The 144,179-nt window shown below is 42.3% G+C and overlaps 1 pseudogene; it reads left to right on the top strand.

The window, feature by feature from the left end:
* Positions 1 to 32,585: 32,585 nt before the first annotated feature.
* On the top strand, positions 32,586 to 132,434 carry LOC123619190 (nuclear pore complex protein Nup85 pseudogene; annotated as a pseudogene).
* Positions 132,435 to 144,179: the final 11,745 nt, after the last annotated feature.

The raw sequence follows: 144,179 nt of genomic DNA, 5'->3' as shown, positions 1-144,179 counted from the left end.
GTGCCAGTTAGCATGCTATTGTATTTCAGGGAGCGTATATTGAAGCTCAAGGTCTGCTGGGAGTTGAATCTTCTGCTATCTTGGGGCTAACTGCTATCCTTCTTTTCATGGTTGTGCCCTGTCCCCTTCCCTCCTGTCTCGTGCCCATTCTACTACAGAGGAACTGAGGCTCAGGAAGGAACTTTCCAAAGGCCACACAGAAAGTAAGATTGGCCTGTTTGCAAAGTGGTCAAGGGTGAAATTAATTGTGTCTTAGATTTAAAAAAAATAAACAAAACAAAACTTTCCCTAAAGAGTATCAAGGGCTATCCAGAAATCTTTATCCTGAATTTATGGAAACAAAACACCTTTCTGGGGTGTGATTTTACCTGTCCCTTCAATTTTACCACAACTGTTAGTGAGTAACACTGGTTAGGGGCACCTACCAAATGCCGAGCAGAAGGCGAGGTTACTTACATCTGTTATCCCTCATTCTCACAGTAATTTTATTATGTAGGTAATCTTGCATTTTCCAAAGGAGGAAACTGAAATTCATAAAGGATAAAGGATGTTCCCAAAGTCAACAAACTAATAAACAGCAAAGCCCGAGTTTTGATCCTTGTCAGGCTGATCCAAGCACACGTTAATTCCAGGATTCCACGAAGTCAGGCCCCTGTGAATCCGGCTTGTATGAACTTCCTTCTCTGAGCCTCTCAACTCTGGAAGAGCTGATGGATTCAACAGCTTTTGCCTGCATCTGCCCTGAGGACCCTACCAAAGTTCAACCATCCTGTGACGTCTCATTTGAAATTATCGGGCAATCAAGATTACTTATCATCTTTCTCTTCCACAGGATGGAAAAAAAAAACATTGCATCCTTGAAATGTCTACAGAGAACTGTGGAGAGAAAAACCGAATGGGCCAACCCATTAGGTGATTATAGCAGTAATTGTGTTGACCCAGCTTAATTGATTGAAGCTTCAAACGGACTTGATGCAAACTGTAATGCCCGGATCTGAGCTTTCCCAATACATACTGCAGGTGTCTGCCTTCTCTGAATACAAGGGAAATATTTATTATATGACTGCATAAAACATGTAGCATTCTGTTTCCAGAACCAAGAGTTCTCACTGCCAAATACTAAGATCCCGCTAATTGATACACTGTGGTATTTGGCCAGACAGTCTTATTTCCATAATGTCGGTTGGTGGTTTAGCACATTTTTTTTTTTTAATGGTTTGCTTGCACTGTTCACTCTGGGTGTAGAGCCAATTCATCCAACAGAGCATTCAGCAGGAATTGTTGGCCACTGAGTTGAGGCACTGCAGCTTCTGTGTAGATTCCAGAGAAAGAGAGGCCAATTATTTTGTGGTATTAATTTGCATTATATTTGCCTGTCACTGCTTTTTAGAAAGAGAGAAAAGAAATGTGTAAGAATACAGATGGATCCAACTTATGAGCAAATTCTTATGCAACAACCCTTTAGCAGAGGAAAAGGGGAGGAAGCTGAAATATGAGTAAGAATGGAGCCCTTTCTAAAGTCATGTGGCTCAGATGTTATTTACTAGCAAGGGTGATAGGTTGTGGTGGATTTTAGAAAATTGGAAATTCTTTGTGGCAGATCTGTTCGTTCATCTCAGTGTGATATTGCTAGGTAATATTTCTATTCTGGAAAGTTCATTGCTTATGGGCAGGTATAAACTGGACCTAAGCTTTGTCAGTGTTCATTGATGATCCGTAGCTATGCACATTTTTCTTCAAGTTGCCCAGGTGAGGGACCCACATCATCTACCTCAAGGACACAGAATAATCAAACGACTAGAACCATTATCCATGCTGAGTTAACATTTTTTAAATGTTATCCTGAATGTGGTAAGATTTATGGAATTCAGGAAAGTTCTGGTCGTCTCAAAAATTAGTGCTTATCAGCAAGGTAATCAACATGATGATATAAGCTCTGAATGTGTAATTGTATTATCAATGTGATTCAGAGGGAAAAGTCATATCCGATGGAATTGACATTTTTGGTTGAATTGAGTGCAATTTGCAGTGTGTTAGTTTTTTTCATATGATAACCTTGGCTTGTCCTGACAGTTTAGAAAATAAATCTTCATTATATCTCCTGAAGATCAGACACCCATCTGTCAGTTCATTACAGTGGTTGTAGAGAAAACATTTGGAAAGGATGATTTAACAAAAAGTAATTCTTGGCTGGAGGGAACTCCCCAACTGCAGACAAACAGAATGGATTGCACCTTGGAAAACACAGAATTTGGAAGGAATTCAGAACCCTGCTAGAAAGGAAACCAACCTGGGAAATTCTCCTTACAGTCAGAATAGCATCTCTAAGACAGTACTCTGCAGAAGAGTGGACAGCCACCAAGTCTGGAGGAATAATAGCCAGAGATGTAGTCATGCCAGTCAGAGGTGTGTTGCCAAGGACCCTCAGTAAGTATCTGTAAAGGATGGACAATGCTGGGTTTTGGGAAACAAAAGCCAGAGTTGGAGAGAGTATTGGGGGCTTGTTCTTTTCTAAAACCCCAGCTGTTGAAGGCAGGCAGGGACTTATGTTCAGGACCTCCCGTACCCAGAATAAGAGGAAACCATTCTAATAGGCATAGTTTGTTTTTTGCTTCCCTCACACCCAGTTTCTCTTCTTCCGAAAAGAGTGCCCAATATCTTTTGGGAAATCGTCCTTCCCCTTGCCTTTGAATATAGATTGGGTTAAGGCTCACCTCACTCCAGGTCCAAGGATGGGCACGTGAACCTAATCCATACAATGAGGATATCAAAGTCAGAGGCAGAGGTAGTACGATAAACAAGGGTCAGGCATGGCCATGGAAAGATCCTGAGTAGATAAAAACAGAAACTCCCTAGGCTCTGCCATTTACTGCAGGAAGGAGGAGACTACTAAAGTGCTAGTCTAGCAAGAATTTAAAAGTCCGGATATTATGCTTGGATCATTGCTTGCTGAGTAATGTAATTATTGCCTTGGATCATAGTAGAAGTCTGGGTGTTGAAGTGGCTGGGTGAGTAAAAGGTATGTGGTCCTCTGACCCCAGGAGCATCTCTTCCGCAGGGGTTGTTAAGACTTTAAGCTTGCCTGTGAGCAAAACGAGGTCACCAGGGAGCCTCATCCACACACTTGCATCCTCATCTTACCTATACTATGATTTCTGCTCTGCTTACATGATGCTTTGGAGGTAAAGTAAAGCACATGTGAACTGAGTCCAGGCTGACTTTATTGTCATTCCTTGAACCCCAGCTAGATTTTGTGCTTGAATCTAGCAGAATCTGTCTACGACATACTAGAACCAATCAGTGCTGACCCAGGGATGTTGAGTGATGTAGCTGAAAGGAAGGGGAAGAATCCTCATTTCTGCTATTTTTATTTAAGTTACTATACTAGGAGAAAGGGAGTGAGGGAGGGATAAATTAGGAGTATGGGATTAGTGATACAGACTGCTATACATAAAAGAAATAAGGAGCAAGGATTTACTGTAGAGCACAGGGAACTATATTCAATATCTTGTAATAACCTATAATGGAAAATAATCTGAAAAATTTTACACATATATAACTGAATCACTTTGCCGTACACCTGAAACTAACACAATATTGTATATCCATATGGAATTTTAAAAGGTTAATATACTAAAACTGTTGGGAGAAATCTTGCTACCATACCAGGAGATCCTACCTAAGAAGGGCAAAGCAGAGTGAGAGACATTTATCCCTATATCTGAACCTAGCTATTTTTTGATTCTTCACTTACAGGAGCCAAAATTCTCCTTTTTTTGCTTGTTAGTTGAGTTCAGATTCTTTCCATTGTCAACCAAAAAAGGAGTCTTAATTTATCGTGGACAATATTTTGGAGGGTTTTCTTGACGATTCCAGGGATTAAGATTTCCAACTGTGTCAGTTCAGTACCTACTGTTTCTCAGCTCTAATACCACCCTTCATTTGTTCTGTGAGTCTAGAGCTGGGAGGCTGCAAACTACATTTCCCAAAATCCTTTGCAAACTGTCTTCCTCTTAGCTTTGGCCAATGGGAGGTAGTGAGAGGAGACTGGAAACGGGATGGAGGGAAGAAAGGACTCCTTGCTCCAGCTTCCATTTCTGACAACAGGAACAGACAGCTATGGCTCCAACCTCCAGCCATCTGTTTACACTCCTGGCTCCAGCCACTGTCAGCGGTGCCATCAGAGCTACACTGCTCTGTCTTAGTGGCTGGAGCACGGACACAGGGTGCCCCACCATAAATCTGAACATCTCCTCCACAGCTTTAATACCAGCCCTGCTGGGGCTCCTTTCCAGGTACAGCTCTGAGACCTCACTACTTCTCCTTCGTGTACCTAGGCCTAGACTTGTGAGATAAATGTATGCATTTGTATTAAGTCACCAAATCACAGTTAGGAAGCTTGTTATCCAGCCCTACAGTGGTCACAGATAATTGTTACAACTTACATAACCAACTTAAAGCTCCTTTATAAAATGTGGTTTTCTGTTTTCGCCTAGGGGACACTGACTAATACACCAACTATCCTTGCCAAAGTGAGGGGCACAGTGGGACCTGGATAGCTTGATGATCTCTAGGGAGGCCATAAATGTTAGCGGGCACACAGTTCTCCTAGGGTCAGGCCAGTTGGCCAGTTACTATCCTGTTGACTAGTCCCCTCTACATGGTAATTCCCTGTGGATATGGGGACGCATGGTTGCTGCTCGGTGAAGGCATGGTTACCCACGATTAAAGCTTGTATTTATTCCATCTCCACTCCAAGGAACTGAAAATATCTCACTTCGCTTTATTCTACCAAATGTAGAACAAGAATTGTACAGTGTGTTGTTATTAACACTGTACAACTATTCATGCACAAATTCCAGCTTAACCTACTGTTCTGATTATCTACCACTGCACAAAGGCCTTCCCTAAAATTGACTGGCATAAGACTGCCATGATTTTATTATGTTCTCAGCTTCTGTAGGTCAGATATTTGGATCAGGCAGAGCAGGGACGGCTTGCTTGTCTCTGCTCCACAATGTCTGGGGCCCCAGCTGGGAGACTTGACTGGCTGAGGCTGATTCCAGTGGCTGGGCTGGCATCATCTGGGGGCTCTTCACTCACAGGTCTGGAAAGTTGGTTCAGACGGAGCACCTACCTGTAACCTCCCCATCATAGCCGCCTAAGGGTAGTTGGAATTATTACATGGTAGCTCAGGGTCCCAAGAGTGAATGTTCCTGAAAATGAGGCAGAAGCTTCATGACCTTCACTAGCCTCAGAAGTCACACAGAATGCCTTCTGCTACACCCTCTGGGATGACGCAGTCACAAGCCCATCCAGATTTAGGGGCATGGGACATACACTCACTTCTATGATGACACAGTCAAAGGACAAATAGCCCTATATTAAAACCACCAAGTTCACCATTCTCTTGGAAAATGGGATGCAAATAAAATTAGCCTTTCTCCCTCCCTTCCTTCTTCCCTTCCTCCCTTCCTCCCTTCCTTCCTTTCTTTCTTTCTAACAGAGGTACCAGGGACTGACCCCAGGACGTGGTGCATGCTAAGCACACACTCTACCACTGAGCTATGCCCACCTCCCTTCTTTCTTAAATGCCATCTTTCCATTACATCATCAATAATGTGCAGCCTCTGAATTAGCTGTGGGTCCAGGGGTCACTAGGACAATGTAAGGAGGACAAAGAACTGTTTGGTTCCCATATTTGTGGATAATTTAATTGACCCCTTGGTACCCTCTGAAGACACAGCTGGAGGCAATGAGGCAATGGGACATTTTAAGCCTAGAGGGAAAACAGCACTTTCACGAATTATAATAGTTAAGCTGCATCTCCACATTGTATCATCTTTTAAAATCTCATCATAGCTTACTACCTCACATCCCCAAAATGAAACACATGCTACAAAATGCAGCAAGGTCATCATCAAATGAGATGGATGAGTAAGCCCCCTCCCCCAGCCAAAAAAAGGGCAACCCTCATCTCTGATTGTGAAACACTGGTCCTAGGGAGACCCTCTGAAATAATAATAACTGATAACCTTCTGGTGGTCCCTGGTAACTTACGGAAGCCACCCACCAGTTCTAGAAAAAAATCCACGGATGGAATCACATGCATCTGGGGGGTCCTGCCAAGGGTAGTACTCAGATCCACATATGTCCTTCACAACATCCAGCAGCCACATGTTAGAGATTTAAATAACAGTAAACTTGCACAAATCCTGCACATTAAATAAAGGGATGGAAAAGAACCTCAGCACTAACTAGATCTGCTTGTATCACAGATGGAAACTATAAACGTATCTGAAATGAAAGAGGCTATGCATTAGCACCACATGGCACCATCCGTAGACAACAAAATGTGGGCTGTTCAGGATCTGTCCACAGGGACGAAGGGTTGCGAATAAAGGCCAAAGCAGTTTAGAATATCTGCTGACTTCAGACCCGTTCCTGCTAACTTCTGCTCATAATGTTATCATGGATCCCAATTCTAATTTTGTAAACCCTCCTTATGTCCTTCTGATGTGGTTATCAAGGAATTTTGATCGATTACCTTTTGATCTTCCCTTTGCTTCTAAAATTCAATTATGTTCAGATCACAATCATGACCGCTGCTTAGAAATTTTGATCAAAATTCAAACTTCCCCAAGGTTTTTGTAGCACACATAGCTTTACAACTTTGATCCCAAACTACCAACATTTTCGAGAGCACAATCCACAGCCTTATTTGATCCACTGTCTTCTGCTCTCTGACTTTGTTGCCACCAATGCCCTCAGTGATACTCTTTTCATCCCACCTCCCCTTACTCTCCCTTCTTACACACCCTCTGGACTGTGTCCGGAGGCTAGACAGCACCAGAATTGGATGGAGAACAGCTGGAGTCCAACAGATCTCAGCTGGAGTTGCTCAGGAAGCACTGGGGGGCGAACTGGCAGAGCAAGACATGGTGGAGAAGGGGAAAAAAAAACCACACAGAAAAATAAAATGGAACAGCTCTGTTCTGGGATAATGTTTTGTTTATTATGTTTTTCCTTCCAAAGAGTGCAAATACCTTGCCCAAAAGAACATACTGCGGTTCCTGATAAATTGCCAGAAATACTCTGCACAAGACTCAGAAAGCGAGGTCTCTATTTGTTTCTAGGGAAACCTTAGCTTGACATGAGGTACCTCATACTCCAGCAATCCACAGATGCTAACAAGACCTGACTCATGACTTAAGAGAGAGTGGGAAAAAGAGAAAGGCATGTTAGAATGACAAAGAGAAATTCGAAATACAACTAACTCCTCATTCCCTGGAGAGGCATGTTGCCTGGGAAATGGTGAGAATGGAGCGCGTGCCTAGGGAATGAATAATTTCTCTTCCTCTCCACAGTACTAGCACATCCAGTGTGTCTGCTGAAGCACTCACCCTTCTCTGCTAGAATCCTGGTACCTCCCTCCTTTCCTCCATGGAGAAACATCCCAACCCCTGACTCTACCCACGCCGCTCCCACCCCCAGCAGAACACTTAACAAGAAAGCAAAAGGCTTGCTGAATGCTCTTTGATACAGCCTTCAGCTGTCAGCTAGAACAAACTTTGTCCTACCTGCTCATAGGTGCTTCTGGGCTCTGCCCTCCCCATCACTTTTACCTCTGCAACCACTGCCTCCAACTTCCCATGACAGCCACCTCTGCTCAAGCTCCTTGTTGCCCTCCCCGAGGTTCCACTGTTAGGAATGGTTCTCACCATGGCCCTTTGTCTTGGATCTCTCTGCTCCAGGAGCTCAGGCACCCCTGGCACTGACAACACTATTCCCATCCTGGATGGGAGAAAACTGCTTCAGAACCAGCCTCACACTGACCCTAAATGTGCATTCACCCTCTGTCTCCCAGCAAGGAAATTTGTTCCAACCCAAGCTGGACCACTTTTCCCTCCTGATCTCTCTGTGGTTATTTTAACTCCAGCCCCACTGTCCAGACTAACTTCCCACATCCTGCATCAAAGACTAGTTCCTTATCTTTACACTCTATCAAGGACTTGTCAATACAGTGAAGAAGCATCAGAGTTCACCTACAGTGATAAGAATACATTTCTCAAAGAAACACAAAAGTGATGGAGCATCAAGGGCAAAGGCTTAGCTTGCAGACTCTGGAGAGCTGAAGAAAGTCTGAACACTGGATTTGATCAAACTGGGCGGCGAAGACTGGTAAAAAGCCATCTGATGCAAAAATCAAATGCCAGCCTCCCCCTTTATTGTCAAGCCCTCTAGACATCAAAATGAGCTTCTTTCAGAGCTTAAAATAGTGGTTCTCAAATTTTCATGTGCATTAGAATTACCTGGAGCACTTGTTAAAACACAGATTGTTGGGCCCTCCCACGCCAGCATTTCAGATCCGATAGATCTAGGAGGGGGGCTGAAAATTTGCATGTCTAATAAATTTACACAAGCTATTTATTGGTGCTGTTGGTCCAGGGAACACACTTCGAGAACTACAAGTATAGAGGCTTGGCTTTTGGGGAAAGAGGACTTATTTGTTGGGTAAAGGAGAGTCTGTAAGTTAAGAAGAGAAAACAGTGTAGAGACTTCCAGGGAAGAAACCAAATTACCCCCAAACTCTTCTGCATAAGAAAAAGATATCTGTCTTCCACATCCCCTACCGTGGGTGGATATGAATGGGGTGGGAGAGTTGGCATGAAGGCCTTCCTCACTCTCGCCATTCCAGAGAGCATCCTAGAGGCCCCGGGAACCCAGGCATTGGTGCAAAGTCCTTGGATAGCTTCAGAGCCCAAAGCAGAAATCATAGTTCAACAGCTTCTCACAGATGGCAAAGCATACAGGTCTTCACCCCCAACAAACCCAAGGAACTACATCGTTACGCTGTTTCCATTCACCCTTGAGTTGAGGCTCAAACAGTACATTTTGTGTGGATGACTTGTGTGCTTTTATACAACGTGAAGCATCCTCTTTAATGCTGGGATTCCATTAGGCTGCTCTTTTTCCTCTAAGATACAGGAAGAATGCTTTGTGGATGATTTTAAACATCAAAATACAGGTGTAGGCTGTCACCAGTGAATTCTGGCTCACGTAACAAAGATGGAGCTTTCCCACAACCAACCATGGCCTGTCTTCAAGTCCTCCTGTGCCTTTAAGGACACAGAGCCCAGGAGCAGGGGGACATGTGTCTGTGGTGCAGTCACCATGACAATGGACTTCGATGCTCAGGGAAAAACAGTGAAAACAAGGCTGGTGATGTTTTAAGAACAGGAAGTAAGCCTGTCTGTCTACTTGAGTTGCATTGCTAAGGGGCTAATGATTTGAGATGTATGAAGCATAAGATGCAGGGTAATAATGGAAGTCCAGGTTCAATGAAATAAAAATGCACTGATAAAAATGGATGCACCAACCTCGATGACCCATTCTCAAATTAGTAGAAGCTCAGAATTACTCTCGTGTATGTGTCTTTAATTATTTGAAAGACAACATGAGATTAGTCCAATTTGGTTTGGTGCGTTTGCACTGAGCACCTGCAAGGTGCTGTGCCAGATGCTAACGACACACAGAGGAAAGCAGCTGGTCCCTGCCCTCAAGCTGCTCACTGTCTGATTACTCAGATACGGATTGCTCCTCCAGCCTCGGGACTGGCGGTTGAGAATGCAGTGCTATCATTACGAGCATGGGCTGTGGAATCAGAAATCTGAGGTGTAAACCCTGAGTCGACAGCTCACTGGCTACGCGGCTTTAAATGATTTGATTGATGTCACTGAATCTCAATTTCTCTACCTTTAAAATAGGGATAATAATTCCTCCCTAACAGGCTGTTAAAGAATCGATGAGAAAATGCTTGTTCAGCACCGAACATCACACCTGACACAAAGCAAGAGAATAAGAGGCATTTTCTTTCTTGGCTCCTGTCCTCCAGGCTGCCTGCCTAAGACTAGCGTCTGAAACAGGGAAGCCGGCAGCTGCCAGCCCTAGGCCCCACCTGCCTATACCTTGAAATCATAATGGGGTAGAATATTAAAGCGTTTATGGGTTCACATTCAAGCCACTCTGAATATGCTTTGAGACTCAGGCCTTCTTTTCCTTCTTGTTCAGCTGGGTCCCTTTCTCACCCGACTCTTCTCCCTACATCTGAGGTCCCATCTCAGTTTTCTACTTGGTCACCTGGGTCTTACGGTGGAGTTACTGCCATGCCTTGCTCCTTTTCTTTTCCCTTATTTTCAGATGAGTCTTGTTTCTGTGGCCCCAGTAATGAGGTCTGATTCACTGACTCATCTGCCTCTTGATCTAATTGGACATCTCCCCAGAGATAGGGAAGCACTCATTCTCTCTCAGCCTCAGAGTAAAATAAGACCGGAGAATGTTCTTGGTTCTAGACCGGATGAAGACGTTCAAGTGATGAAGCATATGAATGAGCTCTAGGTAGACCAAAGACCCCTGTACTAGAATTATGTGACTTCCTTTGAGTCTTGGCCTCAACCCCCACCTCAGAGACCCTAACACCTTCACAATGAAGCTGCCTTACTGGGCAAGACTGGTTGACCTTGCCACAGCTATTCTGAAGTTAAAAATAGGGACTATCTTATATATGTATATACAGATACACGTACATATATGTATATTTTAAGTTTTGATGAGAGGTTTTGGCAGCACCAAGTGTCCCAACTCCTCCAAGATATGTATCATCTGTAGACTGTGGCCTTAATAATAAGAAATATTTGGTCAGGTTGAGATTGGCTGCTTGACAAAGTAACGGGAACCAGCCTATCTGGGCATGAGTGCTTAGTGTAAATCTCTGCTAAACACGGTCTGGAGGTCCAGGGTCCTCAAAGGAAAGTGGAGGTGGCCCTGCAGAAGTCTTTTCAGAACCACAGATCACTGAAAATGGGATTTCTTTTCTCAGAAAAGTCTATAGAGACACCTACCAGCTGCATGGAGATCAAATGTCAAAGAGGAAAGGTAAAAGCCAGGAAATCCATCGGCAAACCATTTAAAAAGCCCAGACAAAAGAAGATGGTGGCTAAGTGAAAGGTGGCACTAGTGGAGGTAAGGAAAATCTATGGGAAATGTGGCTGCATTGATGACATAGCCTACAGAATTTGGTGATGAACTGGATATATTTCCAAGGAAATGAGTCAATGAGGAAGTCAAGGATTTTTGGCCTGAGGACCTTGAAGAATGCAATTGTGTTTCACTGAGATGGGGAAGTCTGAGGGAAAAGAAGCTATGGAAGAGATTAGGAGACAAGTTTTGGAAATATCCATTTTGACTTATGTGTTAAATATCTAAAGAGAAATGAAAAACAAGCAGCTGGATACAACATTCAAATCTGGAGTTCAGAAGAGGGGTCAGAATTGCAGACTAAAATGTATGGGTTATCAGACTGTAAACAGTGTTTAAAGCCAGAGGATGAGATGAGATGACTGGAGCATGAGTACAGAGAGATTAGCAAAGGTGTCTAAAATGAAACCATCCTCTGCTCACACTTCTGACACCAAATGTGTGGGTTTTCCGCACCAAGCAATTCTCCAATTCTCTGCAGACATCAACTGGGTATCCTACAATTTAATTCACTTCTGGGACCGACTACCCAGGGTCAGTGCAGATCCCATTGTTACAGGCTCAGTCCCACCAGACAGCCCCCAACACAGATGCCAGTTACAAGTACTACATGCCGACAGTATCCACACTTATGTCTGCTATAGATCGACAGTTCCCACCACCCTCTCCTCAGATTTGGTAATTTGCTGTAATGGCTCACAGAACTCAGGGAAACACTTCACTTACATTTACTTGTTTAGTACATGGGATATTAAAATAGATACAAATGAACAGCCAGGTGAAGAGATTTGGAAGGGTCCTGAGTACAGGAGCTTCTCTGTCCCCATAGAGTTGGGATGTGCTGCCCTCCTGACACATGGATACATTCACTAATCCAGAAGCCCTCCAAACTCCAGAGTTTAGAAATTTTTATGGAGTCTTCATCACTAGGCATGACCAATCATTAACTCAATCTCCAGGCCCTCTCCTTTCCTAGAGTATGGAGTTGGGGCTGAAAGTTCTAAGTTTCTAATCATAGTTTGGTATTTCTAGCATCCCATCCCCACCCTGAAGCTATCCAGGAGCCCACCGAGGGTCCGCATTAGAACAAAAGATTATCCTATCACCCAGGAAATTCCAAAATATTTAGAATCTCTGTGTAAGATGCTCTTATTATCCCCATTACTCAGGAAATTACAAGTTTTAGAAGCTCCATATTCCCTCAAAAGAGACCAAATATATATTTTTCCATTACATCACAGCATCCAAGAACTGAGCAGTAGGGCACTCCAACATTTCAAAGCCTAAAAGATGGAGCCCTGATGTTCCAAAGTTGGTACAAGAGGCTGAGGATCCAGGACAGAGTTGGCGCTGGAGCTCTAGGATTCACAGTGCAGACACTGCTCTGGATAATCAAAAAGGGAAATTCTACTAATGAGGTAGGAGACCACATAATCTAGTAAGAGTATTTGTTTAGAGACGCCCTAGGCCACAAATCATGTTATTAATAATGGGAATGGGAATACAGAATTATAGATCTCAACCAAGGATTCTTAAGCTCCTTGGTCTCAAGACCCCACTGCAATCTTCAAACTTATTGAGGTTTTCATTAGGAAGGTCACATCTATTAATGTTTAACATAGTGAAAATTAAAACTGAAAAGATTAAGCATTAGAACAATCGATGTCATCATGTATTAGGTAACCTCAGGAAAACTTCGCTGTACACCTATTAAGGGATAAAAGTGAGAAAGGAAAATAACACTGGAGTGTTGTTACAAAAATACAAAAATGTTTTTGACCCTGTGGACCCCATAAAGGGGTCTTGGAGAGCCTCAGAGATCCCTCAGCCCCAAACTGCAAACTACTCAACTAAACAATGGTAACACTCGAAATTGGGTGATAGGTATCGAAGAAATAGACCAGGAACAATGTGACTGATGGACTGTGGAGGGCGGTGTGGGTGAGTGAAGTGTCTCCCATGACACCCAGATTTGGGCCTGGAGACTGTAAAGCGGTGGCTTTCAGTGAGGCAGAGCAGTGGTTTTCAAATGAAGGCTGTAATCCATCCGGGGGCAGATAATTCAGTTCAGTGGGTGGCAACCACTACTTGTTGAAATGACATTGACAAGCATATAAAATATCACGACCTTCTTTTATCTATGTGTGTACATAAGTAGAAGAATTATGAGTCAAGATTGAAAATCTCTGAGATAGGGAACAATACTAGAAAAAAAAAAAAAAAAAGCTTCCTGACTAGTGTCCTTGTCTCTAGGTTTGCCCTTCATTCCAGAAAGGATTTCCAAAATATCACTCTAAATGTGACAACCCTTTATTTAAAGCCTTTTAATGGTCTCCCCGCTTTTACTGTAGGATAAACTCCAAACACCCTAGCGTGGAACAGAAGGCCCCACGTGGTGTGACCCCTGCCACCTTCTCAAGTGTTAATTTTCTACATTCTCCCACAAATGCTCTGTTCTCAAGTCAACAAGAGCACCTTTCAAATCCCCCAGCATGCCTTCATTTCTCTGGTGCCTGTACGAACCATGCCCTGTTATGTCATTTCCTCTGCCTCGAATCCTCAGCATTTAGACTCATGTCTCAATACCCAGCTGTCCCAGGTGTGGCAGAACATGAGCAGATCCTCACAAAAACTTCTTCTTCCTAGGAACACTGGCAAACAACATTTCTATACCCTTTGGTATCTAGGCAGAGCATGTGACCAGCTCTGGCCAGCAGAATGTAGGTAAAGCAGTGATGTATGTACCTTTTAGGTCGAGTTCCCAAAATGTTCTGTGCCATCCTCTATGTTTTCTCTCTTTCTTCATTAGGCCACAGATGGAGAGAATCTCTGGGCTCTAGCAGAAGTCAGAACAAGAATACAGTTGGCCCTCTGTATCCATGGGATCTGCATCCACAGATGCAACAAACTACGGATAGAAAACATCAGAAGGCAAAAAATCCCAGAGAGTGCCCAAAAGCAAAATTTGAATTTGCCGCACACCAGCAACTATTTACAGAGCATTTACATCACAGGAGGTATTATAAGCAATCTAGAGATGATTATGGTATCCACAGGGAGTCCTGGGGTCAATTCTTCATGGATACTGAGGGAGGACTATGAGGAATATCATCATCTGTCTCCGGATTTTTCATAAGCCCCAAATAAACTTTCACTGTTTTAAAAATACTAATATTGGGGGCTGTGTGTTTTGGCTACCCTGACTAATATACCAGTTTTGGGGGGGTTGGTTTTTTTAAGGTTTTTTTTCCAGTTATGTTGAGAAATAATTAATATACATCACTGTATAAATTTAAGGTGTATAGCAAGATGGTTTGATTTACAGATATTGTGAAAATATCACTGCTATAGGTTTAGTTAACATTCATCATCTCATTTAGATACAATTTTTTTAAAAAAGAAAAAATTTCTCCTTGTGATGAGAATTCTTAAGATTGACTCTCCTAACGACTTCCCTGTATATCGAAGAGCAGTGTCAACTATAGTCACCATATTGTACATTACATCCCTAGGACTTATGTATCTTATAACTGGAAGCTTGTACCTTTTGGCCAGTTTCTTTCTCCGATTCGCACTCCTCCCACGCCCCACCTCTGGTAAGCACAAATCTAATCTCTTTCTCTCTGAGTTTGGTGGGACTTTGTTTGCTTGTTTGTTGCAGGTTCCACAAAAGAAGAGATTATACAGTACCTGTCTTTCTCTGTCTGACTTGTTTTACTTAGCATAATGCCATCAAGGTCCATTCATATTGTCACAAATGGCAACATTTCCTCATTTTTTATGGCTGAGAAATATTATTTGTATATATGTATATATACATATATGTATATACTATGTATATATGCAGATAAATATATATCTCCACAACTTCATTATCCATTCATCTGGTGATGCACACTGAGGTTATTTCTGTGTCTTGGCTGCTATTAATAATGTTGCTATGAACATGGGGGTGTAGATATCTTTTTGAGTTCGTGTTTTTGTTTCCTTTAGATAAATACCAAGAAGTAGAATTGTGGAATTACATGGTATTTCTGACTTTAATAATACATTAGGTTTGATCCTTTGACATTTACCAAATTCTCTCATCATTTTCCAGTAAGGAGATTGAGAGATAAGTATTCCTCTTAGTCCTAAGCTCTTGTTACAGCCCCCACTGTTTCCTGCCTCCTCAGATCCGTCCAGCATCAACAACAGACCCAGATAATTAGAAATGGAGCAGCAGAAGCCTCTGTTTCTCCAGGGTTTGGAATGACGGTGGAGGGAAGTGCTCATTTCTGTATCATGCAGGGCAGTCATCTCTGTTCACAGATCCACAGGAAACAAACATAGATCATGTCAGGCCTTGGGGCCATGGTAAGAACTTGGAATTTGACATTGAATGAAATGGAGAGCCATTCAGGATTTTCAGCATCAAAACGGCATTATATGATTTAGAGTTTTAAAGGTGTACCCAGGCTGCTGTGTTAAGAATAGACTGAGTGATATGGGGAGGGTGAAAAAGGGGGTTCAGTATGGAGGCCGCTGGGTAACTCACAATGAGAGATTAACGGTGACCTGGTCCAGAGAGTTAGCAGTGGAGGTGGTAAAACATGTCTGGATTCTGGATACATTTGGAAGGTAGAGCCAACTTAATTTCCTGTTGTGATTCACCTAGATCTCATATCTCACTTCTTTTCTCCTTTTAGCCCTTTACCCAAATATAATCATCTCAGAGGGTTCCCCAAACACTCTGCCTGAAATGGCCCTCTCACGTCCTATCACTGCTTTCTTTTTCCTTGCACACTTGTAAGCCTACAGTTACATTCTATATGTATTTATTGACCTGTGAATTGTCTGTTCCTCCAAATAAAATGTTCTTTTCACGAGGGCATAGACTGGTCTTTGCCCTCACGATATCCTCAGAGCCCTGGCTCAGAGCTGACACTCAAATATTTGTTTAATGAGTAAGTGAACCTATTCAATCAATCTTATTGGGGCCATAAATCTTGTTCCTAACACATCAGGCAATAAATACAAGACCTTCTTCTGCAGCATAATTGTTGTGATGGAAGGTTCATCTCAGCCGTGAAAGGAAGGAATGGCCTGGCCTGAAGCCTGGCCACTTTGATCTACATGCCTAGAGCCAAAGTCTCACCAGAGGGCTCCCACTCTGCATATTTCTCATGTATTTTATTCTCCTCATCCATCTTGCTCAACAACAGTCAATAGATTTCCAATTTCAATCAGTGACCAAGGAACTCCAGGATTAGAAACCACCTTGTAATACTTGTAGGTAGATCTTTTCATTGTTAGCCAAGCATCTTAGAAAGTATTTGTCACTATCATCAGTGCTATGGAAAATTAATAAAATCCATCTTAGTCTGGCCAAAAGAACCCCAGCTTTCTGGATACTGTGATTTTCATGGATGTCCCAATTTATGAAGGATACATTCTGATACTCAATGGGACCAAGGTCATTAGCCTTACTCACTGGCAACAGCTTTATCTGGAGTTGGAAGAGACACCCAGAGAAGCAAGAGATGCAGGGATCCGCTCAGGACTGGGAAACCAACAGCTGAGTCTCCTTCATTGTGTGCTCCCCCACTAGTCTCAGTGGAAAACATCCTTTTCTGAGAATTAGGGATGCTGCCTGATGAGCTGAGAGCCACAGGAATGTCATCAAAAGAGAGGAGCTGGGGAAGAAATGACCGCTTTTATGAGGTTAATTTTACTGCTGATGACAGTGAGACAGTTTGATCCATTAAGACCCTTGAAATTAACAATCTAGCTCATTAACAATCAGTCTGGCCTTGAGCAGCCGCCTGTCCCTCCTCCAGTTCCTGCTTTCTGTCCTGCTCCTGCATAACTAACCTCCTTGCAGTCGACACACATCAGAAGTGCGAACTTTCACCGAGTATTTATTAGATGCCAGGAACTGACATCATTTCCATTCTGTGTTTTAGTCCTATAAAACTCACCGAGTAAGGCACCTTGATTATCCCAATTCCACACAGAAGGAAAGTAACAGACCAGTAATAGACCATTACTACCTAAAAGACCAGCATTTTGACAACTATTCTGGGCTAGCTTCACCTTAATTATTCTTATAAACTAGTCCTCCAATTTTAGCCTTCATTCTTTTTTTAAAATTTTTTATTGAGGTGTAGTTGATTCACAATGTTAGTTTCCGGTGTATAGCAAAGTGATTCAGTTCTACATATTGATACTATATATATTTTCTTTTCAGATTCTTTTCCATTGTATGCTATTACAAGAAATTAAACATAGCCTTCAATTCTGGTGCAACTTCACCTCTCCCAGACAGGGCCAGGCCAGATTCCCAACAGCTCAAAAATCTTACTGCCCACCTCTTCCTCAAGAAGGAATATTTAGATTTTTGACTGTAAACCTTCAATAATAGCAGGTTTCCCAGGCCCTTAAGATCCTTTCAATGAAAAAAACCAAGAATTTCCCCTTCTAATAATTTGTCAGTATATAATCCAGGGTGGATAACTATAAATAGTATGTTGTATAGTAGATTTCTAGAAATTATTCATTTTGTATAACAAATTTTATACCTCTTGATGAACAATTCCTGTTCCCATTACCATTCCTACACAATCATTTTAAAGCGGGAGGAGTGGAGGTGGGAGGTGATGGATGTGTTTATTATCGTGATTGTGGCGATGGTGTCACTGGGGTATGCATATGTTTAAACTCATCATATTGTATATATCAGTTACACTTCAAAAAAGCTGTTTTTAAAAAAAAACATTGCAACCATAATTTTTTTTTAGAAAGATAGAAAGAAAAACAAAGAATTTCACTTTGATTGACAAGGAGGTAACCTGGCAAGAGGGATCACGTGACCCCCACTGCAGGAAATGCAAGGCTTCCAGAGTGCCGATGAGCATGTGGCTTCTGCTGCTGATGTTGCCTGCAGCAGCCTGTCATTGGCACCTCTCTGAGGTTTCTCGAACGGCCTCATTCCAGGTGTGCTTGATTTTGCACACCAGAGCAGTCAAAGCCAAAGGCAATGTTTAAAAGGAATTAGTTTTGTTAGAGTATTGCCTTGTTTTCTTAATTAAAAAAAAAGCAATATAAAATTTTTTAAAAATGCTCTGCAAACTACCCAAAGTGCAGCCACTCTTACAGGACAATTTTCCTCTTTCCTCCTTCAGACATATTTTGCATGGCCGTGATTGCAGTGAACTCAAGAATTTTTTGTCCTTTATTTTCCTGAATATTGCATTATAAACTTGTTTTTCAGTTTCAGTTTCTTCAAAATACCATCCTCCTGGCTTTATAAAAATGGCATCATCCCAGGGCAATATAGCTTTTAAACAACCCTCCTACTGCTGGATAGTTGAGTTGATTTCTTTGGTTAAATTTTTGCTATAATTATAGTTTATACAATGGGAGTGCCTGCAACATGCCACGCATTTTCTACATGCTCCACTTTTAACTCATTTGATCCTTACAACAACCCATAATTTAGGCTGCAATACTACTGTCTGCGTGAAGAAATGGAGGCACGGGAAAGTCACATCACTGGCCCAAGGTCACCAGGTAGTTGAATGGGAAGTTCCAAGGGCATCTGATTCCTCAGTGCACATACTGGGCCACCACACCTCTCTCTGCTGCAACAAACCTATCTGTGCAAATGTGTGGTTTTCTCCTGGCAAATATTTCCTTAGAATAAATTCATAGGGTCTGAAATTATTGGGTCAAGAAATAGGAATACTTTAATGGCTCTTACTAAATATGTCTGCAACGCCATTCAAGAGTGTTCTTTCCACTTCAAACTCCACCAGCAATGAATAATCGTGCCGCTAAGACCATACACTGGCCAACTTCAAGTTCTATTATCATAAATTCTCATTTTGCTTCTTTAATAGCTGCAAAATGATTTCTAGTAGTTTTTTGCATTAGTGATTCTTGGAATACTAAAAATGATGTGCACTTTTCAATCATTTCTTGGTTAACTGTATATGCACTTCTGTTTGTTCGTTCTTTACACACTGAACTACTGTATTCTTGAGTGCTTATGCATTTGAAAAATAAGCTCTTTATGCCCTTCATCTTTTTTTTCCTTAACCTGTCAGGTTTGATATAAACATTTTCTTTTTATTTTATCTTATTTTTTTTTTTTAGTTGAAGTACAGTCAATTACAATATGTCAGTTTCTGGTGTATAGCACAATGTCCCAGTCATGCATCTACATCCGTATACTCGTAAACATTTTCTAAATCTCAGTTTTATTATGTTCCATCTTACAGAGATTTGTCATGGGTTTTTGCTAGTTTATTTGTTTGTCTTTAAAATCTATCTATCAATTAGATCCTGCTGCTTTATTGATTCCCGGATGAGGTAGCATGGCAACTTAGCAGCAAAGTGGCTTTTGATACTCAAGATTCTTATTAGAAAAATAGGGACAATATTGTATGTGTCATATGGTAGTTAGTAGGAAAAAATGAAATGAAGTCCCTGAAACCATCAATGTAGAGCCACCTTATTTTCTATTACTGTGAATAGAAATTTTTAAAATTTCACCTATTCTTATTGATGGTGGTTAGAGTAAAAAAAAAATCGGTTGCATTTTGTCTATCCCTTTTACATGTTTTAATTATAAAAATAATAGTTGTTAAATTGATTACTTTAGATTTTCTAGGTATTCATGTCACCAGCAAATCATCAGTTTAGTTTAGTTTATTTCAGTGTTTATTTCTCTTATTTCTTTTTCATGTCATATTACAAGAATTTTCAAGATAGTATTAGCCGCTATTGAGGACTATGGGCATCCAAGCACTGAGAGATTTACTTTTTATCATGTAATGGTTGTGGGGTGGTATCTTGAGATACCATCTTCCCACAGTTATTTGTACCCCTCGCAGCTGTGGGATTGCTTTCCTGAGAAAACCGGTACACCATAAAAGCAGTTAAGAGGCTTCTTGGATTTCAAAAGCCTGACTTTTGAAGCTCTCAGGCTTCAGTGTTTATACCATAAACAAAATATCTGGATCATTAATAGAGAGATCCTCAAACTAAATTAAGATTCTCAGGGAGAGAGTACAGCTCACTGGTAGAATGTGTGCTTAGCATGCATGAGGTCTTGGGTACAATCCCTGGTACCTTCACTAGAAGTAATAAATAAATAAATAAACTTAATTACCATCCCCAAGAAATGAAAAAAAATTTTTAATGATTTTTTTTTTAATTAAGATTCTCCAAACAGGAAGAAGAAAAGAAGTCAGTCTGGCCCTAAGAAGGTGGCTGATCTTTGGAGAAGGAAATGACAGAAACTCAAGATTGGTTGGCAAAATCTAAGAGCAAATTACTTAGTAGAGATGAGGAGACTCACGGAAGCCTTACATTCCTCTGACAGCGGCCAACTATTCCTTCTCCCAGATTCTGCATAGTCAGACTCCTGCTTAGCATTGACCTACATTCTCCAAGGTATCCTTCTGCAGCCTCAGGTGCTGTGGAGGGAAACCTCTCCTCAGTACCGAGAGCTTGGCATAGGGCAAATTTCAGGGGAAGAATAAGGAGCACAGGAGTTAAGGTCTCCAATCCTTTGAGTAGGAGGGGGAGGAGATGAGTTCTGGTGACTCAGGGTGAGTGATGGACATAATCACCTAAGTGTAAGGGGGTTTGGTCATCCAACTCTTCACTCCTCTTCAGATCCTTGACCTACCACCAGCATCTGGAAGGAAAATCTATAGTAGTCCCCAAAGATACTTCCAAAAGAGGATTTTAAAGAATATGTTTAGCTTCTTTGGAATTTGTAATCTCTCCTCAAGTGATTTTGTAAAACAATATTCACGACAATTATAAACTCTTCAGCATTTCTTTTTTAAAGAATTCCAATCACATGCTGGAATGGGGTTAGTTCCCAGGAGGAGGTGAAGAAGAGCGTGCTCTCTGAGTGGTCTGTCACACCCAGGCAGGATCTGGTTGCAACCTGCTGTTTCAACAGCCAAATCATTAGGTCTACAAATCAAAAGCTCGAGGGTATGCAGAGGCAAGAGGGCAGGGGGGGCCTCACTGTGCAAAGGGGGGGAGGCACATGGGATCATCAGAATTCCTATCACAACAGCCCTCAAACAAGCCTTTTTTACTGCCTAAAGTGTTCATGGGATTAGGTGGTGAGGGATTAAACAGTGAATAACTATTTGTTATTCTTAACTCATGGCCTCCACAGAGGGCTGGAATGGTTCCCTGGCTCCCTGGGCCTCAGAGATGCCTGTGGGTCTGGGCTGTGAGTATGCCTGTGGCTTGGGGTTGGTTCCGCTTTCACTGTGCACTGAACCTCCAACAATCTCTGTGCCCTGGGTGGCTGCTATTAATTTATGCTGGCTGGAAACAACAGACTGAGGCAGTGGAGTGAATGCAAGTACGGTGGCATCCTAATGCCAGGGCTGGGCTATTTCTGTCACAGGAACAGAGCTCCTAGGGCAGGCCAGGCAGGCTCCCAATTAAGTACCTGATGACAGTTAGATGATTCCCTTTAAGACTTCTGAGGTGGATGGGTTCTCTCTGTCATTGGATCTGATTGTGTCCTAGTCAAGTGCTAATTAAGAGTTCTGTTTGGAATGCTCGGAAGGGCAGGGCCCCAATCCCAGCCCACTCTCTCTCTTGACTTCCAGGGTCCTTTTTTCCATTTTGCCCCTATAAGAATTGTATATTTTCTTCACCGTTTGTGTAACTTTTCCCCAAAAATGCACTGGTGAAAAGGATAGTCTCAGTGCCCCATCCTGCCCCCAAGGCCATGATGTCTCATTTCCCTGAGCATCTCACTGTGCCCTCACCTCACTCTGTACCTTTCCATGTCTCATCCACCTGAGCACCCCCAGATGGCCTGCAAGACTCAGGTCAGGGCTCATTCATTTGCCTGTGAAGCCGTCACTGATTCTGTCCAGATGCCCTCCTCTGTGCACCTCCTATAACATCTGCGAATCCCCCCACCATAGCCACTATAACACACACACGCCACTGTTTCAAATGTACAAACACCTTCTGCATTAGAAGCCACCAGGGGAACAAGTAAGGATCATTTATCCTGGAGTTTTCACACACTGTAAGCAGAGGAAGTGTTTGTTCAATCAAAACATTGTCAGATGCCAAGGTATGAAGTTTAGAACGACCTGATTGACATTGGCCAGTCACTGAACTCTCTCTGTCCAAATTATCTCATAGACCTTCCAACTCTGAAATTAATATATTCTGAAATAATTATCCTAATTACAGCGTGTGAGATTTTTTTTTTTTTTTTGAAACTTACGCTATTGTCCAACTGAAACTTGGCATCTAAAATACTAAATTGTGGGGCATGCAAAACGATGTAGAGGCGTGCAGTCAGAATGTGACATGCCCTCCTCCTGAGAGCCAGTGCCTTCTAAACAGGGCAGACATGCCTGTGCATAAATCTTTTCAAAACAGCAAAGATACCGCAGGGAGGGTATAGCTCAGTGGTAAAGTGTGCACCTACCATGCACAAGGTCCTGGGCTCAATCCCCAGTACCACCATTAAAAAAAATCAATAAATACACCTAATTCTCTTCCTCCCCTAAAAAACAGCAAAGATACAACTAACCTGTTTGAACACTACAAAAGATGATCACAATTGATAAAAGATTCTAGCACAATACATTTTTTAAAACTTTTTGATCACAGCCCTGACACTTAACTTTTTGATTTTTTTATAAAGCTTCATACTTTTATTACTCATGATGGACTCAGGATATATTCTTCTTAATCCACTCTATTCTCTTCTATTTCGTGTCTTAAAGCAATACTGGTTGTGAATCCAAATCAAGTCTATATTTGAGATGCACCAATACCAATGTCCTGATTTTGATAATGTATCATGGTAATATAAGGTGTTATCTTTGGGGGGTAGCTGTGCAAAGGGTACACAAGAACTGTCTTATTAGTTTTGCAATGTACTTGTCTGTCTTAAAGAAGTTTTAAAAATAATTGTAAAATACGTGTGTTGTGACTGCTGAGTTGACTTTATGATCCACTAATGAGCTCCATAATGAGTTCGTAAGCACTGTTCCTGCAAAGTAGCTTTATACGAGATAAATCTACTTATTTCATGCATCCAGGACTAGCCAGTCTTATGAAACTGCATAAACAATAAAAATCAAAGGGATGACATTGTAAATACCCCAGAAAGAGAAATGTGTGAAAATATATAGAATAAATAACTATAAAACATTGCACACATTTTAAAAAATTCTTGGGGTAGAAATGTTCATAGCAACCCTATTTACAAAAGCCAAGATATAGAAACAACCTAAATGTCCATCAACAGATGACTGGATAAAGAAGTTGTGAGATATATATATATATATACATATACTGTAATACACATTATAAATATATATAATGGAATACTACTCAGTCATAAAAAAAGAATAAAATAATGCCATCTGCTGCAACATGGATGGTCCTGGAGATCATCATTCTAAGTGAAGTACGTGAGAAAGAGAAAGAAAAATACCATATCACTTACATGTGGAATCTAAAAAAATGACATAAATTAATTTCTTTACAAAATAGACACAGACTCACAGACATAGAAAACAAACTTATGGTTACCAGGCAGAAAGGAGGTGGGGAGGGATAAACTGGGAGTTTAGGATTTGCAGATACTAATTACTATATATAAAACAGAGAAACAAGTTTTATTGTATAGCACAGAGAACTATATTCAGTATCTTGTAGCAACCTATAATGAAAAAGAATGTGAAATGGAATATATATATATATGTGTGTGTGTGTATGTACATATATGTGTATGTAACTGAATCACTATGCTGTACACCAGAAATTAACACAACATTGCAAATCGACTATACTTCAATAAAAAAATTCTTGGGATACAGAAGCTGTAATATATACTATAAAATTTTAAATTAATGTAATCATTTAATTTTATTCTTATCATAAAACTGACTAGTTTTGAGGGGAACTTGATGAAATAATTCCAAAGTTCACCAAGGAAAATAAAGCAAAGATGAAGTCTAATGAAGTTCTCTAAATAGAGAGTAATGAATCAGAAGAGGTGATGGTGTGCTGGAGCCAAAGATACCAGCTTAGGGGAGCGTATTGCTAAATTTTCAGAAATTTTGTGATCTGATTTATGTCATATTTATTGATAGCTTCGAATCAATGGGAAAGTTCATTCCTCCAGGGTGCCTGTTTGTAAAGAAAATTATAGAAAACCACCTCCCACTAAATATAACAGAAAATTTGGAGGAACAAAAAAGTTAACATACTACATGCCACAATTGCTTTAAAAGATATAATAAAGATTAACACAATCAAATTTAATCAGATTTTTTATTTGTTTTGTTTTCCATAATGGCTGCATCAAACTACATTCCCACCAACGGTATAGGAGGATTCCCTTTCAAATCAGTCTCTTTAAAACACTAATGTGATAATGTTACTTACATGCAAAGAATTAAGCCACCTGGTTCCCACAGTTGTTAAGATGCAGCCCTAGTCCTCATTTCCTCTTCAGCCCAGGCTTGTCCCTGGATGCCTCCCTACCTCTCAGTCTCCCACCACAATGGATGTTTCTTGGCACGTCTCAGTAAGCCATTCTCCCTTCCCCCTCATTGCCTCTGCCTAGAATGCCCTTCCCTGCACCTGTCCTTCACCAAGATACTCTTACTCATCACTGTGTATCAGATGAAGGGTTACTCTTTTAGCAAGGCCTTCCCAATTCCTTAAGACTAAGTCAGTTTTCCTCCTTAACCTCTCATGGTAGCATTTACTTCTCCTTTCCAGCACTCATCATACACCGAATTAAGTGATTGAGCTATAGCTTGTTTCATGTTTACATTTGCCCCAGAGTACAGGGTTCCATGAGAACAGGGACAGTGTCTAGCTCAGTGGCTGGCACATGGTAGGCTCCTTAAAATGTGTATCGCATGAATTAACATACTCTCATCTATACAATTCAGAAATAAGCTTAAAAAGAATTTCAAATGTTGACAAGGGTACTGCGAAATACGCCCCACTGCACACAGCTCTTGGGAATATAATTTGTTACAACCTTTTTAGGAAATAATTTTACATGATGGATTCCAAGTGTTACTTTTGAACTGGTCGTTTCACTCCAAAGAAATAAGCTTAAGCACATGCACAAAAGCCTACACACAGATGTCTTGTCTCATTATTTGTAATACTGAAAAATTATGAGCAACATAAATATCCAACAATAGTTAAGTAAATTAAGGTTCAGCCTCTAAGTAGATGATTATTTCACTGTTTTTAATTATGTGTACAAAGAATTTGCAGTAACTTGGGGAATGTTTATGTTTTAATGTTTCTGAATAAGCAGTATACAGAATTATACAGACAGCATGAATCCAACATGTGAAAAAGCATATATAGAAAAAAAGGCTAAAACTACAAAGAAGTAATAAGAGCCATTATAAGAACAGCAATGTAATAATGTTAACAGCTAACATTACTGAGCATTTGCTATGCGCCAAGCATTGTTATGTTTTACATGCACTGGCTCACAACAATCCTATTATTTCAATTAGATTATAATTATTCTAATTTTTAAGATGAGGAAACTAAGATTCAGAAAAGTGATGTAACTTCCCTAGGATCACCCAGGATGTCCAATGACAGAGTCTTAACACTTTAAAATAATATAAATATTTCCAAATAATAATCATACCACTTTTTGGTAATATGATTATTTTATATGTGACTCTTTCTGTGTTTTCCTATTTCCTGTAATGAGCATCCATAACTCTGATAAACAGAAAGAAAAGTCTCATCTAAAAAAAAACCTGTTGAATATAATGTATATTTACCTTTTTAACTATAGGATTAAGAAGAGGTTCTGATTTGGCATAATCTTTATGCCCACACTCTTTCACGGACACAGAGCCCTTGACTTCCACTTTAGGGGAAACATGTTGCTTAAAATTTTAGAGAACTTTTCCACCTGAATTTTATAACAAAAATGTTTTAAGCTCCTCCTCCAGTCTATGGCACAATTCAAAATTCTACAAGCATACAGACCCAGCCTCCTGAGCAACTTCTCACTTCAGCAGGGAAATCTCAGAGTTCAACTCCAGTTAGCACAACCCAACCTCCAGCAAAGCCTGGAAATCCATGTGGTTGTCCTCTCTGATCTTCCTGAACATCTTTACTGAACATCTCTGCTCCCCCATGAAGTCCTCGTATGTGTGTCTGTTTGTAACGCTATGGCTTCAACTCTAGTCAGCAGTTGTACCTGACCTAAGATCTGTGGTCTCCATTACCATCTGACTGGTTTAGGCTCTCTGTCTCAGTCCCCAGTGTCTGCATGTAGTAGACACCATCTGGACTGTCTGTCCAGCTTCCAGAGTTTGAACACGTGCCCTTGATCTACAGACAACACATCATCAGAAATATTTAGAGTCCAGCCATTGTTGACTAGGACAAGGGATGACCCCAGACCCAAAAAGAACTACACACATTCTCTTTCTTGGGAATTTTGGGATGTAAATTCAGATCAACGACTGAGAGTTCACACGGAATGATGTCAAACAAAGCACTCTAGACCAGGAGTGTTTTTCGAATGGTGGAACACAACCTCGATCAATATCATTCACATCTTGGCTCCAGTAGTCACCACGTGCATACAGAATACAATTCCTTTAACAAACTGAGACCAAAGAAAGAAGTTTTAGCACAAAACGGCATTTTCTTGGGAGAGTCTAGTTTTCCCAAAGAGGATTTCGCTGGAGATGCTTAATGAGAAAGTTAATTTAATTCAAGTTGGGTCTCTGTCACTGAAGACCAAAAAGATTCTATTACGGTGACCTGACCAATGCCTTTCTAAAAATAAACCTGTACAAAAGATCCGAGAATTTTAGCAAAGCAAGCTATAGAAGGAACTGTGAATAATCAGCGATACCAAGTGCCATGCAGCTGCTACCAAACCCACTTTAGAAATACGAAGACTGAGGTCCTCAGAAGGCATCTTTGAGGGCAGTGGATGCCGAATGGCTGAAGTCACAGTAGAGTGCAGGTCTGTTTGAAGCCAAAGCTTAGGCTTTTCTCCCCAAACCACTCCCACGGTCTGCTGATAGGACCACCTCACCAATGACAGCCCCCAGTTTTTTGCAGTGTCACTTAATAAGAAAGGTAAGGTAAGGCTGGCTCACTCGCAGACTCTTCCTAAGGAAGACAGCTTTTATCACTGTTGGTGTTGGTTGGGCTCCAGGCTGCTGGAGCTGTTCATCACGACTCCCAGTTAGAACCATTAGTGCGTGATGAGGTGTTTAATTTACATTGTAAATCAGGAGAACGCTGAATAAACCATGGAATATCTGCAAGGTTCTTTCCAAGCCTCCAGCACCTACTGGCCCTTCTTAGTCCTTCACCTCCACTCCCCAGAGTACATGTTTCTGTGGAAACAGATGCCTGGTGCTCTGGAAAGGCAATTTTAGTTCTGACTGAATCTGCAGGATGAAGCCCCCAATGTGTAAAAAGACAGCAGAGAAAATTCAAGCTTCTGGCAGTTGTTCCTGGTAGGTAGTTGAAATCAGGCATTGGGTGCAGTGAAGTTAGGAGCAGGAATCCTAATTGAAGAGGTGATGAATTGAATTCAACAACAATGAGCCTCCATCCTTGAGAAAGGCCATGCTCCTCTAGTTTCCTTGCAGCCGAGGCTGTTACTGTGGTTTATGGATTTGTGTGCCCAGGAACCTTGGATCTGATTCCCATCGAAGTTTGCCCCTCTCACCCTCTTAATCTCAATGCATGAGCTCTCTCCATCCATTGCACACAAGGCACAATCACCAAGGTGGCCTGTGCACTTCATTCTCCCCATTGTTTATCTCTCTGTTCCTGGATTTCACCACCACAGGGACACTTCCCTGTCCAACAAAGAGATGACTTCCAGCCTCAGACAGCTCTGGGTTCAAACTTCAGCTCTTCCACTTACTGGTTGGGAGAGAGAACTCAGAAAAAAGATACAGCAGTGTAGGGGGTTAAGAGCTGGAGGGTGGGCCTTATTGGAAGTGGCCTTATTGGAACAAGGGTGCTCAGACTTGAGAAGGGGCCTCTCCTCAGGGCTCTATCCTATTCCTCACTCTGTGTTCACCTGCTGGACTCTTGTCCCATGTCTGAGCCAAAATGCCCAGGACCCCTAGAGCCCCACCTCTCCCAGCAAACCAGGGTGCCTTAGATATCACTATCAGCTATTTTGGGCTTTGGATACTTCCCTAAGCCTTGCCAGTGACCAGCCTTATAGCTGAAGCAGCATCCTCCAGCCTGTCTTCGCCCAGCCCTGTTCTGATGTACCCAAATATTACTACCCTATCAGCCTCCAGGGCTCAAGTCTCATGCAGATAAGGCCTCTTAGTTGGGATACTTATGAGCTTGATTGGATTCCCAGGCTATGCGCCGTGAGTCTTTAAGTCACAGACTGCATTCCAGCTCCTCCTGGAACTGGAGCGGGCTCAGAAAATTTGATGTCACACGCTGGTGGGCAGGTACAGCCACTGGGGAGGGATGCAGACGTGGCCTTCACTGGCCACTGAGACCTCCCACAGTGAGTTCTCAGGCCTCTCTCTACGTTCTTATACTATTTCTCTGCCTTTCTCTTATCTCTCTGTCTCCTTCCCTTTAACTCTGCTTCTCTTTCTTCCTCTCCCTTTCTATGGCTCTCTTCTCTGTCATCCTTCCCTTTCTCATTCTTCCCCACGGTGCCGCTACCCCTTTCACTCTCCCTCTCCCTGGCTTTGTGTCTTTCTGTCTCCCTCCATCTGCCTCTTCTTGTTTCCTGCAGCTATGAGCCCTTCCTGCAGAAAGCTGAAAGGAGCCCCACCTGTTAGCTGCCATCCGCTCATCCTTCATACTCCAAAAAAGAAAGCGGGTCATCTTCCATGAGCAGTTTGTACTCCAGGGGACCACAGATACCCATGTGCCAAGGGAAGCTAGAAGGTCCCACACTTGCATCAGAGTACATTAGAGATGCTCTCCACACTCCTGAGAGAATCCCACCCCGGGAAGGCCCCATGTGATGACAGCTCGGCCCACAGGAGTCTGAAGCAACTGCTAGCTCCTTTGCTCCCTCATGTCATCTCCACTGCTTACCACTTGATACCGCTCCTTGCCAATGCTGTCACATAGCTGTCACACAGTGCTCCCTCCCCATCCCCAATTTTCCTGTGCCAACCACATGGCAAGGGTGATTGGTTAGCTCCCTGAAAGCAAGGCTAGAGCTGTTTACGGTCTCCTTCCCCAAAGGCTCCAAGGAGAGCTGCAATCTTGGAAGTAAACCATGTAAATTATCCATGAGGGACCACTCGTGTGGGAACCCTTGAGCATGGTTCTTGGCTTTCCCTCTAACACATAAGTTAAAGACAGGCTTTTCTTCTATCTGCTAAATTGAAGTTGAAGGAAACGACCTTGTGCCAGCACTCAGCATGAGGAGCCCTGGGAGTAAAGGCCTCCCCATCCCTAGGTTTGGGAACTGCTGATGATTTCCCCTTCAGCACCAAGGACAGCATCCTCATGCAGCTTGGCCCAGCCTGGGGCGTGCCCTTCTCTAGCCTTGCCTGACTTCCCAAAGGGACCTTCCATGTCAGAAGCAATATCAAAGGAGAAAGAGATATGATAAGACAAGACCAAATTTCTCCATTCACACAAGTGAAAATCCAGCTGGGAGGGATTGAGGCAAGTCCACGTAAACAGAGCCCTCTCCAAAGTTCCAATTCAAAAATCCTTCTACAATGAACTGTCTCCCTCTGGCCTCGGATGGCATATCTTTAAAGCCCTGAAGATAACTGGGGACATGTGTACATATATTTATCTGCATGTATTTTCCTGCATTTGTGAGTATAGTGTTTGGGCATGTGTTCAGTTATGGAACTTTTTTATAGGCTTTCAAGGACTCAATTAGGTAAAGGATATTGTAAAGCACTCACCATAGGACTTAAGAGTAATAATTTGTCCCCTTCCTCCTTCACTCTCTTTGATCTCTTCTATGGAAGTCAAGAAGAGGTTGCTTTATAAAACCCTTTTCTGTCTTGTAATTGTTGTCATTATCTAAATTACCACTATAGGTTGAAATAAAGAGTATTTTACCTCCCTGTTTCCCAACACGGGAGGAGACCAGCAGAACAGAAAAAACTAGAGAGTAAGAAAAATTATTTCTCATTCAGCAAGATAACTGCATCCAATCAAATTTTTTTTTACCTTTTTTAAGCTCCTATACTCCCCCCCAAAAAAGTCATTTTATAGGATTTTATGTAGAAGGGAAATAATAGAAAAGTTCTATAGAAATCATTGACAAGCTTATTTGTTTGTTACAACAGGCAGGCAGTTTTCCCGTCAGACACCCCGGAGAGTAAGCACTTTGAATATACTCCTTTGGATACTGTGAGCAATTTTCAACAGCAATTATTTAAAATATTTATGAAAAATTTTGGAGAAATTTGTCTCCCCAAAAAGTGTGTAGGTAAGTATCAAAACGTCTATTTCTAGAGGGTGAGTAGAAAGATCTTTCAAAACAAATGAATGGCCTGCATTAAAGCTATGAAGAAAATCCATATAAAAAAGTGCTCCAAGAATATATGAGTGAGATTAAAACATAAGGGTGGTGGTGGGCACCATCCAACCTGTTGAGGGCCTGAACAGACCAAGAAGGCTGAAGAAGGTTGGATTCTCTCTACCTAACTGCTTGAGCTGGGACCTCCATTTCCTCCTGCCCTTGGCCCTTCCTGATCCTCCGGCCTTCAGAGCAGACTGGAATCTACACCATCAGCTCTCTGGCCCGCAAGCCTTCCACCTACACACCAGCCTTCCTGGTTCTCCAGCTTGTAGATGGCAGATCATGGGGCTTCTCAGAGCCTCCATAATCGTGTGAGCAAATTTCTTCTAATAAATTTTACGTATTGAAATTAATCTCCTGTTGGTCCTGTTTCTCTGGAGAACCCTGACTCACAGCTGCCTTTGCTGGTTTCCCAGTCTTCTGGAGTGTACGTGAGAGAGAACTACTCACATTGGCTTAAGCAAAACAGGTGGTTTACCAGAGGCTCTCGGTGGTCTGCCAAGCTGTGTTTAAAGAACCCAATAACCAAGCGTCAGAGAGGCAGAAACCTGGATCGTCCCGGCCTCAGATGGAGAACCTGGAATTCAAATGTCATCAGGTTTCTCTTTTCCCATCCCTTGTCTCTGCTTCTCTCTGAGCACTGGCTCTATTCTTTCCCTTTCAGAACTGACTTCTACGTGGGGTAGGGGACAGGGCTACTGGCAGCTGACATCTGTACTGAAGCAAAACGTCTTTTCCCTGCCCCTGCCAAGGGAAGGATGGTGGCGGGTATTTGTGCCACGTGCCCAGCTCTGCGGGTATGGGGGTGGGAATACTATGATAGGCATCCTTCATTAGAGTCACATGATCGGAGTGAGGAAAAATCAACTCCTTCAAAAACCATAGGGATGTTGGGACAGAAAGGAAGCTCTTCACCCCTCTGTCTGTGCCGCGTGTGTGCAGATGGAGCCCCCAGCAGTGACAGTAACTAAAACACTGCAGACTGACCTTGTTCTTGCCATAACCTTCCATAGAAAAATGTGAAGGTTTATTTGCAGGGAAAGCATGTGCATGCGCTGGTCAGAGGTCAAAGGACAAATGCCCACACTAAAATAGGACCTCCATACTTTGAGTTGGAGCCACATGAGCAAAGAGACAAGGCCACTGTTGTCCTAGAATCAGTACTGCATGTGGGTAAAGTGTTAGGTACCACGAGTGACAGAATTTCCCTTCTCAGTTTAAAATTATTGGGGGCCTGGAGGCAGAGTTGTCTTAGAAGACAGTTTAAGCCTTCTGTTTCTCAGATGAGGGAACTGAGGTTCAGGCAGGGGAAACAACTTGTCCGAAATGCACATTTGGAAGGCAGAGTTTCCAGAGCACAGAACTGTGATCTTTCCCTAGAGCCTCTCCCTGTGAAGCTCCATTACTCTGGGCCACTCAACCTTAGATGCTTCTTTCCAATCTCTCTTAGATGGAACGAGGTGGAAAAATCAAAGACCCTTGTTCTCTCTCTGTAAACTTCCGTGTAATTTCCCAGGGTCTTGCAACCCTGGCAGCAGCCTCCTTATATTAAGGATGATGGAGGGAGAGAGAGAAAGAGAGAGAGAGAGGTACTCCGCTGCTGCTCCCGGAATACATGGGGCTGCCTGCTCTCCAGGGAAGCCCCAGCCAGTGACCAGCCACTTGGGCACCTGACGCTGCCCCTCCATCGCTGCCCTTTTGCAATGAAGGTAAAGAAAATCGAAGTGAAAAGAGTGTGGGAGGAAATGAAAAGAGGAAGATAAAAATAGTAAAGCAAAATAAAGGCAACAAAGAGGAAACAAAACAAAGAGGGAGGAAGAAAGAAGACAAAGAAAGACAGGGAGAGACAGAGAGATGCGGTTGGCCACATACAGAGATAGAGATCAATGGTGACAGTGTCTGAGGCCAGGGTCACAAAAAGAATGTGAGTTACAGAATCACCAGCCCTGCTGAAAACACGGGCCTGGGTTTCTGTCTGACCAGGAGGATGACCGCCAACAGACCCATGCAGAAGGAGAACGAGCTGAGAGTGAGGCTAGCACACTTCCCTTCCAGGGATCCAATCACAGCTGTTACGTTAACTAACACCCGCAGGGGCTCTCCAGCCAGGAGCTGAGAGTGATACAAAGTCGTGCCCTCACCATGCTTGTCCGGAGGCCCCGAGCCGCGCTGTGGAAAGCTTCTGATAGGAAGAGGCCATTAACTGGGGAGAATCATTCATCCACCATGTATTTACTCCATGCCTACTATCAGCTCAGCTAGTGGAAGCCTTGAACCGTCAGTCTCCTGATCCCGGTTCCCATCTTTTTCCAAGCCATCCTGCCTTCCAGCTGGCAACATCATCATCTGCCTCCTTCTTCGTGATGGTGAGGATCATCACCATCACCATGCTCTTCAGAGCAGCTGCTCTTCTGTGAGTGCTTAGTATGTGTCAGGCGCAGTATTAAGTGTATTATGGCTGCTCTGTCTGATCTTCCAATAACTGTGTGAAGGAGGCCCTATTTATACCCCAGTTTTTGCACAACCAAAGCAAGTAATCAGAAAGCTTCTACAGCTTTCCTGAGAATAAAGAAGGTGATAGTAACACCCAAGGCAGCCGGGAGAGGTAGGGCCCCAAGGGTCCTGGGCATCCTGGCTGCTGCGAGTCAGAGTCAAGCCTCATGCCCTTTGGGTCTTTTCTGTTCCAAAGACCTTAGAATGAGCTAAAGAAAAGGAACAAGTGGGATCACCTATAGCAGCTTGTTGACAACCCCCCACCACTGCAATATTCTACCCATTTCATGTGCAGGAAAATTGCCAAGTATTAATAGGGATTCTCTGCCCAAAAGATTGATTCACTTTTAGAAAAGTTTGAGTGAATCCAATTCTGTTGAGTACGTTCATTCTTTGCAGAGAGAGCCCACATGCTTTCTCATTCCCTAATTTACTTGTGCCTTCATTCATTCAACAAATATGTATGAAAGCTTAGCTTGTGTCTGACACTATTCCTAGGTGTTTAGAATATAGGAGTGAACAAACCAGATGAAGGGAGGTAAGTGTAAACAAATTAACATAACAATATGTAATAAAAACACGGATAGAAATAATTGCTATGAACAAAAAGTAAGAAGATAGAAAGTGGTGGGAGGTGCTATTTCAGATCATGTGGTCAGTGACAGCTCTCCAGATGAGAGATTTAAGCAGAAGCATAAATGAAGTGAGAGGCTAAGTTATGGGGACATCTGAGAGAAGACTGGTCCTGATAGAGAGATGGGCATATGCAAAGGCCCTGGGGCAGAAGAATCCTTTGTGCTCATGGCACAGTGAGGAGACCAGCATTGTTGGAGAGAAGATGAGGTCAAAGTGGGCACCTGACAATTAAGGGCTTGAAAGGGATTTGGAATTTTACTCAAGAGTAATATCAGGTTATTTATTGAATGGGAGTGTCATGATTAGAATCACATATCACAATGGTCCCACGGGCTGCAGCAAGAATGCACAAGGGCAGGAAGACCAGTTAGGAATGTCTGGTCAGTGATTAGGTGACAGGCCATGATGGCTTGGGGCAGACGGTAGCAGAGGATCTGTGAGCAGTGAATAGATGGAGATATTCTGACCGACTTGGTGTGCAGTGTGAGAGACAAGGGAACAATCAGGGTGTAGTTCAGTATATAAGTCTGAGCAAAAGGGTGAATTGAGGCAACCTGCTCTAATTTAGAGGATACTGGGAGAGTGTAATTTGGGGAGGAGAAGGGCAAAAAATCAAGTGTCCAGTTTGACACATGCATACTTGGAGATGATTGTGAGCCATCTAAGTGGAAATATAAAGTATGCAGTTGAATATATGCCTAGAATTTCAAAAGGAGAAACAAAAACGGGAGAGTCACCAGCATATAGATGATATTTAAAGTCATAGGATAAGTTCACCCAGGGCACACATATAAATGAGAAGACAAGATGGCAGGGATAAATCCTGGGCATCCAACATTTAAGGGGTCAAGAGGATGAGGAATCCCCAGGAAAGGGACTGGGAATGAGCACCAGTGAAGCAGGAGGAATATTCCCAGAGAATACAGGGGAAGAAAGGATTTCAAGGAAGAAGGAATCCCAACTTTTTCATTGCTGTGAAATGTCTGGATCTCAGTCCCTTTGCCTGGGCTGCTAAGAGCCCAGCTGAGCAGTCAAGCCATGTGACAGCCTAGGTGAGAAATGCAGGAGCTCCCGTAACCAGGCTATCCTGACATCATGCCTTTGAGCTTGACTCTGGAGAACTGTCAGTCCTGAGAGACAGCAGAGTAATCACTAGCCCAGAATAAAATTCTCCAGGCCTTGGATAAATCTCGGGGGATGCACTCCAACCAGAACAAGGAATATGTCTATGTGCCACATGGCTAGCTTGAGGTCACCATAGATCCTGTGGCCAGAGTGGACCACTGGATCTCTCTGTCCCGAATGCTTAAAATGTCCAAATACAAGAAAGTGCTGGTGTTATTTAGGAATACGGTGGTTTATTAAATGACACACAAGCAGTCAGAAAAGCAGGCCAAGTCTAAAATCTGGAATGTACTCCATACTCCAACAGACCTACTGCATCTCCTCCAGGTCACGGACTCAGCCCCACGTGTGTCCACCTGGGCATGACTGGATAGAGTTAGCGGACTTCAGTATGGGTGGCTAGGACTCAAAACTGCCATAGCATTATACAGATAACTGTTATATTCCTCTTCCTAATTTTAGCTCTTCCTTGAGTAAGTTTCTTGGTTCTAAACGAACCAGAGCATGAGCCTCAGTGAAAATTCTCAAGAATAGAAATTCTACAGATGACCTCATTTCAAAATATGAGCACCGAATGTAGAGGGCTGGTGGGGGAGGGGTGCCCTTGCTTTACTGGGAGCTAGACTTAGCCGGTCTCCTCACTAGGACTATGTGAGCTTGGCTGAGTACCTGTCTTCAGGAGGTCAACACACCCCTGTGTGGATGCTCACCTCACCGGCTGAGACCGGACAGCTTCAGAGGATATTTAAAGTGTATTTCTTACTACAACCATGAAGCCAGCTGCCTCCTCTTTTTCTGCTTCCTGCGTCTCCTAAAACTGTCCCAGCTTTCACCTCCAAAAACCCACTGGTAGAACTCGGCACCTTTTGAGTTCCCCTACGAAATCCACTCACACAAAAGAATTTGTAAACTACATGAAGGTGCCTGAGGCTATCCTGGAGGAGAGAGAAGAGATGGTTTACATCACAGACCCGGCAGCAAAAAGCTTCCAAAGACCCCCGGACATTTCTGTTCTCCCAGTTCCTGACCACCTTGAACCTTGGACCCACAGCCTGCTGCCCCTCCTCCACTCTACCTTCTCATCCCCAGACCCCAGGCTCTTGTCTCTTCTTAAATCCTAACCTTGTTTTATGCGTAGCAGTCTGACATTCCTCCCTCCCTGGCAACAGGACTTGATAATGACTGGTCATTTTACTGTCTCCAAAGTTTTGCCTTGTCCAGAATGTCATATAGCTGGAATTACACAGAATATAGCCTTTTCAGATTAGCTTCTTTTACCTCGTAATACGAATTTAAGTTTCTTCCACGTCTTTTCATAGCTTGATAGCTCATTTCTTTTTAGCACTGAATAATATTCCATTGTCTGGATGCATCACAGTTCATCCATTCACCTACTGAAGGATATCTTGGTGGCTTCCAAGTTCTGGGAATTATGAATAAAGCTGCTATAAACGTCTGCGCATAGGTTTTTGTGTGGACATAAGTTTTCAACTTTGGGGGATAAATATCAAGAAGCATGATTGCTGAATCGTATGGTAAGAGCATGTTTAGTTTTGTAAGAAACCACCACACTGTCTTCCAAATTGTCCGTACCCTTTTACAGTCCCACCGCCACGCGTGAGAGTTCCTGTTGCTCCGCATCCTCACCATCATTTGGCGCTTTTGGCCATTCTAATAGGTGTGTGGTGCTATCTCATTATTGTTGTAATTTGCATTTCCCTGATGGCATATGATGTAAATCATCTTTTCATATGCTTATTTGCCATCTGTGTATCTTCTTTTGTGAAGCAACCACCTTTTTTATGTAACCCGAGCATCTTCTTGGGGAGTTGCTTCCAGCCCCAAACTCACCAGATGTCCTTTTTCCTTCTTGTAACAGGGAAGAACAAATCTGACTCCATATTAGATCCGTCCCTTTAGCTGTAACCCTGGGCTCTGTTTCCTGTGCTTAGTCATGCTGGTTCTGCACTTTTAGCAAAAGAATGTTGCCTGTAGCCTGAAGTATACAGGACAGCCTATTCTCCAGCTCTGATCTTTAAGGGTACGACACTTTTCCATTCACATTGAGATAAAAATGCTGCAGAACAGAGAGTAACATTTGTCTTGTTGGAGGTTTACAGGAACATCACGACCTGACCTACACGGACAGCTGCAGGAACAAAGGATTCCGACACCAAGAAGTTTATAGTAACCAATCACACCCCTCCCCTTTTTAGTATAAAAGGAGCCTGAATTCTGACTTGGGTGAGATGGTTCTCTAGGACGTCAGTCCCCCATCTTCTCGGTCTGCTTGCTTTCTGAATAAAGTTGTTATTCCTTGCCCCAGTATCTCATCTCCTGATTTATTGGCTGTCGTGTGGTGAGCAGAAGAGTTTGGACTCTGTAACACAGGGAGGCTTCCCGCTTGGCCACTACCCTCAGGAGCACAGAGGTGGCTCCTGGTTGCCTCGGAGTGTCTGAGAGCCTTGCTGGGACGTTAGCACCCTCTACAAAACCAGGAGCAAGGTTCCACTGAGTTCAGTTAAACCAGCTTCTCTTTTCTACTTAATTCCATTAGAAGACTGCTTTATATTTCATTCATTTTGTAAGTCATTATTTTTTCCAGGTTAACAATTTTTTTAAGGTATAGTTGAAGTTAAACCAGCTCTTTTAACATGATTTCCAAGACCCACACCCTGACTCTTGCTTGTTGGCCTGTCATGTGGCAAAGCAAAATGAGTTTGGACTTGGTAATAACATTCTTACAGCCAAAGACCATTTCTATGGTGTTTTCTTACACATTTGAATCTATGTGTTCACTTAGACTCACACCCTTAAAAGCATCATCTTTATTTCCTCCTCCCATCGTGACCTAAGGCCTTTTGAAGCAGTCATTATTCCTGACAATTGATAAGGTTATTTTGTAATGTGATCTCGCACAATGATAAAAGCAGCTACCGTGCACTGGGCACTGACTACGCGCAGGGCACTCTGTTCATCACTTGCAGTCCGGCGTGTTTTGTTATCTGTCCAACAGCTGCGGATATCGCTATTATCACTCCCACTTTACAGCTGAAGGAGCTGAGGTCATACTGCTAACAAGAAGCACAGCCCATCATTCTAAGCACACTGTTTCTGGAAGGATAGCGACCGAAGGCTCATGCCCCTCCTAGCTTTTCAGAGGTTCAGAGGCGCCCTGCTCCCCCATCTGAGAGGTCAGGAAGCGTCTCTCCCTATCCTGACATTCACAGGAACAGGCCTCCTGGTTCAGGAAGGCAGTCTTTGCTATTTCAAAGCTCCTTGGTTCTAGGCAATGAAGCAAGTTTCTAATTGTTTTTTTTTTTTTTTGAACCAGGTTGTTGTGTGTGTGTGTGTGTGTGTGTGTGTTTTAATTATAGACCAGAGGTACTGTGTTCCATGAACAACCATCTTACTGACATGTTATTCTGAAGCTTGACTTCGCTCACCGTGACACATGCTGGTTATGAAACACACAACTGAATAGACTTGTAATGAAGTGAGACTGGGGACAGATTAAATTGGAATCTGAACTAATGCCAACTAAGGGACCCTACCTCCACTTTATTATTATTATTATGTTTAATAAACAATCATTCAAGCTCCAAGGAAAGGGAAACAATCAGAGGCACAGCAGGGGACCCATAAAAGAAATGCTTTAAACCTTGAATACAAACATGCTTGTTCAAGCCCAGAGCTGGTCTTTTTTTTTATTATTCAAAATGAGTGCAGCGAATTGTCGAACACTTGGAGGTACTGAGAGGCATATAAGTGGAGCTGGAGTTTTCAGGGAGGAGGTAGCGGCAAACCTCTCTTCCCCCTCCTCCCCCCTTCCTCCCCCTCCTCCTCCCCTCCCCCCAGCTAAGTCCTGGCTATGTACCAAAGGGAAGACAATCAGGCTTCAAGGAGGTAGTTCGTGCATCAGTCCAACAGGCTCACCACCTAATGAACTGAATTGATAGCTCTTCTCTTAGAATACTTGGGAATGCTCTGATCCCCCATGAGGAAAGTGAGCGTAATCCCTCTAGAATAAAGAGATTAGCCACACTTAGAAACATCTCAAAGGATAGATGTCACCCCCACTAAAGAAGGGAGAAATGGACTTGGACATCAAAGCCAATCATAGCTGAGGTTAAGCAGTTATTATTAAATTATTAATCTATCTGAGAGAAATGGCGTACATGGAAGGAAGTTTGTGTGCACAGAATTTAGGTAAGAGGTGAGAAATAACACTGACCTTTCTCAGCACTGTCTGGTGGACAGAGACCAGCCCTAACCCAGGAGGCGTCTTTGGTCATTAAAGTCATTGCTCTCTGCTGCGGGTGACACTGAGGCAGACCTAGGCAGAGAACACCTGTGCTATGATTCTGTACTTTTCCAGCACGTCTGGGAGGTGGGTGTATCAATCAGGGTCCCTCAGCAGGGCACAGCACGCTCAAACTAGGACAATTTGAAGAGGTGTGGAGAAGGTAGAAGAAATTCATAAGTGACTAATAACACTGCCTCCCTAAGATTGAAGGAGCAAAGAAAGGGCACTCAGAGAACAAAGAGGGAAACTAAAGAGTGGATGCACATCCTGGAAAGAGCTGTGACACTCCATCTGGGGACACAGCTAGTCCCAGGCAACCTTGCAGGGAGGGAACCAAAGGAATAACTACCCTGATCGTGCCCTCCCCCTCTCTCTGGTCACTTGCTGGCACTCCCCGTTACACTGCCCCCACCAGGAGCCAGTGGGAAAGAGACCTCTTTGGCGTTATCCCTGTAGATCATCTTCCCAGGGCAGAGAAGGCAGGAGAGAGAATCTCGAGGGACCAACGGAAGGTGTCTAGCCCAGCATCCCAGCAGAGAAGTCTAGCACATGCTTTAAAGTTAACACGAGCCTGCATGGGAATTCTGGCCCTGCCACTTAGAGCTGCGTGACTGTGAGTCAGTGACTTCCCTTCTCCAAGCTTCGGTTACTCCATCAGTAAGGTGACACTGCTGTTATCGACCTTGGGGAGTTGCTATAAGGATTCAAGGTTATGCTAGACCTCTCCTGTGCCCTGTCTCACATCCTCTCAGACGACTTTCTTGGCCATTGCTGCAGCTACTAGTTGCACAGAGGGGAAGCTTCAGAACGTCTCAGCCCAACATGCAAGCATCTCTTGCATTCTTTCCCCACGCCTCCTGGGCCCCTCCCTGTGGGATGCGTACAGGATCCCACTCAACCATTCTGGCATATGCACAAACCTAGAAACTAGAAGGAGCTAACACCACACCCTGGGCATGACCAATGATGGACAGAAATCAGGAAACAAACACTTCTATGTCTTGGGCAGACGATTCTGAAGCAGGTTCTAGCCAGAGGTTCTCAGGTGCGATTGAGCCCCACTTGTGCACCACAGTGATGAGCCCAGTAACAGACCCTTGGATCACCTTCCCTCCCTTCCTGGTTTACTCTTCCCAGCCCCCCTGGCCCACTCCCTATTCCCTGGGATCATGTCTCAAAATCAACTGATGGCACGCATGCTGTGGTCTCAGGTTTTGCAGAAACTCCACCTAAAATTAAGAGAATGTGTTTGCTCAGCATACATTGGACACTTAATAAGTGGTGGTTCTGAAGATTATAAAGATAATCCTTAACTGCTTATAGTGTTCTTTGATATTTGGAAGGGTATGATCCAGGTGGAAGGAGTATCCATCCCAACACAAATCATGTGGCGTCTCGTTCACAAGCTGGTCTTTGGTGAGTCTGGCTAGCAGGAGCGAGTCTCAGGACTGACTGCCTGTGGAAGCCCTGGCAGTATTTTGAGGGCTCAGTCTGAATCCTAGGAGCCCCCGGAGTCCCATCCCCTCCTACGGCCCAGGCCCAAGCTGCTGGTCCTCCATGCCCTGACAGCTCTTCCAACGCTCATGTTTGTCTAATTCTAGGAGAAGACACCTGTCTCTGGAAGGACTGAATCCCACTTTCCAGGGAACCTCTCCGTAGCCCCATGGCTCTGGGAGTCCCTTAGTCTTCTCAGTTCCCAGAGCTGCGGGGTATCGAGCTTTCTCTTTGTGGAGCTTTTGGAAAGAAGAGCCAACAACAAAAAGTCTGAGCTATTCCCAAAAGTTTCCATCTGCTTTCCCACTTGTCCACAGGGTGGCCTTGTCCTTTAAAGAGCCCGGACCTGACTCCAACCGCAGGAATGGTCAGAATACAAACTTTCACTGGTTCTCCTGTGTGCCAAACCCGGGGCGATGTGCTTTGTGTGATTTATTTCATTTAAACCCTACAGCAACCCTGTGTGGAAAGAAGCATTGTCCCCACTTTACAGAGAAGACAGTGAGGCTCAAAGAAGTGCTGCAGGTTGCTCAGATAACTAAGCGGCAGATGTGAGGTTCAAACACAGGTCCATCGGATTCCAAAAGCAACTCTCTTTCCCCAATTTGGAAAAAGAACAGCAATGCAAATAACCAGTGAGGTTTCCATCAAGTAATAATGGATTCTGTGAAAACGGTAGAGAGGGAAACACGAATAAATAATTAAAGCTTATTTACCTGACTTCAAACATTTGATCCCCTTCCTGTTTTCATTTCTAAGAAGCAAAGCAGAGAAAGGAGCCCAAACAGCAGAGAGGATGAGAGAAAGGGGCTCCCAGGCTTCTGTGTCATCCTCAGCGTAGATCTAGAGAAGTCAGCTCCCTTCTCCCGTGACCTGTGGGATGTTGTGGGAACCTGGATGTCAGAGGAGGAAGTACACCTATACCATCTGAATGCAACCTGTACTCTGGTCTCCAGCAAGAAAAGGTTGGCGAAATGCATTAATGACAGGTGCCCTTTGAACCCCTTTCTGATCATTACTAAGAGGCTCAGGGTGACACTAGGAAAGGATCTCAATTGCTTTCTTTCAGTGAAGACACATGCTATAGCCCACATTTTTCCATTCTCATTTCATCTCATAAATCACGGCAAGTATGATTTGGAAGCAGCGTATAGCATAAGCTGAATGCTTATGTGCCTTTGCTCATAAAACCTTTACTAATTACTAATGAGGCCAATAAAGTTAAGATCAGGAAGCTTTGCACAGTAACTCTTAAAAGAAATTTTTTTTTTCCAATTCACAACTTCCAAGAGTCGTCTGATCTAGCTAGCAATGTTCACCAACAGCTGGGAACTCTACAGACTCCCCTCCCCAGCTCTGTGACGTGTGTAGATTGCGAAGCCATCACAACACGGTTTCTTGGTGTTGTAGGTCTAGCTCTACTCATAATCCCTTTAGGTTTCACCACTGCGGGCTTTGGGCCCCACCCATGAGACACAACTATACCTTTAAAGAAAAAGGGCTCTGGTGTAATTACTGACATGCCCAAGAAGTGGAAAACAAGCTTTAAGAAAGTTGGTCTAGAAACAATGAAGCATAAGTTTCCACTGACACTTCTGAAAACAGCTCCCTTTAAATACAACTATATAACCTTCTGATTTTATAATTCTGAATAATTCAACAACAGTCATTCTCAGACGAACTAAAACCTTTCTTCTAAGCCCTCTAAGGCATTATACAGTGATCATTAAGGCCATAGGCTTAGCTAGACCAGGAGATTTGGAAAATACTGTCTCAGCATATCCTTCTGAATTAAATTTTATATTTTAGCATCGTGACTTTGTCTGACGTTATGGGCCACCACAAGGAGCAGTAAAGACCTGTTAGTGTATTCAATAAAGATTTTGATGAAGACACTTCAAGTCTACCATTCAATATTTCTACAGAGAAAATAAAGTTGATTACTATGTTTCTCTCTTTAACTTGGGCACTAGGAATCTTAAAAATGAACATTCAACTCATCAGCATTAAATACCCAAGATTCACCAGTCTCTATTTCTAGATTCTAACACCCTTGCCCACCCCCAATAATCTTGACCTTGGGTTCTGGCTTAAATTTTTTCCGGTCCTGGGATTTATTTCCGTATAGTACCTCAACTTTATTTTATGTGTTTTTGAAAGGTAACTTTTATGTTTTGTGGCATCAAATAAATAACTATTGTCTAATGAGTATTTATATTGTTTTTCCCTTGTAACTGTAGCTGATTGAATTAGTTTCCAACTAACTTCAGTGTTTATTTCAACACTTCAAATAACTTAACATCAAGCACTTGGAATTAGACTTTGCTTTATGTCGGAAAACAAAAACATGCCTGAGTAGATTAAGGAACTTATTGAAGAAAATCAATAAACCTGGAGATTGTTCCATTATTAAGGTTCCATTTAAAGTTCCAATTTCACCACAGGGAACAAGGGAGAGGCAGGGAGCAAAGAAATTTCTCTGCTGTATTTCTTTTTCTGTGCCACCGTCAGTTTTAGAGGATTACATAAAATTTGAGAAAGAATGACGGATGCCTGTCATTTTAAGAGAGTTTTTGCAAGCTCAGCCTTTCTGATTTTCACTTTCTTAAATATGATTGACAGCTGAAAGTGAAGCCTTACCAACTAATGCAATCTAGAAATAATCTAACTCTCCAAATATTTCCCATGACTGATGGGCTTATGCCTACTGCAAGCAGAAGATGATTAAATAGGAGATGCAATTGCACATCTTCTGACCAGTGGATTTCCAGTACTATTGCCCTGAACAACAGCACACAGATGTGCATGGACAATGAAGACATAATCTAATTAATATCAAAAATATGGTGGCATGCCACTGTAACGCAGTAACACAAAAAGAACGTATTTTTGGTGATTTTAAAACAAAATAATTTGAATGGATGCAAAATAAGAGTGCATAACATCCTGTGTTGGAGTGTAAATATCAATATGAACCCGTGATTATCGTAACTTAAAAATATTTCTTAGCTTTGTTCCAAAAAAAAAATAATAAAAAGCCTGGAAATAAAGACTAATCCAGCAGTAGTGAACACCTTTAGTGCTCAGATTGTGATCTCTAACTACCACTTCCCAGTAAAAGGAAAAGGACTCCTTGATTCCAGGTCTAGAGTAAGAAAGGTTTGAGATGTGCTGAATATCTCTGCATGCCTGAAACCAAAGAATATCTTGAAATCAAGTGAGGGCTTGCCAAAAGAAGAATGAATAATTTCCTACTGGCCAAAAATAGCACCATTTTAGCATCAAAAGGATATTCATACAATAGAGTGAAACACTTCAAATGTTCGAAGTCCATTAGTTCAAAGTTATACTATAAAAAAAACAATGACCTGACTGGTCAATTTTGGAGGATGTTAGGTAGCCAACTCATTATTTTGAAAACTGGTAAATAAAAGGGAAATAATCGAACACTTATTCTGCCCTTTCTATACAAAATATATCTTTGGGTTTGAAAATAGTTAATGAGGGAAAGTCTGTCTTTATATAGTTCCAGCTAGTCAATGAAGAAGGAATTATGTCACCTTTAAGCATCATTTTGCAAAGCCGTAATGAAGTGATAGATCTAGGCCATGGTCATCAATAGCTGAGAACTCATGAAAAGAAGGTCAGCTTCACGTTATATTACGCCAGTTGACAAAAACACACGTTACCACCTCTGATTTAGTCTTGTCAAAAAAAAAAATCAAAACTGAGTCTGATCAAGCCTCTAGATCTAATTACAAATTTCCAAGTAATACAGGAGACAGAGGAACATGTAAGCAGCAAAATCCAGATTTGTTCTATATAACAAATGATACAGTTCCTTCAAAAATAAACCACATACGGGAAACAGGAGAAAGAGAGCACCTACAGATTGAAACATGGGTCAGCACACCATGGATCTATAGGCCAAGTCTGGCCACCACACTATTTCTATAAAAAAAATTATTAGAACACAGCCATGTCCATTTATTTATGAATTGCGTTTCTGTGCTAGTGCCAGAGTTGAGTGGTTGTCATGGAGATTGTAGGTGCCCAAAGACTAAACTATTTACTGTCTGGCTTTTTACAGAATAAGTTTGCCAATCCTTGGATTTATAACTTTTAAAAGACATATCAGCCGATTATAATATGCAGATCTTATTTTGATCATGACTCAAACAAAAAGTTTTAGAAATAAAAATAAAAGCCGTCAAAGAAAAGGGATCAGAAGAGGACAGTTAATAGTCAGCATCTGGTAATAACCTTTGGTGAAAAAGAATATGAAAACAAATATATGCATGTATTTGCATGACTAGAACACTGTGCTGTACACCAGAAATTGACACATTGTAACTGACCGTATGTCAAGAAAAAAAAAGAAAAAGAAAAAGAGACAGTTAAAGGATATTTGAGAGAGTCTGACTAGTAGGAAAGGTAAAGGAGTACTGAGCACTGGGCAATAGAATTAAAAGATCAGGAGTATGTGTTCCCAGCATGACTGCTGCTGGGAAGCCAAAGGGGGACAGACATAAAAAAATCCCAGTAGATTTGGTAGGCACCATGACTCACTTTAATGGGAGCAATGTCAGAGGAGCAATAGAAGTAGGACCCAATACATATCCAAAGGAAATTGAATCCCTATCTCGAAACAATACCTACACCGCTATGTTTATTTCAGCATTATTTACAATAGTCAAGATATAGAACAACCTAAGTGTCCACTGATGGATGAATGGATATGGAAGATATGAATATTATTCAGCCATAAAAAAGAAGAAAATCCTGCCATTTGTAACAACACGGATGAAACGTGAGGGTATTATGCTAAGTGAAATAAGTCAGACAAAAAAAGACAAATATGGTGTGATCTCACTTAGGTGTGGAATCTACAAAATGCAAACTCTCAGATACAAAGAACAGATTGGTGGTTGCCAGAGGCGAGAAGGGTAGGTGGGGAAAACTGGTAAAGAGGGTCAAAAGGCACAAACTTCCAGTTATAAAATAAATCAATTCTGGGGGTGTAATGTATAGCACGGTGACTTCAGTTAACAGTACTGTATTCATATATTTGGAAGTTGCTAAGGAGTAGATCTTGAAAATTCTCAACACAAGGAAAAAATGTAACTATGTGAGATGATGGATGTTGACTTATTGTGGTGATCATTTTGCAATATACACATACATCAAATCATTGTTTTACACCTTAAACGAACACAATGTTATATGTCAATTACATGGCAATAAAGCTGGGGGGAAAGGCAGAACCCCAAGTGTATGAGTAGTGCCTGTACAGATACCTACATTGGAAGGGAAGAAACAGAATTCTCGCCAGAGTTCCAGTATCCTAGGAAAGAGGGGACGATCTGACAACTGGAGGAAGAAGCCAACCAAGGATGCCAAGAGACATGAAGCAAACTCAAAGTGAACACAGCACAGGCCGAAGCCGGAATAGAACGTTGTTTATTTCAAGTGGTGCCAAACTCCCTACCAATTAAAGCAAAAAAAAACTTCAGGATTTCAATTTTTTGAATCACTTTGGGTATCAAAAACCGGCCAAAGTATGAGGTGAACAAAGGCTACCAGAACCTTGCACAGATGCTTACACATAGCACATGGGCGAATTTGAACTGGAAATCTAAGAAAACTAAGGACTTCTGCCCACCTCGGAGAACAAACATTCCATGTGTCACCATTTGGACAAAGACCATGAGAGAGCCCCCAGTTAAATGTTGTGGACTTCAAAATCACACAGAGAGGCCACCTTGACTTCAAGCTCCTTTTCTCAAGGGGCATCTGCTCTTCAATTCAGACACCACTGGTAGAGAGCCCCGTGCTTGCAGACTGGCAGGATCCCAGAATGCCCTCTGCCCTACAAAGCTGAAATAGAACGCTATTTGCAATTGAATGGCTCTGCTTTGATGATGTGGGGTCCCCCTTAACATTGCCTTTGATGGGCTTCTTTCTGTCAGCATCTACACTAGCTCTTTCTTCTAATTAACTCTGATGTTTCCTTTGAGCTTTTTTTTTTTTTTCCCTGAGAAGCAAAATCATGTTTAATTTAGAAGGACTATCATTACCTTGATGAATGGAAAACAGCGCTAAGCAACAGGCTTGGAGAGAAGCAATAAAAGCAAAATGATTATATCCCCCTCCACCCCCAGCATGGCCCTGGTTCAAGTCCTTCTTACAGATGGTTCCCTTGACCAGGGATACAGGAATTGGGTTAAGATGTGTGAGGTTAAGGAAGGTAGCAGCTTCTAGACCAAGGTTTAGCTTGAGCTGTGGGGACTAACTAACAAAACGGTATTGTTTTCCTCTGGAGCAAAACAGTGACCCAGAGCAGGGTTCAAATTCAGACTCTAGCCATATATCTGCACACAAGCTTTTAACCTCACGGGTCCCGGCAACTTCCCCCTCCCACCGCCAATGGATTATTTTGAGAATATATTGATAAATAATCTAGTTTGTATAAGACACTTGCCACCTTATAGGAGCACAATATTATTATCTTATCTTACTGTTCTCTGATCGAGAACCTCTTCCCAAACAAGACTTTGAACCTTCCTTGGCATACATGAGACATGCCAACTCATTCAAGTATTACACCCAACTCAAACAAAATTCATGCCTTATTTATGAATATTCCCAATTTTGACCATGCATGGAGGGATCAGGAGCATAGATAATCTCAAAATCAGATCACAAAAAAAATCATCTGCATTTGGCTTTAAAAGCTGGATGGGAAGACTCTTTTCTTGCCCCAGAATTCCTGGACTCATCTCTTAGGCAAGAACTGTAGTCTACTGGAATAGTCGGAATGTGCTAACTGCCTGGTAGAGACAGGCCAGACTTCCATGAGAGCAGCCACAGATGACCCAGGGAGTGTTGAACCAACACACTATTTTAGAAATTTCTTCACCATGGTGTGTTACAGTTCAAGGTCTGTGTGTCCAAAATCAAATTTCGTTCTTTCATTCACCAGGCCAAAAGTATCAGAGAAAAAGTTTTGATAGCCCTGGCGGTAGGAGTAGATCTTCCAGATCAGATACCTGCCAGCATTTCCTTGGGTCCAGGCCAGGCTTGAAGCCAGACGCACATGAAGGGTCCACACATCCAGCGGTGCAGAGCACGTTCAGCTCCTTGGGGAGACAGTACCGTTGCTCTAGAGAAAGAACACTTCATCAGGAATGTATGACGACACGGACACTTAAAAATACAGTTGGCCCTTGAACAGCACAGGCTTGTGCGCAGGTCCACTTACAGGAAGATTTTTTTTTCCGGGAAATGTACTAAGGTACTACATGATCCACGGTCGGTGAAATGTGCGGATGCAGAACCCCAGATATGGAGCGCTACATGTGAAGTTACACTGGAAAGTTACAGGGGTCAGTGCCCCTAACTACCCGGATGTTCAAGGGTCAACTTTAAACCTTTTCTCTTTAATGTGCCTTCTTCCATAATCTAGTTTTCCATTTGAAACCAAAACCCTACTTTCCTGTAATGGCCCACATAGTGTCCAATCCCTGCATTTCTCTGTTCTTCAAATGAGAAATTACTTGTTCTTTCCCTTCACCAGGAGACTTGGCCACACTGGAGATCCCGAGACACACCTGGCCCCAGGACCCCTGGGGTTTGGGGAAGTGGGGGCAAACATCACCATTTTTACTGCTCACCCTACTCTAACCCTAGGGCCGCCAGCCCCCAAATCCTGGGCTCAGATGTGATTTTTACCCAAATAAAATTAGACCTTCCTCTCTCTATTCCTATGTCCTTTATTTTATTTTGCTGCTTGGGATCAAATTAGTTCTTAAGCAGCCCCTTCAAATATTTAACCTGTAATGAGCTGTGATTGCCTCCAGCTATTTCCCGCGAAGGGCTGACAAGCAAGTCCTCTCACACTCTACTTGAATGATCACCTGTTGCCAACATTTCACACTATAGAAGTGTTTAATTTTTTCAATTTGATTAATGTCCAACCTCATTAAGGATATTGTGTGAGAGGTACTCAACTAGGCACTATTTTTATGTGCACGTTTTTTCCTTGAAACGCTTTAAGCAGCATCCTTGTGATACAAACAAGACAATCAAGACTCAATTCTAGTCATCCTTCTGCCTTATAACTCTCCGGCTTCTTCTACAGTCATGTAAGTATGAACCCAAGCTTCTCAAAAAAAGTGCTGTGCAAAGAGCATATCACTGTTTCACTGCAGAATTCCAGGAGAGTTCCACAGGGGGGCAGTGAGCCCATTTCGCTCAGCTCCTAGTTCTCCTGTGGCTGTGTGGTGATTCTTGTAGGTAGCCAATTGATTCTGATCCAAAGTCAGGTGTCCCTCCAGTACTTTTAGTCTATGACTTTGCCATTTTTCAGTTAGTAATTTTACTTCATCTTTTAAATTGGCTGGAGTGAATCTTCAAGAATTTTTTCATGAAGTTATACGTATGTCAAAGTTGTTTTTCTCAAATCTTTCATATCTGAAAATATCTTTCTGCTCTGTTCCTTACTGACAGAGAACTAGGTTTGGTCTGAAATTCTTGTGTAAAAAACATTCTCCCTTCAATCCTCATAGAAATTGATCCATTGTTTTCTGGCTTTTATTGATGTGCAAGAGGGTCATGGTAGCATGAGCCTTGTGCCTTTGTGGGAACCTGTTATTTTTTGGTGGGTACTAATAGGATTTTTTTCCTTTAAAAATGTGCCTAAAAATATTTTCTCCCACAGAGTATCCATTTATGAATGATTTTCACTGACCTCTTTCAAGAATTTGATGATTCTTTTAAATGTAATTTATTATTGTTTTCTCCTTTTTCGGAATCTCTAGGAAATTTTTTTCTATTATGCCTTTGGTTATCACTTCTATTACTTTACTTCTTTAGAGAATTAATTATCTGACTGATTACTCTTCATTTTCTTTTCTCCTTATATAGGAGTAAAGTTGGACCCTTACCTTACACCATAAACAAAAATTAACTCAAAACCAAAGACCTAAGCATAAGAACTAAAATCATAAAACTCTTCAAAGAAAATATATAAGGAAAGCTTCATGACATCGGAGTTGACAATGATTTATCAGATATGACACCAAAAACATAAGCAATAAAAGCAAAAAAGTAGATTAACTGGACTTCCTCAACGTGCACCAAAGGACACTGTCGACAGTTTGGAAAGGCACCCTTGGGAGTGGGAGAAATATTTGCAAATCCTCTATCTGATAAAGGATTGATATCCAGAATATATAAAGGAGTCCTGTAACTCAATAACTAAAAACAAACAACACAATTAAAAAATGGGCAAAGGACTTTAGCCATTTCTCCAAACTATACAGATGGTGACTAAGCATATGAAAAGCTGCTCAGCATCCCTAATCATTAGGGACGTGCAAACCAAACCACAATTATAGAATTCTTATTCATTTGGATGGCTTTCAGGGAATTGCAAATCAAACCACAATTATTTAACACTTCACATTCATTTGGATGACTATTATTTAAAAAAACAGAAAATATCAATGTTAGTGAGGCTGTTGAACAGTTAGAACCCTTGTTCTGTTAGTGGAAATGTAAAATGGTGCAGCCACCGTGGGAAACAGTATGGTAGTTTCTCAAAAAATTAAATACAGAAATAACACATGATCCAGAAATTCCACTTCTGGGTATATACCCCCAAAGAATTATAGCAGGAACTTGAACAAATATTTGTACACCAATGGCCATAATACCATTATGCACAATATCCAAAAGGTTTGAAAGCTACCCAAGTGTCCACCAACGGGTGAGTGGATATACAAAATGTGGTATATACATGCAATGCAATATTATTCAGCCTTAAAAAGGAAGACAATTCTAACATATGCTACAACTTGGATGAACTCTGAGGACATTATACTAAGTAAAATTAGTCAGTCACAGTAAGACAAATACTGTATAATTCTACTTATCTAGAAATCTAGGGTAGCCAAACTCATAGAAACAGAAAATAGAATGGTGGTTACCAGGAGCTGGAGGTAAACGGTAATGGGAAATTGTTATTTGATAAGTTTAGAGTTTCCAAAATACACAAACAGCTCGTACAACTCAATAACAAAAAACAAACAACCCAACCAAAAAATGCGCAGAAGACCTAAATAGACATTTCTCTAAAGAAGACATACAGATGGCCAATAGGCACGTGAAAAGATGCTCAATATTACTAATTATTAAAGAAATGCAAATCAAAACTACAGTGAAATACCATCTCACACTATTCAGAATGGCCTTCATTTATAAAATTTACAAATAACAAATGCTGGAGAGGGTGTGAAGAAAAGGGAACCCCACACACACACTGTTGGTGGGAATGTAAATTGGTGCAACCACTATAGAAAACAGTATGGAGAGTCCTTAAAAAACTAAAAATAGAGTTACCATATGATCCAGCAATCCCACTATTAGGCATATGCCCAGAGAAAACTATAATTCAAAAAGATACATGCACCTCAGTGTTTATAGCATAACTATTTACAATAGGCAAGACATAGAAGCAACCTAAATGTCCATCAACAGATGAACGGATAAAGAAGATGTGGTGTGTATATATACACAATAGAATACTACTCAGCCATAAAAAAGAATAGAATAATGCCATTTACAGCAACATGGATGGATGTAGAGATTATGATACTAAGAGAAGTCAGTCAGACAGGAAAAGACAACTATATGACATCACTTTACATGTGGAACCTAAAATATGACACAAATGACTTATTTATGGAACAGAAACAAACTCAAAGACATAGAAAACAAACTGATGCTTACCAAAGGGAAAAGCAGATGTGGGAGGGATAAATTACGAGTCTGGGACTAGCAGATACAAACTGCTATATATAAAATAGATAAAGAACAAGGTACTACTGTGTAACACAGGGAACCATATTCAATATCCGGCAATAAACCATAATGGAAAAGAATATGAAAATGAATGTGTATATGTACATAACTGAATCACTTTGCTGTACACCAGAAACTATCACAATGTTGTAAATCAACAACAAAAGAATCAGCAGTTTTGGATCTATAAGTACCCATGAATAATGCTTTTAACTGAAGCATTAGAGCTGCTTCTGGAGTAGATGTAGGATTTATCAATACTAGCATCCCACAGTCCTTAGCAGCAAATCCCATTAAATACCGCCATCTATTCAAGAAAGCCATCTATCCCACCATGCTGGCCTCTTTGCCATTCACTCTCTGCTGCTCTGGGAAGCACCATGGTTCCACAGAACTGGCAACTGTGCAAGCAGCCAGCAAGTGAGCAAAGCCTTTGCTCCCCATCTCGGCAGGAGAGCACAAAGAAAAGAAGTGGAGTCTACGGAAGTGTTTCAACTGAAGAAATAACTGACGTCTCATTCCTCAAGTGTCAGAGACCCACAACAACAGCACTGTCCCCAGACCAGGGAAGCTGAAAGAATGTGCTCAGATTGGGACTTTGTGTCAAATGACAAATTGGAGACATAGCCGGAGAGCAGAGTCACAGGCCTCCGCAGGAGTGACAGTGGCAGGCAGTCTCCTGGACCACAGTTGGGTTGGCTGGCGACTACAAAGAACCAAATGGTACACCTAGGTGGTCTCAGGAGAGGTCTCAGTAGAGGGGCAGGAGGGCAGTAGAGGTCTCAGTGGTTCCCACACGGGGGAATGTGACTCGTGAACATGCATGTGTGTGTGTGTGTGTGCATACATCCAGGGCGGGGTGTGGAATTCGGTGACTGACTGAATTACCACCACACTACTGGCTATTTAGGGAGCTTGTATCAGCCCAATTCTTTCAGTCCAATTCTGGCAGAAAGGGATGGCATCAGAATGATCTGCAGTGCTTACCAAAGGAACGATTGACCAGAGTGTGTGCAGGATGCTGGGAAATCACTAAAGGAAACACAGGTTCTTAAGTAAGTGGAGTTACTTGCTTAGGCCTGAAGGAGCAAGAAGGAGCAATCACTGCAACCCAGAGAGAAAAAGGACGCCAGGCAGAGGGCCCATTGTCAGAGCTGAGACCTGCGAACCAGGGACAGGGCCCACCTGGCAGCCCCGCAGGGAGGGAGCTGAGGAATTCGTGCCCTTCCTCACTCCCGCCAGTGCGCCACATCAGCCCAGCCAGAGGACAAGGGCCCGGGGTATGGCCCATACAGCCTCACTGGTCAAGAGTGAGGTGAACAAGGGAGAAGAAAGGGTCTTGGGAGGGCAAAGATAAGTTATCACAGAGTTGGAGAACTTCTCCTTTGCAGTGAACACAAAGAGAAGCAAAGGAAGGGGACGGTACTGACAGAATACTCCTAGATTCCAAACACTGTGAGATTCATTTCACATAATCCTTAGCAATCCCATTCCTATTTCATGCCAGACACTCCTTTAGATACTTGGCACATTTTATTTCTTTTAATCTTCCCAAGCATGATATAAATATTAATATTGGCATGTTTACATGAGGAAAGGGAACTCAGAGATGCCAAAACAATGAGTAGGGATTTAAACTGAATTTCTCGGATGCCAAGGTTTATCTCCTGAGCCATGTGGTAGGTCGCCATTGGAAAAGAACATAAATAATTAATGACAAAAGTGACCATCAGTGGAGGGTCTGTGTGGTCTCTTTTAAGCAAATGGAGATCATGAACTCTCAGTCCAGAGGCAGGAAGTCAACCTGGCTCCAGTGAGCTGGTTCTCATCAGCGATTCTGGTTAGAAGGGTGGCCAGCAGGAGTTTGAAGATGTAAATGGTTGACTAGCTACGAGGCTGGTGGCGGTGTTTTTCTGATGCACTAATTACAGAACAAACCATTCTAAGCTACTTCCCAGGCATAAGAAAGAAAGATTTTATGCCACCTTCACCTTTAGGAAATTAAACCTGTTGCCATGTTTCATGAAATTCCCTCACATCTTGGTCTCCTTTTTACTAAATTCATCCTAAACAATGACCATGGGGATGGCTGATGCTCTCATAGCTTTCTTTAATTCAACAAATATTTATTGAACATCTATTATGTGCTAGACAATGTTACAGATGATCCTGGAGATAAAGTGGTTTAAAGACAGAGTCACCTCCCACAGAGATGTCAAGAGTTCAGCTATAAAACTAGTCAAAAAACTTTGTCAGTTACAAGTACTATTATGAAGGCAATAAACAGTATGAAACGATAGTAACTGGAAAGCAAAGTGGCTACTTTACAGAGACAATAAGGAAAGTCCTCTGTGTAGAGATGATGTTGAAACTAATACTTGAACAATGGTCAGAGCCAACCATGCTTGGTACCACTAGCATCCTCAGCCACTATAGCTAGAGAACAGCCAGTTGGAAGAACAGGATGAGAGGAGGAGATGAAGATGGAGAAGTAGGGTCCAGGTGATGCAGGCTCTTCCAGGTCTCTCTGGTTCTGTTAATGACATCCAAAGGATTTTAATGGGGGGCGGGGGAGTGTTACAATGTAATTCTTAGTTATATCTATGGAAAATAATTTCTCCCAGTTTATAATTTGTGTTTTCTCCCTCTTTATGGTTTGATGAGCAGGGCTGTTAATTTTATTGTAGTAAAGTTAGTCAGTTTGAGCTAGCTGTGTCTTGATAAAGAAATCTTTCTCTACCTCAAAGCCAAAGAAATATTCCTTGTGTTTCTTACAAGAAAGTGTTAAGTGTTTCCTTTCTGACTAAAGTATTCATCTAAATTTGAACTATGTAAGATTTGAATTTAATACTATTTTCCATGTATATAATCAACTATCTCAACACAATTGTTTTTTTATCACTCATTATTGCCTTTTTTAATTAAAGTACAGTCAATTACAATGTGTCAATTTCTTGTGTACAATGTCCCAGTCATGCATATAAATAAGTACATTCAACACAATTGTTTTAAATAGTTATCTTTCATTAAAGTTTGCCACACTGGCTCCATCACAGTTCAGGTTTTTTCTGTTTCTGGACTCTAAGTCCTGTCCTACTGTTTAAGTCGTCTGTTCCTTAACTAACAGTACAAATAGCTTTAAGACAAGTTGTGATGGCCAGTAGAGCATTTTCCAACAACTTTCTTCTTTTGAAGTGTGTTTCGACTCTACTTGATGCTGGTCTCTTAATAAGTTTAATAATCAGCTTCTTAGGTTCCAAGAAAAATTGTTAGGACTATTATTCAAATCAAAGGGGTCCTTTGTGGAGGAAATGACACTTTAAAATGATTGAGTCTCCTTTCTCTGAACTTGGTGTATCTGACCATGAATTTTAATTTTCTTTAATACAATAAAATTTTATAATTTTCTCAACAGGGTCTCATGTATTCTTTGTCAAATATATCCTTTGATCCATTATATTTTGGGTTGCTCTTATTTAATTCATCTTTTTAAATAATAACATTTTCTATTCTTTGTGGCTGGCATATAGAAATTCAATTTATTTTGGATATAGAATTTATGTGTAGCAAATTTTCAAATCATTCTTATTATTCATAAATATTCACCTACAGGGTGTTAGGCTTAGCTATGGTTACATTTATATCATATGTGAATAATGACAGTTTTCTTCTACTTTTACAAATTTTTCTTCTTTTCTTGTCTTACTACAGTGAATTCATGTGGACGTTGTGGAAAGAGTCTCTGTATCTATTGATGCATTTTTGTCCTTTAGTTCTTTAATGAGATGAAATACAGTCATAATGTTCTAATGTAAAATCATCCATGCTTTCCTTAGATAATTCGTATCAGACATGATATGTTGCCTTTTTTACATATTATGGATTCATTTAACAAAAATATTTTAAAATTTTCCACCTATGTTCATGAGTGAGGTTGACCTATAATTTTCTTTCTTATACTGTCCTCCTATGGTTTTATTATTCTTACAAAATAAGATTATATTATCTAATAGAATTTGTATACTACTATAATTGTCCATTACTTGACTGTATGTTAGAATTCAAATGTAAAACCATCTTGGTCTCTTTTTTTTCTTGGTGGTGCTTGGTGGTGTTTGAATGGAGAGATTTTTTTTAGCCACAGGTTTAATTTTGTTGGTTTTTATTTCTTCTTGGTTCAGTTTCAATAAATTTTACTTTCTGGTAAATTTGTTTTGATTTTCAAATTTATAGACAAGTCTCAATTTTTGTTAACTTTTAATCTCTGTTGTACATTTAGTCATGATTTCTTTTTATTCTTATTTTTAATATTGCTTTTTACCTTTTTACCTTTCCCATTTTAGTCAATCTTTCTGAATATTTTTCAAGTAATCTTTTAAAAGAACCATCTCTGCATTTGCATTATATTTCCTTTCTTCTGTTATTTTCGTCTATTATTCGCTTCCAAATCTCTTAAGTTGGGTTCTTAGTTTACAAGTTTCTATTTTTATTTTATTTTATTGAGTTATAGTCAGTTTACAATGTTGTGTCAATTTCCAGTGTAGAGCACAATTTTTCAGTTATACATGAATACACATAGATTTCTAGATTTTTTTATCCTAATATAAGCTTGAATTACCACTTTTCATTCTTCAAACTTCAACATTTAGTGGTTTTGTTATTTTTCCATTCTAAGCATCTTTTAATATACATTATGATTTTATGTTTGATTTACTTTTTGTTTACAAGTGTGTGTTTTTAATTTCGGAACCTGTGGGGTCTTTTCAGTAAAAATTGTTTTTTGTTGTTGAAACCTAGGATAGTTCATTGCTGACAGAAAATATCTGTCTTCTAATCACTCTTTTACATTTGTTAAGATTTGATTAATATCTTAGTATGTGGACACTTTTTGTAATTATTACATGGGTGCTTGGAAAAAATATGTTTTTTCCAGTTACTGAATGTACAGTTCTGTATTTCTCCATTAGACCAAGCTTGTTAACTGGGTTGTGTGAATCCAATATTCTTATTATTCTTGCCCATTTTTTTGGGTGTTTGACCTTGTACCACCAGGTTATATAACTCCAGGGGAACCACTTTCACAGAAGAGTGTTCTCAAACAGTCTTGGCATCAGAATCATCCATGAAGTTTTTAAAAACGCAAATACCTATTGCCTGTCCCTATTCTGATTCAAAATCTCTGAGGTTACGCTTAACGAAACTACATTTTTAAAAGGCCCCATGTGATCTGATAAGCAATCAGAATGAAGTAGAACTTTTTTTTGTTTGTTGGATTTCGCTGTATTGTATTCCTACTGATGTCCTACAAAATAAATTCACCTATACATTAAGAGCCAGGCCTTTCTTGAATCGATGCAATGGTCAAGAGATCACTAAAAACTTCAAGACAGGTATGGATAACTATGATTCATGACTCCATGCGATTTCCTGAGAAGACTGAAACAGGAAATTCAGTCTAGGAATAAACCCTGCAGACAAAACCTGGTTGTGGATCCTTAGGAGATTAGCAGGAGAGCCTCTCTACTTAAAACGGCTTATCTCTCTTTTTAGATATTTATGGGGAGACACAGGACTCTGTTTTTCCAGAGAATATCAGAACGGTTTCTTTCAACAAACCCCTTCTGGAAGGGAACTGTGTGTAAGTGATCTAGTGCATTGCAACAATGAGAAGCATTGAAATCACTTGAGAGCTTGTTAGAAATGCAGACTCTTGGGGCTGCCCCCCCAGACTTCCGAACCAAAATCTACCTTTAACAAGATCTCCAGATAATTTGTATGTGTATTCAAGTTTAAGACACACTTTAGAAATGCAGACAGATTCTGCACCTCTAACAAGCCCCTCAGTGATGTCAGTACCGCTGGTCCTAGGCACACTTTGAATAGCAAGGAGTCTATTTCACAAGGAATGTAAACAGAGGGAGGAAACCCTTCAAACCATCCAGGGATGCCCATATCCTCCTACTGGCACCAACGATGCTATAAGGGCTTATGGTATTCATGAAATTCGAAGAACACATCCCTCCCCAAATTTAACATAATATGGAAGGGCAGAGTACACAGTCTTTGTCGAGCAACAGAGGCGTTCAGATACCCACGGGATAAACAATGGAAACAATGAAAAATTCTCCCATTCTTTGTTGTTGCCTCTGTGCAAGATAGTCTGCTCCTGCCTGTATAACTCAAATTTATAAATTCTCCTCTGCAAATTTTCACAGACAGCCTGCAGGCTCCTGCCCTTTCCTGTCTTTCAATTTCTGTCGTTCGGTTGTCTATGATCTTAAGCAGCCACTACCGGGGATGGAATCCACGGAGAACATATTTTGCTATTGAAACGAGCAACATATTTTCAGTTTGTTTTTTTAAAGATTTCACAGCTCACACACAGGCAACATTCACACAGAAAACATCTCTGCCTGGTTGATCTCCGGTCTGCCCATTTGGGCTGCGTTTCTGAAAGTCAGGCTAGTCTGGAGGGCAGGCAGAGCAGAACTGGGACCTTCCTCAGGGCAAAGGCAGAGTGGAGGTGGTTTGTTCAGTGGCCACAGTCATCACTAGCCTTCTGCCAAAGCTCCCCAGCCACTCTTGGTAGAGGTAAAGCTCATCTGTCATAGTCTTCAGAAAGGGCTCTGAGTACAGTATTCCCTGAGTTTCTGAATACAGTCACCCCTTGGTATCCAAGGGTCCCTGGAACCAATCCCCCAAGGATATCAAAACCCACAGTTCTCCAGTCCCTTCTATAAAATGGTGTAGTATTTGCAAAGAGCCTACGCATATCTTCCCATACACATTAAATTATCTCTAGATTACGTATAATACCTAATACAATGTAAATGCTATGTAAATAGTTGCCAGTGTACTACAAATTTATGTTTTGCTTTCTGAAACTTTCTGGGCTTTTTTTCTTTCCAAATATTTTCAATCCTCAGTTGGTCGAATCCACAGATGTGGAACGTACACATAGGGAGGGCCGACTGTATTAAATTCATTTTTTTACAGTTCTGATATATGAAGAACAGTTTGTCTGGACATAAAGTCCTTGGCTATCACTTTCTTTCCTTGTGTTCTTTAAAAATGATGCTCCGCTTTGCTCTGGCTTTGCAGGTTGATGGAAAGAAGTTTGATGCCACACTGGTTCTCCTTCCATTGTCAGCTATATAATCTTTTTTCGCCTGGAGGCCAAAGGATTTTTTTTCTTTATTTTTAAAGTCATAAAAGTTTCACCAGGATATGTCCCAGAGCTGTTCATTAGTCGTCAATTTTCCAAACACAGAGTGTAACATTTTGGTATATAGATACAGATCATTTTTTATTTACAGATTCTTTTTTTGGATTACAGTTTTAGATATTAGTTTCATTCCATATTTTGTTTTTCTTCTTCAGAGATTCCAATAATAGGTATTTGGATCTTCTTTGCTTATCTTTTATAACTTTTTTAAACTGATTTCTCCTATCCTCTTTCTTAAGTGTATTTGTTTCTTTTTTTTTCTTCTATTTTATTATTGTAATCCACTGTCCTTGGGCACTTATAATTGAGTCTTCATTCCGCAGATTGTCTTTCTTTCTTCAAGTTCTTTCCTGAATTTGATCAGTTGTCATTCCATCCTTTTTTTACATTGTTTTGGTTCATTTCTCTTACGAGTTTTTAATTTTGAATCAAAGTTGTAAATTTTGACTCAGAAAGATACACATTACTATGTATAAAATAGATAAACAACAAGGACTTACTGTAGAGCACAGGGAATTATATTCCATATTTTGTAATAACCTATAATGGAAAAGAATCTGAAAAGGAATATCTAAGCATATGTGTATGTGTATGTTTACAACTGAATCACTCTGGTGGACACCTGAAATTAACACAACATTGTAAATCAACTCTACTTCAATAAAAATTTTTTTTAAAAACCAATTGACCATAAAAAAGATGTCCTTTAATATCTGCAAATGTTTGTTTAATAGTATTTAATTCCTGTTAGAATGCTAGATTACCATTTTTCCTGTTTCATTTTCATTTTAGGCAAATGTTTTCGTCACCTAAATAAATCGATTCTTATTTTCAGTTTCTATTTAGGGTTGTTTTGCATGAATGCTGCTTTTGATTTCATTTTAAAATTTCTTCTATTTTTCTAGATTAGTAATTGACCTCCTAGGTAAGAAGGTTGAAACTTCTGGATTAGTCTATCACATTTCTTAGTTGAAGAGCATCCTTCTCTCTTGGTACAGAGAGTACCACTTATCTGGGGATAGAATCATGACTGGAGAAGGAGGCGAGAGTGTCTTCGAACTCATCACTCCTCTTGTTTGTGTAGATTGTTTATTTCCTCCACCTGACTCCTTCTTCATCTTTACCACCAAGCCATCCAGAGATGCCTGTCCCTTTCAAGACTCCAGCAGAAATGAGGCCCTCCCTGGACTGCCACTCTGGTTTTGCACATTTTGGAGTCTATTTATTTCAATCCTTCAGTAACAATCTTCCATCTTAAGAAGACTCAGACCTGTTCTGAAATTTTCCCACTAACAGCAAAACCTTCTTTCTGCAAATAACTTTATCAGTGTCCACCATCACTGGGACTCACTGCACTCCATTCCTCCCTGTTCAGTCTCTCCCCAACCGTCCACACTGACCTGCACTCCAAAGCAAGCCCTGCTGTGGGTGTTTATTTCCCCATTTACATTTGCATTTATGTTTAATTCTCTCTGAATTGCACTTCTAAATAATCCATGTGCACAGAAGAAATCAAAATGAGAAATTAGTATTTTGAACTGACTGATGATGAAAATACAACATATCAAAAGTTGTGAGACGCAACTAAAGCAGTATTCAAGGGGATGGTTACATGACTGAATTCTGATATTTTAAAAAGAAGAAAGTTTTTGATTCAGTGACCGCAGCTTTTCTCTTAACAAATTAGAAAAATAAATAGCATATAAAGACAATGTAAGCACAAGGAAGGAGACAGTGAAAATCAGGTTGAAATCAATAAAATAGGTAACAGGAGAAAAGTAGAGGAAAATCAATGAAACTACGCTCAGGATGTATGAAGAAGTCTAAAACAATTTTAAAAAATAATTTTAAAAATTAAAAATGGACCAAACATTTGAATAGTTATTTCACTGAAAAAGATATAAGACAGCAAATAAATGCATACACATCAGTCAGTAGTCATTAACTGAACATCATTCGTCTTTAGGGAAATGCAAATTAAAATATAATAAGATTCCACTATGCGCTATTAGAAACTTGAAAATTAAAAGACTGATAATAACAACTCTTTCAAAGATGTGAAGCAATTGGACCTCTCATCCGCTACCAATAGGAATGCAAAATGATAAAAAACACTTTGTAAAACAGACTGACAGTTCCATCAAAAGTTCAAAATACATCTACTATACAATGCAGCCATTCGGATACTCCTAAGTATTTACCCAAGAGAAGTTAAAGCATATGACCATACAAAGATTTGTACATTAACGTTGATAATAGTTTTGTTTGCAGTAGCCAATGACTGAAGACAATACAAATGTCCATCAAGAAGATAAAGAAATTGCTGTACGTCCATATGTTGGAACACTACTCAACAATAAAAATGGAGGAAAAAACTGCTAATACACACAACATGTTTGCATCTCAAAGTAATTAAGGTGCGTGAAAGAAGCCAGACAAGAAGGAGTGCATTCTGTATGATCCCATTTGTACTAAATTCCAGAAAATGCAAACTCATTTACAATAACAGAAAGCAGATCAGTGATTGCCTGGGGATGGAGGGTTGGCAAGCTGGAGGGTGGAATTACAAATAAGCACACAGTAACTTGCGAGGGTGATGGATATGTTCATTATCTTGATTGCAGAATGGTTTCTCGGCATTCGTGGGTATATACATCTATTCAACTTATCAAATGATACACTCTGTATATGTGCTGTTTATTATAAATCAACTCACCCCGATAAAGCCACTGAAAAGTTTGAAAATGTAGCACCACTCACACTGATGTTATAAATATAAATAAAAGAGGGGACTGAAGTGGGAACATAACTCTGTGTGCTGGGACAAGTGAATTTGCACCTGCAATGATTTAGCACAAGCAACTAAAAAATAAAATATGACTCGAAAATACAATGATGAATATCTGAAAATGTGGACTGATGGAACCAAGCACTTTATTAACTCCTAGTCCTTAGTGTGTTTTTCTACCTCTGGAAACAGGTTTTGGATTTGTGGGTAATAAACACACATACATACATCCATACATCTATATAAATTACCAACTTTTTTGGCAAAAGATACAGACCTTAGCAGAAGCACAAAGCATGGCCCCAGGCAGAAACAGGCACAGCTTGTCACTGTGGGCTCTTCGCTTGTTCCTGGGACCTAAGTCTCCAGTGAACCTTGCGAGTCACGTAGGTCCCAGCCAGAAGTACAAGAAACCAATTCTTGCTTTTGGCATTTTTTTTTTCAGCCTTACATTATCACTCTGGACAAATATACACTGAAGAAAATATTTACATATGACACTCTCCTGGTTCATGGAACAAACTAAGAAAGACCTGTGATTACAAGGTCACATTCTCATCAACAGAAAGAGGAATCAGTAGAAAGAGGAATCAGAGCCAATTGTTCCAAACATTTGCCTTCCCCTAGCTCCCCAGAAACCCAGAAAAACGATGCTGCTAAGCTAAGAAAACCTTAGCCAGTAATGAATGGCACGAAGTCATCAAAGCTTGCGGTTCATTTTCAAAGGTGCAATGTTTTCTCTGGAAAAAGTAGTAATAGCAACGCTCGGATCCTCAAAATAATTCAGTCACTTAAGTTAGGTAGCATGAGACTGAAAGAAAAGAGGCATTTTTCAAAGCTGTATTTCACATAAGGAAAAAAAAAAAGTACAAGCTTTTTTTAATTGAGAAGACTCCTGTGATTCACACAGAATTAATACCAGATATCGTGCTCAGAGATTTGCAGAACAGACTTTTGGTAAATTTTCTACAGCAAATAATACCACATATGATAGTAGACATGTTTCTGTATATTGGATGAAACTGCTGACTTGCAAAGAATGTATCAGTTCTTGGCATATGTGTGTCGTATTTACAAAAAAGAAATGACAAATACTTGTGCTATTTCAGAAGAGAGAGTTGTTTGAGTAAATGACTATTTTGGGAGACACAATTAAGGACAGAAAAGCTGTCTTGGAATTAGTATTGTGGAATTTAAAAGTACAAGTTTTCCTTTCCTTAAAAAAATTAGAAAATAAGGATAACACCCCCCCCACACTTTTGATCAAGAAAAATATAAAATTTTAAACACTGAGTTTCACTTTTAAGCAGAAAATCAGCTTCTACAGCCTAAAGTGCTTTGTTTGTTCAGGCCTCATATTGTAAATCGCTTTTCTCTGCTGATAAGAAAAGCTAAGAATTCAGAATATTCATGATCCAGGAAGCTAAACAAAAACCTGCGTGGGAACTAATCAGGTTGAGACGAATGTGTTAAGACTCCAATGCAATTCTGTTCAATCATAAGTGACAAATTCCCTAAGTTGTGTTTTCCTGTCATTCACTATAAAGAGATAAGTATTTTCTTGTCAGTTTCACTAATTAAGACTGTTACACCTGCAACACAATCTTTACCTTCCAGTCTTCGGAGAACTACGAGAAATCACAGGAATGTTTTCAGGGGAAAAGAAGAATGTGAGTTCAGGAGGGCCTGTTCCCTTTATCTCCCCTGCAATTCATACTGCAAAGCCATCACCAATGTATTTTTCTGTCTTTCTTTACTCCCAAGGGTATACAGAGCCAGAGCGGATTCTGGTTTAGAGGAGAGCTATCAGGATCGATCATCTTCCTTTCGCCAAAGACTTAAAAAAAAAAAATAAAAAAAATAAAGTACAGACACTCCTGACAGCATCAAACCTAAATAAACAAGAAAGCACGGTTTAGTGTTTGACATCCCCACTGGAACGTCAATTAGACGCACTGGATCATACAAGAATGTGCACTTACACCCCAATTCTCATTTTTCTATAGTCTTAGGGATGAGTTGGGGTTCATAGGATTTCCTGACTTTGATAACTGACTTAAGAAAAGAGGTATTGGATCGTTTGAACCCCTGAGTAAATGTCTTTTCAATGTTCTATATGAAGAAATGGGCAAGATACGTGATTCTGTCTTCCAAGGAGAAAAGAGGCACCCACAAGCCTTCAAAATGAAAGCTGTGGTAAGAGCAGTGTTCTCGCGGCACTGACAATGCCAGCAAAGACGACTGCTATGACTTCAGGTAGCTTACTCAGCTGGCACATCTCAGTGACAGAGTCAGTTATCTCGAACACCCTGAACCTCGCACGCCAGGGCGGAAATAGCTTATGTTTAATGAGAGAGTGATACGCCGAGGGAACCTAACAAGACGAAAGCGTGGTCCAAGCTGCTTGATCGCCCGGAGTCTGATTCTCCTCAAAACATTCAAGTATCTCCTTTTTAAATTTTTTTTTAAATTTCAGAGTTATTTCTTTTTTAGTTGAAGCGTAGTCATTTTACGATGTTGTGTCAATTTCTGGTGTAGAGCATAATGTTTCAGTCATCCTTATACATACATATATTCCTTTTCATGTTCTTTATCATTATAGGTAGGTTACAAGATACTGAATTTGGTTCCCGTGCTATTACAGTGTGAACTTGTTGTTTGTCTATTTTATATATATAGTAGTTAGTATCTGCAAATCCTGAACTTCCAATTTATCCTTTCTCACCCCCTTTTCCCTCCTGGCAACCAGTAAGTTTGTTTTCTATGTCTGTGAGTCTGTTTCTGTTTTGTAAATAAGTTCATTTGTGTCTTTTTTCCTTAGATTCCACATATAAGTGATATCATATGGATAAAGAAGTTGTGGTATATTTATACAATGGAATACTACTCAATCATAAAAAAGAATAAAATAATGCCATTTGCAGCAACATGGATGGATTTGGAGACCATCCTTCTAAGTGAAGTAAGCCACAAGGAAAAAGGAAAATCAAGTATCTCTTTTACTCAAAGCGGAAAAACATCTAATGATGTCATTTTTTTAATGACAACTAAATTCTATGGTTGAGTATGATAAATTACATTCTGGAGCTGAGTAAAACCAACAAATGGGTTAAGATTTCATTGACCACTCTTTTCCAAATTAAAACTCTGAATCTCCTCATATTTGAAAGAGATATGCTTACTGAGAAGGCATGTGATTGATGGTTTCATTCACTCAACAAAACTTTTCAAGGCACTTCTGATACAACAGTGAACAAACAAATAAAAAACCTACACACATGGACCTTCCATTCTGGTGGATGGGTGGGAGGGGAGGATTAAGGGAAAACAAACAAGCTTAGTAAATAAGTGAAAAACTGTACTTCAGAAGGTGATCATTTCTATGGGTTTAAAAAAAAGTTAGTTTTTCCACTTACTCAGGACCAGGAATGCCTGCCAAAGGAGGATAGTGGGAAGAGTGGATGCAGGTTACAATATGCAGATGGCCAACAGGCACATGAAAAGATGCTCAGCAACGCCAACCATCAGAGAAATGCAAATCAAAACCACAAGGAGATCTCACCTCACACCTGTCAGAATGGTGATCATCAAAAAGAACACAAATAACAAATGCTGATGAGGATGTGGAGAAAAGGGAACCCTCGTACACTGCTGGTGAGAATGGAAGTTGGTGCAGCCACTGTGGAAAACATTATGGAGGTTTCTCAGAAAACTAAAAATTGAGTTGCCATAAGACCCAGCAGTTCTACTCCTGGGTATATATCTCCCCCAAAAAACAAATAAACACTAATTTGAAAAGACATGTGCACCCCAATGTTCATAGCAGCATTATTTACAATTGCCAAGATATGGAAGCAATCTAAGTGTCCATCAACAGATGAATGGATAAAGAAGAGGTGGTATATATATACACACAACACACACATACACACACACACACACACACACACACACACACACACAATGGAATACTACTTAGCCATAAAAAAGAATGAAATTTTGCTATTCATAGCAACATAGATTGACAAGGAGGGCATTAAGCTAAGTGAAATAAGTCAAAGACAAACATTGTATAATATTGTTTATATGTGGAATCTAAAAAAAATACAACAAACTAGTGAATATAATAAAAAAGAGGCAGACTCACAGATATAGAGAACAAACTAGTGGGGAGAAGGGAGTGGGGAGGGACAATATGGAGGTGGGAGAATTAAGGGTGATCTAAGAAGGCTATATTGAGATAGTGACAACTGAGTAAAGGCGAGTAGGAGGTGAGGAAGGTAAATATGCAGGTGAGTGGAGGAAAGCAGAGGAAGCAGCCAGTGTGAAGCCTGGTAGGAGGTTGTCTGGGTGCTGAAGGGGCCAGTGGGCTGGAGTGGAGCCACTGAGCAGAAGGACCTCAGAGGATGAGGTCTGAGAAGTCACTGAGGCTGGACCATGGAGATCCTCATAAGGATACTGACTCCCACTGTGAATGAAATGAAGTATTTGCAGGGTTTTGGAAGACTGGCATTATCTGGCTTAGATACTACATGAATAATTTTCATGACTGCAAGAAGCAGTTAGAAAGTTATCGCTGTAATCCAGGATGTTGATGAGATGTTGAAGGCTTGCCCCAGCGTGGTGGTGGAGGAGGTAGTGACAAGTGACAGTGAGCCTTGGACGTGTTCTGAAGATACAGCCAACAGCATTTCCTGACACAATGGCTGTCATGTGTGTGAGAGCGAGAGAGGAACCATGACGGCTCAAGTCTTCTTTCCCTGAGCAACTGGAGACCAGATGTGCCATCACCTGAGACGTGGAAGATTGCAGAAGGAGCAAGGTCGAAAGAAGGAGCTCCAGTTTGGACCTCTTGAGTTTGAGAGGCCCAAGTGGAGATGCTGATTAAACTGTGAGATCACTGAATCTGCGCTTTAGAACAGACTCCAGCTAGAAATGCACATTTGAGTGTGGTTAGGATGCCAATGTCATTTAACGCCAAGAAACTGAATAAAGGAGTGAGTGTTAATAGAGAGAGGACGTAGCCCTGAGCCCAAGGGCATTCCAGCATTAGCAGATCAGAAAAAAAGGAGGAATGAGTAATGGAGACCAGGAAGAGAAACCAGCGAGGGAGAAGAAACACCAAGTCATTTGGGATCCCAGAAGCCAAGTGAAGTAAATGTGAGAAAGAGAATGGGGGTGATCAGAGCAATGTGGAAAAGGAAACCACGCTCCAACCCATATTTCTGTGATTAGACTCTGAAAGTGTGCTTCACTGGTTTTAGGAAACAGGGTCCTGACTCACGACCTCTAACGGGTAGTAAGGGCCATGTCTGCACGGACAGGTCATGTAGCTCTGGGTATAGTAGCTCCCTCTTCTCTGAGGTTTCACTGTCCATGGTTTCAAATACAGGCAATCAACAGCAGTCCAAAAATATTAAATGAAAAATTCCAGGAAGAAAAAAACAATTCATAAATTTTAAATGGTGCCCTGTTCTGAATAGCGTGATGTAGTCCCATGCCATCCGTCCGACTCGGTCCTGCCTGAAATGTGAATCAGCCCTCTGCCCAGGGTACCCCGCCCATTAGTCACTAGGTAGCCGTATCGGTTATCAGACTGACCGCTGTGGTATCACAGTGCTTGTGTTCAAGACATCCTTATTTCACTTCTTAAGGGCCCCAAAGCGCAAGAGGAGTGATGCTGACCATCTAGAAATGGCAAAGAGGAGCCGTAGAGTCCTTCCTTACACCGAAAAGGTGATGGTTCTGGACTTCATAAGGAAAGAAAAAAGTTCATAGGCTAAGGTTGCTAAGGTCTACAGTCAGAACAAATGTATTGTGAAATGGCGAAGATGGAAAAAGAAATCTGTGCTAGTTTTGCTGCCGCACCTCAAACTGCAAAAGTGAAGACCTCAGGTAAGATGGAAAAGGCATCAAATTTGTACAATAAGATATTGTGAAGGAAAGAGAGAGACCACATTCACATAATTTTTATAGCAGTGTACTGTTATCATTGTTCGACATTATAATTAGTTATTTTTGCTAATCTCTTACTGTGCCTAATTTATAAATTAAACTTTATCATGGGTATGTTCGTATAGGAAAAATCATAGCATATAGTGGGTTTAGTGCTATACATGGTTTCAAGCATCCGCTGGGGATCTTGGACTGTGTCCCACAGACGAGGAGGAGAACTGTACTTCATCCACACAACCTCAAGGATGGGCCTGGCCTAGAGTCAAATTTATTCGGATTCTAAAGACAAGGTATTGGAACTCCCTTTATGCAGTATGTTACAATGCTCTGTACCTGTTTAGAGAGGACATTCCAGAGCTGGTTGATTTCCATAATCCCAGCCCTGATTCTCTCCCTTTCCCCACTGACCATGTCACTAAGTTCAACATGTCCCACATCAAATCCACTGAAGGGGTACCTCATGAGCACATCTCTGCTTCATCTCACTATTCCCAGTGCTGCAGATCCTCAAGGAGGATTCTGTCAAATTGAACTCAAGATCTGACACTTTATTATATTTCCCTCTACTTCCATGGCAGAGGGAAAACCAGCTGTATGGGAGGAATCTGCATTCCTTACATAACCTTGAATGGAGAGAGTACATCTTGCATTCCTATCCTGGCCTGGGATCAATGAGGTTTCCCACACAGAGGCAAACCACTCAGGAAAAGCAGAAACGCCCCCTGAAGCTGGCCGGCATCCCTGCTTCTGTGTGAGCTCACTCAGAGCCACTGGCTCCTTGACAACGGGGAATGTCAGTTTTGCCTGGAAACTTCATGGGAGACGGCTGCATCTCCAGGAACAATGCCTTTCACACATCCTAGACTAGACTTTGGCTGAGTCACCACACTGGAGCCACGATGGGGCCATGCTCCTTAGGGACTGGAAGTGTGACTCACTCTCCATCCCAAAACTTCCTTTCACCTTCACAGAGTAGCACAAAGACACCATGCAGTGCAGTTGATTGCAAAAGTATCAACCTCCATAATCTGAGCGAGGCATTTCAAACCTGTGATTTAAAGACATTGTTGTAAATGTCATTTGCATGGAGCAGAAGGAACTGTCTTTGTTTCATCCCTAACAAAATTCAAGGAATAAAAATCAGGGTTACGAAAATGGTTGCATACAGGATGGCTGAATTCTGACTTAGTAAAAGGTTCTAGCAAAGGCAAAGAGGAGACACAACCATAGTAAAGAAAAATATCACTTGCAACTAATAGGATCATATAAAAATGAAATGGAGAATAAAAGTACTGTGATGTTGATGGATTATGATGAGAATTGAGTTAAGGAGAAAATAAGTGCTTTAAATCATTCAATTCTCTAAATAACATTGGAAACTAGGGAACTGGATGTGTTCAAGCTTATCTGCACCAAATCTGAAAAATGTTGCCAAGATTACTAACTGCAATTTCACGATGACATGATGGGGCCCCAAAAGCAATTCTGAAGACAGCTTGTCTCCTTGCACAGATAACAGACTCAGACATAATCCAGGTTCCTTCAAAGGGTCAATTCAGGGGTCACGGCCAAGATTAAGTTTGTAATTGTTGTAATTTCACCTTCTGCTGGCAGACAGCATCAAGTCAGACAAGGCACTGCCCAGAAAGGAGCAATTCTCTCTATAAAATGATTGTCATTAATAGAGCTTACAGGGAAGATGGCCACCCCTTTGTTCTTTTCAAAGTTCTCATTTTGTGCTGCCATATCAAGTAGTAAATTACAAAGTTTAGAAGAATCTAAGTGATGACCATGTAGCCACAACTTTATAACTGTATAACCACCACCAAAAGACCCACTCAGAGCAGCAGCTCTTCTGTTCACGCAAGCACATTTAGAGGAGCGTGTTGGTGCAACTCTGGCTATTTGAGACCGAAGTGCTTAGACTGTTGCCCAGGCTCTGCAGAAGCAGAACAAACCTTCTAGACTTCACATGTCCCCCTGGTTAGGCTGGGAAGCCACAGCACAGCTCCTGCTTCTGTGGGAAGGGGACCTTCCTCACCCATCCAGGAAATAGGTATTTGCTCAGCTCCTGAAGGCCGTGCACTTACAGAATCAAAACAGGAAACGTGCTCAACTTAGATCAACGCTCTTATAATATAGGTGATAGAACTGACAGCCAGATAGGGTGAATGATTTTCGCAAGATTACATAGTCAGTGGGTGGTAGAGCCCATGTTGAGTCTTACACTCTAACCATTGAGCCACACTTTCTACTTTAATATACTTGATGTGAATAATCATTCTGCCAGCCACCCATCTGCAGTGTCTGATATTAGAGTAGAGAGCTATGGGGATAGATACGTCACTTGTGCTTGCTGTTTTCTGCTCTTATTGTACTAATTACCATCATTACTGTAAGTATACCAAGACAGGGTTTCCTAGCATCATCTTTATCTAGAGTCACATAATATAGGTACTTTGGGGATATGTGTAATTACTGCCCTCCCCCAAGTCAGTCGTGAGGCCAAGCAATATCTGTGTCTTTCCATATCAAGATTGTTAGCTTCTTTGCCACAAGCGGAAATGTGATAATTATCAGATGCAATCAGATCCAGAGCATAAAATGCAATTTCCAAATATTGCTGAAAACCAAATATAGTCAATTTTTGCTACATTCTTATGAACCAAACTTAACTGGAGAACTAACAACACTGGTTTCTGTTGACCTACTTCTGATTTGACATCTAAAAGAAAAGTAAAAAAGTAGGAGGATGTCCTGAACTCAGAAGTCAAGGAGGCTCCAGTCTTTAGTTCTCAGTGTGAGGAACTAGATTTTCAATTGTCATCTGGCTGCCTAATGGGTTAAGCAAAGACAGACTTGATTGAATACGCGCTTTCAGCTCATTGTTTGTGTCTTGCGTTGTTCATAACCATCAGGTCCTCAGTGTCCCACCCAATTTGAAAAAAGTAGTCCTACCTTCGTCTTAACCATCCCATGATAAGAAGTGTAAGTGAAGGGGGGGGTGGGGGTGGGAAGGGCCAGACTGGGAGTTCAAAATTTGTAGATACTGACAGGCATATGTAGAATAGATAAGCAAGATTATACTGCATAGCACAGGGAAATATATACAAGATCTTGTGGTAGCTCACAGTGGAAAAAAAATGTGACAATGAATATATGTATGTTCATGTGTAACTGAAAAATTGTGCTCTACACTGGAATTTGACACAACATTGTAAAATGACTATAACTCAATTAAAAAGTGTAAAAAAAAAAGAAGTATGTGTTTCTTTTGCAAACTGCAACTCAAAATCAGCATGTTTGGGTAAAAATAAGCAAATACACACATACATTTAATTGGAAAACAACTGAATCCAATTGTCAACCAGTTCTTCTTCTGACTGTGGTTTCTGTACTGACTATTGATCTGTGTTCTCAGGGAGAGTCAGATCCCAGCAGTTGGTCTCAGATGGCAAGTCAGTCTAAGCAAAAACCATGATTCCTCATTCCTCCACATCTGACATTTAAAGAGGGTGATGTCTAATGAAGGTGTCTTTTCTGAGCTCCCCCATTAAAAAACGGTGCCCGCGAGTCAATCAGTGTGAGCTCACAAAACCAAAAGCTCCAGGCACCCAGTTTCAGAGGGGTGACCATGCAGAGGAGGCCCACCCCCTGCACTGTGATGTAAATGAGGGTTGTAGGACTGAAGCTCCCCTCCAACAGCCTCACCTGAACCACCATAAGTGACTTTCCTAATTGTGTTTCTGCTCAACACTGGAAGCCTCACTTTCTTTTTTCCTTTAATGTCGAGGAAGAGGGAAAAAAAAAAAATCTGCCCTGGCAAATCACACAAGGGAATTCTCTTAAAATAAACAGCTAAACTTTACCGCAGGCTTTTCTTTCCATGAACATATTTTAAATGCATATAATGTTAGATGGCTGCTGGAAAAATGACAAGTGTCTGTTTTCATTAGACTCCCTCAAGTGCATGGATCTAATTGACAGCCCTTCCGAGGCCTGGAGGAACTTCCAGCTTCAGGGTTTCCATAGCAATGCATCCCCGCTGCTAAAACTGCACTCTCGCTCCAGCTCGAAGTCACCGCTCACAGGAACCAACATTTGAGACACCATTATCCAGGAATTTCAACATCCCAAAGGGTTAACAAATCCAGTTTTCCAAGTAGGTAAAATTTCCTGATTTGGGGGCTAAGCTGCCACTTCAGATCTCCAGTAATTCTTTACTCAAATTACACGGGTTTTTGTTTCTTCCAGTCTGGCTCTGTAGCATATGTATTGTGTATTTTAAGGAGACAAGGCTTAAACTGTCCTGGTTATCTCTCCATCTCCCTCCAAAGGAGTGACATTGCACCCTTCTCTTCTCCTGGGAGGTGATTTTTGCCACTCTTAATCATCTAAGGTGAGCGTGGCCATATCAACAAACTCCAGGCTACCCAGTCCCCGGGTAAGGTGGGATCAGGGAAGAAAAGGCAGGACGGCCACAGGGGCACTGGGCCCAGGCAAGGGCTGGTGGGGGCTGCAGTCCAGCCCCCTCTCCACTCACCATGCCTATCTGACAGGCTGCCTCCCTCCGGAATGAGGCCCTTTTCTAACTCAAAGACAGGTATGTGGGCTGACCTTAACACACTTAGCGGACTTTATTTCATTTAATCCTCAGAGCCTGATGACAGAGTTCTTATTAATCCTAAATTATATTGAGCAAAACCAAGGTTAAGGACCATGCTCGCTGCCACACTACCTGTAAATGGCAAAGCCAGGATTTCAAAGTAAGTCCTCCGGCCCCCACACCTGTATTCTCCCCACTGCACTCGACAGTGGAGGAAAACAGGCAGAGTGTGAATGCCCTCTGCTTCGGAGGGAAAGGACCGCTGGACACCGAAAGGGTGGATTCTCCTCTTCAAACCATCCAATTAGAGGAATTTCTCACAAACCACTTCCCACACAGGGTCCATGGACGCTGAGAAATCAATTATCCCTTAAATGTGTATGGCGCCACCTTCTGGGCTGCGTCACACACAGGATCCTCTGTCTCACGCAGAGGAAATGACAGCCACCCTCTTGTTTGCGGTACATCACGCTCTGTGCTCAAACAAGATGGTTTGGATCAGTGCTAATAGATTCTTATCAATTAATTGAATCAGCCAGTGATCATTTACTCGAGTACCCCTGATGAGGTCTACAAACAGCCCTTCACAATCAAGATCTCCCAGAAATTAGACGGATAAGTGAATGGCTTCCTTCAAACTGTCACCCACGCACCATGGGAAAGGAAGGTTTAGGTCTCACACTCCTACGTGGGGTCGGGCGGGGGCGGGGCAGTGACAGGCACGCGGACACAGGTGGGTTTAGGATTCACTCACTTTCATTTCTCTTAACTGAAATAATGTGCCACAAGGGCTTTGTCTTCATCCTTTTTTTTTTTTTTAAATAAAGGAGGTTTATACATAAGTATGTAAGTATGAAGCCAGTGACTGCGTGAACTGGGGAGACTCACCAGTAACTAACCGATCCCCAGATACAATGACGTCTACATCTATGGCCAAGCAAAGGGCTGCTGATCACTGTGAGGGACAGCTCAGCACCTGCCCTGGTAATTCACACGCAACAGACGATGATGTTAAAGGTAAAGGGCTGTAGACACAGAGGTCAGTGTCCAGTGCTTTGAAAGACAATAACTCAAATACGGCAGAGGAAAAGTTAAAAAGAAGAAGAAAAGAAACAGGCAATAAGATTATTCCCCTTCCACATCTGGGAAAATGGGCTTTCTCCAGGCATTCTTCCAAGAATCCTATCTTCCCCCCACCCCCTAATTAAATCAGCCAGCAAAGAGCCTACTTTGGAATGTGCCCTCTCTAGTTGGAAATTCCAGCCATCTAACTGCAACCAAACAGGAGGAGGCATAGAAAGAGAAAGAACTTGCAGGCTTAGAGCAAGAAAGCAGGTGGAACTCACTTATTTACTCATTCTTTCAACAAACGTTTATTGGGTTTTTACGATGTGCCAGACACTGGGGAAAGAATAATAAACAAATATTCCCATGGGACACATATGCTGGTAGGGGAAGACCTAGTAAACAGAAATATTTCTGTCAGAGGATCATAAGGAGCAATGAAAAATAAAATAAGGTAATGAGGAAAGGGTTTTATTTTATTGTTGGGAAGTCGCAGCAGCCTGCTGGGTGAAGTGGCATTTGACCAGAAACTTGAAGTAAGAAAGTAAGCCCTCAGGACATGCAAAGGGAGGAGCAATATGGCAGAAGAAAAAAAAGCCCATGCAAAGGCCCTGAGGTGCAATCAGGCTTGGCACTGACTTGAGCCAAGCAAGGGGCTGAGGAGCTTAAGGGAAGTGACGAAGTATTGCAGAGTGGGATCCCCAGGAAGTGACTGGGAGAATGAGACGACTGTGCCAGAAGTGTATTTAGGGAGTATGCTCAGGACCAACACGTATGAAAAGAAAGGGGAGGAAGCAGGAGTGAACAAAAGACGTTGGACCATGATGTGCTCTCAACAGAGGACTCAGGCAGTTCCTCGGGGGCTCTCAAGCTGAAATGACCCTTCAGAGTTGTCTTGCATCACTGCTAGGAGGCTGGATTCTGAGCCCATTTATCCACCAGTGATAGGATGCCCCTGCCCCAGGAAGAGGGCATAGCCTTGGGAGAAGAAACTTTCTCCATTGGTGGGCAATTTCCACAGGGGCCTGGAGGCTGCAGGAAGCAATTCTTTCCATCCTGGAGGGAGATCCAGGTGACACATCAAAGCATCCACTACGCCAAGGGGGAAGAGGTTGGAGAGATAAGGACAGAAATATACTAGGAGCCAGATTATTACAAAGCCATGGGTAGAGCCTGGACCTGTCATGGGTACTCACTGGAGGATTTGAGGAGAAATATTTCAAAAGGGTCATTCTAGCTGCTGGTCTGGGAACAGACTGCGGTGGTGTGGGAGACAGGTGGAATGTTAAGAATAATGAGATCATTGGTACAGAGCTTAAAGGAAACAAAAACTGCAAAAGAGAAAGAAAAGAAGTTTTCAATGAGGGCAGGAAAGTCACCAAAGAATCACCAGGTGCTGTCTGTGAGGCCTGCCAGCAGCAAATGAAGGTGGCAGCGGAAGCAGAGAGCAGATCTGGTCAGGGACACAAGAGCAAAGCTCAGCCATTCACATCTGGAAAAACAATGGAAATCTTCCCACATTGATGAATCGGAGGTTCAAGCAAACTTTTCAGGATGCTCAGGGCAAGGTAATAAAGAGGATTAGAGTCTTTTTGAGGGTTCTCAAACCTCAGACCTACCTAGTTAGTAGGTCGTGGTGTTTAGGAAAGGTGAAATTCATCAGAGAGCCGTTATAAAATGAATGGGGCATCCTTCTGTTCTAGCGCAGTGCTCCTCAGAGTTGGGGAGTATCACCATCATCTGGGGAGCCAATAGGGAGCACCATGACCCGGGAATATTAACACAGGTCAGGCTCTCGGCATCTCTGTGGTTTCTACGTTTTCCTGGTGACGCTGATACCCACAGAAGTCAGAGAACCACTGATTCGGGAGACTGCTTTAAAGTTGTGCCAATTTTCGGGTGGCCTCCCAACCCTGGGGAAAAAAACAACAATCAAAGGACATCATCCTCCTTTGTTTCCATCCAAGATCAGTATGCGGTGATGTCCAGATATTACAAGCAACGTTTCTCTCCTCTGCCAGAACATGGGTTCTTTACTTACTGGAAGACTCAGAGCTTCCAGACTGCTGAGGCCCGTAGGTGAGAGCAGAGTCACCAACGCTTTGCTAGACGAGTCTCTCTTGGAATAAGCCAGCGACCCAATGAGTCTACTCAGGGAGGGGGACTGGGAAGAATATGTTTCAAACCTTTTAACACCTTCTTGGAGAAAAGATTAACAAATCAAAATCAAATGGGCCACAGATGTCCTCCAGTTGTGACTATCACTGGGGTATGAAGTGAATGTTTCTCCTTGCGCTTTGACAGAAATACAAAACTCAAGCAATCATCATTCCAGAGTAGAGGAGCTCCGAACAGACCCTACAGGCTCTCCTCCCATGTTAACGAAGACAAAAGGGTCCATATGGATTCAGAGAAGCCGGCAAGAAACAACAGTGACAGCCCACTACTCCCCTGTTGCCATGGGTCTCAGGCTGCAGAGAGAGATTTTCACGACAAGACTTCCGGTAACAGGAACGCAACTCTTTTTAATCAACGAGGTAGGGGGTGGCTAGGGGGGACACAAAAATGTATGACAGGTCTCATTTTGTTTTCAGAAAACTTGAAAGGGGAAAGGACCCAAAATCTACGCTGCCTCTGTCAAGCTATCACAGATAAGTAAAGCTTGCAGAGAGACAAGCTTCCACAGCAAACCTCAGAAACACGTCAACCTCTTATCCATCCGACTGAAAGAAGAAGGCATTATCCAGAAGATTAAGGACTGAATTAAAGCATTGTTGCTTCGGAGGCTATTTGATAAGCAGGTAAAGAAGCCATCCAACAGAGATCAAAGTCAAGGTGAACTAAAACAGAGGGCAAGGGGTTTTGCTAATAAGTACCCTATATCAAATATTAGTTAATGTACTACACTAATTTTTAAACAAAATCCTAATATTAAAAATGAACGACTTAAGTCACAGGTTAAATGAATAAAGAATGGGCTAGGGGAAGGAGTTACAGACACAAGCTAAAAAAACAAGAACTTCTCAGAGTCCATAAAGGGTTTTAAATTATTGCATTTCATGACATCTAGATGACTTGCCTAAGAATGCTCCTTTTTGTCTTTAATCGCTTTAATGGCTAACAACAAGAATAGTTCCGGTCCCAACTTTAGGAAGAATAAAGAAAACCTGGCCCATACAACAAAAAGGCTAAATAAAAGAAAAACAGGTTAAGATGCATGCTGCTTTATGGGAAGAATCATTTATACCATGTAAAGAAAGGGAGTTGCGTAAGTAAGGGAAGGGTGTACTCCCCGAGGAAGGCGTCGGAATAAATAGGAAACCCAAAGACAGAACCAGGACGGCAGCGCGAATGCAGGCGTGCGGTCCTGAATCAAGTGTGTAAGGGCTACAGCATCTCCCCTGCTGAGACACCTGTGCCTGTAAGCAATACGCCCACCACCCCAAATGTTCAGATCCCTGAGTGTGCCCAAGGGAGCTTTGCCGTGAACACTTATAGAATGCTTTAAGCAAAACCTTTTCTATGTATTATCCACGCAGTCTGCGCCACATGTCTCTGAAGAAGGTCACATGTTGGTTAGCATAGGAACTGGGTTGCTAACCCATCCAAGCACGTGATAAAGCCACACTTTTAACTTTCATCTTGCACTGCATGATATAGATGCGGAAGGGAATGCAGAACACAATAACTGTAAAGTTAGAAGACAATTAAAATAATTTTAAAAATAGCTTTATGCGATCCTGGCGCAGCAGACCTCATTTGTAAAATTAGAGCATTAGATGATCCTGTTACAACATAAAAGCAAAAACAGTGACGCTAAGCATTCCACTTAAAAATTCTAGGGGTTAAAAAAAAAAGAGGAAAATAATCCAGAACAATGACATAAACCAAAGTTGACATAAGTGAACAGAAAAAGAGTAAAATGAATAAGTCTAAAACCTGATTCTCTGGAAACACTAATAAAAGAGACAGACTCATGCTGGAACTAATCAAGACGAAGACAAAAGGCATAAATCAGCAAAATGTGGAAGGCGGATGGAGATGTAGCCAGCTATACACAGGAGAGTGTCTTAAATCATCAGTGAATCTCCTGCACGCTTGTAAAATTATGCCACTGGGGGAAAAAAAAAAAAAACTCAGTGAAAAAGGTAAAATTCAAAAATTGACCCAACAAGGAGAAACCTAAACAGGCTAAAAAGTGACAGATAAATTGGAAAAGGTTTTAGGGAAATATCCTGTTTTCCAACTTCTCATTTCTACATCTCGCACTCCTCCAAAGCGGCAAACGTGGCAGACACGTTCAGGGCAGGGAGGACTCGGCTGGCTTCCGACTGAAAGGTTACGGAGGGAAATGAGATCACAGATTTCCTCTGGTCAATAGATACTGTTAGCAATCAAGATGTAGAGTAAGAGCTAAAGAGACACCAACTGATGACTCTGGAAAGCTTGGGCGCCTGAAGGAGTCAATCAGCTTATAATTAAAGGCTCACTCGGGATCCCACTCCTGGGCATATATCCAGAAGGAACCCTACTTCAAAAAGACACCTGCACCCCAATGTTCATAGCAGCACTATTTACAATAGCCAAGACATAGAAACAGCCTAAATGTCCATCAACAGATGACTGGATAAAGAAGATGTGGTATATTCATACAATGGAATACTATTCAGCCATAAAAATCGACAACATAACACCATTTGCAGCAATGTGGATGTTCCTGGAGAATGTCATTCTAAGTGAAATAAGCCAGAAAGAGAAAGAAAAATACCATATGAGATCGCTCATATGTGGAATGTAAAAAAAAAAAGTAAATAAATAAATAACATAAATACAAAACAGAAACAGGCACATAGACATAGAATACAAACTTGTGGTTGCCAAGGGGGTTGGGGGTGGGAAGGGACAGAATGGGAGTTCAAAATCTGTAGATACTGTCAGGCATATATAGAATAGATAAATAAGATTATACTGTATAGCACAGGAAATATATACAAGATCCTGTAGTAGCTCACAGTGAAAAAAAAATGTGACAATAAATAAATGTATGTTCATGTATAACTGAAAAATTGTGCTCTACACCAGAATTTGACACAACACTGTAAAATGACTATAACTCAATCAAAAAAAAAAGCTCACTCAGGAAATTCCTGCAAGTGATGCTCCTAGGCTCAGAGCTGTGGCCGGCCCCCAAGTGGATGGTGAGGCTGCGACCAGAACAGGCAATGGGTCACAAAAGCACCTATTCTCTTCCAAGCCAGTAGGAAGAGGGCAGGGTAGTTCATGTGGCTCAGTGCTCCTGAAAGCAAGACAAGAGATCACAGTGGGGTATGATCTGCCACACTGCTCAGCCCTGGAAGCCTAGTCTTTGGGGGGATTTATAAAACATACGAGCCTGCCAGCAAGGGGACAGCAGGAGCCAGTGGGATGGCTCTGCTGGACTTTCCAGCACTGAGGCCCCGCAGTCACCAGGCTGGGGAAGTGGACATTGGCGAGACTGCTGGGCTCTGCTCCATCCCGCAGTCTGCGCGGAAAGCCACCGGAGCAGCAGGAAAAGGAGACACAGGCAGCAGGCAGGAACGCTTCTCGGTTGTAACAGACTTTAGAGGAATAAAGACCAGGGCCCAAAACAGATTCTCCGTTGAGGTTCTGAGTTGCAGACAGTAGGGAGGGTTTTTTTTTTTCAGGAATTTTAGAAAAAATGTGTACTCTTAAGAAAGGCAGTGGCTATGGGTTCTAGGCTGGGCTTTCAGAAAGATCACCCAGAACCACAAATGGCCCCAGTCAGGAATCTGCTGCTGCAGAAACCCACCACCGTGTCTCCTCTGACTCTGCTCCTACCACAAAGAGTGCCTGGTGCCCCAGATGGCTTACATCTAACGGGTAGATTCTAAGTCACGTCAGCACCCTGGCAATAAGAGAGGCTTGGAAATGTAGGGGTTTGATGGTGGTGATGGCTTTACTACTTTTTTGTGGGAAAGGCAGGATTTACAAAATAGGCAGTTGTCAAACTGTGAAGGGAGCACAAGTGATTTAGAGCATCTGTGAACCACCAATGTCAATTACTGTGGCTGTGGGCAAGTCACCTCGGTCTCCTCCCATAAAAAAAAAAAGGGAGTCTGTACTAATAACATCTTTTATGGGACGAGAATTAAATAAGAGTATGTATGCATGTTGCAGAGGCTGACACATAATTCTCTGTGTCAGTTCACAAAAGACACCTGCCCTAAATATCAATGTAAAACTGTTATTGGCTCTTCCTGAGTGTGTTCCCATCATAAAGATGCTAAATTTGAAAATGTCACTTCATATCCCTTCCTGGTGGAGGACAAAAACATTACCCCAAATATTCACAGAGTCTGACTATAAAGTCAAAACCACCAACCAGTGACCCAAGAAGACACCCAGAATGGAGCTGGAAGCCACATCTCTTCTCCTTTAAAGAGCAAGAACACAGTAGGCTGAAAAAGATGATCCATCATTAACTAATGTCTGGTCTAGCCACCAAACAGGCACCGTGACAACAATGACAAAGACCAAAGCAGTCCCCAGACGCAGAGTCTACGTGCTAAGCGCCGTGGGGTGACTTTTTCTTTTCAACATTATTACACTGACTTGGCACACCAGTCTTGTAAGATAGGCATTATTGGTTCCTCCTTTGACAGATAAAAAATGCTGAGACTGAGCACATGCAAGGATCACCCCAAATGAGTAGGCATTAGAATTTAGATCAAACTCTAGCCTGATCCCAAAGCTCAGCTCTGTCTCCTATACTAAGAGCCTTCTGGTCTCGGGCTCCTTGCCAACTCCATAACTTCCTGTGGTTTGCCTGTACCCACATTTCCTTTGTTCACATTCCACCCAGGGCTTGACAGGACGTGTGTGCCAGGTGATTCTTTTAGTTCCCACTTCTTCAAAACTCTGCTGTCAGCGTGCCCCCTGGCACTGATGCTTCTGTTTTCTAAACTTGGCATCGGAGCCATTGATCTCCATGATCCCTTTTTTTCTCAGTTCTGTCAGGGTTCTGCTGACCACTCTTGGCCTGAACCCAGGGAAGCCCACAGTTGGTAGCTGATAATAAAAAAAACAATGGATGAATTAGCCAGAAAAGGGGCAGAGTTCACATTTGTTCTCCTGATTTCAGGGCATCCCTGTGTAAAATCGTTGAGGATGCCTAGCGGAACCTGTTGGTGCCCTTCAGAGTTCAATCACTCCCCCACGAGGCAAATGTTCAGTGCTTATTCTCCTTGTGATTTCCCGCTTATTAGGGCTGCTGTGATAGCAGCCTGTGCTTCAGATCATCAGCTACTTGCTCCTTAAATGGAATCCGTTAGCTAAATATAACCAGGAGCCTTCGGTAGTTGGCACTAATTGCATTGAGTTGCTTTTGTTAAGGTAAATAACAGAAGAAACTATCAGTGTATACATACGAAAGACATAGTTTTCCTGTTTGCCCCAAACAGTAAGCCGTTTGGTCATTGTTTAACAGGCTTATTCAGCAGTCAGATAAATGGGATGATTGATGATGGGGTCCTGCTTCCGTGAGAAGTCCACAGCTGGGCAACATGCAATCACACGCTCCCTTCCTGCTGAAAGATGAGGAGCTGGGATTCCTCGGTGTGTAAATTTCAAGTAGGGAATCCAGCCACATGTTCCTCCTGGGGTGAGGCCATGCAGTAGGAGACTGGTCTGATTGTTACTGCTCCACCACGTGTTTGGACAGCCTGGACCCACAGAAGGGAAGAGGGACATGTCCTTGTCCCTCAGGTATTCCATGAAGGGAAACAATCGCAGAACTGCCTAAGCCAGCTCTCTCTACAGAGATGACCAGCAGTTGCCCTCCGGACCAGTGGTTTTCTAACCTCTTTTGAGCCATGGAATCATAAAGCTTCATGGAATCATAAATGGAAGAGCAAAATGTAAAAAGACAAGTGACATGAGTGCAGGTGTGGGTGCCTGGTCCATCCCCAGCGCTTCTCTACTTTGTCACTAAGTGGATCTATAGGGTGCCCAGTTTGAAAACACCGTATTTGTTCCAAGAGTTTGGGTGAAAGGAGAAGAGTAGATTTCCAGCTTTCCCAGATTGACACAGAAGTCAGAAATGAGTGACTCTATCCAGCCCATCAAATATCGGGTTGGCCATTTTATTTACCTCGCACAACACACAGTGTCTTAGAAAGCAGTGGAATTAGCTGGTTTCTACGCCATCACAAATGACATAAATGAACTTATTTACAAGACAGAGACTCACTAATAGAAAACAGACTTATGGTTATCAGGAAGAAAAGGGTGGGGGTAAATTGGGAGTTCAGGATTTGCAGATACTAACTACTATACATAAAACAGATAAACAACAAAGTCCTACTGTATAGCACAGGGAACTACATCCAATATCTTGTAATAGCCTATGATGAAAAAGTAGATGAAAAACAATATATACACACACACACACACATATATATATGAATCATTATGCTGTACATCAGAAATTAACACAACATTGCAAATTGACTATTCTTTAATAAATATGTGTGTGTGTGTGTGTGTGTGTGTGTGTGTGTGTGTGTGTGTGTATTCAATCACAATGCAATCAGCTTAATCTTGTGTTACTGAATCGCATTATACCCGTTTAGGTCATTTAAAATTTTGGTCCCTTCCTGAAGAATCACAGAAGTCTATGGGAATAAAAACAATCCATTTCTTGTCCATCCAACTCATAAAATGTCTCTTGCCTTCTGGGACATGTGTCTTTCTTGTGGACCCAGGATACACCTTCCCAAACTGCCTCAGTTCAACCCCCTCTTGTTAAGCAACTCCTTTATTCCAAAGCTGTGATAGATGGAGGCCATACAGAGGGACTGCCAGGCTTTGAAGAGTGATTTTCCATGAGCAGAAGACAAGTAAGAAAGACACAGCCACATCCCAGCTGGAGGTCCACATTGTACCCAGTTCTAAAGCTGGGACTGCTGGGCCTTGCCAACACTTCACTCTTTCTAGATAATACCAACAAATTATTGCTGTTTTTACGGTGGGATGATGGTTTGTTATTATGTAAGAAAGGTTTGTGTTTTTAGGGACATACACAGAAGAAAATCGGAGTGAAGTAGTATGGTGTCTGGAATTTACTTTAAGATATTTCAGCAAAAAAAAAATAGAGAGAAAGAGAGAGAGGCATAAAGCAAGTGTGACAAAATCTTGACAGTCGTTGAGTCTTGGTGATGGAAGGCAGGGGTTCATCTTTTTAATTTGTTTTTTAAATTTAAAATTTAAAAATCATCCTTCAACCCAGTCCTTGGAGAAATTAATCTCTCTTCTAGAAGTGAAATGAACTGGAATGCACATAGCCAAAACACCCCTGTGTAATGCTTAGCAAAGTCTGGACATGCTAAGAACTCAGGTGTTTTTGACGTGAATTTCATCTCGGGCAGCCAATGCGTGGGGAAGAGACCAATGTGCTAAAATGACACTTCCCTAAAGCTTTGCACGACACCGGGCTTGTGACAAGCTCCAAGCAAGAAAATGTTCCACTGTGGTGGATGGACACTTAGAGAACAGCCGCACTTGAAGCTCCCGCTCAGTGAGCCATCACCTACATTAGCACTTGACAGACTCCTGAGTCCTACAGGGACAGAAGGAGAAACACCCTGGTGTTGTCTAACTCCGTCTTGGAGAGACTGAGACCGGAAGGAGGGGTCCAGGCATGGGAAAGGGCGGGGAAGGCGCATCCGTCCATCCTTCGGGGCCTCCTGCATACACCAGACAGTGCGCTAAGTGACTTTCTCGACGTCTACAACAGGTCCTCATGTGACGCATTCTCATGTGAGGCCCTCTGCACCTCCCCCACTGCAACACGGGTGATGCTTCACTATGACTTCTTGTGCAGTAATTCATCTTTCCTGTCATATCGTGAACTTCCTGTTAGTGAAGTCAGTATCTTGTATTCATCCCCGATAGCTACCACTACCACTGTCACCCTTTTCACTCAACGTCATTCTTCCCAAATTACGGATGCGCGATCAATAGGTGCTAGGTACATAGATGTGCTACCTCGTTTAATCCTCAGGACAGCCATTCGGAATATCCGTCTCCCAGTTGCAGAGATGTGGGCCAGAGACACATGGAGAGGAAATCACTTTCTTCAACTTTTTACAGCTAGAATGTGGCATATCTGACACCCAGAATTAATTTTTTTTTTGGACCCTTAAAGTTCTTGCATATCTTCACTAATGAAGACTGTAAAATAAAATGCCATAGTTCTAAAAAATAGAGGGAGGAAAAAGAAAATTAGTACAGTTGAGCCTTAATGCATATTTGAAGTGCACAGATCCACTTAGATGTGGATAATTTTCTGTAGTCAATACTACAGGACTACACGATCTAAGGTTAGAACCCACAGATGCGGAAGAATTATGGAGATGAAAGGTCAACTATAAGTCATACACAGATTAACTCCTGAGTTGTTCAAGAGTCAACCGTAACTTTACAGTGGAGAAACTTACAGGCACTCTCTTAACCAAAGTTAGCATCACCTATAGCAACATGTCATGACATTACAAGATATCCTCTGACATGAGGCGATGAGAACACATCACCTCTGTTGCAGTCTTCTCTCAAACTCACTTCACTCTAATCATGAGAAAACATCAAACAAACCTAAACTGATGGATGGGTCTTCCGCAGAATACCTGACCAGTGCTTTTCTAAAATGTCAAGGTCATAAAAGCAAAAAGAATGAGAAAATCACAGATTGGAGTAGACTAAGGAAAAACAACAGTGAATTGGGTTGGATGACGAACAGAAAAAGAACATTAATGAAAAAGATGGGAGAAATCTGAATAAAGTCTGCAGTTTAGTGAAGAGTGTTGTACCAATGTTCATTTCTTACTTTTAATCGTAGTTTAGGTAAGATTTCAACATTAGGGAAAATGGAGTGAAAGGTATTGTATTAGTTGACTACAGCTACCAACCCCCCCCCCCCAAAAAAATAGTGGTTGATGTCCTGGAGGATATGTCTTAGGTAAGTGTAGTAAGTTTGGAGAAGGAAGCTGAGTAGAACAGAACCAATTTCAGAGCACACACACACACACAGAGAACAGCTACACTGAAGACAGACTCCCCAAGTAAACACATTCATTATTTTGGCAGTCAAGTGGGGTGGTTCCCAGCCTGCCAGCCCGCTCTTCTCCCACAAACCCAATGTGAGACCACTTGTTAGAAAAAAAGGACCCATCTCTTCTCACAAGTATGCAACAATTTCAGTGTGCAGTAGAACAATTTACGGAGATAAGGACGATGAAGGGAATATTAGTTTGGAGCTAGATGATGGAGACTTGGGGAAATGGGTGGGAGAAACCCAGAATTCTATGTTAGACGTGTTCATGCGGGCATGAGAAAATATCAAACATCAACTCTGGGAAAAAGAAATGCAACTATTTTAAACTCTTCTCTCCAAATCAAAACCTCTCAGAATGAGTGGAAACAAAATGCAAGTCTATGCTGCTTTTATAAGACACAACCAAAACCAAATATCACTAAGAAATGAAAATTAAAAGGTTTCTCAAGGTTATAGAGCCTGCCAACAAATGAAAATAACCCAGAGGCAGGCATTTTAGTATCAAAGTAGACTTCAAGGCAAAATGCATTAAGTAGGGAAGAGGTTACTTCACACAGATAGAAAGTATAGCCTATAATGAAGACCCCAATGATCATAAAGGCTGGAAATGAATGAATTACACAGCTTCAAAGAGTAGGGCAAAAGCCATTAGGAATGCAGGTGAAAACTGATGGCAACTATTACAGTAGAAGGCTTTTAGTGCTAGCAAATGTCAAAGATGGATTAAGTAAGCCAAAAATAAATAACGGAAGTAAACAAACAAATAAATAAGGGCACGGAGGTTTCAAACACTATAATGAATATATGTGGAGAATTTTTATGGCATGCACTTGGAACAGTAATCTTAGCCAAGCTCCTTCTCTTTTCTCCTATCCAGTTGACTCCCTCCTCTCTTCCCCTTCTAATTCTATTTCCTCACTTACTTTTTTTTAAGAAAGTGAGGAAATTGGAGCAGATACATATATGACTTACTTCAAATCCCTTTAGAATGATGGGGAGTGTAAATAAATAATCAAATAAGTAAGGAAAAATGTTCCAAGGCTGTGAAGGAAGTTGTTAGAACTACAGACCCCAGGGGGCGCCTTTGCCCTTGCCAGAGGCAGAGCCGGGAGCCTTCTGGGTGATGGCTTTAGAACCTTTCTCTGTGACCCCATTATTTCCATTCCAGTTGAAGACCGTTGCACTATATAGCTCCAGCCTTGGCCACTGCTGGAGATTTATGACGAAGGGCCACTCTGTTATTATTTTCAACTTGTTTCACTCTTTTTTCCTCCTATTTGGGAGTTTTGTATGTATCTTTGAGGGATTCTGGACAGTTCCTCCCAATGTAACAATCTTCCCAGATGAGAGCTGGGAAGGTTTGACTTTGGCGTTTTGCAGTTAAGTTACACATCTGCGAACGTTAAGGGAACAGCCCGCAGGACCACCCTCTTCTGATACCAGCTGCAAGTGTGAGGGGTTCCCCAAACCACCTTTAGGTGCAATAATTTTCTAGAAAGACTCACTGATTTTGGTGTGCAAAGTGACCTTGGAATGTAAAGGATTTCTTTGGGTTGAGTTCCACGGCAGTTGGTCACTTACCTGCATTCCTGAACTATGAAACTATGAACTATGAATATCTGAGCTAAGAAATAGCTTCTCTTGATAACTAAACAATTAAAAAACACTGTGGGGGAGGGAGAAGCTGTTGTAGTCATGGTTTACCAGAGGGAAAGACACAGATTAAAATCAGCTAAGGAATGAAGCACGCGGGACAGAGTCCAGGAGAAGACCCAAACACAGAGCTTCCACCTGTCCTCTCCCCGAAGAACCAGGACACTGTTACTCTTCTGATAATGATCTGTGACAACGTGCATGGACTACTGACAACCAGGGAACCTTACCCAAGCCTCAGAGTTTTGTTTTGTTTTTGTTTTTGTTTATTTAGGGAGGAGGCTCACTGTGCAGATATGATTGACTGATTGCCCATGTGGTTGATCTCAGTCTCCAATCCCTCTGGAGGTCAATTTCATGACCCAAAGCCTCCATCCTACGTCACGTTGCTGGTCTTTCTAGCTTGGCAGTCCCCACCTTAAATCATATTAGAGCGCCTGGCGTAGCCCAAGGCTTCTAGGTAAACGAAGACATTCTCATCAGGCATAACATTCCAAGAGGACATGACCCTCCAAGAGGAAACAGCCAGATCTCTTTGGGGGCAAGGGTGAGTTCTTTGCTACACAGAGGTGCTGGGCCTTCTGCTCAAATAAGATGTCTGGAGAGTTGAAAGAGGTGAGAGTCAGATGATACTGAGGAGAACAGTAATGGCACTAGTTGAGATCTGCTAGGCTTCTCTACACATCAGGTGTACCCTGTGCTACACTTCCCTGAAGTGTCAACCCCCAGACAGACCCCCCACCCCACCCCCACACACACGATGCAGGTGAGGATCGCGGGGCCGTGCGTCGGTGCTCAGTTGTGCTGAGACCCGGCACCTTCCTCGGCTGCCTCCAGCTCTAAAGGAGGCAAGTGGAGGATGCCTTGCACAGCAAAGTGACTGAAAAACGGACTAGCCTCCAATTTCCACTACGGGTAACTTTGGGGAGCTGCTACTGGAATGAAAACCCAGGCAGGCAGCGAGTTTAATCCGTGTTGTTTATTACAGGATCTTTGGACAGCATAGCAAAAAAGCAAACACTCAATAAATATTTGTTGAATGAATGAAATTACTTAAGCTAAGCTTCATTCTCTAGTGTTAAGAATAGTAGAAAACATTATCTACCACATAGAGATGCTGGAAGGATTAGTAAATTAATGTAGCAAGGCTCCTGGCACCTAGGAAGTGCTCAGTAACCACCTCAGTTACTGTCAGTAGCATTTTTATTGGTTATTATTTATTACCATCCGGCTCAGCAAGGAATCAGGCTTTGACACTGACAGAAGCTCCTTTCAGGAATGGAATGTGTATCTGATTGGAGTGGGTCTCTGTGCCCCTCCGGTCCTGCCCCTGAAAGTTTGGGAGGGCCTGCACAAGGTACTCCAGGATTAGAAGGGGCAAAAAAAAAAAAAAAAAAAAAAAACCCAACACCAAACTGTTCCTCCTTGACAAACTGTGCTTCAGGCAACTCCTGTTCATTATCTATTTCATTCATTTCCAATAACATCTGAATGCTTGCTCCCATTTTATTTCGATTTATCTTCTTAGTCTCTGAATTTTTTAAATGTGTAAGACATTCATGTTTAGCTTTACATTTTTAAAAATAATGGTTTTTGAGGCTGTAAAAGTTCCTCAAATATGGCCATAGCTCTCTGCTGTAAGTCCTACCACAATCCATCCTCACCATTGCTTTCCAGTTAGTTTGTAACTGTACATTTTATTCCCCATCAAACCCTGCAAGTGACAGTTAATTTTCTGTAACTAAAATCCCATATTCCCTGATGCTAATACATTTGAAAGCGTTGGTGAAGCTGCATTCCTGGCAGAAAATCTTAAGTCTTGTAAGATCTAAATACCTGAAATTAAAACACCCATGTAACAAGGCTGGCAGCTCCCTCCTTTGAGGTCCTTCCTTTAACAGGCACAGACACCAGCCTCAGTGTCTCCTTCTAGAGTTGTCCTGCACTAGGTGTGACCCCCACGCCAGTGCTCAGTGACAGCTCAGCTCACTGTGCTGCAACTGTTAGTATTTGCAGGGAACACGATTTGCCATCAGCTGTGAGAGTGGGAGGAGCAACTGAGGGCCCCTCTCACTACACCTAAAAAGAATCTTTTGCCTTAGGATTTTACCACTAAAAATTCACTTTTAACATGTAAGAAAGTTATAGCTATACAGTTACTTACCTTTTTACATTTTTTAGGAGCGGTTCCACTGACCCACCTCTCCCCTGAGGATATGTATTTCTGGGTTCATTGTGAACCAAGTTATTTCCTTCTTCTTCAAGTCTCAACTGTGGGCCACATCAGTCCTTAGGTGGGTGCTGACTGAATCTATTAGCTAAAAGGCCAGGGCTGCAGCTACAAAGCCTGGTGTCCCACTCAGGATTCAGGCCCCAGCAAGTCAGTAAAGCTCATCTTGGCAGGACCCCTTAATTTCCAAAGTCAGAGGACCCAGGGATGAACCCACAAATGTATTCCACCTTTCCTTCACCCTGAAAATATCTGTCACCTCCAGGACTCCCCCATTTACTCACTGTGTGGACTTGGGCAAGTGATTTCCCCTCTCTGGATCTCAGTCTCCTCATCTATAAAATGGGTGTGATACCAGACCCACTGAAACACTGTTATGATGAAATGGGAGAATGTGTGTAAAACAGCTAACATAGCATCTGATACACAGTAAGCAAAATAAATGTTAGCTTTTATTATTATTGTTATTGTTGTACTGATAGTTAAACTCAGATGAGTTTCCTACACACTCTTTAATGTATTCTCAGCTACTGAGTATTTGCAACAGTCTTAAAAAGCAAACATAATTTAATAGAAAAATGGGAAGCCATAAGTTTTGTGCCTGGGGGAATAAGAAAAAAAATATATATATATACACACACACACACACGCCTGTAATTATAATAGAATTAAAGACTTGTTAACATATAATTAATATAGATAAAAATATAAGTATTTTTTTATTTATCCATTTTTGGCAAGATCTCCTTAGGGTCCCAGAACTTAAAGGCCTCAAAGCTGCTACTTTGACTTCTTATTTATAAGCTTTATATTGATACGATTATCATACTGTGGAACTGGGAGTAATTTTTGTGTGCTTTAAACTGGTATCACGTGGAAGTTCTAACAGGCCAGGAATTAATATAGATAGTATCTATCCACCCTGTGTCTGATCTTAAGGACAACCAGGTCCTCCTGGACATCTGTGGGTGACAGGCCAGGGTCCCTGGGAAGTCAGAAGGACTTTCTTGTTTCAGCACCAGACCAGCCTGTTCCCGCTAGCTGGTGGTTCACAAACACATTTGGCAAATCAGGCATATTTCAGCCTCAGAATGTGCTTGAGCAATAGTTTACTTATTTGCCAACATAAAAATCAGATGCATATCATTAGCATAGCTTGTTGTTCTCATGGTGGTGGTGGTGGTGGTGGTGATTTAAGATCATATGCAAAATTTAGGAAAATGGATTTGGGTGTGTAGATTGATATGACTCTTTCAGGAACTAATCTGTTCCACACGCACACACCCCTCCCCCTCACCTTTTGTTATATCGAGAGTATTTGGTGTATTTATATAATTTGACCTAGTAATTATACCTGTAGCACTGCATCCTCAGGAAATATTTTTAAATATAGAAGAGCATTTTTTTTTGCAGAGATGTTTATTAGACTCTTACTTATTTGTAAAAAATGAATATTGCAAAAATCTAAATGTTCAACAATAAGGGAGTTGCTAAGTAATTATTATTCCCATCTGTTGGAATATTATGTGGCCATTAAAGGTGTTTATAAAGAGTTAGTAATAACACATAATGTGAAATAAAATAAAATGTTAAAAAAAATCACAGTTATGAGAAAGTAGGTAGAGTAAAAAACTGAAAAAAAAATTGGCTCAAATGTTATTATTGCTTATCTTTAGATGGTAAGATTACAGATAACATTTTTTCTCCTCTGCCCTTTTTGTTTATTTTTTAAATTAAAAAAAAAGCATAGGAAATAAAGGAGAAGAGGAAGAAAAAGAAGAGAGAACATTTATTTTCTCCTCCCTCCTTTTCCTGACCCTTGAAAGGTCCCAACCCAGGGACTTTTTCCAAGGAAGGGTTAACGCATTGCTGGTTTATTACCTGTCGCAAGGGTAGAATGTCCCTCCATATCTGGCTTACTAAACTCTTAGCATCTGGAAAGCTGGGGGAGGATTTTAATATTTTCCAGCCCCACTGCTCAGAACAGGATCTGAATACTCAATAAACATCAAACTAAACAGAATGAGACCAAACCATGCTGGCCTGATCCCAATCATTCTTTCCAAGGGGACTTTTAATTTCAGTCCCCATTGTACATCCTTGATGCAAGGCAGGATGACAACTGTCTCCTAGGCTTCAGTCTTACTCATCCCAAAACACAAATGTTTAGTCTCTCAAATAGCCCAGGAACTCCCAAGATGGCAAGCCTGTCCAGTCCACTGAAGCATATGGTGAAAGATACAAACAATGATTTGAAGAGACCAAAGACTCATGGTAATCCAAAGAATGGAGCAAAATCAATACCTTTGGGGGTTGACTCTACTGCCCTCCCACAAGATAACCTTAAGTTCCTTTCCCCTCCCTGCAAATCTAGTATTTACCACACCATTTGCTGCTACTCCCCAAGTTGAAAGCATCCCTTGGCCAGCTCACATTTCTGCAAATTGCTGTCTGTTTGTAGCAATTTGGGTTATTATCACTGGTTCAGGGACAATTTAGAGCAGACTTTGGCAGACTCTTGTGATAGCAATCCGCCCCGTGGTTCTCCTTATGGAAGACACCTGCTTTGCCAGGAAGATGCATTAGTTGTGGGTGACTGAATAAGAACACAATTAAGCTGTCAAAGTTTCCACTGGACCCTGCTGGGCCTGGGCACAGTAAATCTCAGAGATGCCCATCTCTTATGCTGGCCACAGAACCTGTCCAGTCAAAGGGTCCTTACTGCCTTCCTCCCCACATCTTGAGTCAGAAAATGACACAGAGCACTTAGCAAAGAGATCAGGGCTCAGGAGCCCCACTGATAGTCTCTGGGATGGTTGTTTCATGCCCATCCTTCCAGAATCACATACTTCTAATCCAAGAGAACCCTGGAATCAGCCTACAGCCAAAAGATCCCCGAGAAGTCACAACATTGCCAGAACAGGTTGAAATAAGCTTCATGGGGTCCAGCTTTGCTCCAACTAGGGTTTTCACCTAGGACAGATGTTTCTATTTACTGATGTGAGATTTCCTGAACCAATGAATTATATTTCTCTACCCACGGTGCCAGCCTTTCCCACCAAGAGGCAGTCCACTTATAATCATAGACAGCGTCAGGAAAGAAAAAGGAAGGAATTAATTTTTGTCCTTGGTTTTGCTCCCTCTTCACCAGTTCCCAAACTACCAAAGACTGCAGCTGCTCAGCCCCTGGCCTATCAGGTCCCTCTCACGTGTGATGTGGTTTTGTACAAAGGGTGCTAGCTTTGGACCCACACCCACATGGCCACGGATTTGGCTCTGTTCCTTACAAGCCGCAAGACCTTGGGCAAGCGACTTAATCTCTGTATCAGGTACCACCTTACACCTTGTAATGTGAGTGAAATGAAATTATAGACCCAAAGAACCTGGTAATGTCTTAATAGATGGGAGTTCTTGTCCGTGTCCTCTGCCGAATCAACAAGGTCACTATTAGGAGAATAAATTACTATAAAAATTCAGCTCAGGGGTCATCTCCTCCAAAGAGCCTTCCTTGACCACCCGCTCTAAAGCACCCTGCACCCCCCCACCCACAGGCACTCATGAGCACATCACCTTTTGGAGTTTATTCATTTACTCATTCATCTATTTGATCAGTTGCTCATTTTGTGCCTTGCCTACTCCTACAAGCCCCGTAAAGGCAGGAGCCTGTCTGTTCTTTTGGCCACTGTATGCAGCACCTAGAACAGTTCCTGGGACACAGAGAGGACCCATAAACATCTGTTGGATGAATAAATTGTAAGATGGGCTCTAGCTGAGAAGGTCTCAGAGTAGGAAGAGGGAGACCCCATCACTCTGTTTTGTTACAGGACCAGGGCTTCAGTAAAGCTTCACAGGTGGACTATGGCCTTCTGGGCCTCTGATGGTTAATTTTATGCGTCAACTTGATGGGGCTAAGGGATACCCAGATACCTGATAAAACATTATTTCTCGGTGTGTCTATGAGGGTGCTTCCAGAAGAGATTAGCCCTTAAATCAACAGACTGAGCAAAGAAGATCACCCCCACCAATGTGAGTAGGCATCTTCCAAACTGTTGAGGGCTTGAAGAGAACCAAAAAGTGGAGAAAGGGCAAGTTTGCTCTCTCTGTTTGAGCTGGGACATCCATCTTCTCCTGCCCTCAGACATTGGTGCTCCTGGTTCTCAGGCCTCTGGACTTGGGCTGGATTACCCCAGAGGCCACCCGGGTTCTCTAGCTTGCAGATGGCAGATCCTGGGACTTCTCGGTCTCCGTCATTGCGGGAGTCAATTCCCACTTTGTCTCCTCTTGGTTTTCTTGCTCTGGAGAACCTGATCTAATTCAGGGCCCTAGACAGGAAGTCTCAGCAGGTGGCTCAGAGCTCAGGGGGAAGAGGATTCTAGCACAGAATTCACTTTTGTATGCCTCCACAGTCTCTCAGTCTCTGGCGAGCAGCTGAGCAAGGGGGAGATGCTTCCATCAGCTCAGATCATGCTGAGACCCCCTCTTTCCGGACCCCTTAGAGGACATCTCTCCAGTGTTTCGTGGATGAGCCCAGAAGTGAACAGAGTTACAGGAGGAAACCTTGGGAGGGAAGGTCAGGAACACAAAGAGCCAATGATGTGTTTCTCCAGCCACAGAGACTAAAAGCCCAAGCCTTGGGTGTGTGCCGCAAAGCACCTTCTGTTTACCTGGGGAGCCATATCTGGGCTCAGTTATCAACTTCTGCTTAACATTTCTTTATTGACAAAGAGAAAAAAAAAATCTCTCTCTGGTAGGAGTAGAGTTTTTTGTTCTTTAGAGAAAACTAAAACAAAGTAACATTTTAAAACTCACAGGTAATCTAAGTATACACATAAATAAAGTACCATTTCTCCCCTATCAAAGTAGAATAACTAAAGTCATTCCCCATCTTGACTTAGGTGAGGTAAAACGTCATACTCCTACATGACTATTAGGAGAATAAATTACTATAAAAATTGTGTAAAGGAATTTGGAATCTTTGAAGTATTTACATGTCTGTCATTTAGGATTGTGCAAATTATATTTTGCACAACCCCAAGGGGCACCATTCACTTGCAAGAATTGCACGTTAGTTATTGAGCCAGTTTTCCCACAGACAGCAGTCAACTGTCTGGAGGAAAGGGCACCTCTTCCTAATCTGCACGAAGTTGCCTTATCAGCTACCGGCAAGGGTTTGATTCACGTACATGAACACAGTAGCTCCATTTCCATGAAATCTACACAAAGTGAAAAAATTCCCCAATGTGGCAAATGCTTCATTTACAAAGATGTTCATCACACACAGCATTATTCAAAAACTGCAAATGGCCTAAATGTCCAATAGTCAGGAAATGATCAAATCAGCTGTGGTATATATACAATTGGTATTTATGAAGTGCTTGTAATAACAGAGAAAAAAGCTCTGCTATGCTATCGTTATAATTTTATACTTAGGGATACAAAATTGTGCTTACAGCATGATTACCACTATGTCAAGCAAACAAAAAGTGTTAACAGCTATTCATAATACAAATGCAGGACAGTAATAAGCCAAGATATTAGCAGCAGTTGTTTGGGGGCGGTAGGACGACTGATGCTTATCTTTGCCTCTGTATTTACTATATTTTCCAAATAGTTTAGTGAGCAAGTATTCATTTTATATTGAAATCTCTGCCAATACATTTTTAGAAGCAGTGAAGGGTTCGAAATTAGAGGCAGAATGAACACCTTTCAGAATTCTGCGGCTGGGACGTGAAGGTATTAAAACACCTGATGTGGTTATTTCACCGCTTACGGAGGCTGTTTCGGTTCCTGAGCCAAAGAAATTACCTAACGCCACCTGTTCCAGGAACACTTATGGGAAGCAGGAGCCAGGGACACAGGAAGCTCTAAAGGAGAGAGAATGCCTGTCATGTAAAGTAAAAAATGCCTCCCTATCAGTCACCAGATCCCCAAGCAGCTCAGGGCACAGCCCCTGATGGGGCAGAAAAAAAGACCTTTCCTCAATCATCACGGGATGGTTGTGTGAGGAACATGCCTAAATATCCCTGCTTCACATCTGTCAGGGATAGCAATCATTAATTTATCCTAAGGGTCTTTGAAGTCATTAGCCTTCAAATGCCCTCTGTTGCTACATCTACGACCCATGATACAAAGTAGATTTTTAGTTATTGGGGGGCTAAATGATCTATTTTGTGCTTCCTAGGACTCCACACCCAGGGAGAAGGATGACTTTGAGAAGGCTGAACGGTTTGGAGAGTTTTCTTCCTGGTCCAACACTGACAACTACACTCTTCAGGCTCCATCCTACCCATTCCTTAACTGGTCCTGACCGAGCCAAATACAATATGTAGGTACGACCTACCTGAGTCGTAGATACAAGGAAATCTGACCTACCTCCAGGGTCCAGCACGCTCTAGACAATCAGGTTTATTTTTCCCATAAGCACTGTCATATTTGCTCAGTCTGGCTTGTGATGTAGTTCAGACTTCTGCTTGGCCTGGAGTCCTTCCCTGGACCCTCCCCACTTGGGTATTCCTAGTTGTACTAATACTTCCACATGGTTGCTGAGGTTTGGCTGCAAACCACACGAAGCATCCCACTCCACAGCCCTGCCTGGGTGTCCGTCTTCAGGTCACCACCAGGAGGCTGCTACCACCAGGCCTCTCCCACGAGTTCGCTGATGCGTCCTTTTGTGGCAGGTCTCTGTGAATATCTAGAATACACTAGGCTTTGGGATTCAAATCAGACCCCCTTCCCTCATGAAAGTTACATTCTAAATAGACAAGCGGAAAACTGAAAAATTATCAGATAAACAAATAATTGAAGATAATACCATTATAGATTTGAATAAATGCTATGAAAGCAGCTTGATGAACTAGAGTAGCCGAAATCACATCTAAACTGAAGGATGGGAATGAGCCAGTCATGGCGATTGCTGAGCCAAATTAGGACTTTTCTAGATGAAGTTAGAGTTTCTCATTCCTTACAGACACAAGTTTGAACTTAACAGTCAGATTTTTTTTATTTTTTGAGTATAGCCCATGCCTGCTCCTGGCTTCCCTCTTCCCCAGTGGGCCCTGCTTTGATTTCACAGCATGCCCTGGAGCTATAAAAATGATGGCTATTGTGAGCACGATTATGAGGCACTGACTGAAGGGTTGAGGACAACCATTAAGCTGGGACATTCTCCTATTCTCCGAACAATCATTCTCAAATTTTAGCAAGAATCATGCGAAAGACATATCATCACTCAACCCCACCCCCTAGAGATTCTGATTCAATATTTCTGGGCAAGAAAAGCAAAAATAAACAAGTGGGAAGACATCAAACTAAAAACCTTCTATACAGCAAAGGATGTGTAGATGCTTTCAACAAAATGAAAAGGCAAACTACTGAATGGGAGAAAGTATTTGTAAATCACATAGCCAATAAGGGGCGAATATCCAAAATATATTTTAAAACTCAAAACAACTCAAGAGCAAAAAAAAAAATCTGATTAAAAAATGGACGGGGGGGTGGAGAGTGGGAAGGGATAGACTGGGATTTCAAAATTGTAGAATAGACTACACTGTATAGCACAGGGAAATATACACAAAATGTTATGATAACTCACAGAGAAAAAAATGTGACAATGAGTGTGTATATGTCCATGAATAACTGAAAAATTGTGCTGAACACTGGAATTTGACACAACATTGTAACATGATTATAAATCAATAAAAAATGTTAAAAAATAAATAAATAAAAATAAAAATAGAATAGTAAAAAAAAAATGGACAGAAGATCTAAATAGACATTTTTTCCAAGGAAGACATACAGATAGGCAACAGGTACATGAAAAGTTGCTGAACATCACTGACCACCAGGGAAATGCAAAATACAAATCAAAACCACAGTGAGGGATCACCTCACATCTATTAGAATGACTATCATCAAAAAGACAAATAACAAGTGTTGGTGAGGATGAGGAGAAAAGGGAACCCTTGTGCACTGTTGTGGGAATGTAAGTCGGTGCAGCCACGCTGGAAAACAATATGGAGACTAAAAACAGAACTACCATACGCTCCAGCAATTCCATTTCTGGGTATTTATTCAAAGGAAATGAAAATACTGTATTGAAGCAATATCTGTATGCACCCCATGTTCCCTGTAGCATTATTTACAATAGCCAAGACATGGAAGCAACCTAAGTGCCCACTGGTGGATGAATGGATAAAGAAGATGTGATACATAGACAATGGAAAATTACTCAGTTACAAAAAAGAAAGAAAATCTGCCATTCGCAACAATATGGATGGAACTTGAGAGCATTATGCTAAGTGAAATACATCCGACAGAAAAAGATAAATACCATATGCTCTCACTTATATGTGGAATCTAAAAACAAAATACTGTACATCTGAAACTAATGCTATATGTCAATTATATTTCAATAAGAAGTATTTCTGGATAGGGTTCAGGAATCTGAATTTTCAATAACTAACCCCAAGAGATTTTTATATAGGTAGTCTGTTGGGAAACTGTGCTCTAAAACAAGAAAAAAATGTCAATATTCGTTATTTGGTGAATTATTACTACTTAAAAAATGCTTGGGCGGTAGGATGCAGTATAGCCGAGCCCAGTGGTTAAACACGTAGAATTTAGAGTCGGGCATATCCATGTCAAATTTTGGCTTTACTTATTGGTAAAAAGAAGAAATAAAGAAGTCTACCTCATGGGATTATTATAAAGACATACATTTTTTCATCGTGAAGATTACTGAGGGCACTTACTCAGGGTCTGGCAATGTTAAGTATTCAAGAAATAGATGTTTGATGATGGTGATGATAGTGGTAATGATGATGATGGTGATGATGTTAATGATGATGAAAAATGGTGATGATGATGATGGTGGTGGTGATGATGATGATGATGATGATAATGATGAAAATGGTGGTGGTGATGGTGATGCAGGAGGAGCATCTGAAAACCTACATTTGGTTTCAAACAAGAACAGTTCATTCTGAATGCATTGCATTTTTTTTTCCCAAGTGAGGCACAGTCCTTCTGCAGATTCTAGGCTGGGAGGAAAGAAAAGCTTAAATAAAGGAAGCAAGAGAAAACAGAACACAAAAGATTTGGGCATTAACTCTAGAGCCCAAATGACCCCAAATGGTTCAGAAGAAGACAAATTAATGAGGTCTGGATAGAGTCATTACACTGGCCTTCTGTTTTGTCTGCTGAGTATTAAATAAGTTTCTTCTCTTTTGGTATCAGAGCCTTGATTTTCCTTTAAAAATTCACCACTTCCCCCACTCTTATTCTATATGGTTTAGTGGGCCTGAGTCCTCTCCCCTGACTAGGGATGAAATAGGGTCAGAGGCTACTGCCTGCTTCAGAAGGTGGCTTGGAGGATGAAGCAGAAATTAATAAGGACCTTTGACTTTTTGCTTTTATTGATCAGTGTAGCCATGTGGGGACAGAGACAAACAATTAGTTTGGTTCCACTATAGTAAATATCTCAGCACTTTGGTTATACCTGTATTCAGGGTCATTACCTCCCTTCAGCCCCTCCCCTTGCCCACCTTAACAATGACCAAGACACATTGCTAAAGGAAATGCCATAAAGAGACGAACCAACACTCCAAAATGTCTGTTCTGCTGTTGGCCCAGCCTGAGACACGTTATTCCCTACATTTGCCCTAAATCCTGCTCTTTGCAATTTACGCTACAGCTTTTCTCCTTAACCCCGTCCACTTGGGTTCAACACAACAATGACTGTGCCTGAAGAGAATGGTGGCAGACCCCAGCGTGATTCCTGCTCAGTGCTGCCCAAGACGTGAGCACCATGCACACACAGGAATTCCCAGCACAGCTGGGCTGCATGTCTCCAACGTGGAACGCTGCCCCTGCAAGAACAGCATGCACTGCCTCCCAGAGGGAACCAGCTGGTGGTTCCTGCCCAGGCTGAGCCGTCACTCACCAACCTAGGCTGTCAGGAGGGGCCTTAAGCTCACTTCTAGAACAAGGTGGGAGGCTCCCTGAACTACCAGACGGGTAATTGCTTCAGTCTGGAGGGAATGGGAATTTGATGTGCACAGCTCCAATTTAGGGTGCCATTCCAAGACTGGTAGCCATGGGACCAGTCACAGCCAAACACAAAGAAGGGAGGTTGGGATGTCACTTTCGCTTGCACTTGACTGTCACTGTGTACAGGGCAGCCCTACCTTCCTCTGGCCAGATTGAGCACTGAGAGCCATGGACCAGGGGTTGCTTTGTGATGACAGCTCCTCTGACTGTGCTTTCTCATTCTTTTTTCTGCATGTCACCAAGAAAATTTTGACTGCTTTCCTGTAGCTAATGGATATTAGGAGAACGAGCATGTGAGTATGCTTTTACAAATTCTATAAATTGCCTACCATTTAAGCTATTGATATGCCTGCTTTGAGAGCTGTTTGCTCCTTCATCAACTGAGAATAATGACATAAAATTTGAGGCATGTCTTCTCATGGCAGGGAGAAGGAAAGGTATATAAAGTAACAGGAGCTGAATTATTTGTTAATTGCCTTTTCTATGCCAGACACCATACCAGACGCTTTATATTAATTATGGCATATAATCCCCACAAAGAAGCCTGCGAAATAGGATTAATTATTTCCATTTGCAGATGAGAAAACTATGGCTGAAAGATCCAACCCTGCTTGCTGAAAATCACAGCACTAACAAAAGGAATACTCAACTTTCACATCCAGAGCTCCCTGATTTGCAAATCCCTAAGCAAGAGGTCCTTTATCCATATATGTGCGCACACATACACGCACACGTATTTTCACACATGGACGCTTGCAGGTACCCACTTAGATGTCTACACAGAGGCAAAAACGCAAGCATCTAGTCTATGTTTGCAGAGGTAAAAGTCGATATAGTTTTGTGTGCACACACCTGTCTATGTACCCATTCTCTCTGGACTGACCAATAGGAACACGGAAGGCCCAAGCTCATCTCTTGAAGTATTCATATCAATAAGTGGTTCCGCTTACGTTACCCAGTACCAAAAATCAAGTTAACAGCGGGCCCAGCAGGCTCTCCGTCCCCACCACCCTGGACTCTTGGAAGACTGAGTGGACAATTAGCACACAGACCCCAAGGAGCCCTCAAATATCCACCTGCTGGAAGCAGAGGCTACACCAATGACCAGCCAATCATAGGCTTTTTCAGGGCTCCTGTGTCCTGTAACCCGATTCCTGTCCTCCGTGGGGAAGTATGCTGGACCTTCCGAGTGTGGATGCTGAGGTAATGTGGTATGCTAGAGTTGAAAACAAGAGTAGCACTTAAGCCTTGAGGCACCTTTAACCCTGGCACAGAGTGGAACTCAGTAGGTGTTCATTGGCCAGCTGACCAATTGACCAACCAACGCGGGAGACCAGAAGCTCCAGCAGCAAATTCACTTCTGTGGGTAATGATGGTTTATAGACTTCGAGCCTACTACTCCTTAGATGAAAACATTCGCAACTAATTTATCCTTAAACACATCATCTTTCCTAAAGATGGAGAAGTGGTCCTGGCTCAGCGTCCTGCCTGACTCTCCCACCTCCCAGATGGCATGGGCATCCTTGAGCTGGATCCACCTGGTAAATTCTGCCAACTCACACAGGCACCATTCCCCAGGAACTGACTGCAAATGTGACAAGTACTTACCTAAGGCAAGGTACTGGTCTCGTCACCATAGGCTGCTCCTCTGTTTCTCACCCTCACATTGCTGGCTCATCTCTCTCACACCATCCCCAGCTCTTTCTATTTGGCTACCCTTCTAATCTCCTTTCAGCTTCATGGATTTGGCTTTGTGTTCACATCTGCCTATTCCTCCCTCTTTGGTTTGAGATCATTTGTAGCATCTGTTGACAAACTCCTAGTTCAGCCCTGACCCCTCAAAAATCTCACTGTAAAAGGATCTCTCCCTGTTCCCAACCAGCATGTCAGCCTTCTGAACACAGTAGAAGCTAAGGAATGAGTCCACATCCCCCTGCACACAAACACTGAGAAAGAGGAGGCGGCAGAGGTCTCCCAAACATGCCAGTTGCAAAGGAGAAGCATCCTCTCCCATGCCTCGGCAGCTGTACTCCACTGAGATGCCTCCGATTGAAATGTCAGTACAATTTGCCCTTATAAAAACACAGCTCCCTCCCCCTCCTCCACCAGGGACTACATCTGTAACCACGGTAACAAAATCCAGGTGCAGCAGCACAACCACTGTTTCTGTGAGGATGGAGAGCACAGAGAGGGCAAAAGGAAGGAGAGGTGCTGAAATGTTCATATGAAGCCTCGGTCCAGGACCCACCTCTGTCCTGACTTAGTCCTGCCCGGAAGAGGCGAGGAGCATTCACATCTATCTTACAGTGTAACATGATCCTTCTTTCTCTCTTTCTCTCTCTTTCTTCCTTCTCACTTTTTCATACACACGTACTCACAAAGGCAGAAAGGAAGAGGAAAAGGGAGAAGATGCTAAGAACTCCCATTCCTTTGATCACCAGACGTGGCACTGGTGCTTTAAAAGTAACTTATTTAATACCTGCATCATTTACGCTCTCCCATGTACGTGCCAGTATATGCATCTATGTATAGGTGCACGTGTCTGCATGACTGTGTGTACATGTGGGGGATCAATAAAGGTTTAATAACTTACATGAATTACAGGAACTGTCAGAGCTAGACATGCTCAGGATTCATGGCTCCAAAGCTCTCTTTTCATTATACTGTGTTGATTCCCCAAGTAGAATTTCAAGGACTGCCCAGAGGCAAGCAGTAAATTTGTTTGTTTGTTTGCTTGAATGAAATTCAGCTGTCATACGAGATACACTACAACTTGGGAAAAACAAACAGGAGGCTGCCTCTGTCCAGTCCCTACTGTGGGCTGGGAGCAGTGACAGACCTTCTCCGAGGTCAGCCTGTGTTGGGCCCTGAATAGTCTATGTGTCCAAATATAGGTGCTCTCTTCCTGCAGGCACACAGGGAACTCACCAACTGTCACAAGTCCTGGGCATCTTTAAAGAGGTGGGAACATCCTCTTGAGGACAGAGCACAAATCAAAGAAGCTGCAGGAAGAGGTTTTAGGAAAGATTTTTGCCAGATTCAGGGTACACTCCCACAGAGAATGCCTCACTTTGACTTTACTGGATCTCTTGATCTCCACTTCGGCACTTACCCTCTTTATCTCTGACACACTGATTCCCATTCATTCGCAGTTTATGACTTTCAACTTTACCTGTGCTACGCTGACCACATTGACCTTAACCAGTTCAGTGTCTAACTCTGTTACTAACTTAAAATTGAAACTTCACTCTGCAGACATTGAGACCAAATCACTTCCATGTCTGGACACAGAAATCTGGATCAACTCAATCATTTCCAGGGCTCGGCCTCCACCACCTGTAGTAGCCTATTCTCCCCCACTTTCCATAGTGAATAGAAAAACTAGACAGAAAATCAACATGGAAATGTAAGACTTGAACAACACTAAATACCACCTAGACCTAATAGACATCTGCAGAGCCTTCCATCCACCAACAGCATAGCACACATTCTTCTCAAGTCTACGTGTAACAATTTCAAGCATAGATTATATGTTAGGTGACAAAACAAGACTTAATAAACTAAAAAGTACTGAAATCATACAACCTATGATCTCCAAACACAGTGGAATAAAATTAGAAATCAATACAGAGAGAAATTCAGCTGACAGCCAGCAAAGAAAATGGGACTTCAGTCCTACAACCAAAGGAATGGAATTCTGTCAACATCTTGAATGAGCTTGGAAGCAGATTCACCCTCATGATATCCAGAAAAGAATGCAGATTTCAGCCCTATGAGACTCTTAAGTAGAGAACCAGGTGGCTGTGAGTCTAGAGAAGCTGGTGATCTTGGGACAAGAGAGGAAAAAGCTGTCCACCTTTCAAAAAATTCAAGTACCATAAAGACATGAAGTCATTTATCACTTGATACCAGAAATGCTACTCTCAATTTTTCAGCTTCTCAGATTTAATAAATAGTTGTCTTTAAAAAAGAAATGTTGATGTCATAAAATTATGTGGGAATGTTCTAGATTAATAAGATATGATAATGAAGATATATATATATATATATGTGTGTGTGTGTGTGTATGATATATATAATGATAATGAAGAGGCATAACAACTAAATGTACTACCCGATACTAGGCTGGATCCTGTACCCGGGGGGAAAGGCTTTAAAAGATATTATTAAATCAACTGCTAAATTCAATATGGAACATTATTTCAATGTGAATATGGAATGTGGAGTTTTATATCAGTTAAATTTCTGAACTTGAGAACTGTGTTGTAGTTATGCAAGAGAATATGTCTACTATTAGAAAATACATACTGAATTATTTAAGGAGAGAGAGATGAGAGAGATTTCTGTATCTAAGAACCTATAGAGTAAGAAGACACAAATGATAAATACATGGGATAAAAAGTTAACAGTAGGTGAATCCAGGTTAAGAGCGTACATGTGTTTTTTATGCTATTCTTATCCGACCAATCTTTCTGTAAAAGTGAAACTAGTTTTAAATAAAAGTTTTTTTTAAAAGAAATAATGCAGAGAGATCAGAGGCTGTACTTTTGAGAAGAGCAAATTACCGTCTTGTTCTCTAGTCAGAGAATTTCTGTGCTACAGAAACATGAAGGGTCTTGCCTCGAAAGTTCTTGGAAGAACCTGGTATGTACTCCCTAAAGTGTGGGTAGCAAAGAGAGAGTTTGCCAGCTTTCACCTGGAGAAGCCTGAGGAATGGTCGGGCAAGGAAAGAGGACAGAGAAGGTCAGCTATATCTCTGCCATATGCAGGAAAGGGTAGCGAGGGTTCCCATGGGGCAAGTGGATGTTGTAGGAAGTGAAAAACTAAAAATTAAATAAAATTTTAAAACCTCAAGTCACTTTGAAGGATCCTGAACAAGGGGGTGGCCTACCAAGATGCAAGGATCCCAGAAGTGTTCAGCTATATAGGGACTGACTGGAGTCACAAAGGGGATGAGGTACGTCAGAAGTCCTCATGCAGGGGTATCCAAAGAACCCCACAAATTATGTTTCGAAAAAAAGTATTTTTCACTTAGGCTCTGGAATGTGGCTAAAGTACAATCAAGCTGACTAATGTTTATTTAAATTCATGACCACTAACCCCAAGGTGCTATTAGGGCTGCTGCAATCCTGCAATCACATTTCCCTAGTCCTTTTTTTCCCCCTCATCTTCTTCTCATCTTTGCCCCTCTCCTCAAATCTTCAGCCCCTTATTCATTCCCAGAAGATGGCCTTTGGAGAGAACAATGCCAGGCTCTGTCCAGATTCCCTCCTCCTTTATATTGAGTATCCATGGTGACAACTCTCAAATTCAAACCTCCAACCTAGATCCCTGAACTCCACTTCTCAGACTTAATGAGTCCAAAACTCAAACCTGTTTTCCACCAACTCCCAAATGAGCCCTGTTCCCTTGCAGCCTTTCCCATTTCAGTGAATGACAGATCCATCAGTCTAGTTGCTAGTGGAGTCGTCTGGAGTCCCTTCTTTCTTCTTCGTCTCAAATACCACCCATAAATAAACCCTCTTGGATTTACCTTCTGAAGATCCAGAATATGACTCCTCCTCATCCATTTCCCTAATCTCAGCCCCTCCCCCCCATCTGTCACCTAGATTACTGCAATCACCGCCTAACTGGTCTCTCCACTTCTGACCTTGACTTCTACAGTCTATTCATCCAGAAGCCAGAGAGATCATGCTAAAGTCAGCTTCATCATCACACACCTCTCCAGGGGCTTCCGAGCCCACCTGAAGTACCCTGTCATGACCTAGAAGCCTAACATGACTGTCCCACCCTCAACTCTGCATTTCTTCACCTCACTCATCCCGCCAGCCACAGTGAGCAACTTGGGTTCCTCGAGTACTTGGTCTCTTCTGCTTAGATTTGCCTCCCCATGTCTCTCCATGGCTCACTCCCTTATTTTCCTTATGTCTTTTCTCAAATGTCACTTTACCAGAAAGTCTTTCATGCATGGTTCTATGTAAAATAGCAAATCCATTCCCAGCATCTTCTAGTCCCCTTTTCCACTGTACTTTTCCCCACAGTCCCCATTATTTGCAGATATCTTGTATTATTAGTAGTATATTTTGTCTTGCCCTTCTCGAATATAAGTTCCATGAAGGCAGGGACGTTATCCCATTTGTTCATACCAGAACTCAGAACAGTGCAAATTTAAAAACAATGAGTATTTGTTGAATGAATGACGGACTCCCTCCTCCAAGCCCAAATCCAGAAGGACCCAGAGACAGTCAGAAAGTGTGGGAGGAAATGGAGCATGGCTAGCGAAGGGTTAAAGACCAGCCATGGCCCCTACCGCAACACTGACCAAAAAGCACAGAGTCGGGGGTGAACAGGGGCTAGAGGAGAGCTTTAAACTGCAGCTGGGGAGGGAGCTTTGATTTAAATCCATCTCAACTTGGTAAAACCTGAAGACAAGACTATTCTAATAATCTGAAATGGATTTAAAAAGCTGCAAGATTTCTCTAAATGTGATCCACTGGTGGGGAAGGGAGAGTTGACAGGACAGATTTAAAGCCAGTGTGGGAGAATACTAAAGCTATTTCATAGTTGTTCCCTGCCTAGTTCAGTCCGTTTAATAAACCAGGTGTCCTTCCTCAGTGCTGATGCGGGACACCATGCAGAGGAAAGTACTGTGACCAGATCGGAACACAAGCAAGTCGCTGCTGGTGTGGCACGATCCCTTTCCGTAGTAAGGTCGACAGCAACCTTCACAGTGTGAAATAATGACATGTGTATCAGCTGAGCTCACAGGAACATGTAAGTGCCTTTCCACATCCTGCTCTTTGAGGCTGTGACAACAAAGCTCTGGGTCTCTCTTGATTAAAGCATGATGGCCTTCATTAAAAAGTCCACAAATGATAAATGCTGGAGAGGATGTGGAGGAAAGGGAACCCTTCTACACTGTTGGTGGGAATGTAGTTTGGTGCAGCCACTATGGAAAACAGTATGGCGATTCCTTAAGAAAATAAAAACAGACTTACCATATGATCCAGCAATCGCACTCCTGGGCATATATCCAGAGAACTCTAATTCAAAAAAATACATGTACCCTAATGGTCATAGCAGCACTATTTACAATAGCCAAGACATGGAAACAATCTAAATGTCCATTGACAGATGATTGAATAAAGAAGTTGTGCTATATTTATATAATGGAATACTACTAAGCCATAAAAATAATAAAATAATGCCATTGGCAGCAACATGGATGGACCTGGAGATTGTCATTCTAAGTGAAGTAAGCCAGAAAGAGAAAGATATCATACAATATCACTCATATGTGGGATCTATAAAAAAAAAGACTTAATGAACTTATTTACAAAACAGAAACAGACTCACAGACATAGAAAACAAACTTATGGCTACCAGAGGGGAAAGGGAGTGGGAAGGGATAAATTGGGAGTTTGAGATTTGTAGATACTAACTACTATGTATAAAATAAACAACAAGGTCCTACTTAATAGCACAGGGAACTATATTCAGTATCTTGTAGTAACCTATAATGAAAAAGAATATGAAAAGGAATATACGTATGTTCATGTATGACTAAAATATTGTGCTATACACCAGAAACTGACACAACATTGTAAACTGACCATACTTCAATTAAAAATTTTTAAATAATTTTTTTAATTTTAAAAATCATGATGGCCTTGAAAGCGCCCTAGAGAGGAAGGGTTGATCATCCAAGAAAAGCATGCCCCAAATACGTGAAAAGAAAGAATGGCACAGGAAGAGGATGTAGAAGTGGGAATCTACAGCCAGTGCAAGAAATGACAAGCAGTGTAGCGCAGCAATCAAAGAAGAGGAATGTTAGGACTTACATCCAGTGAGACAAGCAAGAAGGGCTTGAGCTGAAAACACCTTTGGGGAATCCAGATTCTTTCATCCAACATATATGATGTACACCCCCCAAAGCTGCAATGTGCATGCCCTTTATATCCTCACCAACATCACTGAAGAGCATGCACTGCAGGATAGCTGTGGTCAGAGGATGCCAGCGCCTGTCAGTTTTAGGTTTATAGTCTCCACAAGACACTTATCCCCAGGTAACTGAAATTCTAGGGGCATTTGAATGCCTCAACATTGACAGCATCACCCATTTGATGAGGCACATGTCTATGGTCATAGTACAGGCTGTTATGTTATGACTCTGTTCGCCTTCCAGCAATATGCTGGCCTCCACACAGGATGGTCCTGAGACTCCCATTCCAAAAGCCCAGACTGCTGACTCTCCAGGCTACAGCATTGCTTCTGAATAACTTCCCATGGAAGCCAAAATAAAGAGCTTACATGTTCACTCTATCCAGAGCAAGAGCCCTATGAAAATTAACGAAGACTAAAATGGCTCACAAGAGTGTAAGCAAAGCACATCAAAACCAATGGGAAGCACCTCCATAAACTCTAACATGGCAGGGGGAAGGGGTCGCTGGTAGCTTCCTACCAGCCTCCTAGAACAGTTGCTTCAACACTTGGCAAGTCACTAAATCATCCCACTCGAGGGCTCAAGTAGTGAGCTCCACAGACAATCCAAGCCAGTGTCCACAAAAAAAATAGAATGTACAGTAAAGATCATGGGAGAATCCTCCTGTCTCATTATGTAAAAGGCCTGGGACAGGCTCCAATGTGAGCATCAGGGAAATCCTAATATTTTGCACCTGTCTGACAATCCAGTAGAGCCAGCCTGAAAAGGAGACGAGCCGCCATCCCCTGGGAGAAATGCCAAGGGCTGAGATGCCTGAAACCACAAAGGAAATCTCTCATACTCTTAACTCAGAGAAAGAAAAGGAGAGGGAAAGAGGAGATGGGAGAGGAGGACAAAGGGGAAGATGACAGTGAAGGGAAGGAAGAGACAATAGGAAAAGGAGGACTGGGGGGAGGAAGAAAGAGATCATTTTACCTGGATCAAAATATAATTATAAACTAGTGTCAGAAGCTGACAATTTCCCTTTCTTATAACTTATCCCACTGACTGTCTTCCTTATCTCTTTTTAATAAGAAATTGTTATTAACATCTCTCCTTTGCTTTCCTCTGGACTGAGGCCATCACGGCCACAATCATTTCCCATTAAAAAAAACCTTTGGACTCCAGTTTACAAACTGTACAGTTTCAACACGTAAAGAGCTTGGAATTTGTCACTCCAGTCTCACGAGAAAAAGGCTAACAAACTGAAAATCAACAACTCTTTTTAGGTCCATCAGAGAATGGAGGGCATGAGGCAAATTATTTGCCCCAAATCTGGAGAGACAGGTAAATACAGAGAACGAGGGCTTCCAGGAGCAGAAACCAGGAACAGTGCCTGGGAAGAGCACTTAAAAGTTAACTGACTAATTTCTGGAGGCTTAGTGTGGATGAGCTTAAAGAGATAAAACCTCCTGAGGGCTTATCTTTTGGAGCGGGACGGGGTCGTCTTAATGAGTTTTAATCCTAGGAACCCCACCAGGTCATCGGGGTGGAGATCGGAGAAACATCTCCTCAAGCCACAGGCAGAGGGAAGGGAAAGTAACCATTTCGAAATGCACCCAGGGCTTTCTGTTCTCATTAACAAAGGCCGACTCTCAGGAAAACGATTTCGCCAGGGTTTAAGCAAGATGGGTTTTACCCAAGCTTAACCAACAAGGAGAAAAGGAAATACCCAATTTCAGCCACTCTAGCCTTCTTGTGTCACCTAAGTGGGAAGGGAGGGAGCTAAGGAGCACTAGTAAAGGTCACAGTATAGGGACACAGGATCATCAAAATATCGAGACCTGATTACAAGGAAATAGGTGTCTCCCCACATCTAACCACCACATCAACATCTTAGTGAGAGGAGATTACAGCTGAAAAGAACTACAAAGCCCAGGATATACTTAAGAAGGAGTCTCTAGGGAAACTCAAAGACAACTGGGCGACACAAACAAGGAACACATAAACACTAGAGGAAATTTTAGTTTCTGACACCTAAAACTAGAGCAAAAAGTGAAAAAAAAAAGCCTAACTGCTCAGCAGATAAACCCATAAAACCTTATACTAATGGCCTATTCACCTCAGTTCCTTTTATCTAATACATCATGTTCAGTTTAAAATTTTTAATACTGCAAGGCATGCTAAAAATCAAAAATTAAAAATTGAAAGAAAAAAAGTCTGAAGAAACAAACCAACAGAACAAGACTCAGGTATGGCAGGTATTTTGGAATTATCAGACTGGGAATTTAAAATAGCTGTGATGAAAATGCTAAGAAACTTCCTGAACTGAAAAACACAAGAGAAAAAAAAATCATCAGAAAAAGGAAGAGAATATCTAAGAATTATAGGACAATTATAAAAGGTATAACATATGCATATTGGGAATCCCAGAAGGAAAGAGAGAAAATAAAAACAGCAGAAATATTTGAAGATATAATGGTTGAGAATTTTCCAAAATTAGTGACAAAAACCAAACCACAGATGCAAGTGTTCAGAGAACACCAAACACAATAAATACCCCCAAAAATCTACAACTAGGTATATTATATTATATATTACATATTATATATATTAACTATATATTATATCAAACTGTAGAAAATCAAAGCCAAAGGGAAATTTTTGAAAGAAGCCAGCAGAGGAAAAATCCTTTATCTACAAAGCAAAAAGGATAAGAATTACATCAGATTTCTCTTCACAAATCATGCAAACAAAAAGAGAGTGAAGTGAAATATTTATAGTGTTGAAAGAAAAAAAAAAAAAAAAAACCAAACCAACCAACCCCAAGCTAGAATTCTGTATCCTAAAGTGAAATTGTCCTTCAAAAGTGAAGGAGCATACTTTCTCAGATAAAAATAAAGGAAGCTGTCACCAGTAAACCCATTAAATGTTAAAAGAAATTCTTCAGAAAGAAGGAAAATCAGTTAGGTCAGATACTCAGATCTACACAGAGAAAGGAAGAGTATTAGAAAAAGAACGAATGAAAATAAAATAAAATATTTTATTTTTCTTATTCTTAGTTGGTTTAACAGATAACAGTTTGTTCAAAATAATAATAGCAACAATATATTGGGTGATTATAACTTATGGATTATAACTTAAGGTTAAGTGAAATGAATGACAAACAATGTTGGAAGGGATGGGGTAGGGGAGGAATCTGTAAATCTTGTGTAAGGTGCTCACATCACCCGTGAAGTGGTGTAGTGTTACTTGAAAGCGGATTTAGATTAGTTATAAATGTATATTACAAATTCTGGGGCAATCACTATAAAAAAAATTTAAATCTTTATAAGCCAGTTATTCACATAAGCACTTTCCAGATAACAGCCTTCTTCTCTAAGATTTATTTCTGTCTACTCTTCCAGAACCTTGGAATACAGAAATCAGGGGTAACATACAAATGCGACCACGTCCCTGACTGGATCATTTGAATCTGACTCCTCACCCCCAGCGTTCCTTACCCACCCTTCCAACTCTATTTTTCCCCATAGCACTGATCTATACACTTTATGTTTCTCTTCTATTCTGTTTACAGTCTGTCTGTCTCCACTACACTACAAGATCTTTGAGGGCAGAAATTTCTCTCTGTTTTGATTTCTGCTTTGCCCTCAACTCCCAGAATGATGCTTGGCACATGGGTAAGAACAAGAAGAATTTTATAATAAGTGTTAATTATATGACAAATTAATGCATCAATCCTTTTGCTACTTAATCCCACATTCCAAACTCCTGTTTGGCAACATCTTCCATTAAATTCTCTTTACAATTTCTTGGGGATTTCTAGCATCTTTTGAAATTCAAATTACGGAAATGGATGATTTCTTAAGACTCCACCTCTACTCTTTGCAGGAAACTAATTACAGACGTCAGTTACAATTTTAAGTGAAAATTGTTTTCCTTCCAGTAAGATGGTTCTGTTGACATGGCATTCCAGGAGGATTCTGAAATAGCCTGCTTACCTCTGCAGTGCTAGAAGCATTTCCACATTTCATTGCCTTCAGGCACCCCCCCAAATTATTTAAATTGGTTCCCCGACATCTACGGCACAACCCTGGAATCCTTTCCAAATATAGCAAACACACACATATACACACAGGGAGAAAATTACAGAATCAAAATGCCTTAATACTTCTCAGTAAATTCTATTAGAGCCTAGTAGCAGGTGTTTCCAGTCGAGCCTGAGGCTTTGCCTCCATAGTTTTAAGTTCCATTGTGCGTTCACCCAAAGCCCACCAAGGAGTATGTAAAATTCCACAATAATTGCTCATAAAAATTTCCCCCACACAAATTAAGAATAAGTCAGGCAACCACCCAACTGAAGAATGCAATTACATAGTTAAAATTTCATTAATATGGCCTGATTTCCATTCCCAAATTATCCCATATCATTTCATCGTATGGTATTATTCTCTTCTCTTTCCTTTTTTCTGAGCAAAAGAAATACCAAGTTAAAACATATTCGTTCATAGAGACAAAACCCGACTCTCATTCCCCACGATGCACCCGGCGGCAACCTGTCATTGAGCACCCCTCCCCTGTGGTGTCTTACTCTGCTAGACTCACCGGGGACTTGTTCTTCCAGTGGAAGAAAACAACGAACCTCAGGGATCAGGTCCTAATGGTTGGTCCTCCTCTTAGCGCAAAGACATTTCTAGGATATGTTCTATTATGTAGACATAGCGTCTCCCCCCAGAGAAATCCTTCATGCACCACAGAAGGGACAACTAACCAGAACCTTCATTGTCCTGCTCTCCTGAATGCCACAGCACCCACCCACACCCTGTATTTCCAGGAAAGAGGCCACTACCCCAAAGTGTTCACCCCCAATAGCCATGAGCACTGGAACTCACACTCCATCATCAATAAACTCTCCTAGGGCTTTGGCCCTTGACTTGCTTGATTTCCTTTTTCTCTCTTGATTTAACGGAACCTCTTGGGTATCCACTACTCATACCAAATATCCTGCAGCCCTTTCAGTGGTGGCTACCTTTCTCCTCACAGGCCTTGTACCACTATGCGTGGAGGTGGGGTCAGTATCCTTCACTCTCCTCAGTGAAGCACCCCATTTCCTCCTCATGTCACTACTCACCATGGCTGTTGCTACATCCTAGACTAAGCCACCAGCACCTCTTACCTGGATTACTGCAGAGCCTCCTGCTTTCAAAGTCGCTCTTCTATAGCCTGTTCTTCACACACATCCACCCCACAATAGCCAAAAGGCCCAGTGTTATTACATCCCTGTCTACCTCTCCAAAATCCTTCCCTTCTCCTTGCCCATTTGCCCATTTTTCACCAGCAAGTGGCCTTCTTTCTCTCCTTCTAGGCTTCCCACTTCATCCTGCCAGATCTTGCAGTGCTCCCCAGCCAGATCTCCAAATAGGTGTTTCCTTCTCAAATGTCACTCTTCAGAAGGAAATAATAAAGATCAGAACAGGAATAAATAAAATAGAGACTAAAAAGACAGTAGAAAAGATCAATGAAACCAAAACCTAGTGCTTTGAGAAGATAAAATTGAGAAACCATCAGCTAGACTTATTAAGAAAAACAGGGAGAAGGCCCTAATAAATCAAATCAGAAACAAAAGAGGAGAAACAACAACAGATACCACAGAAATACAAAGGATTATAAGAGAATGTTATGAACAGCTATCCACCAACCAGTTGGACAACCTGGAAGAAATGGACAAATTCTTAGAATCATACAACCCTCTAAGACTGAATCAGGAAGAAACAGAAAGTCGAAATAGACTGATCACTAGGAAAGAGACTGAACCAGTAAGCAGAAAGCTCCCAAGAAACAAAAGTCCAGAACCAGATGGCTTCACAGATGAATACTACCAAACATACAAAGACTTAACACCTGTCCCTCTCAAACTCTTCCAAAAAATCGAACATCAGGGAAGAATTCCTAGCTCATTTTACAAAGCCAACATCACCCTGATACCAAAATCAAATGTCACCCTTCAGAGAGACCCTCCTTGATGGCCTAACTTAAAATCCCCTTTCCCCAATCATTTTCTATTATATTACAAATTTTTATTTTCTTCAGAATACTTACCAGTTCCTCAAACCATCTGATTTATATCCATATATATAACACATACATAAACATATAGAACATATAACATGTGTGTGTGTGTGTGTGTGTGTGTGTGTTTGTATTTATTTGCATGGTTATTTTTTTCACCAAATTAGTCTATGGCTCCTTGAAGCCAAGATTCCATTATTTTTCTACCATCTGTTCAGCATCCAAACCAGCACCTGAAACAGGGTAAGCTCTCAATCAATACTTGTTGTCTGACTGGCTGACAAATATAATTAAATAAAATGTAAAGTCGGTAATTTAACACCTAATTCTGAGGAAGTTACAATTTACATGACTATTTTATATTCAGCTGATGCTTGAATTTTCTAATTTTGTTGGCTCATTGAGAGAAATATTGCCGCCTTGAAAAAGCACAGAATCATATTCTCTCGGGTAGTTAAGACTTAGGAAGAAAATCACATTTTTAAGGTGAAATTTACCCTGCGTACACACATATTTATCCCTACCAGGTTCAAGCCCTCTCTTGTACAGACACATTTAACATCGCTGAAAGCCAATTTTCCCCATTGAGACACAATAACTGTTTGAGAGAGGTACTAGTTCCTTAAGCAAATAGACCGTATCATCATAGATTCACTCAACATTTATCATTCTCACAGCAGTGTGCTTCTCTAGCCCAATATTCTCTGTCATATTGTGTTTCTCCCACGTTTAAAACAAACACACAATTAGGCTTACAGAAATACACACCTCACAGTTTTAAAACATTGAAACTCCACCCCGTCCTCGTGGCTTGCTAAATCCATGCGGATCAATGAGGTTCCACAGAGGAGGACCAATGAGTCAAAGAGGAAACATCCGTTACCTGAGGCCTCCTTCTGCCCAGGATAAACTCCACCAGGCTCATAAGCACGGCTGAACCCCTGTAAGGCTCTGCCCAACACATCATTTTTGCCATGTGCGCTCTGAGGCCTTAGACCCTCTGGTCCAGTGACCGAGCGCTGCGAAAATCCACCCACACTGTGGAACTGGTCCTGAGGGCTAACCGTTCACAGCATCTCTCAGTCTACGTGCGCTGTAGCTGGTCTATGGTACCACTTACTCTCTGGAAGACTTAAATGCACACACACACACAGGTGATGTTCCACGCAAATTCTTTAGCCCTTCCTGTGCCCTCCCTCCAATGAGAGAAGATGTCCACTTCTCTCAGACCAGACCAGAGTGAAGACAAATGCCAACTATTTGCACTCAAGCTGTAGCGGGGCAGGAATAAGCCAGTAACTGGGCTACCTCTATCATCCAAAGTTTTAATACCCTTAAGACAGAACACACTCCCTTTTCCTTGAGCTCTCCTAGCATCAGCTAATCATTTAAAAGGAGTAACAATCCGTTCATGGTCGTCAGATCAGAGATTCTGAACTCGAGGCCTGGGAATACATTGTACCGTCTGCCCTCGCCTTTGCATCCCCTCTGCCAGCCTCAGTGGCAGTCTGCATTTTCCAAAAATGGCTGCAACGATGTCTTCCATCACACCTGCTCTTTTTACAGGTCTGTGTTCTCTCTCCTTGAACGTGGACAGGCCTCTATGACTGACTCCACAAATAAGAATGTGGCGAAAGTGAGGCTGCATGAGGTGAGTGTCATCGAAGGCAGTGGAGCTGGGTCTGGTCCTCTGCAACCCTCACTCTGGGGGCCCGGCCACCATGCTGTAAAGGAACCCAAGCAGTCTTGGTCGGGGCAGGTCTGCCATCAAGAGACCTATGTAGAAAGGAACCAAGGCCCCCAGCCCTCAGCCCAGCTGAGCCCCCCGCTAACAGTCAGCAACCACTCGCCAGCCACATGCGTGAGCCATCGCAGGGGTGGACGCCCGAGGCCCCAGTAGAGCCACTCCAACTGCTGGGGATTCTGCAGCACTGGGCCTCCGTCCCTCCCTCACTAGGCCCTACTCAAGTGGCAAACACTTGAGCTAAACCGACTATTGCTGTTTTAAGCCAGGACATTTAGCGCCAATTTGTCACACAGTGACAGTTACATCCCTTCCACTTCAGGGACATCCTCCCTATCAACCAGTTGAGGTGGTGCCTTCTGTGTCCCCGTCCCTGGATTTGGCATGGGGATGTTTGGCCTCATTCAGCTGACTCTGAATCAAAATGTTATTTGCCCTTTCAGTGCAGGAAACTTAGCTCTGCCACCTGCCCTTTGCCACACCTGCCCTGCCTTGCTTTGGATGCAAGGCCAACCCCATTCCCTTCTCAGGAAACTACCCTTGTCTAGTCACCTGTCCAAGGTTTATATAAGAACTTGGAAGGCAAGCCCTCTGGAGAGACTAGAAGAGAGAAGGGACTCCAAAACTGAGAGGCTCTCTAACAGGTATAGACGTATGTGGCAAACTGGGACACGGAGCCGGGCATCCAGGAACGTCGAGGATGGAGCATCATATAGTCACATTGGGAGGACCCAGGCAGAGTTCCAGGCAGGGGTTAAGGGTCAAATGAAGTGATTAAATGTTTGCAAAGTCAGAGCAATATTCTACTGCTAATCAGTCCATGAGCAGTGGCTCCCAACCTAAGCTGCTATTCCTGGCAACAATTATTAAGGTCACTCCCCACAACCTGTCATATCCAGTAACCTTATCAGCAAAAGGCATAAGGTTAAGTGCAAATTTGTTCTCAGAAACCCATCTGTGTCCTAGGACTCACACCTTCCCTACAGATGCTTAGAGGCCATTATTTGCTGTGTGTGTGTCTGTGTGTCTGTGTGTCTGTGTGTGTGTGTGTGTGTGTTGTGTGTGTGTGTGTGTTGTGTGTGTGCATGTGGCAAAGCAGATCCTATATTTAGGGTCACCTTTTGATAAAGCCATATGTAAGACAATCCACACTGATCTATCTACTCCAAATCATGGGCCACAGCATCCGATCTGTGTTCCACCACTGACCAGCAGTGTGACCTTAAACAAGTTACTAAATATTTCTAAGCACCTGCATTTTAATTTATAAAATGGGGACGATAAGAAGAGTACTCCTTCTCAAAGGGTTTAAGATTAAATAAAACAACATAGTTAAATTATCCAATATTTTTGCTATGTGATTTATAAATTCTGGATTCTCTCCTTCTCCCCGTGTATAAAACGTGGTGAGCCTGCCCGGGACTGCCAAGCCAGACCATTTGTCCTCATGCATGATTCAGAGCTTAACCCTGGCGTGTCCTGACTCCTGGGGCTGATCCAATTAGTCACTTACAGGCTGCAGATTCAGAGGTCTTGAGACCACGCTAAAAACTCTCATCAGAAATGCTCTCCTCTCCCATTTTCCCTGATAGTAGCAATCTTATTTCATCACCAAACAAAACCATATTCTCCTTCTTGGCCATGACGAACGCAACCGGTTTGCCGCTGAGCCTCTTAGAATATATTCGTAAAAAGCACCTCAGAGCCAGGGTCTGATTCGACTCGATGGCAACATTCTTAATGAAAGTCAGCCAGCGGGGCTTCAGAGAGTCTGCCCAGTGGAAGCACAGCAGGAAACAGATGGGGTTAATCTTCTATGGGGCTCCTGATTTTCCAAGCTTTAAAGCATAGCAGAGCTGAAAATAGCCAATTTTTCTTCATATTTTCACAGTGGCATCCTCTTTAAGCCAGCTGCTTTCCATAAGTGTCTCATCGCTAGGGACAAACACCATAGGTAAACCAGGGGGCACTGAGACCGTCGGGATCGTCTCTGTCTTCTGAGTCCTGCAGCTGTATTCTGCAGGTCATGGGGTGGGACCACCCACGGCAGTTCTCCCTTTCAGACAAAGTACAAATATGTCCCAAGAAAACCTCAGAGAAACGTGCTTTGTCCCTGGCAGTGTGCAGGACTCAAGCCTGTATCTTAGTAAAGAATCTCTTTAACGCCCGCCTCACATAGGAGTGGAATCCCAAGGTCAGCCCAGATGGAGCGGTGCTTCCAGAGGAACCGTCCACAAAGCGAGAACCTGTCTTTCTGGGGAAGCAGCCACAGCCCCAGCTCCCTCATGTGACCTCTGAAATGCAACACTGACTTCAACAGAATGGAGAGCACGTGAGCTAGACAGACTTACGATCTAGACAAGGAATGGAGACTCCAAACCACCAGAGAGGAATCATGCTTATAAAGCTGCCCTCAAACACAGAACCAGAGCTTCAAGAAAAGAAACCAGGAGAAACAAGGATCCATGGGTGGGTAGGGTCTACAACAGGAAGGTGGTTGGTCTAGAAGCCCGGGGGGCAATTTCCCTCATCTTCCCAGGGAAGGTTTGATTTGGGAAAGAGAGAGGACATGGCAATTATACAAAATTATTAGATTTGGATTTTTGGAACAAAATTGAAGATAACAAAACTGTGAGCTTTTAGCCAAGGTGATAATTCCCAAGCCTGTATCCAGGGACCAACTGGTCTCAGAAGGAAGACTCAAAGCTGAAACAGGAGAGAAATAGCTAAAGTGAGCAGAGAATCTTGTCGTGTATACACACGACATAACATGGGTCAGACTCTCTTCTCTCAAAGCACAGTTGTGGTACCCTCACCACTACCATTGCTGAACTCTGTATAGATATGATAGCTTCAATTCACCTTTTCCCCAAAAGTTTTCCAGAGTATTTTTCCAAAAACGACAAACCTTAAATTCTCACTTAAAACTCCAATGTTTACAGGTCTTTTTTCTCCTGTTTCTTTATGTTGGTGTCTAGAAACACTGGTGATGGACAGACTTTGCGATAACTATTTGCACTGCCATCTAGTGGCCAGACACCTTGTAGGTCCCCATCTCCAACCTGAAGAAGGAAGATGAACCACGTAGCTTTAGTTCTGAACCAACGTCAAGTATTCCTCTGTCAGCCTTTGAACTGTTTTAGTTTACAGGTAGCTGGAATTGTTTTCAGTACTCTCCCATGGGAAAAATTCAGCCTGAAAATCCAAGGGCAGGGCAGGGAGATAAGTGTTTTAAATGGTTATTGGTCTAGGTCCAAGAGAGGAATGCCTTAAAAAGCCCATGAAACAAATTTCTAAAGAAGAGAGAAGCTATGGCTTTTAAACAACAACAGTAGTCATAGTTTACTCGAAGAAACAGTTGCTTCAGGTCATGACATTTACTGCTTTCAGCATCTGCCAAACAAAACACACAACATACTAGGAGAAATTAAAATAGTGTGGGAAATAGGCCCATGTGCTACCACCATGTCTTAATGGAAGGAACTCAAGTTGGGCACAATTAGATGTAAGAATCTATTATACTCAAAAGGTCCTGAATTGGAGAGAGAAGTGGCCGAGGTAAAGGAAGTGATCTGAACTTTCTTCCGACCACCAAGAAGGAATGGTTCATGAAGAAGAAATCATAGAAATGTAGGAGAAAATCATCATATCATCTCATAGTAGCAAAAGAGGATCAGTGGGGCAAAGCTGAGGGTATGCACTAGATCTGAGAAGGCAGATTTCAGAAATTTCAGAGAAAGGGTAGGCAGGATTCTAAGTCATGATACTTTTGGAAGGAAGATCATTCTCAAAACTGTGACTCCGGTGAAAAAGAAGAGGTGGAGAACTCAATCCTACGGTCACACTGGGGGCATCCACTGGGCAAGACAGAACCGAGTAGAGGCTAAGCGCCTGGCCCTGGTGTTTGGCCAATGGCATTTGAACCTCGGCCCCATCACTTTATAGCATCTTGGGCCTGTTAACTAACATCTCTACATTACAGTTGTCTCATCCATAAAAATGGAGATGTAACAGTATCTTTTCTATGTGATCACTGTGATGGCTGAATAATACATGTAAAGTGCCTGGCCACCTAATACAGCACAGTTAGATGGAAGATACTATTACCTTTAGGGGCCAGGATTTATTCTAGGTGAAGAAAAAAGGATGAGGCTTGGCCCCTGCCCCCAAGCAACTGCTATTTTAAATAACTAAAATGCAGTGGGTAATGACTAGAACAATGCAGCTTTGGCAGCCTCAAAACCTCCCAGGAATTGGATGTGGAACAAGTTCATCATTTTGTCAGTCAACTAATCAGACTGTTATTTAAAGAAATCATTGAATCTGCCCACTGAGCAGTAGCTAATTCAGATTGTAAAAGAACAAACTCAAAAGATGGGAAGGAGGAGCGTGATCAAAGCTGATGAACAGAAACGTGAAAAACAGACCAGGGTGAGCTGCAGTTTGCAAAATGGTAAGACTCTCAATAAGGCTCTCAGCTATTCTGAGAGCCTGGAAAAGTCCCAGGAAGAGGTAAACTTGGGACCCACTGTGGAGTATAGATGGATAAAGGAAAGTGAACCCCCTTACATTCCATTTGCTTCTCTTGCTCTGAGAGCATGGTATTTAGAATGGAAGAAATAGGATTAAGCCACTCTGAGAGAATTAAAGCCTCAAATTCATTAGGAAATTGTAAAGGCATCCATGTTCTCTTAGTGTTTTCAGATCTCTTGGCAGACGACAGTAGAGCTCAAGGTACAAGGAGAATTTTCAAATGGAATCAACAAGCTTCTGTCAGCGATCTTTGAGAAATGAAAGTAAAGCGGAAAGTTTCTGATAGGCTGGAAATCACCAAATGCTATTTTAATTTTCAAGAAGCAGAATTCTGCAAACCACAGACAGGGGGCTTGGCAAAGACAATGTGCTGTCATAAAAAGCACTAAAGAAAGGAAGCCACAAAGAAGAAAAAAATATTCCTAAGAGCAAGAGATAAATCAGTGACCAGAGCAAGAATACAAGAAAGGAAGGCTCAAAATTGTCTGAGTACACATCACATGCCAAGCACTCTCCTGGTACTTTTAGATACATGATCTTAAAATTTAATTTCCCAAGAGCCATAGGTATCATTGTCTACTTCTATAGATGAGGGCACTGGCATACAGAGAAGGATTAAAGAATGAAGAAATTATGACCCATTTTAGAGCTAAAACTACATATTCAGAATTCTGCCCTTGGAGAAAGAGAATCAGGAATTCTGGAGAAATAGGAACATTCCAGACTCTAAGGAGGAGCGAGGTAGACGCACTGGAGAGAAGACACACTTGCCATGCCCAGGACAGTGTGGTACTCAGGGAAGTCCTATGGGGGGACATGGTGGCAGACCCCTTTTGTGATGTCTTTCCAGCCTATAAATGACCCCTCTTTCTGAGAACTACCATGCCCCTTGCAGAGATGCACCTTGGCACTGCTCCAAGACCCAGCTGACTGGACCCAATCTGGGCCAATGAATCTTCCCCCACAGGTTTGGATACTGGAGGTAGTAGTCAATCTCTGCTGGACACTTGAACTGGCAAGTGATGGGAACCTAAGCCAAAGATGACCGTATTTGGTGTCACTCACAGGCACAAAAGAGAAAGGAAGGCAAGGATGACAAAGAGGCACAGAGGTGACGCTATGCAGCCCTGAAAAACAGAGAATAACCGTGGCTCCGGACGTTTGGTCAGGTCTTGACTCTAGTCTCCTGTGGGCTTATATACATTTCTTGTTCCTGCGTGCTCCTGGGGTACGCTTACAGACCTCATAGAACTTGACCTTCAGTGCTTAAACTAGCCCGACCGAGTCTGGTGAAATAGTAACCAAGATGCCTGGTGTAGACGACCAAGCACTGGTAGGACAGATACGCTCTCCTCCTGAAACACGAGTCTGATACATGATGGAGAGTTAGGCGTTCTGTACACACATATGGATCATGAATTTTACCCATATTGCCTGCGGGCAAATAAAATCAAAAGGAGATTTACTGCACATCTAGAGATTTTAGAGACCTGAGGGAAAATGGAAGACTGTGAAGACGATGGTTATATTTTAATTTTCTTCTTCTTCCTAAAGACCATAACTTTGTGAGAGAAAGGACCATGCAGCATCAAGAAAGGAGAAGCTAACACATGATGCAAGTCTCCCCACTCATGGCTTTGCATGAGAGAACGGCTGAGTCACCACACAGGACTCAGCCTTTGGGGAAATTTTGTAAGGATAGGAAAGAATATGAGACAGTGGACTTAAAAACAGGATCAAAGATGACAAAGGGCAGAACTGTGAAAGAAGATGAAAACTTCATCAAAACATTATGCATCTGGCGGGGAGGGTATAGCTCAGTGGCAGAGTGTGTGTTTATCATAAGCACAAGATCGTGGGTCCAATCCCCCGTATCTCCATTAAACAAACAAACAAACAAACAAACAAACAAACCTAATTACCACCTCCCCCCAATTTTTTTTTTAATTATGCACCTGGAAACTAAGAAGGCACCAGACTCGACACAGAAAGGATTCTCAGATAAAAATAATAAGTAAGGAATTTAACATGAGAAATTACATTGTCATTGAGGAAGATATTACTGTGAAGGAATCCATGTAAGTCCCTTCCTCCCCATTTTCTCTTGAAACATCCATGACACTTTCTGTCAAAGTGAGAAAGGTCCACGTTAACATCAAAAACATTCGACAAGAATTTTGACATAATTCCTATTCTGGAATGAAAGTATACTCTTTCTTACCAAATTTGGAGAGAATTAAGAGATGGCACCAACAGCCAGCCCAGGCCCGGAACCCTACCTCATGAGGGATATCGGGTCAAGGGAGGAGACTGGCTGTGGCCTGACCTCTTGGGACCAATTCGGGACTTAAATACCCTACCTACAGCTGAACAGCGAGGACAGGACTGAGACATCTCACCCTGGTAGCTCACACTGAGCTCACGCTCCAGGCCATGATCCAGTCAGAGCCTATCTGCTCTTGTCTGAGAGGTTTAAGGGGAAGATGCACCAACTGGCCTGGGCCCCAGCCCTCCTCCTGTTACTGGAGAAGTACAAAATGAGCGATGCTTTTCTTGTCCTCACTCCAAATTGAAGAGAACTCTTTGTTATGAATCATAGTCCATCTTTGGAAACATCTGCTATGCTGAAAAGACAGAAATAACAAACTTTTTCCACTGAGACTACAAAGTTCAGCAGCACGGAGAAATCAGTATCACTCAACTGTGATTGGACCTGAGGATTAAGAATGTTCCTTAAACAATTTCCCAACCCCAAACCCAGGACTTGGATGATTCAGTCTTTCCCATTAGAGGAGCAACAAAAGCAAAATTGCAAAGCAGGCTCTCAAGAAGCCTGATCTCTGAGAACATTTGAGCAAATAGGAAAAAAGCTTAAAATCATAATGAGATATTTCCATGGCAGCTTCAAAAAAACACTTAAATCTCACTATGGAACAATTTAAATCAGTATTGGCGTAGATAATAATAGAATTGATGTTGCAGGAAAAAAATGAGTAAAATAGAAAATATTTGAGATACATACAGAATGTCAGAGAAATTAACACAATGGAAAAGAATATGAATAAATGTTTCTTATACCCACGTTCTACCTGACTGTTCTGGTTGCTGGGAATACAAAAATGAAGAAGCCATGTGCACCTCCCCACAAGATGATCACAGCCCAGTTTGGGAGGTAGAGAAATAAACAGAATAACAACCTAGATGTTATTAGCTGCTACCAACTCACTACCCTAGAACTGCAAAAATATAACATTTCTTACAGTATCCACAGGTGCTATACAAAAAGGAAGATAACAATAAGACACCAAGAATATTCAAATGCACTTTAAAAAGAAGACATTTTATATATTTTATTCTTAGGACACACTAATACATGCAAAAAGCTAGAAGCAAAGCATTAGTCTAAATAACAAGATGGAAATTAAGAATGCTTCAACAGTCTATTTTGGGGGAAAAGGTAAATTTTATAAAATTGTATATCACAATCTGTGAGATATAAACACAACTGTATACAGAGAGAAATACAGGTGCTTTCAGTGGTTTTACCATTTCTAATACTATGGTCCCATTAGGAGATGGAGTGATAAATAAACTACTACAAAACAGAAAATCACCGGAAATATGACAACAGAAATAAAAAAGACAACAGCAAATCTATCCAAGAGAAATAGAAAAATTATTTCTAAAATTATAAAAGACTTCTCTTTTCATAGCTTGACTGCAGAAGTAAGCATTTTCCTGGTCAAAGGAATTTTATTAATATTTTATATTATTAAAAGAGGAAAGAAAGCAAAGCAAATAAAAGGTCTTGGAACAAAAGGACAACTTGAAAGTAAACAAAATATGGAATAGCTGTAATAAAAAATTCAATATAGGAGTTACGGTTCTGGGGAAGACAGACTAAGTACAGTCCACCCTGGCTCTTCCACTGAATGCAGCTATAAAGCCTGACGAAATGCATGGAGCAGTTATTCGAGGAATCTGAAAAGTAAATATCAGCAGGCAGACTTGGGGAAAAGACGAGAATCTAAAGTGCTCCCCAACTGATGGCAAATTTACCGTTTTTCCCCCTCTGGCACTCCATCAGCCCCAAAAACCTGAGATCCAGAACTGGGTGCCAGGGTGTGGAAAGAGCTCTAGGACAAGCCCTTTGGTTTCAGCTCAACAAACAGTGAAGGGAATTTCCAGTACTCAGAGAGAGTGTGGAAGTCCTCTGGGTTTGATCTTCTGTTCCTTTTTTCCTTGCATTTACATGTGTCTCAGCCCCCAAGTGATCTCCTGTGGCAGCAGCAAGAGTCCAAAGGAACCAGAACACTGAGAGGGGAACTATGCTTTGCAATCCATGGAGCTCTGGTCCCAAGAGGGTGGGTCAAACCCCTACTTTTTCGTTTTCTCTCTCTGCCCTCCTGCTGCTTGTCTCTGAAGGCAGAAGCAGCTGAAGAAGCATACAACAGAGATTGGAAACTGAAGCCCCAGCTTTCTGGCCTAAGGATTAGAAACGGGAAACCCACAGAGCTATGGAGTAACAGGCAGGAAAGTGTAGCGAGGGAGGAGCTCAGTAAAGAGACGCAACACTCACACAGTTCCTGGGCTTACCCCAAAGTTGCGCGCATGTGTGTGTGATTTAATCAACTTAGTAAAGAATCTGAGAATAGAACAAATCCCCAGCACTCAAACTGACCACTGGGTAGCATGCATGTAAGAGAGCTCAATGTTCATAGCAGCACTATTTACAATAGCCAAGACATGGAAACAGCCTAAATGTCCATCAACAGATGACTGGATAAAGAAGATGTGGTATATCTATACAATGGAATACTATTCAGCCATAAAAAATGACAGCATAACACCATTTGCAGCAACATGGTTGCCCCTGGACAATGTCATTCTAAGTGAAGTAAGCCAGAAAAAGAAAGAAAAATACCATATGAGATCGCTCATATGTGGATTCTAAAAAAAAAAGAACATAAATACAAAACATAAACTGACTCATAGACATTGAATACAAACTTGTGGCTGCCAAGGGGGTGGAGGGTGGGAAGGGACAGACTGGAGTTTCAGAATTTGTAGATACTGACAGGCATATGCAGAATAGATAAACAAGATTATACTGTATAGCACAGGGAAATATGAATGAGATCTTCTGGTAGCTCATAGTGAAAAAAATGTGACAATAAATATATGTATGTTCATGTGTAACTGAAAAATTGTGCTCTACACTGGAATTTGACACAACATTGTAAAATGACTATAACTCAAGAACAAAATGTTAAAAAAAAAGAAGAAAAGAGAGAGAGAACTCCAAATAACATGACAAAAGCTTTGAAAGATGAATTAACTTCGGAACCACAGCTCACAAAAAGTGAGCATGAATGTACAGGTTGATGATCTGCTAGAACAAAAATGATATTATCCAAAGAATCTTTTTTAAAACCCCAGAGCTTCATAACATCATATTCAAAATGTCCAGGATAAAATCCAGAATTACTCAACATATAAAGAACCAGAAAAATATCAACCTACAGGGGGAAAAGTCATTGCATGCTAATGCCAACAACAAATGCTAAAATTATATGACAAAGAACCCGAAGCAGCTATTATTAGAATGTTCCAGCAAGCAATTGCTAACATTTGTGAAACAAATAAAAAAAAGAGAAAGTCACAGCAAAAAAAAAAAAAAAAAGGAAGATATAAAGAATCAAATGGAAATCTTACAATTGAAAAATTCAATCACTGTAATTTGAAAAAACTCACTAATGGTCTCAATATCAGAATGAAGATGATAGAGGAAAGAATCAGTGAACTTGAAGATAGACCAATAAAAATTACCATAATCCAGCAAAGGACGTTCTGAGATTCAGAAAGAAGGAAATCACCTACACCTAGGGGAACTGAATGACCCAGCTAGGGGCTGGGGGAGTATCTGTGAGACTGGGTTCTCAGTGTGCTCAAAGGGGCCAGAGTATAAGATTGGACAAGAGATACAGAGTTCAGAATCCTGCAAGGAACCTAGGGGTTGGTACAAACTTGCTGTTTAGGTGATTCTTAGAAGGATGGAAAAAGCAACGGCCCACTTTGAGTGATGCTGAAATGCCTGAATTTCTGTGGCAGATGGTACAGGAAGGGATTAAAAGGATCAGGAGGTGGGCGTGCTGGAATGGGTACATTATCTGAAGCTAAAAGACCAGCAGAGGATTATGCTCTATCAGAAGGCCTTTGGGACACCTAATCATTAAGGTCACCAGGAATGCACTTACTAAGAAGTTCAGATATGGCCCTCCTCTGCGGCCTGGGGCTGATAGCTGGAGAGGCTGTCACGGATCTCAGCCCACTAATAGCCACGGGGATGATAGCCTTTCCCTCCCCACAAAGCCACAGAGGCCAGGTGGTGGTGCTTAACTATCAGAAGTGGGTTTTGCTTTCATGCTTAAATGGTAGAACGCGCCTACACTGGACAGTGGTGTCCCGTATTCTCTCATCCAAGGAGGTGATTGACTGTAGTGCCTGGGGGCTTCCATTTATGGCTCATGGGTGGACTTGCAAAGGAGGAGGCGTGACTCGGGGAGGGGTAACAAGAATTGCACAGGGTTTAGTGCTGTCTGTCTGGGATTTTATTTCCGGCTGCCCTGAGTGCTAGCTACACAACTTGGGGCAAGAATACATATCCTCTCTGGTTCTTAGGAAGGATAAAAACAATGACACCTACTTGAGGACCCTGAGGATTGCATGTATAAAGTTTCTACCAAGGGATCTGACATCAGCAGGTGCTGACTTCCTGCGAATTTTCCTCCCCTGCTGCACGTCCTCCTCTTCTCTGTCCTTGTGTATCGGAGCTGAAATCAACCTCTTGATACATTCCTGTTATCTTGGCTATACAAGGAAAAACGTTAACAATTAGGACGTGCCAGGCACACTTGATGCTCGGCACCAGAAAGGTTGGTTTACAGGCATCCACAACTCAGATGGAGGTGAGTAAAACTGCTCAGGCCCCTTCCCATCTGGCCTGGTCCCATAAATCTCCCCAAGATGCATTATCCTGACAAACAGCACGCTCAAGGTGGCAGAGCCGTAAGATCGATGCCATTGATGGGCAGGAACGATAGGATTTCGTTAACTCCTGATATTGCAGGGCAGAGGACTCCTGAAATGTGTGCATTTTTCACCATCAAGTGGTGTGACTCTGACCACCTGCTCTACCTCAATTACGCAAAACAGATGACGGGCAAAGCGAGAGGATGTGTTCCAGGCTTGCTGACAAGAGGGAGGGATTCAGGGGGCACAGGAAGCAAAATGAGAGACATACAGCCGTGAGAGGAGAGAGGCATCAGCTTCCTGGTACTTTTCACCAGCTCTGCTGTCTCTCCCAGACCAGCCACCAACCTCTTTCTTTTTCCAGTCACAGCTGTATTTCTCTCAGCAGGCATCAACAAACGACAGCCCGTGGGCCAAATTCCGTCTGTCATTTGACTTTGTAAATAAAGTTTTATTGGGACACAGCCATGCCCACTTGTCTCTGCTTTTGTGCTGCAATGGCAGAGCTGAGCAGTTGGGACAGTGACCTCATGGCCTGCAAAGCCTAAAATACTTACTACCTGGCCCTTTACAGGAAAATGTTTGCCCTTCAGAGCAAACTACACCAGCTAAACCCAGCCTGTGTCCTATGGAACACTAGAATACTTGGAATTGAAATCCTGTAATATTTTCTTTTAAATCTCAAAATGTAAAGAGTTTAGAGCTCTCTGCATTACTCAGAGAGGTTCCTGAAAGAATTCTCAGAAACCATATAATACTTGGATATACCATGAATCTCCAAAGGAATGGATGTTTTATTCTAGGAGTTTTAGCATCTTTTCAAAAAGAATATGCACTGGGGCAGAGGCCTTAATGTGCGATTACTTTATTAGGAAGTGAAACCCAGGGAGCCTGCCAGGGACAAGGGGGAAGAAGCAGAGAAAGCCAAGAGGAGAGATGAGGCTGGCTGCCACCAGATGGGGGTGATGCTGGCTCCTTTGTATTATGGCCTCAGGAAAGAGGAAATCTTTCCCATCAACCTGTGTAGGCTCAGAGTAAGACCCATGGTGACAGCAGGCAGTGGAAGACACAGGTGTATGCTTGAGACGAGGCATCCGTGGCTTGTCCCCACCTGCAGAGTCCATGCAGAGCTACTGGCCAGAGGTGCAGCTAGAACAAAACGAGGATGAATCAGAAAAGATCTGAAGTGGTGCACACGCACTCTGATGCCAGAGAACACAGAATGCTGGGCTTCCCAAAGCTACGGAGTCACCTTTTCTATGAGTATCCAACCGACATGTCAAAAAGGACCTACGGTCCTCACGGCGGTGTAGACGTGCCAGGCTCGCCTCTCTCTCTGCGCTTCCCCATCTCCCTGTACAACTGCAGCCAATGCCTGCTTGTTTCCAGAACCCTACAATGGGAATGACAGCACGGGGTGATGTGAGGAATTACATGCTAACACATGGAAAGGGCTCTGCCCACAATAGTTACATCATTTTATTTATTCTTATTCTTATTCTTATTCCTGGATCATTTGATATTGCTGGCCTTGTATGTCCATAAACCCGCCTCTTCCCTGCTTCCCTGTTGGTTCCCCTTACCTCTCTCAGCTTTTTTCCCCATCTTTCTAAGTCACTTTCTGCTATGGACTGAACTGTGTGTGTCCCCACCACTGAAATTCATATGTTGAAGCCCTAACCCTCAAAATGACTGTAATAGAGACCGGGCCTTTCTGGCGGTAATTAAAGTTAAATGAGGTGCTATGGTGGGACCCTGATCCAACAGGATTAGTGCCCTTATAAGAAGAGACACCAGAGCACCCTCTCTCTGCACGTATACACACTGAGGAAAGGCCACACATGGACACAGCAAGAAGGTGGCCATCGATCAGCCAGGAAGAAGATTCTTACCAGAAACCAATCCTGTCAGACACTGATCATGGACTTCCAGCCTCCAGTACTGTAAGGAATCAGTTTCTGTTGTTTAAGGCACCCAATATGTGGTACATTGTCCTGGCAGCCCTGACACACTAACACACCTTCCCTGACTCCTCTTACTGCTTTGAAATGGAAGTGTTCCTCAGGGTGATGATGGCTCAGTCCTCTCCATTCTCACACTCCCTCCACCCCCAAGTTTCATCTCATTCCCTCCTTTGACTTTACCTGCAACTCTCAAATCCACATCTCCAATTCAGACCTCTCTCTGAGTCTGAGCATTTAGAACCAAATTTTGAAATCTCTCTCTGACATCTCCACTCAGGGCGTCCCACTGGTATAGTAAACTCATCATGTCTGAGGTTAAACTCATCCTACTGTCCCTGAGAGCTCTTCAATCTTTTTCCTTCTGCCCAATCCTCTGTAGAATGAGAAAGGACAGAAAGAGAAGTAGATAGGGGTACAGAAGGAAGGAAAGATCGGCAGATAAAATTAGAGGTAACATTAGAGCACTTATCCCACGAGCCACATGCTATGCAAAAGCACTGACGTGGATCAGTTGGTTAGATTGGTGTAATTAGTCCCATTTTACAGATAAAGAAACTGAGGAATGTTGAAGCCTCTTTCCTGGGATCAGAGTCAGTAAGTGAGAAAGCAAAGTTTGGAGACTGGGCAATGGAACTCTAGAGCATGGCTTCCACCAGGGCACCGGACTTTGCTCAGGCAGCCTTCTCTGCTCTGTCTGGACAACCCCACACCCACCCACGCCCTATCTCTGCTCCTCACATGCAGGAAAACAGCAACACACTGTTTTACCGCCTGCTCTCCCTCTTCTCTCCTTCTCCATCACCACCCACTTTACCAGCACTATTTCCATAGCCTAGGACTGTCACACTTCCCCTTGAGAACGGATGCACATGTCACAGTGTGCGTGAAGCTTTGCCTCATTTCTCCAGGTAAAATTCACCACCCCTTCCCCATGCTCCCTCCCGCACGTTTTATTTTTACTGCTAGCAAAGCACACATTTCTTAGTGCGACAGTGAGCTCTGTTTGTCTGCCCCACTGGATCCCTAGCTCCAGGACTGCGGGCACTTGGCTGGTTCATCTCTGTGTGCCCCATGCATAACAGGGCGGCTGCTCCAAGTGCGAGGTCACTGAGCGGCTCTAACTGATGTTGATTCAGCTACAAAACTACCAAGGCTTTGGCCATTCAGACCAACAGGGTGGAAAGGAGCCGAGAGCTGGCCAGAACCTGTCATTGTGGCCTGGAAACAAAAAGGGGTACCCATGGGAAACTTTCATCAGAGCGGAAACTTTTTTTAAAGGGAGGAAATTATATCACAACTGACTCAAAAATATCAAGCATCCCAGGGGCAGAAGGATGCCAACTTCTTGGCCCAACTTCCTTCCTAAAGGAAAGAGGATTTTTGCCAATGACAAAGCTCAAACTAGAGGTTAATGTCCTTCACATGATCAGGTAGTTCGGGGGGCTGGGGGGCGGGGTGTCTAGGATCAGGCCACTTTCTGTTTAGGAAGTACTCCCATTGTCCCCAAAATGTCTACATCACAGAGACATATATGAACTTCTCAAAAGTATAAGAATATGTACGTATCAGAGCACATCAACATGGGATAAGTTCTAGCCACAAATTTAGGGCTGAAAGAAACATTCATTCCTCCATAACCTATAAATCAAACTAAATCTGTGTGCCACCAGGGTGGTAGAAACTTCCAGCTCAAGACCTCACAGAGATGGCAAATTGAGCATTTGCCTCCAAAGCACCCTCTCCCATAGCCCACTAAAACTACAGCAAAGAGATTTTGTTCAAAAAGAATACAATCAAAAGGACCAGGAGAAGAAAAGATGATTCCTGCCTAATTGTGGAGGCTGGGAAGCAGATGGGTGAGGGGTAACCAACTTGGAAATTCTAAGCCAACAGTGGGGAAAAAAAAAAAAAAAGATCCAGATAAGAATGCAAAATCCTCAAAAGACTTAGGAATGGGCAGCACTGTGTATCACCTCCAAGAGGAAGGTAGAATGGTGGGGATGGCTAAGAAAAGGAGGACCATCTGTAAACTGTGTAACTGTTGGATCCTGAGCTGACAGGGCAATATTTTCAAGGTGACCCTTAAGGAACCCAACCCAGCTGACCACTTACTGGCTGAGAAGTCTTGGGCATGTTTCTTTACCACTCTGTGCTTTAGTTTCTGCATCTGAAAAAATGGGACATTAACACTTTTTCCCTCTTTCTAAGCTAGGTTTATAAGGTATATATACCCAAGCCTGGCACACAATAAATTCTAATAAATGAATGAATGAATGAATGAACGAATAAATAAATAAATCCTCACTGCTATTACACACCAGTGAGCAATGACCTCTTCTCCCCCTCAGCTGGTCTGAAGACTTTTTCTCTGGAAAGAATAAAAGAAACTCTCTGTGAACAAGAGAATACCACACACAGTCAGGGGCAGAGGGCACACAGGAAACAGAAATATTAGGGAACAGTGCATACTAAACACCGATCACCCACTTTCTTCTCGGTTCCCAAAACACTGGCAACCAGGCCACACCTTCCCAGCAGGAGGTGTGAAGAGCCTTTTCGGGAGAACCTGACTAGCCCAAGGGGAAAAAACTAACAACCCTGACAACAGAGTCTTCAGGCTGACCATCCTACAGAGAAGCACACAGTCCAGAAGCCACACCTAAGTATTTAGAGTTTGTGCTCATTTCTTAAGCCACTTGACTCTTAAAACCTGAACAAACAGCCAATGGCTATCAAACATGGGGGGAAAGCCTCTAATATGGAATACAGAGAACTAAACAGGAAAGAGAAACTAGCAGAAAGGAAGAAGATATTGCATCCATTCAAAGAAAAACAATAGGATATGATAAAGGAAAAAATAAAATCAGAAAACAAAAAGTTACTTTTGGAAATGTGGAAAACATGACAGCAGAAACAAAGAAACTCAATAGAATGATTGGAAGATAAGTTTTAAAATGACATTGAAAATAAGCAAAAGGGAAGAGATGGAAAATATTTTTAAACATACAATTCACTTATCAAAAGATCCAACATCCAAATAATATGATTTCCAGGAAAACAAATGGGAGAAAAGGATCAGCAAAATAATTCAAGCAAATTTCCAAGAACTAAAGGTCATGATTTTTCAGATTGAAAGGGCTCACCAAATGCCCAGGAGAACTGATAAAAATAGACACACTCTCAGATTCAGCATAATAAAACTTTAGAAAAGTGAGGACAAAGAGAAGATTATATAAGCTTTCATAAAGAAATATCACAGACAAAGGATCAAAAGTCAGATGAATTTGGAATTCTTAACAGTAGCACTAGGAGATAGAAACAATAGAATGATGCCTTTAGATCCTTAAAGAACTTTTTCCAATTCATACTAGAATGCATACCTAGAAAAGCTATCAACCAAATATAAGAGTAGAGGAAAAAAGATGTTTTAAGATACATAAATTCTCAAATACTTTACCTCCTTCATAAACTACTGGGTGATAGGCTCCCCCACCGAAACAAGAAAGGCAAGTAACATTATAATTCAGCAGACATCAGTGGAGTACTTCAAAGTTTCCCCTCAATAGTAGGAGAAATTAGCCTGAGACTAAATGCTGATCTATTTGGTACTGCCAAACATGGATTAAAAGCCAGAACCAAAAGTATCAAACTGTTTCCAATTATTTTAACCGCTTATCAGAATAAATTGTGAGAGCATGTATCCAGCACTCAACAGATAACATTTACAATGCCTAGCTTCTAACCAAAAATCAGCAAGCATTTAAAGAAGCAAGAAGATATGACCCAAATGAGCTCATCTATCAGACACCAAAAGATAAACCTATCAAAACATACCAGAAATGATAGAGTTGATAAAATTAAAAGTCTTTAATTAAAGACATTAAAACAAATAGTATAGTTGTATTCCATATGTTTAATAAGGTAGAAGAATTGAGTTGAAAAATCCCTTCAAAGGGTCTAATACTGGGGAGGTGGGAAGAGAAGACTAGTCATTTGAAGACATGTCAATCGGAAACGTTCAAACTAAAACCCAAAGGGAAAAAGTACTGAAAAAAAAATGAGCATGAGTGAGTTGTGTAAGAATTTCACACAGGCTATCACTCAGGTTATTGGAGTCCTCAACGAAGAGAAAGCAGATGGAAAGACAAAATACATTTGAAGAAATAATGGCCGAAATTTTTGCAAACTGATAAAAAAAATTATAAATCTACAGATTCACAAAGTTCAATTAAGTCCAAGCACAAGAAATATGAAGTAAACTGTGTTATTGCACAGGACTACTGAAAACCAATGGTAAACACAAAAATCTCAAAAGCATCTGGAGAAATAAAGATACAGTACATAAAGAGAAACAAAGATAAAGTGGTAATGGATTTCTAAGTAGAAACGTGCAACCAGGAAGATAATGGAACAGCATTCTTTCAGCACAAAAAGAGAAACAGAAACAAAAAAAGTCAACCTAAAATTCTGTAACACTGAAACTGTCCCTCAAAAATGAAGGCAAAAGCTGGTGTCAGGCAGGTTCCTCAGGGATTACTGTGAGCGAGGCTGTTTACCCCATTTGGATCTCATTGACACCTGGGACCAGCCATGAAGCTCAGTGGTCGACTGAACTTCCTGGGAAGGCACCTTGAGTTCTACTGGTCATACAGGGGGAAGCGCTTTGTTGATGCCACTCCTCTCCTCCTGCCACTCATGACTTCTCAGATCGCCCCTCAGTCTTCCTGGATGACACTACCAACATATGTCCTGCCCACTCTGGAACAGAAACAGGTGATATTTTTCAGCAGAGCAAACATACGAGCTGAGGAGATGTCTGGGGGACTTGACCTCAGGAAGGCCAGTGAGTGGAGAGCCTGACTCCCAGCGGCTCCAGGATGATGACACAGAGCCCACCAAGGTGGAAATGCTGACTTGCTCTTGCACGAAATCTTAACTTGGTCAATTATAGAAGAAGGCTCATTGGAAGTTTCCTGAGGCCAACTCCAACATGCTACTTCGTAAGGCAACATATATACATTTTTAAAAGAATAAATGTTTTCTTTTGCAAAAAAAAAAAAAAAAAGAGAGAGAGAGAAGGCAAAACATTTTTTTAAATGTTAGACATCCATACCTGAAATAATCCATTATCAGCAATAATCCAATATCAGACCTGCAGTAAAACTGCAAAAAACAAAAAACAAAACTGCAATAAATGTTAAAGAACGTTTTTTTAAGATAGAAGAATAATGATTCTAGACAGAAATCTAGATCTACACAAAGGAATGAAGAGTACTGAAAATGCTAACCATGTAGGGAAATATTTTTTTTTAATTCTTATTATTTAAATATGTCTAAAATAGTACCACCGTTTAAAGTAAAAAAAAAAATAGTAATAACATATTAGGTGGTTTATAGCATATGTAAAATTAAATGTTTGACAAAAAAGCACAGAGGTTGAAAGAGGAACAATAAAAGTATAATGTTATAAGCTTCTTATATTACTCATGGTATAATATTAGACTTGAAGATAGAACGTTATAGGTTACAGGTGTATGCCATAAATACTAAGATAACCATTAAAATAACACAACAAAGAGAAAGATAACAAAGGAGACAAAAATGAAATTTAAAAATACATTCAATTTACAAGAAGGCAGAAAAAAAGAAAGGGGGAATAAAGAACATATGACAAAAACTGAAAGCAAATAGCAAATTGGTGAATTTAAATCTAATCATATTGCTAATCAGATTAAATGTAAATGGTCTAAATACTCCAATAAAAGTCTGATTGTCGAACCGGATTTTAAAGAGCAAGATCAAATAAATATATGTTGCCTATGAGAAATCTGCTTAAAATATAAAGACCCAAAAAGGCTAAAAGTGAAGGAATAAAAAAAAAAGACACACCATGCTACAAACACTATGGAAAAGGATTTCAGAGCAAAAAAAAAAAGCATACCGGGGCAAAAAGAGATATTTTATCTAGTAACAGAATTTCATAATAAATGCAGCAAAAACTGGTATAACTGCAAGGAAAAATGAACAAATCCACAGTTTTAGTCAGATATTTCAACACATCTCTTTCAATAATTGGTAAAACAAGTAGCAGAAAATCAGTAAAGATACAGTAAACTGAACAACACTATTAACCAATTTGACCTAACTGACTTTTATAAAACAGTCCATCCAGCAACAGAAGATGACACATTCTTTTCAAGTTTAAGCACAGAGTATTTCCTAAGACCATATTCCAGGCAATAAAACAAGCTTCAGTAATTTTTAAAGAATTTAAATCATACAAAGTATGTTCCCTAATTATAATGGCATTAAATTAGCAATCAATAATAGAAAGATATTTGTAAAATCACTAAATATTTAGAAACCAAGCAACACACTTCTAAATAAACTATGGGTCAAAGAATAAATCAAAAGGTAAATTAGAATGTATTCTGAGCTGAATGAAACTGAAAAATACAACAAACGGAGAGTTGCTGAATGCAAACTAAAGCTACGGAACAAGGCAGCCGTCCCACTCCTGGGTATTTACCTAAAAGAAGTAAAAGCAGCCTGTGTTCCTATAAAGAAATCTGCATACCATATGAATCCATTTATATAAAATTCTAGAAATTTCAAACTAGCCTGTCTTGATAGGCAGCAGTGGTTGTCTAAAGAGGCTGAGTGTCTAGAAAGAGCAGAAGGAAGGACCACAAAGTAGCAAAAGGAAACTTTTAAGAGTGACGGCTATGTTCCTTGTCATTACTATAGTAATAATTTCATGAGTATATTTGGGCACATGGTTCTTTATGTATTTGTTGTCCAATTAACATGCCATCTCTTCTTGTTAAGGTCCAAGAAGTATCGCTTTATGCTCTCTATTGTCAAATGCACCATTCCTAGCTAATTTCATATCTCCTGCCATACACACACACAAAGATAGTAACACTTTTATGAATTACGAGGCCATGGCTATGACTCTTGGAACTTGAATATATTGAAATAACAGGTGTTTTTGCCCCTAAAGTTCCCTAATTCCATTTAGTTAATCCTGGTTACACCCTTGCTCATGCTGTTACATCATCTGTCATGACAATTGTGAATACTGACTTCCAGTGACTCTCTTGTAAGTCATTACTGTGTTTCACTGATGATGACCACAGATTCAGGTCTTAACCAGGATACACAGGAAAATGTGAGAGAGAATTCATTTTCTGGTCATGTTAAATTTACCATTTGGTATTTCATGTCATAAAAGTAGAACACTACTTTGCCCAACTACGTCTTCTCTTGAACTCCTTGGGCGACCATCACTGCATTTCTAAAGTAGGATCTCCATTAATGTTGACCACACATGTGCCTTGCACAGATCACCGCCAATGCTGAAGTAGGCAAGAGGCTAACGGGTAAAAAGAAAACAGTCATCTTATTTGCACAAGGAATTTCTGTCCCTCATCCTATATGACTTAAGGACCAGCAGCAAGAAAGGGCACTGAAAAGAAGAGTGCATTGCAAAGCAATAGTCTTGAAAGTCCTCAGCAGAGATAGGTGCAGACACCTGTCATGAAGCCTGCAGAGGGGATGGCATGATTAACTGGTAGCCAGGGATGAAAAGATGCATAGAATAAAGGACCTCTGTCAGCCCCCACTGCTGCCCTCGGCTTCTGTAGATCAGAGGCAGCACTGAGTTGAAACACACATGGTGACAAACAGACCCTCACGCACAGGTCAAACACATCAGTCAGAAACAGACTGTTGGTGGTCCAGAACCCTAACTTCATTCTGTATCTAATGGATGAGAGTCACTAAAAATCAGCATATCGACACCATTCTGGTGTCACACAATCCCATCAAACAAATACCATGGTAGCCAGCAGGAATACTCCACTTTCTATACCACTCTCTGGAACCTGAGTCTGGTCACTGAATCCAGAATAACCCCGTAAGTGCAAGGTTGAGGTGAGATCCTCCCTGGGGCATCTGGTTGACCCCACATACGTGATAGAGGGTTGACAAGCACCCCAAAACGGAGAAGCAGGGACTGGGACCACCACACAGCCTGGTCCAGGGTCAGAGTACACCACCAAGATAACTCTACCAGTTCTGGCCCAGCTAGTCCCAGGTAGGCACTTCCCACTACTGGGACTCCTATGGGACTATGTCCAAACTCAGAGTGCCCTGCCAGGCCTGACTGATCACAGTCACCAGAGAGGGGCACATACAATTTCAAGGAAAGTACTCCTCTGAAACAACAACATATTAGGCAAGGGCCCCACTTCCTAAGAAGCATGAATAAAAGCTTCCTTCCCTACCTGAGTGAGGATAACTCAGAGCAGAGCACCCCAGTCAAGCTGCAGTAAGGATGCAATACATGAGAGAGAAGTAAATGTTACTGTTTTGAGCCTCTGTGATTCCAGGCTGTTACCGCAGTAATTTAGCCCATCTTGGTTGATGCACAGGGTGACAGCCGTGACCAGGCATAGAACTTTCAGTCCAGATCAAAACAGTGTAATTCAACAGGGAGAAAAGTTGAGGGGGTCAGCACCAATATGCCTTCTGCTGTTATCAATTTCTTAATATTTTTAATTGATAATGTTTGAGTGAGCCTAATCCATATTGTTATACATATTTTATTTGATAGGACCATGAGATGATCAAGTTCTTTCATCAGAACACAAACTTCACCCCCCACTGAAGTGCTCGCTTTGTCCTAACCTTAAGAGCTGGATGTTGGCCGGGGTGAACTTCAAAGCAGAAAATGGAGAGGAGTCTCATCCTCCTGACCATATTCCTGCGGATGCCCCGCGTCTCGCCCACCCTACAACTCTGCCACCTGCCCCTTCGGGCTCCTGAGCCTCCCGCGTGGTCTCTCCCACTGACGTCCTCAGGAGGTCCTTTCATAAAACCTCCAGGACACGAGGGCTGAACAATGAACCAAAGCCTCATTCACCTGATTTCCTCCTGGAAGCCTTCATCTGGTGAGAGTAACAAAGCCTTTCCTTATCCAGATTGCTACTCCATATTTCTACTAATGAACCTTCATATTTATTTCTATATAGCTTTGATAAAATAATAAACTATTTGAGGAAAAAGGAAATTTACTCTCATTTGTTACTGAGCCCTTCTTCCCTCCCAAGTTTGCAACAAATGGACCCTTAAAGGATGCCCGTAAAATAGCAGGGAGGCCTCCATCTCCCATCATAGTTGCTACTGATACCCGCATGGCCTCAGTGGGCCCTCGGGACCCAGCAAAGCTCCCCTGCATGGCTCGAGACAGGCTGCAGGAGTCTTTACTAAGGCTGAGCATTCCAAGGCAAACCAATTGTATGCCATGCTCCCTGCACATACAATGCAGCTGTTTCCCCTGCGGGAACAGCGCCCCCTACAGAGCTGCCATAGGCAGAGGGGGAGCTGGGGCGGGGGGAGCTACTCTCACCAGCCCTCTCACTCCTGTTCTAACCTCTGACTTCTTTTCTTGGGGGGCAACAAACCACTCTCTCTCTCCTCTTGTTGCCCTGAAAGGCCTTTAACAAAATTTCTTCAATGTTTTAGGTTTCAGGAAAATCAAAGCCCCAAAGGGCCACGTCTTAAAAGCCACCTCTGCTTTGGACCCTCTAACACATTGTCCCCTCCCGCGACTCCCCACATCCCCCAACCACGTCAAGGACATAACAATCTGTTTTCTTTTATGGAGAAATAGAGGGAGAAACTCTGAAATTAACCTCCCTCCCATGACCAGAGAAAAGTAAGGTAGAAATACCCGAGATGAGTACACATAAAACACACACACACACACATACAACTTAGAGACCCACATAAACAAGCATCAGAGAGTAAAGAACAGATAATTTACGTCTATAATTTTCAAGTGCAATCAAATCCAGGCAGAATTCCTTGGACTATTTCTTAACAAATTTTTGTAAAGACTCTAAGTGCTCAGCAGATGATCTGGTGGATTCAGAGCATTCAACAGGTGTCTCTGGTAAGTGGTTCCAGAAGCCACAGTCCCTTTGTCTAGTGCAGTTACTTTGCTGGATTGAAACCTATTTCAGGGCTTGTGAAGTGCAGAGCTGACAACGTAAAATGTTCTCGCAAAGTGCAGTAAAAAAAGGTTTATTCAGGGAATGCTGAGCCCAATTGTCCGTAATGAAGCTCTCATTTCGGCCTCTCCCCAGCCTCAGCTCTGATTCTGGAAGATCACCACCCCAGCCCGGCTCACTCCACACACGCAGGACTGTCATTAGTTACAGCCGGTTTTTCCTCAAGTCCAGCGCTTGTGGGCTCCCTGCGTTCCCCAGAGAATGGCTTAAAGAAGGAACATTTTGCAAATTACTACTCTGTAGGTCAAAATTGTCAATTCTTCCTTAAAAACAACCACAGCACCCCATTTTGAAAATGACTATTGTTACGTCGCACGGTAAGGAAAAGACCAACATTACTGAATAGAGCCCTCAGGAGCAATTTAGGCCCATTTCATGCCCGCCATACTTCTCCCTGCTCCTTGGTGGAGCGGCGGTGTGTGGGTATTTATCACCCTTTGTGATGAGGAGTGTCAGGCTGGCTGTGCATTCTTAATGGGTCTGCTTCCAGCAATGTAGGACTGAATGGGAGATCTAATTTCAATTGCAAGTACTATCTTTGACACACACAGAAATGAGCTGCTGCAAAGCTGGGTAGGACCTGGCGTGTGTAATTTTTTTAAGTGTATGTAAATGCACAGAACTTACTCTGGTATCAAAGCAAGAGTGACCGGGTGGATGTGACTTCTGTGTGCGATGGGGCCTGAGGTGCAGGGACACGGAGCGTGCATGGGACCATCCCAGTGACACATTTTAAGAGCTGCATGTTCAAAATGCCAGGCTATTTCATAGATGTGGCAATCACCCTTGGCCCTCTGCAGACAAGTCCCACAAAAAGTAGATTAAAAGGACATCTATCTTTGGGAAATAAGAAGGCAGAAAGCACACTCAACAGTCAAGCCCTTGGGGGGCACATGAGAGAAACCCCAGGACATCTCTCATTTTAGAGAGGAATGTACCATACATCTGTGGTCATGGCAGGTCAGCTGGGGGCTGGTTTGCATCTGATAGCCTCACTCATGTCTGGCAAGTGCGGCCGGGGCTGGTGGGTGCTCTGTTCTCTCTCCACATGGCTGGCTTGGCCTTTTTCACAAGCTGGGACCCAGGAAGGCAAGGCCCTGTGTAAAGGTACTGATCCAGCCCACACTCACATCACATTTGTTGGTGTCCCATTGGGCAAAGCAGAGTGATAGCCTGGCCCAGAGTCAACTTGGGGGGGCCTATAGGAGGACCTGGACACAGGATGGTGTGATTCGTGGGGGGTCATTCATGTAACAAGCTACCACAAACTGCACAGGGCTGTGTCTCCTCCTGCCCGGAAGCCCCTTTGGAACAGGGCTTCTCTTACTCCCTCCTTACCCCCCAATACTCGGCTTGTAGTCCAGCCGGCTGGGGACAGGCAGACGCTGCGGCTGGAAGGCAGGGTTTCGTCCTAGGGGCTGTACAGAAGAGGCTCTCGGTAAGGATGTTTTCCTGAGACATCTGCCCCAGGCACTGGTCATTGTTAGGATTAATAAGGTACCATGCTCAATGATTATTATTTAATTTATTCCCCGCCACCACCACACACACACACACACACAACCCTGCAAAGTCACATTTATTAAGCCCATTTTATTGATTGGTAAGGCCAAAAGCACAACAACCCCAGACCAGAAACAACAATGTGCCCAAAGCCACAAGGCTGGTGACTCCAGAGCACGTCTCTTTCTCTCCAAAGCCTGTGTTAGAGTGCCTGCCTCTTTGCCCCTGAAAGGCTGCTCTGGGTCTGGATTCCCGTCCAAACTCCAGGATTGCTAGATGTTCTAGCCTACAGCCCTGCCTGCATTTGGGACTGATATGCTGGGTAATGGGGCAAATGAAAATGTTAGCTTTGGAGTAAAATTGCCAGGGTTTGAAGAGATTGCCTCTATCTTGGGCAGTTTTCTAATCTGTAAAATGGAATTGTCATCATCCCACCTCACAGGGCCGCTCTGAGGCTTAAATAAGTTAAATGCCAGAAAGTGCTTAGAAAAGAATGTCAGGCACTCAAGAGCACTCAAAAAACATTCATGATTGCGATTATTATAGGCCGGATGCCATCCTGTCCCTTCAGAGTAAATAAATAGTGTCTTACTGGGGGACCCAGCTGGGCACAGCGAGACCAATAGGAAAGAAATGGGTGTGGAATGACAGTGTGTATGAAGGTCACGTTGAAAATAATTCCTGCCTGGTACAGGCGAGGCAGTGACCATTCTGAAAAGACTTCAGTGTTAACTACCACGTGTCAGGTCCCTACTGACAGACTGAACACAAGCCCTCAAGCCGTGGGCCTGACCTGGGAGCCGGGGCGAGGGGCCGGAAGGCAGAGCTAGCCAGAAAGACTGGGAGGAGGGCTTCCCTAAGGCTTCTGGAGCCAAAGCCAGCCCTAGTCGGGGCGGGGGGACGTCTGGGAGCAGGGCCTCCCATCCTCCACCAATGGACTGGGATTTGGAGTCAAACAGACCTGAGTTCCGGGCACAGGCTGTATGACCTGGAGCACATCGCTTAGCTCTGAGTCTGTTTTTTTATCAGCAAAATAGAGATTAAAACGCCGCTGCCACCCCAACAAGGATCCAAGGAAGATTAACTATGATAACCTAGAGAAAGTGTGTGTCCTGCCGTTGGTTGGTACCCAGTATAGTTTTACTCCCGTTCTCCGCCCTCCCTTCCCATCCCAGGAACACTGGCAACAAATCCTCTCCTTTTCCTCCTAGAAGGTGCCATGGAGCCAGAATTTTAAGCAGCAGCTCAGGCTCATGCCGGCCAGCGTTTCAGTGCCCAAGCTATTTATCTGGCTCAGCAGAAGCTCCTCAGCCCCCCTCCTCTTCCTTCTCATTATTTAGCATAGTTTTCATCTCCCATCCAGGCCCTTCATACAGCCCCCTAACTCTCTAACCTCTCCTAAGACTCAGACTCAAAGACCTGTCTTTTTCTCTCTCCCTGATCACCTCTGGATATACAAGTCACTTAGCACCGGAAGAAATAATGAATTTCCTCCTGTTCTGCTGAGGTTACCCACCACGGGCCATTAAAAAGATACTCATTTTTAAAATCTACTTGACAGTCCGGAAGATATATTTGAGATATCAGAAAACTGAGCCCATTGTGTGATATTTAGAATATATAGTGTGGCGATATATTTCTAAAATGTGCACTATACCTTATGAATTTTTACTGTATACATGGCACTTAGATATTTATATTCTTTTCCCTCTGTGGATTCAAAGTTTCTAGATGATTTCCCTGTTTGAGCTTCCCCTTATTACTGGGCACCTGGCCAACATAACAGGGGCCAAAAAAAAAAGGACATGCTGCAGAGTTCAAGGTCAGTTCGTTGTTGATTTCACATCGCATAGCCCCACGAGAGCCTACAGGGTGTGCGCAGAAGGAAAGTGTCTCCATTGGCCAGGCACACACACATACACACTACCAAAGATCATATATGCCAGGTAGGTGCTCATTACCCCCATTTTAAAGATGAGAAAACTGAGGCTAGAGGAGTGAAGTCACTTGCTCATAGTCATGCAGCTAATGAGGAGCAGAAGCAAGATTACAGCTCAACCAGCACCTCTGCCCACAGCACCCCGCTGCCCTCAAGGGAGATCCCAGGCTCTTGTAGGGAAAACAGTGGTACTGGACAGGACTTGAGTCTGAGACACAAGAGGACACACAGGGTCCTCATCAGGGCTTCTGAGGCTGGAAACCACCTTGGCTGAAACAAAGATGAGTAAGAAGAGGAAATGGACACAGTAACTAACAGAAACGCCAGCTCCCTCAGGTGGCATGCGAGCTCCTCCCCAATCTGGCCCCACGTGTCCAGTCCTACGTCCTCTCTCCCTTGCATCCATGATGTCTGACAGGTCTTCCCATCCCCCAGAAATGCTTTGTCAAGTCTCACGGCTGAGCCTTCCTGGTGTCACTTCTGCATCTTGAGGCCTCATCTGCTTGCTTCCTACTTGGTCCTGCTCGTCATCCTCATTCCGTAACCCACCACCTTCGGTGCTGGAGGCTTTCCCTCCAAGGTGGCATCTACACCTGGGAAGCGCCACCTACTGGCAACGTGTAACTTTCACACGTCAGTGTGTCATCACCCTGGGCTCCGACTCACCTACCCAAGGATCAGGCCTGTGGCATTTGCTCAGTTAACACACATCAGCTCAAAGAAGCGAACATCTGGAAACCAGCTGACACTTCATTGCAGTTTGAGTTTCTCTACTTTTTCCCAATTTCTCCAAGCCATCCTCCAGGGCTGCCCAGAGTATGCAGGCTCCTGATAAAGCCTTTTACTTCTCTGGGTGGTATAGTCAACTCATTTCTTCCCTGGATGCAGTGAAGACAGAGATTCTTCTATTCTCCTACAGAGACTAGAATCCAAGACTAACAGAAATGGAAGGAAATGGAAGAGATGGGATGCCGTGGGAAAACCCAACGTGGTCCTGCTGTCCTAGGCCATTCTATCCCAGCCCAGTGGGGGCTGGCCCGCCCTGCAGACAAGGCCCTAGACCACAAGTCCCCACAGCTCTGAGCCAGCCTCCTCCTCCCTGACAGTTCACCCCATCTTTACTTGCTGTGTGTTGAACCCTATTTCATCTGTCCAGCCTCTTTTTCTGTGTAGACCCAAGTTGTTGAGGCCCCAGGGTGCCTCTGGGGTCCCCAGCTCTCTCAGCTGGGATGCAGTGACCTCTCTGCTGTTGCAGATCCAGAGAGTGCGTCACAGGACACAGAAGGTGGGGGTGGGTGATGTGATGAGTTCAGCTTCAAGTTCACCCTCAGGCTCACTGAGACTCTTGGCTGGAACAGGGAAGGGACTCAGACGTGGAGTCAGGCCTGCTGTCCTGTCTCCCCCCTCGAATGTAAGCTCCATGAGATCAGGGGCGTGAGTGTTTTCCACAGCTCTGTGTCTCCAGTGCAAAGAACAGAACATACCACTTCAATAAGTGCCCCTACTGAAGGAATGAGTAAAGAATGAGTGCATGGGTGAACTGCTTTAAGGGGAGACTTTTAATCTGGGTTCAAAGAGGAGGGACAGAAGTGAGCAGTGCCCCCCCCCACCTCCGTGGAAGGAGAGAGGTCAAGGCTGAGGCCACCCTGGCACCTTTCTTGCTGACCTGGGCACACGCCCTGTGTGTAAAGAGCTTGGTCCACAAAGCTGAAGAAACTGGATTCCCAGAGTAAGAGAGTTGGTAGACCAGGAAAGCAACACTGCTTCAGGGTTAAGGGTGAAAAGGTTGAGTGCAGCCTCCAGAGAAGCCTGTCTCCTATTTCCACATCAGAGCAGAGACAAGGTACTGCTCACAGCCTTGCAGAACCACAGAGCTGCTCTGGTCCAACCAACCGGCCCACCAGGGGGCAGCTCCTCCCCCAGGGAGGTCCCCACAGCACCTCCAGGGACAGAAGGTGTCCCTGAGAAGAAACCAAGGAATTCATCACTGAGCCCACAAAAGGCAATTCTTGGGCTCCCAGGAAAAACAAGGAAGGAGGGCTGCAGCCAGTTGGGGTCCTGAGTGAGCAAGGGTCAGACAGGCACGCTGACACAAGCACCGTGGGGTCCCCTGGCTGGTGGGACACAGGACTTTCAGAACACTCTAAACTGCCTGACGTGGCAGCCTGCAGTCAAAGAAGCAGTGCTCGGACCCCAGTGGAGGAGCCAGACTGAGAGAGGAACTGTGAGAGGAGGCCTGAGTCTGGGAAAGGATGGTGGTCCAGAGGGAGCGATGCCAGCGACACCTGGTGTTCACAAGCTCTCTCCCCGTGTTTCGGGAGCCCTTCTATTTACAGGATGAGCCCTAACCCCGTGGCTGCATCGTCCCTGCCCAGCAGCCATGGTGCAAGCATTTTCCCCAGCAATCAGCCAGGAAGTTGATAACCACAGAGGAAAGTGGGCCTGACAGCCTGAGCTGAGCAGGTGTCAGGAGTGAGCCCTGGGTCGGGCCTTCTGGAGATGGAGCTCCGGGGTGCCTCCCTTGCTAGAGGTCTCAGGGTCCACCCGACTTGGTCCCTAATCAGGGCAGAAAGGACATCAACTGCAGGCCCCTGACAGTGAGATTTCTGGGATTAAGATGTCAACTTTAGATCAAGAGATGGACAACTGTGCCCCTAAAAACCCCTCAGCCCATCTCCCCAACATTGGATCAGGATATCAGATCAGCACCAGGTCTGGCATCCAGACCAGACACTAGCTGGCCCATCTGGGGCCAGAATATCAGCTCAGGAAGGATATACAGGCATATTCACTGAGCGTGTGCTAGGCACCTGTTACAGTGAGCATCCTCTCCTCTGATGACCTTGCAAGTTATCGATAATTAAACCCATTTCACAGATGAGAAAAGCCCAGTGTACTCCCTTAACTTACCCAAGGTCCACACTTAGTAACTTCGGAGCTGACACAAGACTGAGCTCCCTCTGACTTTAGGGCCCTGCTACACACACAACCAACCCCTTTCTGCATCCCCTGTAACCCCAGTCTTGGGCTGGGAGCTGGTTAAGAATGCCGGGCAGCTTCAGACAAGACAAAACCGCCTTCTTCCTGCCTCTGCCTTCCTCCTGCAGGACACGTGGGCCTCTGCTATTGTGCCCTCGTGTCTCTCCATGTCAACACACGAGCATCTTCATCCTTATTCCTCTGTGAGTCGTCTTCCCAGTTATA

The sequence above is a fragment of the Camelus bactrianus genome, chromosome 11 (assembly GCF_048773025.1).
Source record: "Camelus bactrianus isolate YW-2024 breed Bactrian camel chromosome 11, ASM4877302v1, whole genome shotgun sequence".
NCBI classification, from domain to species: Eukaryota; Metazoa; Chordata; class Mammalia; order Artiodactyla; family Camelidae; genus Camelus; species Camelus bactrianus.
Note: the sequence above shows the minus strand (reverse complement) of the source record. Positions and strands in the feature narration are given on the sequence as shown.